The sequence below is a fragment of the Pseudopipra pipra genome, chromosome 1 (genome assembly GCF_036250125.1).
Source record: "Pseudopipra pipra isolate bDixPip1 chromosome 1, bDixPip1.hap1, whole genome shotgun sequence".
Lineage (NCBI taxonomy): Eukaryota > Metazoa > Chordata > Aves > Passeriformes > Pipridae > Pseudopipra > Pseudopipra pipra.
The window spans coordinates 153,771,064-153,900,354 of record NC_087549.1 but is presented as its reverse complement, the minus strand read 5'-3'; the positions used below and the strand labels follow the sequence as shown (position 1 = coordinate 153,900,354).

At 48.4% G+C, this 129,291-nt stretch overlaps 1 protein-coding gene across 1 annotated transcript; it reads right to left on the bottom strand.

The window, feature by feature from the left end:
* Positions 1–56,230: 56,230 nt before the first annotated feature.
* Positions 56,231–118,945, bottom strand: WNT9A (Wnt family member 9A). Its single transcript, XM_064639859.1, has 4 exons — positions 118,358–118,945; positions 80,233–80,492; positions 74,287–74,549; positions 56,231–63,322 (listed from the first exon to the last, which is right to left on the bottom strand). The coding sequence occupies exons 1-4, from the start codon at positions 118,450–118,452 to the stop codon at positions 62,849–62,851; spliced, it is 1,092 nt and encodes a 363-aa protein (XP_064495929.1). The 5' UTR covers positions 118,453–118,945; the 3' UTR covers positions 56,231–62,848.
* Between the last annotated feature and the right edge of the window lie 10,346 nt (positions 118,946–129,291).

The window sequence follows — 129,291 nt, the reverse complement described above, 5'->3', positions numbered from 1 at the left end:
TTCCACAACTAATGCCAAACTTGTGGAAGGACATCTCCATGAGCTAAAAAAAAAAAAAAAAGCACTGTAAAGGTTAAGTTGGAGTCTGGAAGTGAACCCACTTCTTCTCTCCTGCTGATGTGGCATCAAGATTCACTCTCTTGATGATCTTGATGATCCTCTGGGGCACAGGGTGTGGCTCTCGGGGATGTTCCTGTGCAGGGCTGAGGGTTGGACTGGGTGATCCTTGTGGTTCCTTTCCAATTCAAGATATTCTGGAATTCTGTGAAGGTTCATGGTGCTTGAAGAGCAGGCAGCAAAGGGGGATCTGGCTGCATAATCCAGTGGTTAGTGGTCTCTGGTCAAGGCCCTTTTTATCCAAGTAGAAATATCCCTTGTAGAAATCCCCCAAAAAGCTGCTCAGAGCAGGAAAATGGTTTCTGATCTCTCTTTTTCACCAGTTATACCCCTAATCAAACACTGCTCCCCTCCCAGCATCCCTCTTTGTTCTTTCCAGCTGTTAAGAGTAGATATCATCTACAGTTCTGGCTTGGGGAAGTTCACTCCAGGAGATTAATTCTCCTCAGCACCCGTTAGAGATGGAATTAAGGTGCTGAAATCAGCATCTCCCTTGCACTGGTTGCTGACCATTTTCCAGATGTTTCATCATGGACTGTTGCAACATCTGCACCCCAGGAACCTGGAAAACGCTGCTCCTGCTCTTGACATAAAGTTGAGAGCAACTAAACAGAGGCATCTTGTTGTAGTTTATCAAAGATCTACTGTCAGTCCTTTTATTTCTATGCTGAGAAAAGGATTTAATATAATTATCAAGGGGGTGTAAATCATACAAAGCTTTTTCTGTGCTCGGGAGAAGTTCAGATCTCCACACAAATTCTTGCCCCATCTCCCACATCTGGAGTCACAACAATGCCCAGACTCTTTAAATCATAAAATCAGAAAATCATGGAATGGTTTGGGTTGGAAGAGCCCTTAAAGATCATCCAGTCCCACCCCCTGCCATGGGCAGGGACACCTTCCACTATCCGAGGTTCCTCCTGGTCTTGAACACTTCCAGGGATGGGGCAGCCACAGTTTCTCTGGGCAAGTGAAGCCTGGATGTGCCAACTGGATCAATGGGAACCCAGTGTCATTTCCTAGGGGCCTCCAAAAGTGCTTAAAATTAGTAAAGTCCATATCATTTTATTTTTCCAAGGTATTCTTTATATCCAGACTTTCTCTTGATTCTGTTATTAGCTTCCCTCGTTGCTTTTCCTGTCTTTGTTTGCAAATTCTCCTGAGGATTTTCATCCAGAATTTTCACCCAGAATATGCCACCGTGGGCAGAGGAATCAGTGCAGGAAATATTTCAGCTGAAATCTGTTGGTTATTCACCTTCCTCAGGCACAAAGGATGGAATCTGGTTCATATTCCCCATTCCAAGCCATTTCACCCTGTCTGTGTTAAGTGAGGAATTGTTGACCATTGAGTGAGGAATTGTTGACCATGACATGGAAGTGATGAGTTGTTCTTTTCAAAATCTGCTCTTAGTTTTACTTTTCTTTTTTTTTTTCCCCCTAAGTTGACCCCAGAAACGTGAGATTCTGACAGAATCACCCCTCGGAGGTCAAGGAACATTCATGACACCATGAACTCACTTTGCCCTGCTCAACACTACTTTTCGTCCTGTCTCAGCCCAAAAATGATCATTATTAATTCATAATGAAACTATAACAAGATCTGTGCTGGTATTCCAAGTACTGGTTCCCAGAATCTCCTTGAATCCCAGAATGTGCTGAGTTCAAGAGGATCGCTGCATTAAGAAAAATGTCTCGAAGGTTTCAGGAACCCCAGAAAGGAATGAAAAAGGCCAAATCATGGAAATGATTTGGAAATGGCCAAATCATGGAAATAAACCTTCATGGCTGGTGCAGAATCCCCAGAATGATGGAATCACAGAACTTTTGGGGTTGCAAATGACCTTAAAGTTCATCTTGTTCCACCCCCTGCCATGGGCAGGAACACCTCCCACTATCTCAGGTTGCCCCAAGCTCCATCCACCCTGGCCTTGGACACTTCCAGGGATGTGGAAGCCACAACTTCTCTGGGAAAACCAGTGTCATTTTTCTGCTACTCCATTCTCTGTCCTGGTAAGAGGAGCTTCCTTGTGCCACAACATCAGTGAAAGGCCACGGATGAAAAAAATATAAAGACATTTTTGGTCAACTTCTTCCATCCCAGTGTGGATAATCCTTCTATCTGAGCTTTTATTCTAAAAACTGCTTCGAGTCCCAACATATTTCATCCCTCCCAGAGAATTCAGAAGCCTTTATTCCATATCCCTGCTATTTCATGGGAAGTCTCAGCCAACAGTGAACTCTGGCTGTGCCTGCTGGTAAATAAATGTTAGAGGTGAGGGAACTGCAGGATTTCTGCACTATTGTATTTCTGTTTATCAAACCTGGCTGCAGGGGTTATTTTCAGATGGAGTGAAAATCAAACTGCTCCTTTGTTGATCTATATTCCAAAAATCCCGGCCCCTCTTTTTCTCCTCTGAGCCGAGTTCACCAAGTCCCAGTGATTCCCCCCCACTCAGCTTTTTCACCTGGGTTTCAGCTGGAGGAAAGCAAATTGTTTCTGGAGAAAAGGGAACGACCCAATGGGCAGGCCAGTTTCAAGCTGGGATAGAAATGCAGCTTAATATGCTGTCAAAAATGATTTGAAACAGATCCCTTCGTGCCAGCTGATAAAACTGAAACGTTCTGCTCCGGGCTGAGCCACCGCAGGTTGGAAGGTGACTTTTTAACCTTTTCCCATGAAAAAAAAAAATAAGAGAGAATCAAAAAAAACCCACAGTTTTGAGGGGTGAAGTTAAAAAGGAAAAAAAAAAAAAGTCAATATTGGAGTCTTGCCTTGAAGCATTTATAAAGGTGGTTTTATAAAACTGCTGCTGTGAGGCAGAGCAGGGGAGTGTGGAGGGCTGGTGGCAGAGCAGGAGGACAAGGCAGGGCCTCTGGGTGGGATTCTGCTGGTCCTAATTCCTTGGTTTGGATGCTGTAGGTGCTTCAGCAGTGCCACACATCTCAGGCATGGTTTGTAGGAATCCACCCAACTGCAGCCCTGCAGGTTTGCCAGGGGAGTGTGAAATGCTGGTGTCACACCAGGAGGACAAGGCAGAGCCTCTGGGTTGGGATCTGCTGGTCCCAATGCCTTGGGATGATGTAGATGCTTCAGCAGTGCCAGACATGGTTTGTAGGAACCCACCCAACTGCAGCCCTGCATGTTCAACAGAGCAATTGTAGGAATTCCTCCAACTGCAGCCCTGCAGGTTTGTCAGGGGAGTGTGAACTGCTGGTGTCAGACCAGGAGGACAAGGGAGGGCCTCTGGGTGGGATTCTGCTGGTCCTAATTCCTTGGTTTGGATGCTGTAGGTGCTTCAGCAGTGCCACACATTTCAGGCATGGTTTGTAGGAACCCATCCAACTGAAGCCCTGCATGTTTGCCAGGGGAGTGTGAACTGCTGGTGTCAGACCAGGAGGACAAGGCAGGGCCTCTGGGTTGGGATCTGCTGGTCCTAATTCCTTGGTTTGGATGCTGTAGGTGCTTCAGCAGTGCCACACATCTCAGGCATGGTTTGTAGGAACTCATCCAACTGCAGCCCTGTAGGTTTGCCAGGGCAGTTGTAGGAATCTCTCCAACTGCAGCCCTGCATGTTCTCCAGGGGAGTGTGAACTGCTGGTGTCAGACCAGGAGGACAAGGCAGGGCCTCTGAGTGGGTCTCTGCTGGTCCCAATGCCTTGGGATGCTGTAGGTGCTTCAGCAGTGCCAGACATGGTTTGTAGGAACCCACCCAACTGCAGCCCTGCATGTTCAACAGAGCAATTGTAGAAATTCCTCCAACTGCAGCCCTGCAGGTTTGCCAGGGCAATTGTAGGAATCCCTCCAACTGCAGCCCTGCATATCTGCCAGGGGAGTGTGAACTGCTGGTGTCAGACCAGGAGGACAAGGCAGGGCCTCTGGGTGGGACTCTGCTGGTCCTAATTCCTTGGTTTGGAAGCTGTAGGTGCTTCAGCAGTGCCACACATCTCAGGCATGGTTTGTAGGAACCCATCCAACTGCAGCCCTACATGTTCAACAGAGCAATTGTAGGAACTCATCCAACTGCAGCCCTGTAGGTTTGCCAGGGCAGTTGTAGGAATCCTTCCAACTTCAGCCTTGCATGTTTGCTGGAGCAATTGTAGGAACCCACCCAACTGCAGCCCTGCAGGTTTGCCAGGATAGTTGTAGGAACCCACCCAACTGCAGCCCTGCATATCTACCAGGGAGTGTGAACTGCTGGTGTCAGACCAGGAGGACAAGGCAGGGCCTCTGGGTTGGGATCTGCTGGTCCCAATGCCTTGGGATGCTGTAGGTGCTTCAGCAGTGCCAGACATCTCAGGCATGGTTTGTAGGAACCCACCCAACTGCAGCCCTGCGGGTTTGCCAGAGCAATTTATGGCCACGACAACGTTGCACATGCAGCTCCTCCACCTGCCTGCCCCAAAAAGGAGGAGCTGTAACAGATACGCCCCTGTTTGATTTATCTTAAGCTGATAACTCATTCCACTTATGCTGCAGCATCAAGGTTTAAAAAGGGACGACCCAGCTGACCTCCAGCCCCAGCCAGCCCCTCTCCCTGTTGGCTCCCGTCAAGGTCCTGTCTGTCAGGCGCTCGCAGACTTTCCCCCTCCGCAATCTCTGCAGCGAGAGTTTGTATACAAAGCTGTCACCACTCTGAGGAGTGGGTGGATTTTCCAGCTCATCTGTAACCTGAGTGGCGCTCCAGCCCCGGGATCTTTCTTCCCAGTGTCAACAGCACGCAGCGCTGCCCTATCCCCTTACACATTATCTTCGATCAAGTTGATGGGCAGGAGGGAACAGAGCCAGAAGTAATTGTGACAGGCTGGGTGTTTTTACAGGCACAATAGTTAATGGGCTGGTTAATGTAAAGGATTAGCCCCTTCATCCCCAGGACATCTGAGAGGGGAGGAAGGGGGTGGTGCTGCTCGGTAAGCCCCGGGAGGAAATGCCGTGATCGGCTCGTAACCAAACAGAAACAAATCGCAGCGATCCTTCCCGGTGTTTCGGGGTTTGGCACAAGGGGTGGCATTTTGGGGTCCTGAGGCTCGTGGCAGCCAGTATGAAACACAGATCCTTAATGTCATGGTCTGCAGCTTCCTCCTGAGGGGAAGAGGAAGGGCAGCATCGATCTCTGCTCTCTGGTGACCAGTGACAGGACCAGAGGGAACGGAATGAAACCGTGCCAGGGGAGGTTTAGGTTGGGCATTAGGGAAAGGTTCTGCATCCAGAGGATGGTCAGGCACTAGAACAGGCTCCCCAGAGAAGATGTCGTGACCACAAACCTGTCAGAGCTCCAGGAGCGTTTGGAGAAGCTCTCAGGCACACGGTGTGATTCCTGAGGTTGTCCTGTGCAGGGTCAGGAGTTGGACTCCACCATCCTTGTGTGTCTCTTCCAGCTCAGGATATTCTGTGGCTCCCTGATTCTGTGAGCCACGCTTCGGGGGAGCAGGGAAGGGATGGGGAGGCCGAACAGATGCTCTTCATCCTCAGCCAGGGGCCGAGAGGGGAAGGCCAGGGGGGAGCTCTCAGCTGTGCCACGAGCACATCCCGCCGCCCTTCCCAAAACTCCTCCTGGCAGACGATGCCGGGTCCGTCTGTGTGCCGGGGGGTCAGGAAGCAGCTGCCCCGGGGGATTGCTGGGGCTGGAGCTGTCTGTGTGTACAGTGGACATTTGCCACATTGCCTGAGGCAGCAAAGCCCTCCAGTCCCTCCCTGCTGCATCCACCTTCCATTAGAGCAGCATTATCCGGAGGGGTCCATCCAGTGCTATTGGATCACCACTAAGTGCCCGAGCTTATAGGATTTATGGCCATATGCTCGCATGGCTTATGCATTGAGAGGCTTAGAAACCCTTCCTCCAAATTCCTCAGGCAGGCTAAAACCTCCTGCCTGACTGGATCAGCTTACAGCACGGAGACAGTCCCAGGGAGACCCTCCCCAGGAAAGCTGCTGAGCTCCAGGAGAAAAGGGAATGGCATCAGGAGCCTGGAAGGCTCAGGGCTGGCTTGATAACACCCCAGTGAGGAAGGTAAATCACAGGGAGGCAGAATCTGGGGCACTACAGGACTGTGTTCCCTCCTCACTAAGCCCAGGACTGTCTGTGGCCAAATAGTTTTCAGATATGCTCCAGTATAAAATTATTTGGGGTTTCCATCCGGGATTTAACCAGGGATACTGGGATTGAAGTGTGTGCACACACCAGATCTTGTCATCTGCATTGCAGAGTGATGTGTAGCATCTCCCTCATCACTGTAGCTTTCAGCTGTGTCTCAAGACAATAACCACTCTGAAAAAAAAATAGTTTAAGATGGTGAAAATTAGTAGAAAAATTATTTCCTTCATCCATTTCTTTTCCTAATTTCAGCAGCAAGGAATATGGGAATTAAAAATGTTGTTCCTACTTAGCTGCACTTTTTCCCTCTTGTTGTGCTATATTTTGATTATTATTTCAAATTCTGACATCTAGGTGAAGGGGGGAAGGCACAGGACAAAGTTTGGAAAGCAAGGTTGTGATTTTTGTCTCTTTGGCCATTTCATATTCACTTCAACAGCTCTGAGAAGTGAAGGAGAGAAGGACCTGCCCCAGGGCTCTTCATCTGAACCTTGGGATTTGCTGGGAGCAGGGATTTGGGCACAGGCAAGGGAGATGATGAAGCCTTGAGCATGATTTTGTAGCTGAGAGGCAGCAGCTCAGCTGAAGAACCTTCTCTATTATTACACTTCTATTATTATTTTGTAATAGAGGCCTCTGGTGACACCCCTGTGAACCAGCCCTTCATTTCTCCTTCTTCCTCTCTCCCAAACACGATATAAATTCTGTACAAAAGCATAAATGGTTTCTGCTCCTCTTTCACAGGCACAAAAAAAAAAAGCTCCAAGTTAACAGCTGAATTTTCTGCTGAAGGCACTTTGGATATTTTCTGTGTGTCCATATGTGCAGAAAGGTTGAAAGCCTTGTGAAATATGAGTGTCACGGAGAAGTCAAAAAGGAAAGGGGTTGTTCTTTTCTCAGCTCAGGCCTTGAAGAGCTTTCAGAAAATCACCCAGGGGCAAAACCCCAAATGGTGTCAATAATATATGACATTAATGGGCAGTTTCTGAGAGGAACCCATTGATTTTTGGACAGTGAAAAGGCCAAAGGGGTTGTCCCAGTCCTACCTTCCAGGCAAGGGCAGGGTTTTTTGACACCAGTTAGAATTTAGACATATGCTGTGTTTTGGGAAACAGGGAATGTTGTAGCAGGTCCAACAAAGAACAAAGTCATCACTCACCAAGGGACTCCCAAAAGTGATGGAGCTGGAAATCACCCTGGATCAAAGAGCTTAAGGACAAAGCAAGTATTATCATGGTCGTTACAGATCAAGGCACCAAGAGATTAAAGGCTTGATTCTTATATATATATAAAAATATAAATGTATACTCTATTCTGCCATCATAAAGGGACCCTTAAGTGACACTTAATTGCACAGAGTTATTATAAAACATGTTCTAAGTGCTCTGCAGAAGGATCAGTGTCAAGAGATGAGACAAAGGGAGCACTTTTTATATTTTCCACCAATTCATAAATAAGGTAAAGAGCAGAACATTCCCAGGTTACTGAGGAAATCTGTGGCAAAGCTGTTAATGGAGCCTAAAGAACCACGTTCTGATCAAGGACCTGTTATTTTTATTATTTTTTTTCAGGGGTTATTTTTATTATTTTTATTTTTTTTCTTTTAAGAAGTCATTTAAACAAATTTATATTTTAGCCAAGCCTAGAGCTGTTTCAGCTGGAAGTGGACTTTTTTTTTTTAAATCTAGGAAAAAAAATAACGTCCCATAAGAGGGGAAAAGAAAACAAATCCCCTCAGGAAACAGTTACAGCAAATTTGTCACCAATAAAGCAGGCCAGTAGTTGAAATTAGACACACCTCATTTGTAGATCTGTGTTGATTCCACCTGCAAGGGGGAGATGCAACAAAAAAAGAAAAAGTCCCACAGAAATGTCTGTTTTCAGCAAACTTTGCAACGTTTGCTCTGCCAAGCAAAACCCTCTTCGGCTCTGCCTCAGCCCCAGAGCAAATCCACTCTGGGTGAATCAAGATAACCTTTATATTCAACAAAGAGGGGCACAAAAGTTGATTAATTAATGTGAGAATTGGAACAAATCGATCCACGTGCTCCTTTCCAGCCGCTGAGCTTTGGGGTTCTGCACCTGGAGCCTTCAGGTGGCTTTTCCACGCTGAGCAAACAGCAAACCTGGCTCAGTGTTCACAGCACGGACAGATGACATCAGTTTAGGATTTATTTATGCAAGGCAGGCTTAGATTAGAAGCAGCAGATGAGAAAAGGGAGGAGAAACGATGAGGGGGAAGCAAAAAAATAGTGGGGATCAAAGCCCTGGTTCAGCAAAGGATCTGAGGACGTGATGCATGTTAAGCACGTGCTTAAGTGCTCCTGGAGAAAAAAGCACATGTAAGTCAAGTGTGATCCTTAATTACAGAAGAAAATGTCACATTTGTCCCAAAAAACCCCTGAAATATTTGTTGCTTTTGATTAAGGAAATAATTAGTTTCATTTTTTAGCAACCGTGCATTTGAGAGAATCGTTGAATGATGGAATATCCTGGGTCGGAAAGGACCCACAAGGATCATCAATCCAGCTCCTGCCTCTGCACAGGACAAGCCCAAAAATCCCACCACATGCCTGAGAATGTTGTACCTCAAAGGTTTCAAGAGCTCTGAGACTTCCTGCCAGGATGCCCAAATTAATGACAGTTTTCATTGGGAAATCATCTGAGTCAGAAACCTCAGCTCCTCCAAGAAGGGTCCCAGGGGATTGGTGCTCTTTCCTTCTCTTATAATCATGTTTTTTAGCAGCTTTTGGTCTTTTTAGAAGGTCTTATGTGTATTGTGCATTGGGAAGTGTCTTCTAGAAAGGCAGTAAAAGGCATCAGGTTGGACTGAGACATCTGTCCTTCAAGACAGTCTTTCATCTGTCCTTCAATCTCTTCAAGATCAGAAGACACAAATCCAAGGCAGGGACATTAAACAGTGGATTTCAGACTCACCCAGTGCTTCCCAAACATGGTGTAAGGTTTGATTTCTACCTAGGTGAGTTATTAAACCTTTATAAATTCAGCAGTGAATATCAAATGCATTTTCTGATGCCCTTCATCAGATGCATCCAGTGCCAAAAAAACCAACCCTCTCCCACAGGCTGAGAGGGGCAGACTTCATGGGCTGAGTTTCTTTCTTTCTCAAAGTATGGAAAAGGATGATTTTGATGGGATGGGAGCTCTAAATGAGTCAAAACTGCAGAAATCCAGAACTAAAGACTGCCCTTAAAAAATGCCTTTCATGGACTCATAGAACCCCAGAATGGTTTGGGTTGGAAGGGACCTTAAAGATCATCTCCAAAATGATGCCCAGGACATTCCACTTGGACATGAGGAAGAACTTCTTTCCTGTGCAGTGACCAAGCACTGGAACAGATTGTCCAGAGGGGGTCTGGAGTCTTCCTCACTGGAAACATTCCAGCACCACCTGGACACAACCCATGTGCTCTGGGATGGTCCTGCTGGAGCAGGGAGGTGGCACCAGATGCCCCACTGGGGTCCCTTCCAGCCTGACCCACCCTGTGGTTGTGATTCTGTGAATATTGAAGATAATGCTCTGAATGTATAAAATTCTGCAATCTCTTCCTGTAGAAAAAAAAAAAAAAAGGGATGGTTAAACATTGAAAATGAAACCAAAGCAAAAAGCAGGTTATTAAGTGGTTAATTCTAAACCTTTTATCAATAATCACCTGAAAATGCACTTCTTTTTCCGGCTTGCTACGTAGCTGTCTAGACAATCAACACCTGCTCTTAATTAATGACTAGTATCCCAAATTTGTAACACAGACACGGCCTCTGATCATCTCCTTCCACCAGCAAATGTTCCAACAGCTGAGGGTGCCCCAGCCCAGTTATTGTTGCCCACCTGCTGCAGCCCCCGAGGCCCAGATTTGCTCCTCTGAGCTGAGCTCCCGAGGGTTTTGGTTGTGTTTTCTCTCCTGTGCTGAGTGCAGAGACCTGAACTGGCACCAATCCAGCACTTGCACACTCCTGATGTTGGGAAAAAATAGGGGGGAAAAAGAACTACCCAGGGTGTTTTTCTGTGTGTTTTCTTTCCAGAGAAAGGCACAGCTCTTGTGCATCCAAGAGGAGTTTGCCTCCCAAGGCCCTTGGAGGGGTGGGAGCCCTTTATTCAGTGGTCTCCAACTACAGACATCAGGGTGTCCCTGCAGGGACCATCTCCAATGAGCAAGAGCAGTGTCTATTTTAAAGCTGGTCAGACTCCACCACCAGCCCAACAACCCAGGAGAATCCTCAGAGCCAAGGTCTGGGGGAATCTGCCTGAGGTCGGGAGGCAAAACTCCCAAAAAAAGTGAGCAACAACTCTGGTCACCTCCAGGGCAACTTGTCTTTTTAGCTCCAGTCACAGGGATATGCCAAGAGAAGTCCAGCTTTGATGAGTCATTCTAGAGGATCACAAACCTCTGGGATCTTCTCTCCAACGATGATCAGAGAATCACAGAATCAGGGAATGGTTTGGGTTGGAAGGGACCCCAAAGATCACCCACTTCCACCCCCTTGCCATGGGCTGGGACACCTTCCACTAAACCAGGTTACTCAGAGCCCCATCCAGGCTGGCTTTGAACACCTCCAGGGATGGAGATGCTGATGTTGGGTCCTGTTTCTTTTACACTTTATTTTGTGTAAGTCAGGTGCACAGAGGGGACCTGTGGTGCCCTCACTTTAAAAGTTGGACCAAACTCAAAACCTCAATGCAAGAACGCCCCAGCTGACATTTTAAATCTAATAAACTGTCAGTTTATTCCCAATCTAAAGGTTGAAGGTCATAAAAATCTACTGGATCCATCCAGGACAGACTTTGCTGCTTCCTGTGACTTCAAGAAACCGATGACTCCAGTGCTGCCAACCAGCTTGGGGTTCAACTGTGATCCAAATTTCTCTCCTCCAAACTATGAATCCATTTTTTTTTGGACATAAGTCACCTCAGTCTATTCGAACCAGACTGTGCTGAGCATCCTCCGGTGATGTGGAGAGGGAAAATAATCACCCAGAGAAGTGAAAGCTGACTTGTCAGGTCATGTGGACCCACAGAACTGCTGATTTCACAGCAAGCAGAGATGTGACCTGTAACTCAATCCAGTGCCTTCAAGCAGAAGAATTCCCCTCCAGGAGAAAAAAAAGATTCCATTGCTGAATGAAGAGAGCTGGGGTGGAGATTGAAACATAAAAGTTAAATGAGCTGAAAACTTGAAGTTTGCTCCCATTGCCAGGCAAATTCCCTCCCGAACTCTCCACCCCTTCTGCGACAAGATGCAAGCCTTGATGTGAAGGTTGTTTTCACACACCTAAATGTGCATTTTCGGGTGTGTGTGCACATGGATTTTCTCACTTCTTGCTGTGACTGAGGTGTATAAAACTGGTTAAGGGACACTGGGTTTAATCTTGATTTTTGACTTGGGCTTGTGGGGTTTAATCTTGGTTTTTGACTTGGGCTTGAAGGGGGAGAAGGCTGAGAGGGCAGAGCAGCAGAAGAGCGATGAGACAGGAAGGCAAAAAGAGGAAAGCAGAGGAATTTGTGGGCTTTGCTCGAGTTCATCCACCTCCTGGTAAAGGGCAAACGAGAAGTGACAGGGAGGTAACGCTGAGCAGGCCCCGTCATTCCCAACCCATCGCCCATAATTTCAGGGAGCAGGAACTCCAGCTGACAGATTTTTGGAGCCAGCCACGCTGCTGTCATGGGACTGGGGAGAGGAAGAGAGGAGGGGGGGGGTGGCTGGGAGGGGGGCAGAGCTGGTGGAGAGCAGACAGAGCAAGGCTGAGGTGTTGGTGGCAGCTCAGGTTCTCCCGGGTTTGGATGCGCCGGGAGAGGGAGCAGGTCAGAAACTCCGGGCTGGACCGTGGCAGAGCTGGGAAAGCCGGGCAGATTGTCCCCTCTCTGGGGTGGCTGCTCACTCTGCATCACCTGACATTTCCCCCGACCCGGCTCTACATGACTCAAGCGCCGGGGGTTGCATTAAGGAGGTGTGAACATCATGAGCCTGGAAAGCGGCCAAAGCTCGGGAAGGTCAAGGGAGGAATTTTTCCACCGAGTTCAACTGGACTTTCCATCATTTCCAGGTTCACCCCTGTGACTTTACCTCCCCCCCCCCCCCCCCCAAAAAAAAATGAGGTGATGTGCCACGTAACGAGCGAGACCACACAGGGGTGACTCTCTCGGGGTTCCTCTCTCATGGAAAGTTTGCTGAGGACATCTGGGAACGCTCCTCTGGAAAAACGGGTGTCCAGGCAGGGTTTTTTTGCCGTTGCCTCCGAAGAAGTGGCCAAGACAACGTCGCGGGCTAAAAATATGGAGGCAACATGCAAAATTAGAGCTGGAAAGATAAGATGGCGATTAGCAAATCCTGGGATGAGTTTGTTGCTCTGGGGACCTTTTCAACCTGGGACAGTTTGTTCAGAACAGCCAAACCTCAGCTGCTGCTCCTTCACTCGGAAACACGGACCCACAGGAAGCTTCTAACACCGCAGAAGGTGCTGGGAGGGTGAAAACTTTGAAACCAGGGAGGAAACTCGACATTGTGATGGAAAAGGAGTTGCTGCTTTACCTTGGTAGGTCCTCATCTGGTCCAGCTGCCTTTGCAGGTCTCCCCCAACGTGCTGAAATGCATCTTCAGCTTTGCCATCACCCCTCAGATAAATTGCCCCGGAGAGGTGTTTAGAGACCCCCATAGTTAGCGAGGTGTTTGGGGAAAAAGAGCACTAAAGAATGATGAAGAGCTGGTGAAATTTTATGTTGCAAATATTTTTACAGCTTTAGCCCTATTTTTAGTTAACAAATCATCTATGGGCCAATTAGAATTTCCTTCACACGTCTTAAGTACACAGAAGAATTTGCCAAACACACTGGTGCTAACCCCAAGCATTCAAAGAACATGAGTCAGCCTCTCACTGCCTTTCCACCCCCCCTCACTCCTCCCCTGGCCTTATTATCGACTTAAAAACTTCATCAGACTTTTACAAAAATAAATGCAGGCTCTTTATTTGCCTTCACACGCTGGAATTTTGTTTCCATTTTGCCTTTTTTTTAAGGTTTCTTCTGCACTTCTGAGGGTTATGACTCGATTTTCTTGATCTTTCCTCCTAATTACTCGTCTTCCAGAATGAGGGATTCCTAAAAACCTCTCCAGTAAAGACTGGGACAGTGGCACACGCAATCCCTGGATTCTCCCACTCTGGTTGTAACCACGTGGTCTTACCTGCTTTTATATTCCTGATGTGGAATATGCAAGTGAAAAAACACTGTGGTTACTGCTTCACCTTCCCAGTGGGACTGGGGGCATGGTCAGGCCCTTGTATGTTGGAATTTTATACCTTTTTAAAGGGAGAATCATTTCCCCTTTCGCCAAGCTGCTCATGGGGATTAAAGTCCTTTATTCACTTGCTTAAATATGAGTTCCAATGCTCTCTGAGGTGCTCCTGGGTATCCCTCCAGCACCAGGAGGACCAGGAGCCTTCCACAAGAGCTGTCTGGCACCCACCAGCCTCATGTTTGAGACTCCCAAGAGCCTTGAGACATCTGTTTTTAAGGAACCAGGTGGCCTTTCTCCAGTGCAGAGGGATCCATGGAAATGAGGACTTTGCATGGACTTGTGGTCAAGCTGCAGTTCATCCACGGCAGGACAACCTCCCCCTTCCAGAAGGAAACCCTGAAGGTGAAGGAGCAGGATGTCAAAAGATGAACCCAGGGGTAAGACCAGCCTGGCTGAACAGAGAGGTTGGGCCAGAACTCAGGGAAAAAAAGGAGAGTTTATGAGCTTTGGAAGAAGAGGAAGGTGACTCAGGAGGACTCCAAGGATGTCAGGAGGTTGTTCAGGGAGAAAATCAAGAGGACCAAACCTCAGCTAGAAGTTAATCTGGATACTACTGTAAAATACATCAAAAATGCTTCTATAAATACATCGACAAAAGGAGGGATAAGGAGAATCTCCATCTTTTATTGGATGTGGGGGGAAACCAAGTGGCAAAGAATGAGGAAAAGTTTGAGGTACTCAGAGCCTTCCTCGCCTCAGCCTTTAGGAGCAAGACCAGCCCTCCAGGTAGAGAGCAGAAAGGCAGCTTGTTCAAAGCAAAGCACCACCTGTTTTCTCTCCTGGCAAACAAAAGAATGTTATTTTAGCAGTAGATATAAATGTACATGACTCATCTAATAGAAATTATCTAAGTTGTTAATAAATAATACAAGTACATAATACAAATTATATAAATTAGCAGCAATACTGTCCTGACATTTTATCTTAGGGATGAGGTCGTGGGAGAACATTCCACCACAGTGTTCTAAAACCCTGAATTTGTGCTCATGGTGAAGCTCCATCTCCAGTCTCCCTCAAATTTTCTTTATACCTTGCTGTGCTGAACCAAAATTCCAGGGGATTTTTTTGTCCTAAAACCACCGGTGAAGTTTTATTTTTGTGCAAAACTCTTTAGTTTTGAACATTAACATTCGCCTTCTTATTCATGTTGCACTTGTTTCTTAAGCATCAAACATCCAGACATTAATTGTGCAGGAGTTTCCATTTTGCTGATGGGGTCATGAAGGAAAAAAAAGAGAAAAAAAATAAAAAAGAAAGGGGAAAAAAAGGAAAACAATCCTTGTCCCCTTTGTTTTCAAAGTCCCAGAGGACTCCAGTCCTGGTTGTACCAGAGGAAAAGTCACAGACTCATAATCCTGTGCTCAGGGATGTGAAGCAAAACTCCAAGAGGATCCCACCCCTCTTTATGAGTGTCCACCAAACCCCTTGGAAAAGCAGGAGCAGAGAACTGGATGGGTGATCCTGGAAAACCAGGACCATGCACAGCTGGAGAAGGTCCAGAAATGCTGCAGGAAGGGAAGAGCTTGGGAGAAAAAAGGGAATTTGGGGTTGGTTTGACACCTCCAAATCAAGCAGGGCTGGTCCTGTCTGGCTGATTGTCTTCACAGGGGATGTGTAGAGACCTGACTTTCATTTTAAAGCTGTTATTTAAGTATATATTTAACTTCTAATAGAGATAGAAATGAGCTGTGTCTGGCTTTCCATAGGAGGGAAACTCAGGAGAGAATTTTGGTTCTCTTTGCACTTCAGGACTCTCTTTTTATCGGCTCAAACAGGGCCACAGAAATGCTCAGCACACACAACATCCTCTGCAAAAAGCTTCCTTTTGGACCTGTGCACCAGGGGCACACACTGAAGTAAATCCCTCCTGGCCTGTGTGTGGTTTTGTGAGAATCCAGGAAAATGCAAAAAAAAAAAAATAAATAAAAAATAAAGGAATAAAGCAAAATTCACCAGATCAGCTTTCTAAGCAGTGACTTTCCCTGAGCTTTCCTAGAAACCCTGCTCTGCTTTTCCCATCTCCTGCCAAGCTCCATAGAATTGGATGAGCCCTAATCCTCCTTTTTCTCCTTCTCCACGAGCTCGTGCCAGCCCGAGGAAGTTTGTTTTTGTAACTTAACCCCCTCTTGCAAAGTGCATTTGGAGCACCTGGTTTTGCCTTTTTGGAATTCAACCAGACCTGACCCTGCTGTAGCTGAAAATTTAGCTGCCTCTTTATTTGACTTGCAGGGTTTTTAAGTCAGCTGCAGTGGGCCGGGGTTAAGAGAGTCCCTGGTGAGGAAAAACTTCGGAGGGGAGAGAGCAGCTGGAATAAAATTGGCTTTAAAAAAATCCCTGACACACTCAGAGACGGTATTGACTGTCAGCCTTCCAATTCTACCTGTCCTGATGCAAAAAAAACCCCTATTTTGGGGGATTGGTTTGGTTTGGTTTGCTTGGTTGGATTTTTTTTTTTTTATATTAAGCAGGTTTGTAGAGGCCTTTAATGAAATTAAACCTGGAGGCCAAGGAGTGAGTGGGTGTCTGGAGGCTGTGAAGGCAGAATCGAGTGACTAGAACAGACTTCAATAATTTGCAGACATTTGATATTAAAATGAGAGAAATCCCCCTCCCCCCCTCATCTACTGGTTGGGAACTGTTCCCTGCAGACAATTCCAATGGCTCATGTGGCTCCATGCATTCTGACCTTCCAGGAATGCTTTTTTTTTTTTTCCTGGGATATTTCTTGATTTTTATTTTATTTTCTAGAGCTAAACAAAAACCCAGGAAAGACAAAATAATAATAATAATAATAATAATAATAATAATAATAATAATAATAATAATAATAATAATAATAATAATAATAATAAAAGACTAATTCTTTAAAAAAAAATCTAGATGAGATGAAACCCAGCTGACAATTCAGCCTCAGAGCTTTTTTTTTTTTTTCTGCAAAGGCATCCTGGAGACGTGGAAGCTTCAAAGATGTGGTAGAACCAGGTCAGGATATCCAGGGGAGTTAATGAAGTTGGGAAAAATGGCTGAGCAGGAGGAATTAAGGGCACCCATCACACCAAGCCTGGGGAACAGCTCTGAAGTCTCACCTGTTCCCAGGAAGAAGCCCGTGATCCAGAGCAGGGAACAGGAATCCCAGGCTTCAGTCCCAGTTTAGGTCACTACCTGGAGTGCCCAAGGACTAATAATAAACTAATTTGGAGGTTTATGTCCTTGTTATTGCTGAATGTTGGCTCAGGAGTTCTAAGCAAACCAGATCTTTCAAATCAGAGGCGAGATTCTGAAATCCTTCAGCTCACTTTGCATCCTCCCTCCTCCCTTTCGTTTCTAATCATCAGAGTGATCCTCTGATGGAGTCATTTACAACAGATTCCTCTGAAATAAGTTAATTTTCCCTCTAAATGTGCATGTCTTGCTTCAGCTATACCAGGAAAACCTGTAGAAAAGACCGATTTACAGAAGATATCACATTTTAGATGGATAATATTGACTGAAGTGGACACTACCCCGACTCTTCCCTTTAGACCACCCCCAGTTTCCACTTGCAGAATGAGGATATTACCATTGCACACCTCAGATGGTGCAGTCAGACACCAAAAAAACCCCAATTCAGTGGCAGTGGAGACCTTTGAAAGCATTTTCTAGAGTTGCCAGACTTATAGAGTGTTGTCTCCAACCCAAACTCTTTGTCCTTTAATTTAGCTCTAAATCTTCCATTCTGCTCTGAATTCCATCTTTTGATTCCACTCTGTGTAAGTGATGAACAATGTGGAATTCAGATGAATCCCTGGAACGAGAGAAACGAGGGCTTTTCTTCACAACTTTGGGGCATTTTTGCCCCAAATTGGCTTTTTTTTCAGTGCTTGAAAGGCCCTGCTGGGCAGAGCAGGAATTCTGCCAGCCCGACCTCATCGTTTGTCACGGGGCTGGGGATGAGAAGGGAAATGTCATCCTGCCTGATCCATGAACTGCTGTCCTTCGTGGCACATCCCAAAGAATCTTTTCCTGTGTCTTTCCCATTGTCCTTTCCCATTGTCCTTTCCCAAGCACTGGGCTTAAGGTGGGTTGTCCTCACCTCTGACCCTGCTTTGAGGAAGAGGTTGGAAAAGGTGACCTGAAGTCTCCTCTGAACTGAATTTTCCCTGTGTTATGCTCTGGATTCCAGGGAAAAGGTTACCTTGGAAGTGGGGAGGAAAGGGAGAGCTTCTCCCAGGAGACCGAGGCTCACCATGCAGGGATTTGGTGGGAGCTTGGCAAAGCCAGCAAAGCTCAGCTTGGAGAGACTGAACCAGGAGGGGACAACCCTAAAACCATTAAGGTTGGAAAAGACCTCTGAGCTGGAGTCCAACCCCCAAGCCAGCACTGCCACGTCCACCAATAAACCTTTCCATGGATTATTTGAACACTTCCAGGGATGGTGATTCCATCACTTCCCTGGGCAGCCTGTTCCAAGCCTTGACCACCCTTCCAGTGAAGAAATTTTCCCTCGTATCCAACCTAGAGAACAAACCCCATCCCAGGAACCACTGTGCCTGGATGAGTCACTCCAATCCTTGCCTTTGGGTCTTGCTCCCGCGGCTGTTTGATCCCGTTGCCGCTTCAGAACCTTCTTCCTGCCTCCAAACTTCCCAAATTTGTCTGTTGCTGCCGTTCCTGACCTTTGGCTGCTGTTCCAAATTTTTCTCTGACTCTATCACTCCGTATCTGAGCTGCAAACCTCAACCACAGCGTGGCCCCCCGCTCGAAATCCATCACGAGAACATATGGCAGAGCTGCTTTTTATATTTGGCCACCAGCAATAACCTCAACATTTTACCACATGCTAAGATGAGACAACGTTCATTTTTAGAATCCGTCTTTCCTGCCCTTATTTAGAGAGATGTTTCACCATTGGCTTGTTGGTTTTTGGTCAGTTCTTGAGCGGGTCGGGTCATTCAGTGCTATCAGGCTCGTGGGGCAAACGGTCAGAGCTGTGGGAATTAATTTGTACATTGTTAATCAGAGGTGCAAGAGCTCTTTACAACACCAAAAACGCTGCACCAGTGCTGGGAAGTTTTAATTATTCCCTGACCCCACTTGTCACCAGGGAAGATTAGAACTGTTTCTTTTTTATATCTGTTCGTTTGTCAAGACTCAGGGAAAATCAAAGGAAGAGGGGGAGGAAGGAGTGAAAAGCATCTGTGACACTTCTGCTAGAAGCAGCCCAGCAGAGGAAAAGGTCAGGTTCAACATTTTTAGTATGTTTTCCTTTTTAAGAGATCCAAAATGCAGGGCAGCTTCTGTCCAGAAGCAAACTAAGTTATCTGTGGCAGAAGGTTGAGGGGACTCACAGCAAAGATGATCCCGTGGTCTGGTTTACTAAAATAAACAGGAAAATCTGGAAAACCAGGGCAGCTTCTCCTGGGAGAGAGAGGATGGATCTTTATATGCTGATCCCTGAGAAGGGAAGGCAGATTTCCCACCCCAGGAACAACTGAGCTTGTTTAGAGGTAGAACAGCCTGACAGACAGACAGACAGACAGACTGTTCACAGGGGGCTCACAGCACCACAACCTTCTGCCAGGAATCCACGAGGCCAACGTGTTCCAAGCCCTGCTGAGCAAAGCCCTACAAAATAAGTAGTAAAGACCACAAATATGCCTGTGTTTTATGTTCCAGGGGAGCTGGCACTGCCTGGCAGTCTCTGCTGCTTGGAAAAGGAGCAGCCAAATCCAGGCAGTAGCAGTGAGGCATCTTTGCATCCTCTGCAAAGGCTGAATTTCCTGAGCAGTGTTTGGCATCCAAGGCAATTCTGCTGCAGACCGTTGGCAAAAGTGACCTTCTTTTCACAAAACAGCTTTTAAAAGCTGTGCCTGTCCCTCCAAAGCACAGGACTCACCACTGTGTGACTCGAACACTCAATCCCAGCAGCTCATCCACAGGGAATGATGAACTCCTGCTCACTCTCAGTGCCTTGGAAGTCAAAGTTGGGGTGTCAATTCAGGGAAATCACAACCCACAGAGACAGAAATTGGTGAAAGGCACCCAGCAGGTTATTAAACACAGAGTGTTTTCCTAGATCCTATCTCTTCCCTTCCCAGATCTTCTCTCTTCCCCTGTCTTTGAATGTAAAGAGTTTGGGGAAAATTGGGCCATTTTCCTGTGCATTTCATACCAAAGCTGACAATGGGGACACCAAGGAGGACAATTCCACAATTACTGTGGATTTTCTTAGAAAGGATGTTTGCACATGGTCATATTCCATTTGTTCCATTTTCCATTTCCAGCTGCAGCACATACAGAGGCACCATAAACTCAGGAGAGTGAATTCCTGCTCCTTTAGCTCCTCACAATCCAGATTTGGAGTTGATGCCCAGAAGGAGCATCAAAGCCCTTGGTTGGGTGTCTTTTCATACACACTGTCCCTAATTGAACACAAAGGCTTTCTCCAACCCATTTTTAAGCTACCACCCCACTTTCTGGCCCACTGATGCCTCCTGCTTCCTCCCCACAAAGCCTGTGGTTGATATCTCCAGTGGCTTGGCCGAGCTCAGAGGAACAGCCTTTGTTCATGGGCCACTCCTTGGACATTTAACATCAACTCAGATCTTTGCTGGACTCTTTGGACATTTAACATCAATCCAGGTCTTTGCTGGACTCCTTGGACATTTAATATCAATCCAGGCCTTTACAGGACTCCTTAGACATTTAACATCAATCCAGGTCTTTGCTGAACTCCTTGGACATTTAACATCAATCCAGGTCTTTGCTGGACTCCTTGGACATTTAACATCAATCCAGGTCTTTGCTGGACTCCTTGGACATTTAACATCAATCCAGGTCTTTGCTGGACTCCTTGGACATTTAACATCAATCCAGGTCTTTGCTGAACTCCTGGGACATTTAACATCAATCCAGGTCTTTGCTGAACTCCTGGGACATTTAACATCAATCCAGGTCTTTGCTGAACTCCTTGGACATTTAACTTATGTGTTTCCACAAGGGCTGAGACCAGAATTGCAGTTTCCAGCCTGGGGAAGGGTTGCCTGGCCTGTTACTCAGCTTGGGAAATGGGCATTTTAATCCTGACTAATAGTTTCTCTTCTCTCTGCTTCCTGCCTTCTGACCTCCAGAGCATCAACCCTTTTACTCACCACTTGCCCGTGGAAAGAACCGAAAGCCCGTTTGTCCCAGATAACATATTTGGGATTGTTTGATACCACACTGCTGTGTTTCCAATTAGATCTCCTTGCTTTTATCTCCTCTGTGTAATCTCCTCGGTCCCTCCCACTAATTAGAACCTTATTTGCCTTTTTCCCCCTTTCAGCAGTGTTTATCCTTCACATTGTTTCTTGCATCTCTGCTGAGCTGAGGCCTGACTTCTGTTATCTTTGTTTTTTAAATATATGTTTAGGTTTTACTGGCACAGCCTCTGTGTTCAAGTGATCCAACTATTCATTACAGACCTCATGATTTTCCACAGTAAATTTTCTAGACAATCAACACAGATCAACATTATTTGGTGTCTCATTCCACATTCTTTCGGAGAGTTATGTGTTATGAACGGCCCAATACTTCAGATTATTACCTTTCATACACAACATCACTGGATATCTGATGATATTCTGATGGCTAGACATCCAGATGTTTTATTTTATTTGTCCTACTTGGCTTGTTTTCTAGGACCAAGTCCAAACCAGCCTCTAATCTCAGGGGTTGCTCAACAAATTCTGTGAGGGGCTGTGAAAAGTTATTAAAGATGGGAGGAGGGGTTGAAAAGCCTGTACACAACAAATAATTCTGCAAACTCCAGTCTTGTCCTTATATCCTTAAAATATATGTTGATCAATAACAGCCTTGTAACATTAATAAGGAATTTTAACGTGTACTTTTGGGAGGGCATGAAAACTCTCAGAATAAACTGATTTCTTGGTAACACAAGTCAGGAAGAGACTTTCCAAGGGCAGCTTTCCATAATCATTATCAGGAAGGTTTTGTGCTTCTTCCTGTAGAAAGTGGTACTTTCCTTTGCTTGGGAATTAGAACAGGTCCTGGGTCTGTAGTTTGAGCCAGGATAGCAGTTCCCATCCCAGACCAAGGGCCCCTGAGCTAAAGGACAGGAGGTAAACAGAGAGGAAGGTGAAGCCCAAGGGACTCAAAATTAGGCAGAATAAATGAGCCAGTAAGTTCACAATTAACAATTTTGCTTCAGTGTGTAAAGACATTATCAGTTTTCACCTGTTGAGAGGCAAGAGATGAATCTCCGTAATAAAATGGTCTCTGGGATGAATCCATTTTCAGTCCACACTATTTTCCTTGTCATTCCTTCCTGGTTTGGGTATTAAGAGACAAATGAGAGAACTCAGGATCTTGGAATTAAACATTTGCAGTGAGGAGGAAGGTTCTCACATCCAGAACCATCAAGCCTGGTTCCACCAGACAGATCCCCCTGCTAGTGATGGACGTCACCAACAGATCTTCAGGGTGTGCTTGTCCTGAGAGGAGCTGCACTGCTTGGCAGGGTTATGGAGGCACCATCCCACTGCCAGGAGCTAATGCTGCCTGACCATGGCCTGGGTCACCCAGAGGGTGGTTGGGCACTGACCAGGCTCCCCAGGGCAGTGGGCACAGCCCCAAGGCTGCCAGAGCTCCAGGAGGGTTTGGATGATCCTCTGGGGCACAGGGGGTGACTCTTGGGGATGTTCCTGTGCAGGGCTGAGGGTTGGAGTGGATGATCCTTGTGATTCCCTTCCAACTCAGCATATTTTGTGATTCTGGGAACCTCCCCAGATACTGAATCTCCTCCTCCTGCCCATGAAAGTGCCAAAAGAGGGTTTCTGCAACCAGGTTATGAAGATGATGAAGGGCCTGGATTTGAAGCCCTGTGAGGACACTGAGGGCACTTGGTGTGTTCAGCTGGAGGAGACTGAGGGGAGACCTCACTGCTGTTCCAACTTCCTGGGGAGGGGCAGAGGAGGGGCAGAGACTGAGCTCTGCTCTGGGGGGACCAGGGACAGCACCCAGAGAAGGGCTGGAGCTGTGCCAAGGCAGGGTGAGGTTGGATCTCAGGGAAAGGTTCTTCCCCCAGAGGGTGGTTGGGCACTGACCAGGCTCCCCAGGGCAGTGGGCACAGCACCAAGGCTGCCAGAGCTCCAGGAGGGTTTGGATGATCCTCTGGGGCACAGGGGGTGACTCTTGGGGATGTTCCTGTGCAGGGCTGAGGGTTGGACTGGATGATCCTTGTGATTCCCTTCCATGACTCCATGAGTGTCTGAGTCTCGGACTCTATGACTGTGATTCCAGATCTGGGCTGGGAGGAACATCTGTGGTGGTGCCGGGTTTCCAGTTTTCCAGACCCAGAAAAAAGGGGTCTCATTGCTCCCAGTTGCCATCACTGGGAGGTGGAAGCCACCCCTGGACATGTCCCAAAGCCGTGTGGATGTGGCACTTGGGGACACGGTTTAGCAGTGGCCTTGGCAGCACTGGGTTAATGGTTGGACTTGATGACCTTAGAGGTCTTTTCCAACCTTAATAACTCTGATTCTACTGCATTTCCTTCAGCAATTGCTGCTTCTGTGCAAATCACCAGCTCAGTGTTACAGGTGAATCTCTGGTCACCTGGCATTATACACCTGGATGGACCTTTCTGGATTCCTGATGGTCGTCAGCTGAAGCCCCAAATCATGAAGAGAAGCTGAACAAACCCCAAAACTGAGGCAACAGCCTCATCTTGTCAAGTGGCTCTGAAATTCCTCTCCTCACGTTTTGTAGCCTTGATTTCTCGCAGCCGGGCCCTCCAGTATCAGCAGAGCTCTTGGGAAAGGCAGAAACGAGGCAAAAGAGACCAAAATAAACCGATTTTTCTTTTTTCTTTTTTTTTTTTTTTTTTGGAGCTTTCAAGGAAGTTTTGAAACCTTGTTTTAATTTTAAGGCTTTCCCCTCCCCGATTCGATGTAAACCTCTGTCTTTTCTTTCGAAACTCACGTGCTTAAATTCAGAATAAAAAATAAATTAAAAAAAAAAAAAAAGGTAGGAAATTTGAGGATTTTCCCACCCCACCCCACTTTCAACAGTTTCCAAACCTTTTTACTACGACGGCCTGAGAGGGTTCTTTATTTTTACAGCTGCTGCATACCTAGTTCTCCTCGCTGGAAGACGCACACGCAGCTCCAGCGATCCTAATCTTTTCATTCCAGGAAAGGAACCAGCTGTAAATCCACTGAAGCAAGATCGGGATACGGCAGCAGGGCTGTTGTTCTGCCCCCCTGCTGGTTAAGACTTCCCCTGAACTGCTCTCACACCCGGCCCTGTCGCGGCTCCGGGAGAAATCCCTTCCCATCTCCCGGTTCAGCCCTTAAGGACACTGGGATTAGGATCTTCCCGCTCTGCCAAGCAGCACTTGAGCCAGATTTGGATGAGGTTTGGAGGTGCCTGGTTTCTTCCACCCTGAAAGCACCCCGGAGAGGTGCTTGGTTTGCATCCACCCCCAAATTCCAAACAAATGGTAGGGATAAACTTACTCCGTGCACCCTCCCTGTCCCTGGGTGATGTAAATGAACTTTTGTGTCCGCAGCACAGCTCCTTCCCACTTTTACTCCAAGCGGGATTGCCGCTCTCCCTGCTGATAAATCAACTTTCTGCCACATGGAAGGCTGGAAGAACAACAAAAATGTTGGCATCATTTGGAAAAAACCTCATGTCAAAGGGTGAGAATTCCCCCTGCACCCCTGGAAAACTGCTCAGGGAGTCACCTCGTAGCGATGGGAACGTCACCTCCAGGCTGAGCCTTTCCCAAATTTTCACGGTAACCTGGTGCTGAGTGTGTACAAACAGTCACAATGAGTGCTTAGCAACACCTCCTGCCAACCCAGGCAGGGGCAGAGGGAACAAAAATGCACGTTGAGCTCTCCAGATATTCCTGCAATGAAAATACAGCGGCGAGGAACAGTAAAACCTGTGCTGGGCTGACGGGGCTGGGGTGGAGTTCCCTCCCACCACTCCTTCCACACAGCTCTCATAAGCCTGACTTTGTCTTTTTGGGCTTGGCAAGTCTCATTTGGCCTCCAGAAAGCCTTTTGTCCTCAGGAAATCTGGCACAAGTGAAAGATATATAGATGGATATATCTATATAGATATAAAGTGTGTGTGGGAGGGGATGGAGGATGAGGAGGCAGCCTAAAGGTCAAGAGATCTGCAGGACTTTTCCAGACACGTCATTTCTTCTCCTGTCTAGACCAAGAGTGTCCTAGCAAGGGGGAATGTGGCCATTTGGCATGGAAAGGGATTATTCCTCTCAGGGAATGCCAGGGAATGAAGAGATCCTGAGACAGAAGGCCACAATAACAACCCTGTGACCTGCTGGGTGTCCTTCAGCTCTGCTTAGGCAGGACAAAACCCCTTTGAAGGCTCAGACCTTCCACCTTTGGGACATCCACTGTGATTGTTGGGTGGCAGTTTTGGAGATGAGAGTGCCTGTACCAACCCAGGAAAAATATTCCAGGGAGGCCTGAGCTAACATGGAGATGAGCCAGTGCATCCATAGGATACAACCCTGTGCTATTCAAAGATATAGACCCCAAAAGTTTTATTCCAGAAGCACTGAAGGAGTCCATGAAAGACACAAACTCCAGTCTAACAGCTACTGGCCATTTGTGGGCAGCAGGGATGTTATTAATCCACCACATTTAAAGGAAATAACATCTTTTTCCAACCCCTGTTGACAATTGTCACATCGTTTCTAGCTTGGGGACAACAGTGCATGGCTGAATATCTCACCTTCCCACTGCAACTCACCATAAAACCTGGTCTGTATCTCACCATAAAACCTGGTTTTTTGGTTTTCTGGGAGGCCAGGCAGAAGATTTTCTTCACTGGGGGACAGTTAAGGGAGATGGGCATTTGTGTCACCAAGATAATATTCATTTGCCACCAGCTCAGCTGGAGAAAGCCTGCAGGTCTGTTCTTTCCTGGAGTCTCCTGAATATACTAAACCATCTTAAAATGCAGAGCTTGGTATGTGAAACTCTGCTGGGTGGGTGTTAATGATTCCTAGTCAAAACTCCAAGACAAGGCACTGTGCAGCTTCTCAACAAGTATTTAATGAGCACAGAAAACCTTGGAAAAACCCTCCAAATATTTGTGTCCTGGAATACATTTTAAGTGACTGTTATCAGGTAGCTCCTCCTACAGAAATCCTTCTTTCTATCGCTGTTAAATATAAACCACTGGTGTTCCTTCCCAGGTGACTTCTCCAAGTTCAGGGTGTGACTGTAGGACACCCTCAGAGCTGGAGGAGAATTTAGGATTTCAGATATTTAACTACAGCCTTCATAGTGCCCTTTTGAAGACTAGTTTGGCTGAAAACACTTAAATTTAATCCCAGCAGCATTTCAGCCTCGGGATTAAAACCTGCCTCAGCTTCACGCAGATAACGTGACATAAATCTATAAAAAGGCAACCTGGACCACACAACACTTATTTCCTGCTCCTGCATCCACCAGTTCTGTCCATAATTTGTCTTCCCTGCTCGTGCCTGTGCCGTGTGTACAAATGGCAGCTCCAAGGAGCACCAGCTGCTCTCCAGTCTCCAGAGGCAATTTCTAAGCACAGCTCATAAATACCCTCTCTTAAATTTGGCTCTGTCTGAGCCTTTCTAGCCCTGCTCTCCCCTGCCCTGCTCTCCATGTCTGCAAGGATTAAAGCTCCCCCCTCAAAGCCCTCCCCGTGGCTTTGATCCTTTTGTCTGGACTGAAGAAATCCAAGCTGATATCCATGGAGCATGTGGGATAGAGCAGCCTGGGAGAAAGCTCCCGAGTGAGAAAGCCCCCTTCTGGAGGAGGGAGATTTTTGTGGTATGGTGCACCGAGCCAAACCTGCCAGCATTCCCTGGAAAGCAGGAATAAGGTGGGGGGAGGGAGGGAAATCTGAGCTCATGATTTGAGAGCCGAGCGTGTCATTCGACGTTTCTATCTCGATTATTAAACAAAATATCCACCCAAAATTTCCCAGTTGCCACCCTTGGCAAAGGGGCCCTGAGAAAATGAGGAATGGAGGCAAGGAATATTGATCCATTTGGAGGGGAAGGGATGGGCTGGTCCGTGCTGGTGAGGAGGAACAGCTGGAGGGAACGGAGGGCCCGCTCCCGCGTGGAGCAACAGTTGGATGCTCCATGAATCCATCCCAGCCACAGCTGGCAGAGGCACTGCAGCACTTCCACATCCTTCTTCCAGCACTGCTTCCATGTCCTACAGGCCTCCCATCACATCCCCAGGCGCTCCAAGTGCTGTTTGTCACTTTGTCCCCAGGCAGCAGCGGCACAGCCCTGGCTCCCGTCCCTCTGCAGCGTAAGGATGGGGAGAGCCGGCACTTGGATCATCTGCATCCCACAGGGATGAGTAAGAGCCTTTCCAAATACAGCAGCACTCGCTGTCAGGGGCTGCAGGACCATTCCTGGGCGCAGCAGATGATTTGTGTGCCCATTACTCATGGAATTGGGTTCCCTCCCAAGCGGAATCGCCTCCCGCTCCGAGGCACAGCCCGGTGGGTGTTTAACCACACAAAGGAGCCCTCAGCTCTCCCCTAAGGCTCTGAGAAATCACTTTGTTCTCCTCATTCATGTCACAAAGGGCTTGTCACCATCCCAGAAACCCTTCACACCCCCCCAGGCAACCCGCCGGTGGTCAGAGCCAGCCCATCAAACCAGCTCCCTCGGGATGTGTGGGTGACTCCTCCCTGGAAGAATCCCCATCCCACCACTGTGCCACAGCAGAAGGGGTCAGGCCTCCCCCAGTCCATGAATCAAGAACCTCCAGTACTTGTCACAAAGCCACAGGGCTGCTTGACCATCTAAAGGTTCCCTTAATGAAAACTAGAAATCAAGTTCCCCAAATAGATCCGATCCTATTTTGGGCTGAGCCCTGGGTTTGATTCTGTCCTGGTCAAACTGTCTCCTTCCCTCCCACTGGAAATCACTGGCTGGAAGCCTTTGGCATCCAGTGGAATGGGCTTATTATAAAAGTGCTAAACAGCAGAACAGTAATTCCTGAAAGCTGAAATAATGGGACAGGGATCAGCTAAATTGCTGGAATTTTAGTGCTCTTGCCCAAGATTTGTCACCGTGAAGTGTGGAGCCCTGAAACACTTTGTGCCCTCTGCCACATCATTCAAGCTGCTAAGGATAATAAGGAAAAGGCCTTTAAGATCATGGATAAAATCACAAAACCAGGATGATGGACTTTTTTTTTTCCACATTGGGGAAACTGAGGCAAGACAACAGATTTGCCAGAAGGATGTGGTGCCAGTTTGAGAAGCTTAAAATATCTCCAGTGCACTAAATCCTTCATGTTCATTAGAAACCAAATGATGAATGGATGAATAGGAACGTTATTAACGTTTATTTCTAATTTAACCTGTGGAAAAGCCCCTGGGAAAATCTGGTTCAAGGAAAAGAGGTTCCCAACCTCTGTCTTCACATGGCAGGAGGTTGAGGGCCACAAAGCTCCCCAAGGTGAAGGCAATGCAAACAGGTCTCCTGCATCTGGCACAGGTTGCCCAGAGAAGCTGTGGCTTCCCCATCCCTGGAAGTGTCCAAGGCCAGGTTGGAGCAACCTGGGCTAGTGGGAGGTGTCCCCACCCATGGCAGAGGGTGGAATGAGATGATCTTTAAGGTCCCTTCCAACACAAACCATTCTATGATTTTATGATCTAAATCTTGTGGTTGCCCTAAAAACTGACCTCAGCTGATTTGGGGTAGATGTAGGGCAATTCCTGATGATGACACAAGATTCACCCCAGGCTGGGTTGAGAACCAAAACTGAGGTTGAACTGCTGTGTTCCACCTCTGACCCATCCAATCCATCATTAGAGTGGGAAGGCAGTGGAACAGTCAAGGAAGGAATCAAGAGCTGCTGGACATCTCTCAGCAGGAGGTTCAGGTGAGGAGCTCAGTCCCAGTGTTTAATTCACCCCAGGATTCTTACCCTTGTACCGGGTCAGTCTCAGCTCCTGGGTGACCTGAGAGTTTTGGAGCATTGTTTTCTAAAGCAGGTGTTGGTCCCTCTTGCTCCAGTTAATGATCAAAGTCGTGGGAAAACTGTCCCACGTCTGGGTTGATCTGTAAGTGGGGATGGGAGAAGGGGAAAGGGCAATTATTTAGGACACTGAGGGGCTGGAGCATGTGCAGGGAAGGGAAGGGAGCTGGGAAGGGGCTGGAGCAGCTGAGGGAGCTGGGGGGGCTCAGCCTGGAGAGAAGGAGGCTCAGGGGGGACCTTCTGGCTCTGCAACCCCCTGACAGGAGAGGGGAGCTGGGAGGGGGTCAGGTTCTGCTCCCAGGGAACAAGGACAGGAGGAGAGGGAACGGCCTCAGGCTGTGCCAGGGGAGGTTTACACTGAATATTAGGATAGACATTTTCCCTGAAAGGGTTGTCCAGCCCTGGCACAGCTGCCCAGGGAAGTGGTGGAGTCACCATCCCTGGAGGGACTTCAAATATGTGTACAAGCTGCACTTGGGGATGTGGTTTCGTGGTGGCCTTGGCAGTGCTGGGTTAACAGTTGGACTTGATGATCTTGGAGCTCTTTTCCAGCTGAAGAGATTCTCTGATTCCCTTTGCTTTCCTTTATTTGGTTTGCTCTGGTTTTCCCAGAGGCTCAGAAATGGAGGTGGCTTTGCCCACAAATCCCCACTTAATCAGGGTCAGAGCGTCGTGTCTCTCCCCACTTCCCAACCGCTGAGCCTTCTCCTGCAGAGACCATTAATTAACCCCCTCTGACAGAGCGAGGTTTGGCTGCTCTGCTGAATCCCTGGACGAGCAGTGCCAGCTGTTAAGGATGACACAGCCCCTGGGTGTACTGGGAAATGGGCTGAGACCACGAAATCATCTCACGTCACTCACCGCACACACAAGAGCCTTCGACCACTGCAGCCAAAACAGAGCCTAGTTCGAGTCTAGTCTCCAGCTAGACCTCCAGAAAAAAACCAGGAGAGGGCTATTTGACATTAAATTTTCCATAATATAAGTGGATCCAACTTTTTAGGTGGCACAGGTTGGTTGTCGATATTGGGAGCCTTTCTCAGATGGAATAACAGCAAATTCCATCCTTTATTTTCTAGCCAGGTAAAATCCAGATAAAGAACAGGATATATTTAGCTGGGGGGAGTCCATGACTCGCTTTCACAGACACCTTTCCAAGGAAAATGCAGCAGGTTAGAAGGAATTGTCCTGGTGGCCAAATCCCACCCTTGAATTCCCAGCTGGGTCCCCTGGGTGACACCGTGTGGGTGAGATCAGGAGCCCAAATATAACGAGAACAAAACAAGAAATCCAAAACAAAGGCTAAGACTGGACTTAGAGCTGGCTCTTGAGAGTCATTTCTTAAATTCCACGTTTTATGGGAAGTGTGGGATGAAAGCAAAGGTTACACCTCACTCTTTCCATCACCCACAATGACTCTGCTGTGGTGAGTTGCATGTGAAGAGCTCAGAGAATGCTGGAAATGACTATTAATTGACTTTATTAATTGACTTTATTAAGCTGCTTTGTGCTCTGTGTGATGATGTACCCGAGAATTGCAGCGGCATCGAAGATATTTGGAGTTTGGAGCCAACCTGGACAACGTGGAAGCAGAAGAGCCCCTTGGTGGAAGCTCTGCCTGATGAGCCGTTTCTGCTCATGTTTTTGGACATTTCATTTTGACCCTCCTTTGGGGATCTTTCCATACCCTTTCTCTTCAGATACAAACAATCAAAACCACAAATACAGCACCAGATGATCTTTAAGGTCCCTTCCAACCCCAAAACATTCTATGTTTCTATGAATCCATTCCTAAAATCATCCCAGACAAAGTGTGTCCCCCATCACCATGGTGTGTGCTGTGTGAAGTCATCCCTTCCTAAGATCTGAACTCGCTCACAGACCCTCTGAATTCCTTTACACTCCTGTACAATTCCTGGATGCTGCAGTTTCAGTGGGATCAATCCCAGATTCACAAATGTCCCTTAAAATACACGTTCGGGAACAAAAAAAAAACCAACATTGAAAAATTTGCTGTAAAGAAAAAATGTGGTATAACCTGGTTTTTTCCTTTTCAGGACTTCCCTTGGTCCACCACAGCTGAAACGTGTCTTGGGTCATCCCTAGGAAATTCCCAAAGAGAAAATCAGTCAAAACCCCACTCCAGCTCTTACATCAAATTCAGGAATTAAAATAGATGAAAAATACAGGAGAAAGTTCTGCTCTGTAACTTTTAGTTAAAAGTAGTAAAAAGAGTTAAAAGTAGTAACTTTTTAGTTATTAGTATCCCAATTAATAACCCTGACAGGATCTGAGTTGTGCCCTTGCCAGGGGATCCAAGCAGCCAGGCAAGAGCAGAATAAATTAAGAAACATAACATAAATAAAACAGAAAGTCATCTACAGTAGGATTACAAACAATAATAGCAAACTGTTTAAAAAAAAATTAAGATTACAAGCAGTAACAGTGAGCTATTAAAAAAATGAAGATTAGGAGAAGTGGGCACTGCTCCCTTGCACTGATATTTTAAACAAAGCGTTGTTTGGCTGCCCAAAAGTTTCCCACCTCTCTTGATACTCCTTGAAATCAGCATGTTATAGAATAGAAACTTTTCGTAAGAAATTAAGGAAAACAACATGTTTAGGTTTGGTTTTGGTTTTTTTTTCTGAATGCAGCCCAGCAGGGGAGGATGGAGGAGATTCCTTCACTGTGGAGGCTGGAGGAGATTTCCTTGATGCTTCTTGGAATTAAGTCGACATGTTACAGAATAGAAACTTTTCGTAAGAAATTAAGGAAAACAACAGGTTTAGGTTTGTTTTGGGTTTTTTTCTGAATGCAGCCCAGCAGGGGAGGATGGAGGAGGTCCCTTCACTGTGGAGGATGGAGGATGGAGGATGGAGATTTCCTTCAGTGCCATGGTGGATCAGGGGGTTCAAGGTCTCCGAGCCACCCCTGCAGGACTTTAATCTCCCCTCACCCACAGCACCGAGCTCACAAATGTCCTCTGTGCACAACAGCCATGGAAAAAAAAAATAAAAAGCCATTCTCCCAGACTAACAACCATTCCATCATTCCTTGGGGTCCTGCCATGCCGTGGCCTCGGGCTCAGGTTATTCCATGTTCCTTCTCCGCGGCCCCGTGTGAGGTCTTGCTGGAGCTGGAGCTGGAGGACAGCCAAGGTGTCAAAGGGACACCTTTCCTGCTTAGCTGGTGAGTGGAATGTCCCAAGATTCGGAACACTGGAGCAATTCTGAGCTCTATGGCCCTCGTGAGCACCATCAATCCTGGATTTTCGTTCCAAACCCTCCCTGCTTTTTTATGGCGCTTCCCAAGGCTGGGCTGGGAGAAATGCTGTCGCTCCCAGCCCGCTGAAGTTGCTGAGCTGGGTGCTAAAGTTTATTTTTAATGCTCCTGGTGGAGCCTGCAGCAGGTTCCCGAGGAGGGTTTTGGAAATCTGAGAGTGAAAAAGAAAAAAAAAAAACACCTCTCAAATATTCCGACTCAATCCAACTTTAGTGTAAATCCAACTGTCCCAGAGCCTGCTGGGACAGGACTTGTGTAACTAAGTGTTACTGTGGATTTCTCATGGATAAATTCATGGTTTTATTCCCCCAAAAACCCAAGGCAGTGATAAGAGTCTCTGGGCCGTGTTTCTGACCTCTCAGGTATTTCTAAAAAATATTGATTTATCAGCCTACTGATTTATCTCTCGCTTACACAGCTCTAGAAATCAATGCTGAGGTTACTGATTATCACCTCGGGGGATATTCCATGTTAAAATACCATAACCAAGAAAAGAAACAAGCAAAAAAGCCTGAAATACCAGTTTAATTTTTTCTGAGCACCAACAGTTTCTCGTTCTCACACTTTACTGGATGTATTTGGGGAGATGGGGATCATTTAGAATTTTATAGCAATTCAAATAATAACAGGTACAAAGCTATCTAGTCCAGAGCAGAAGTATTGTAATTATCATTTTGTTTTCTGTTCTTATTTTATGAAATTAGTCACAAAATAACCAGAACAGACCAAACTATTATTATTATTTGGAGATATTATCATTTATTGGGGATTTCCCCTTAAAAAAACCTCTGACATAACAGAATCAAAACTAACTAACCTGTGAATTCTTTCTCCTCTCTGCCACTCAGAAAAAGTTGGGAATTTGCTGGTGGGACACCTCTTTGTTCCAAAGGGCTCCTGAGTTATTTGATTTTAATGGAAAAATGTCATTTAAAAAGCTCTTTGTCATTCAAAACTCTCTGTTTTCCAGGCAGATGCTGCCTTAGGGTCTGTCAGGCTCAGGCTAAAATTCCCATCAGAGCCTCAAAAAGCTTCCCAAGACATTAAGTTGGTGCTTGGGAAAACAGATTGGGTGAGAAAACTGGTCAGTGACCAGATTCTGGGATTTAGGATGGAGCAGAGGTTTTATTCCACAGCCATCCCACCTTCCTACCTCTTTCCCCATGGAGCTCCTTGGCTTCCTGCAAGGTTCAACTGACCAGCTCCTTAGGCAAAGAAATACAAAATTTTACAGGTGAAAACCAACAACAACAACAACAAAACCCTGAAGGAATCTATTTGCCAGCTCTGGATTTTAAGGAAAAAGCTGAACTTGGCCCTGTATTTCCTTTCCTACGGGTCAGACCCTCACGGGATTTCCAAATTCAACCTGTTTCAGTTTTCCTTGTGGCTCAGGCAAAGGTATGGACCATGCTGGTTTCCAGAGGGTATTTGCAGTCCTCAGTTCTAGGAGAGGACTTTCCAGAGGTGAGGATGAACAGGAAGAGGAAGGATAAGGAGCCATTCCACCCTCGGGTGCCACCAGCAGCAGGGAAGGAAGGACAAGACCACACTTCCCTGCCAGGTGCTCCAGAGCCTTAATTCTTCCCAGGACCCCCAGGGAACAGGAAAATGGACCTCACCAGCTTGCATGGACCTCCCCATGCCAACACCTCCCACCTCCTCTTGGAAAATCCTGTCCTTCCAGAGCCTTCCAGAACCAATCCCAGAGTTCCAGGGCGAGGCGTCACCGTCACCGCAGCATCTCCCCAGGCTTGTGCTTAAGCCTGGCTTGAACCGTGGCCAGTGAGAGCTGAAACAGCAGAGAGTTAGTTCCCCCCCACCAGGGAGGGGGCCAAGGTGCAGGCAGGAATTTCCCCCCAAAATCTCCCTTACTCCTCCAGCCTTCCCAGCCATCCCGAGGCTCAGCATCCTCCACCTCCCAGAGCTGCAGCCCAAGGAGCCAGAGGCTTTGTCCAGCTCCTCTGCTGCCCCGAGGGAAACAAGGAGGGGCTTTTCTCTGCTTGTTCCTTAATTCAGTCAGCAAACATTCCCCACACAAAAAAACTGGGCTGGGAAGAATCGATCCAGGCACCATCTTGCATTTGCCAACTGGATTAGTCCGTAATTGCCGGGTGTCTCAGATGCAAAAGGGCTCCTGATTCCTGGGTATGGAAAGGTCTTTATTTAACTTATTTATCATTATTATTTCCCTCCCCCTTTCTCACCCTGAGCTGTTTCCTAAGTCCTGTTTTGTGAGTAGGGTTATGGGGTTCTTTCATCAGCAAAGCCTGTGACCCCCCCCAGTGACTTTGGGAGGCAGGAGATTGACCTTTAGGGCCCCTAATGCTGCATTACAACATCTAATCCCACATTCCAGGGCAGGCTGGAAAATGGGGAGAGGATGGGTAGGAGAGAAAACACCACTCGTCGTGCAAAAGGCACTCACGGCAAAGGAAAAGGGGTCACTGCAAGGGAGGGACAGAGACAAAAAATGGAGCTAAAATAGATTTGGGAGGGGTTTTCTGGGGTTGGACAGAACTATCCAACAAACAGGGGAGCTCTGGAGTGATTAATAACAATAATAATAATAATAATAATAATAACAATAATAATAATTTAATCTCCTCTCCTTGGCTTCACACCACTCCCCATCCTTCCCAAAATTATCTGCTCATGACTGTTATTAATCATTTATCCCCCAGGTGGGGGGTCAGGGCAAGAGCTGCCCCCACAAGAGCCAGGGAGGAGCTGGACAGGAGTGGGCAGCAAAATAAGCCAGGCTGGGAGAGCTGGGGGTGTTCACCTGGAGAAAAAGTGGATTTGGGAAGACCTGAGAGCTCCTTCCAGGGCCTAAAGGGGCTTCAAGAGAGTTGGAGAGGGACTGGGGACAAAGGATGGAGAGACAGGAAAAGGGGGAATGGCTTTAAATGGGAAGAGAGCAGGGTTAGATGGGACATTGGGAAGGAATTTCTGGTTGGGAGGGTGGGGAGGCCCTGTCACAAGTTGCCCAGAGAAGCTGTGGCTGCCCCTGGATCCCTGGAAGTGTCCAAGGCCAGGTTGGAGCAACCTGGGCTAGTGGAAGGTGTCCCTGCCCGTGGCAGGGGGTTGGAATGGGATGAGCTTTAAGGTCCCTTCCAACCCAAACCATTCTGTGATTCTATGATTCCATGAACAGCTTTCTCCTCTGGATGAAGAGGGGAAAACCAAACCTATTTTTCCCCATGGGAAGACCAATAATGCTCTAAGGCAGGAAAATCTCTCCATCTGCCCACTCTACCTTCCCAGCAGGCTCATCCCACCAGTCCATCTCAAAGGGTGACAGAGTTTAGGACAAGCCAGCTCTGTCCCCATAATCTCCCTAAAAAGTTCCACACTTGGTACATTGTATGGATGTTATGGATTTAATGAGGCCATTATGTCACTAAACAACATAAATCTTATTTCAAGATAGTCCTACAAGCACACACAAGGAAGTGGGAAGAAGAGGGATTTGGGCAGAGGAAGGAGGAACAGGGAACCCTGAACAAACAATAAAAAACATCAGCCACAGAAGGAAAAAGAGAGAGGAAAGGATGGACTTTAAAACACCCACAAAGGATGGACTTTAAAACACCCACATTCGAAAGTCAATATTGATACCTGTGACCTGAAGAACATCTCAGGGTCTGGGTGTGCAGCAAAAAAAGAACCTGGACTTCAGTCAGTGATGTTTTCATCCCGATCTTTTCCTTCCCAGTTGTGCAGAGTGGGGCATTCCAACCCTCTGACCACGGTTTGGTTGGTTTTAACCAGTGGCAAAGCAAGGAACGGTGCCAAAATTTGTTAGGATCTAGGTTGCTGTTGAGTCTCTGGGAGGTTTTATACTGGAATATTGGGAGTTTTTCCATGTAAAAAGATGGGAATGTCACATGGGAACGTGTTGATTTTGATAACATTGTATTCCAGAAAAAAAAAAAAAAAGAAAAAAGAAAATTAATAGTTTAAGATGAAAATGTCCTTGTCTGACATGCACGGGGTGGAATGATTCATGTTATTCAAGCAATCTGGGGGAGAGAGGGTAAGGAAGGGGATTAACTTCTGGGTAAAGTTTAGAGTGAATTTTAAATTACAGAATCCCCTTCAAAGCCAGGGTTGGATCCCACACACTCTGTGTGCCTTCCAGTCTGCGTCTGCGGAGACGAACGCGCTGATACCTCCCCATCCGCAAGCCCAGACAGCTAACTAATAATTAAACCTCGTTATTGCAGCCCCAGGAAGGTTCCTGGTGTCTCTCTCAGAGTCCTGACTCCCCATCAAGTCTGGTGGCCAAGGGAGAAACCCGAGGTCGTGGTTTGAGATCTGAGAGCCGGGCACGAACACGCGCCGAGCCATCGCCGCCGGCTGCTGCCAAATTACTCCTCATTCCCTTTCCTCCGTCACATTCCGGCTCCTCTGCTCACACCCCCCCTGCTTTTAAACCATTTTTCTCTTGGTTTACGTTCCTGTGAATGAAACAAAATAAACCAAAGCGAGTCAGCCCTGCCCGGGTTTGGGGTTTGCTGCCTTTCTGAGAGACGCTCACCGGGGCTTCGCTCGCGGCAGAGCCAAACCCAAAGGACAATTAAACTCCAGGTTCCCTTTTAAATCAAACATTCCCCTCCAGGTCGTGGGTTCTGCTCCAAACCAGGCAGAGAATCCACCAAAAGGGTCAGCAAAAGAGTTCAAGGTTGTGACACAACTCCTTGCAAGTCCTGGACTTTAGGGATGAATTTCTGCTCCGGGATTGGAACATCCCCATTTTTCACTCAGGTCCGCAGACAGGGGAAGGATGTTTGTTATTCCTGAGGACAGATTGTATTATTTTTTTTTTCCTGGATTCCCAACAGCCAGCAAGGAGCAAAGAGGGCTGGAGGAGCTCATTGCTTTGCTAATGTGTGGTTTGCAACAAGAGCTGCGGAAAGGCTTCTTGAAGGAAAACCAAACTGGCTTCAGGAAGGAGCCAAACCCAAGTGTTTGGGAGGGATCCGGGGCAGAGGATGAAGAGTGGGGAGGGGGAGAGGTGAAGGAGGGTAATCAGAGCTGTGTGTGGTACTTCCACATAGAAAAAAAAAAAAGTAAAAAAAGGCTGGAGGAATGGATTTGGGATTCCTCCCTTTGGAAACAGTTGGGAAAAAAGAAAAAAAAAAAAAGGGAGCAGAAACCTGCATTTAAGAAGAGGTTAGAAATGTTTAAAGAGCAAATAGACCCAAAAAACCCCAAACCATGTCCTTGAGGGTTTGTCTCCCATCAGCATTCCCGTTCCAGGAGAGCACCCTGGGTAAGGCTACGTGACCAATGGATGTGTCCTGACCCCAAAGGCACCACAAGAATAATAGATCTTATATTGCACTTTCCTTTGGTGGAGTTCAGAACACTTTATGGGAAAAGCTGTGTTTTCCACAAAAAAAAAAAAAAAAAAAAATGTTCTCCAACAGGAACTGGAACCGGGAAAACAAAACAAAACAAACCCTGACTTTCAGAAAATTTCCATCTAAAATATAAAATCTGGAGTGAAAAACCATTTGATGGCAGGGGGTGGGGGAGTTTTGCTTAAAACCAAAACATTTCATTTCTGAGAAAAGTAAAAAAGCCAAGGCAGGGGGAGGTTGAAGTGGCTTGTCCAGAACACGTTGGGGGACTTGCACCTCCATCTCCCAAGCCACAGAGCAGTCTGTCTTCAGTTCAGCTGTGATGTCAGCAGGCATTTCAGGCAAACAGCAAAAAATCGAGTTCAGTGAAGTCACTGGGCTACAAAGCAGCCTCTTGAGGGGATCTCTGTGCCCACACACTGGTGGATCACTGGTGGAGAGCAGCAAAGCAAAGAGGGTCCCAGAGAGAATGTTCACTCCTCTTATCCCACCGAAGTACCTCCAGCATTCCCTGCACAACCTGCTGTAGATATCACAGTACAGCCCAAGGTCAAGCTGAACACACACAGGCCGTTCCCAAGGCTCCAAAATTCCCAAGTGCTCCACTCAGGGGGTGAATTGCCCCGAATGACATCGAGCTCCAGCCTCCCCGAGACCCCGAGGTTTTCCCCCGAGCGAACGGCGCGTTAATTCCGCACGGAGTTCTCGCGGAGCACGCGGATCGTGTCACGTATGGAGCCTCTCAAGAGGTCATCTGCCACTTCAGAGGGACGAAGGGAGCCAAGAATAGCAGAAAGCCAGGGCAGTGCATACCCCTGGGTGCTCCCCAGCTGTGCTGGACTCTGGGAGACATGTAATTTTCACACCATTTCTCACCAACGTACACTCAGACAACTCCGTCTTCCCAGCCCTGCGGTCTGAGCACACACATCTCCAATTTTCGCTTTGTCTTCTCGTTCAGGAGGGTTGGCAGTGCCTGGAGGCAAAATGCTTTCAGCCTGCTGAGCTCCTCGCTCTGCTTTCTGTTGGCTTCTGGAATTAGCTCCTCTGTTTAATAACTGTTTCATTAAGCAGAGGGTGGTGAGAAATAACCAAGTCACCAAACCTACCCGGATGGGTTGATTGATATTTCCTGGTGGCTTTACTGCACAACAGCTGGGAGTGAGGGGGGACATTGAGATCTGGCAATGAGAGAAAACATGTGACAGTGAAGCAGAAAATGTGTTGGTTTGCCTCCTTCCCACCTCCTCCTTTTGGGGGAGAAGAAACCCTGGCAACCTTCAGCCTTCACCCACCTCTTCAAATAAACACCCACACTCCTCCAGCCAACAGAGGTACAGAGGTTCTACCATTCCTGCGATAAAAAAAGGAGAAATTAATGATTTGGGAGGTAAATTTGCAAACTGGCTGTTGTCAGCCATCAGTCACCGTGTAAGCAGTGACAAATGGAACAGGCTCTCCTCTCAGCTGGAGCTGCTCACACACCATCAATACCCTTCCCAGAAACCAAGAAAATCTGTTCCAGATGGAGAGATTTGAAAGAATTTTACACCTAAACCCGGCAGGAGGTGTAACCAACCTAATCTTTCATCAAATGTGACAGTGGAGGATACAGAAAAACACCTTGTAAGGTGGATTTCTTGCCCTGACTTGGTGGGAGTTGGAACAGAAGTGTTGGATGTGCAAGAAGACCTTGACACAAAGCCAAGGCTTGGTCTGCACAGGAGAATGGTGTTGGATTGGGTTGAGGGTGTGATGGAAAGACACACCACCAGTGTGTGATCCTGCCAGCAGGTCCAACCTCTAAGGTTTTGCAACCAAACTGGGCTTAGATATTTAGATTTGACAGGTTTTCTTGGAATCTAAGTGAATTAGGTGCTGAGGAATCAGTGCATTCCCTTCCTACACCTCTTGTGGACCTCTGGAAGTCCTGCTGGAACTGGTGCTGAAATCCAGCCTGACAACAAAAGGGTTAACACAATACCTAAGGAATGCTTCCAAAATGCAAAGAGATTTAAAGTTAGACCTCTCAGTGATTTACTGGCACATGCAGACTCGGAGAAACATCATCCTTTACCAGTCCCAGTGGCCAATAACTCATCACACTCAAATCCTCTCAGGTTCAAGAATTCCATAGATCAGATTCTTGGTGTGATGATCTGTTGTTTGCTGTTTTTTTTAAATGATGGCCCCACCATATAAGCCTTAAAACAAACTCCACACGAGGAAGAAACCTGTCAGCAACTGCCAGCAAAGAGAGGAACTGCAGATTGGTCCCTGACAGTCAGGGATATCTGGGATGTCTTCTCCAAACTCCAGGTGATCCGGGCCAAGAGAATCTCCCTGGATTGCAATTCAGGGCCCATCCAAATCCTCCTCTGGGTGGACATGAGGGGTGAAGGTCAAAAGGGCTCTCTTGCCACCCTAAAGATGCCCATGGGTATCTGTGCAAGAGCCAACAGATTTTGGGTCAATATCTAAACCAAATGGAACTCACCCTTCAGGATCCTGTGTCTGTCCATAAACCCAGGACACACTGGACAGACGGGAAGAAAAATGTCTTGGACGAGAGAGTCTCAATGATTGGAACAGAAAAGAAAATTGCAGTAATTTAAATTAGGATCAGACTTGCTCACAAACACCAAACTCCATCTACCCACACACGTACTTTTCTCTAAAACTTACCGAAAAAATTTAAAAAAAAAAAAAAAAAAAAGAAAGAAAAAAATCCCAGGTTGGCTTGGATTGAACTGAGCTGAGCACGAAGACCAAAACCAGTCACTAATTGATGGTGTCGGGTTTTCTGGTATTTATGCACCATAAAAATTAATAAGGGGACTTCTCTGGGAAAATAAATGGTTAGCTGGAAAGCCAACCCCGGGCCTTCGTTGTTTTCCTGTTACTCATAACTTCCCGGCGAGATTCCTTGAAACTTCGAGCTGGGAACTTCCCAGGAACTTCTAGTAACTTCCCAGAGCCAAGATTTCCAGTGAGGAATTGCTGCAGACTCACTGATATCGGGTGTACAGACACTGGGGGCAAAATTTAACTGCTCGGGCTGATTTCCAAGAGCTCTCGTTCTCAGAGCACTGGGGAAGAACACACACAGCATTTTCAGGAGCTGGATGTGTTTTTAGATGCATCTTTCTCTCTGATTTTCTGCACATCAAGATTTAGGCCCCCAAGCCTCTATTTTTAACAGTGGTAACCACCTGTAGTGGTTTTATGGGGGGCAGCAGGTCTTGTCTTTTCTACAAAAGGAGCTCCAAAACTAGGGAATACCACAAGTGGGAGTGGAATGTGGAGCAGAATCTTGCACTCCAGCCAGTTCTCCTCCTCCAATCTAGTCTGGAACCATGCAGGGATACCAGCTCGGTCCTTTAAACAACAAAGTTTGTATTAAATGCTGTATCTGAGCTGAAAAATCCTGTTTTCCAGTAGGTTTAGCCCTGGAAGCAAGAGGAGAAAGTAAATAGGAGATTTAGATCCCAAAGACTGAAGTCTTGGATATCTGATATTGCCCAACTTGCTGGTGGAGTTTCCATAATCCTTATGAGCATCTCAGTGCCTCAAGAGGTAAATCCATTCCACCACCACCATTCCCACCTGTGGAAGAGGCCCAGAGCAGCCTGGACAGGCTGGAAGAGGGGAGAGGGAGCTCAGAGCTTTCTGCTGAGCAGCCCTTGGGGCGGATCAGGAGAACTCAGGAGCTCGTGTTTAGGGGTTCACGAGGAAAACCAGCCCTGATTCCACATCCTTGCACTGCAGCCGGGACACTCAGGTGGAAGAACCTGTGTCAAATCTTCAGCTGGAGCAAATTGTGATGGTTTTTGACCTTGACAGAGCTCTCCTGCTTGATATCACCCTCCTCTTTGATTTTTGTCGTGATTTTTTCCCCCCCTCCTTACAATTCTCCCGGAATCCGTGACTTCAGCTTTTCCTCCTTAACAAATCCACTTCTTGCAGCAGCACAGCCCTGGAGAAGGAATCCTGCTTGGGCATTTCTAGGTCTTCTTTGAGGCCTGTGGAGAGCTGCGGGTGTTTGGCTCGGGATGAAAGGAGGAACTAACTAACAATGCTGGTTTATTCCTGAGATTTTGCTGCAGCGTTTCAGTGATGTCAGAGCCAAACCTTAGGGAAAAAAAAAAAAAAAAAAGAAGAAAAAAAATGTATGTATATGTGGAGTACAGAGGGTTGGGTCCAGTGGATGGATTAAAAGAACATGATTATTTTGATTACCTTGATTTAAAGCACCGGCGGAGGCGAATCATGTTCAGCCAAAGAAATATCAGGGAGACAAAATTTACTTCTCTGTTTGCAGGAAAGCAGGAGAGGAGGAAGGCAGGGAGGGAAGAAAAATGACTCTGAATCAAAAGAGGAAAATACACTCCAGCTCAACATTTTCTTCTTGCAGTGATTTTCTTTCTTGAGAGGGCGACCACAAAAGGCAGAGATGTTTAATCCATTAAAAGTGGAGTTTTCTGGACAGAATAATCCGAGTTTTGTCAAGCCACCAGCCTGCTTCTCACTGGGTGGGCTCTGGCTGGGGAGGGAACAGGCTTTCAGTGGGTTCTCTCGGAACAGGTCAGGGTGCCACAGGCTTTGGGGATGGGATCTCAGAACCTCTGCTGGCAGGTTGGCAACAGGAAACACTTTGGGAAAAGGGATTTTCCTCAGAGAGCAGCACAAATCTCAATACCTGGTACCAGGGCAGTGAGGGGGAGGAGGACTTTGGTGAGAGCACCTGGGGGAAGAGGGAGGTTCTGGTTCTCTTTCCATGGTTTCCTTCCTCAGTCATTCTTCCCTTTTTCCTCAAAGGCTGGAAAGGCAGAAGATCCCCCAGTTTTTGGTGGATTAATGGAGGGAGGCTTGGAAAGCCTGGCAGTGCAAATCATCTCTGATCTCTGATTTGAGAATGACTTTCCTTAAGCATCAGCACAAGGAATGGATGCAGATCCCTCCTGTCCCTCCATCCTTTCCTCTGGAACAGGGAAGACACCACCAGGACCACCACGGAATTTACACACAAATACTAAAGAAAAATGAAGCAAAGGTTTATCTGTCACAGCATCAACCCCTCACCCTCCCTCCAGCACCTGCCCTGGGTGGGGCTGCACCTTCCCTTGGACATGGGATGCCTAAATTCAAATTTCAGGACAACCTTGGTCACTCTTGGTCAGTTCTTTGGCTGTTCTACCACGGGGCTCCCTGTCTCTGTTATTTTGTGACAAGTGCTTAGGGAGCCCAGTTTTGTCCTGATGTAAGAAAAATAAGCGAAAACTCTTTAAAAAAGCAACTATTTATGGCACTTGGGGGGGGGGGAAATGGTTTCTTACTCATATGATTTATACTTTGCTTTCATTTGCACATGGGCTCACACAAACAGGCTTTGATCAGAAAATCAAAGAATCCTTTAGGTTGGAAAACATCTTTGAGGTCATCAAGTTCAGCTTCAACTCGTTTGCACCGGATCTTTACACGAGCAAAGACATTTTGCCCCTCCCTCCTCTGCCAAGAAAACAGGAAATACACCTTTTATCTCTTCAGTTAAAGGTGATTTCCACGTGAAAAGGTACTTTGTTCTCATCAAAATGATCATTTGTGTTGAATCAAATGGCAAAAGGGCCCCTGATGTCCAACAAACCCCAAATACAGATGGGTGAGGAGATGTGGGCCAGTAGAGAAATGCTACATCTGCAGGAGCTGGGCTTGGATGATCCGTGTGGATCCCTTCCCATTCAGGATATTCTGTGATTCCACAGGTCCTGAGAGGTCTCCACACTGATTCCAGTCCTGATATTCCCCACAATCCCTGGTGGGAGCAGACAAACAGCAAAGCCCCTTCACTGTTACTTCCCACTCTGGCAAAAGGATAAAGGGGGAAGGGGGAAAGTAGAAAGATTGGGATTCCCTGGAAGGAAATTCAAGGAAAATCCCTCCCTGAAGCTCACCTTGATCCCAGGAATTTGGTTCTTCCTCACCAAAATCGTCCTAACCCTCTGCCCTGCATTTTTGGGTATGGAAAGGATCAGGATCATCCAAATCTGGAATGATCAGAGAAAAATAACCAGTTCCTCCTGTTTTCAAGGGTTTGAGGTTCAACGTTGCACCTCACATTTGATACAACGATGCTCTGGATGAATGGGCACCTTCCTGGGCTTAGCAAGATGTTGCTGAGGGATAAAATCCATGGAGGTTTAGGATTGCCAAGTACAGGCATAAACCTTGTGAGGTGGTCCCAAAACCACACCTGAACATGGGGCTTTTTGGATGGAGCATATCCCAGAAATCACATCTGAACATGGGGCTTTTTGGAGATGAGGCATATCCCAAAATCATAGCTGAACATGGGGCTTTTTAGATATGGAGCATATCCCAAAAATCATACCTGAATACGGGATTTTAGGAGATGGAGCAAATCCCAAAAATCACAACTGAACATGGATTTTTAGGAGATGCAGCATATCCCAAAAATCACAACTGAATATGGGGTTTTTTAGAGATGCAGCATATCCCAAAACCACACCTGAAAATGGGTTTTCAGGAGATGAAGCACATCCCAACACCACACCTGAACATGGGGCTTTTTGGAGATGGAGCATATCCCAAAAATCACACCTGAACATCGGGTTTTTTGGAGATCTTGCAATGTCCATCTGATGCCATGGAAAAGAGGTCTTCTTGCCTGAGGACTTTCCCAAAAAGGCTTCAGCTGCCCCTAGAGCTTCGTGCCTTGTCCAGGCACAAACCCACACACAAACTGAGCCCTGGAGGACACGCAGTTAATTCCTCATTTCCCAGAAACCTCAGGCAGTTTGTCACAGGCTAATAAAGGGAATAATGGATCATGGGGGAAAATCATAATTAGGTTCACGAAATGCACCCCAGGCTTCTGTTTTTGTTTCAAACATCAGCCCCACCAGAGTAGGAGTATTTTGTGTTTCTACCATTTCCTGAGTGAAATTGGGAGGAAATCGTAAAAAAGGCTAAAAAACACCCACGAAGGAAAAGTTCCTTATCTCCACATGAAAATATTATTCAGAATCTCTGTGGATTGTTTTTGCTAATTTCCAAAATGGATGATCAAATACCGAGTGATCCTTCCCTCGACTTGCCAATATTTTTAATAGGCATCTTAGTCAATGTTAGTACAGCTGTCCTTTCAAATCAGCTCTTCTGGTGACTCAACGCTTGGAACTGGGAAGTTTCCCGAGGTTTTTTATCTGCTCTTGGTGGGCCCGTCCTCGAATCCTGTCACACGAGAGAGCGGGAGGTTCCTCCTCATCCAAAACACACACAGTGGAAAGGACACACACAATTCAAAGAGGCAGGAGAAAAGGAAAAGGAAAAAAAAGGAAAAAAAGGAGGGGAAAAGGGAAAAAAAAGACCAGCAAGGTCATTCAGTGCTCCAGCAGGTCGGCGTTTCCATGTAAAACCCTTGGAATGCCGTATTCCTGCCGCCACCCTCCGGCTCCAGCCTCGCTCACGGCGAGTTCACATCACCTGTTTCCCCTCTGAGTCGACATTTCCAAGGGGTTTTGGCTCCCTGAGACGTGCAGCTGGAAAAGTGAAAGGCAGGAAAGTCTCCACGTCCCGGAGAAAACAACGTTCCCCGCGAAGCCCCGCGGAAACGTCAACAGCCAACGGAAAGGAAGAGGAGGAAGCCATGAGACATCATCCCTATTGCAGAAAACAGCTATTTTATTGGTGTTAATATTCACTTGAGGAATTAATACTCCTTTGAGGGATTAATACTCACCTGAGGAATTTTATTTCTCCCTTGTGCAACTTCTCCCGTGTCGAATCGGCCGAAGATCACAGGAGGTTCGGTGGCAGAGGGGAGAAAACATTCCCCTCTAAAATCCCATTCCTCAGGTGGAAAAGGGGCTTTCTGACCCAAACACTGCCACGAGAAAGCTGTCGTGCAGATAATGTAGTTTTGTTACTCCTCAAACCTGGAAAAAAAAAAATAAATAAAAAAACTACGGAGAAGTCTCTGGGCTGAATAATTCTGAAGCCTCCAGTAGCTTGAAATATCTCCAAACCTATTAAACCCTGAAACCAAAATAAACATTTTGTCCTCCCTTCAGGGCAGCAGAAAGAATGCCTTAAGTCAACCCAGCCACTTGCCTGCCAATCCCAAATTGCCCTCAAGAACATGTTCTCCAGGGCTTTGTCAAATCAGCTCGAGCATTCCTCAGGCAACAGGGGGTTCCACCACGTTCTTGGAAAGTCTGGTCCACAATCTGTTCCCGGATCCTTCTTAAAAAGTCCCGGGAAGTGCCTGTTACCTGCAAGCCCCGGAGCTGGGGAGGGATCAAATTGTCCATTCCGTGGTAAATCCCAGGCTTTCACGAATATCTTTCCAGTCTGGAGCCAAAGGAAAGCCAAACAGTTTCAAAATTTCCTACAAAACAGAGAAAAGGATCCTTGCAGTTGATTAAAACATTTGTGGCAATAAAGGCAATTTTTTTGGATGGGATTTGAGGTTTATTGTTTTTGTGTTTTGAACAGGAAATATTTATTCTGTATTTATGGTATCTGTAACCAAGATGCTGCAGCATAAAAGGAAAAAAAAATAGGAATAGAGACACTTTCTGAATCTGAAAACAAAAGCTTTTCTTGTTAATGGAAGTTCATCAGAATTACCATTTGCAAATCATATCGGTTTTATCAAATTGCCCTTTTCCAACAGGAAAACATTCCTTCAGAAAACTGCCCACTGGCTTTGCAATACGAAGGTCAGAAAGAGTGGGGGTTGTTCCTGCTCTCCAAGAATTTAAACTGCCCAACTATTTCTTTCCCAGAAAGATGCACTTCAAAGGAAATTATTATATTTAAATTGAAGGAGTTTAAATACTTTAATCAATGCATTCAGCAGCAGTACAGGACTTCAAACAGTGGTTATGTAGAGCCAACTCTTAATTTTCTCAAGATTTTAGTTCTTGGACTCTTTGTTTTCTAAATATATTTATTCAGTTAAGAACCTAAATGTTCCTTAAATTAAATTAAATAGCCAATATACAACTTGAGCTACTCCAGATCTTAAATTTTAAGTCTGGGCTTGATGTGGATTTTTAAATCATAGAATGGTTTGAGGCTGGAAGGGACTTTTTCAAGGTCATCTGCAAGGAGCAGGGACATCTTCAACAGGTTGTTCAGAGCTCCATTCAACTGGACTTTGAATGTTTCCAGGGCTGGGGCATCCACAGCTTCTCTGAGAAACCTGTGCCAGTGTTTTACCACCCTTTTTATATAAAATTTCTTTCTTAGATCGACTCTAAATACCAACAACTGACATAAACACAGGCCCCCTCTGCCAAGACCCAATTCAGGCATCACCTTCCCATTCCCTCCCATCTTAAAAGTTTATTTTTATTATCCCTTCACCACTCAACCCCCTCGACATTGATTAATAATTATTTGCAGAGGGAAGCTGCCTGCCCTGTCAGACATTTAGTATTGATTAAGAAGGCAAGGAAAGGCTGGGTGGCTCCAGCTCTGCAAAGTGCCAAGGAAAATAAAGCTGCTATTAGTGATCCTCAGCTTCTCTGCTGAGAAAAAGGCAGCATTGTGGGCTGGGAGACTGCTCACCAAAGGCAGATCTTGGCCAAAAAACCAATGTCTTACCTAAAACACAAAGATCTCACATAAAAACAATAATGGCATTGGATAAAGAGGTGGGATACTCACAAGGGGAACCAGCAGAGGGAATTAAAAACGAGCACAAGAAGAAAAAGGAGAGGGAAAAAAGGGAAGGTGTTAAGACTTTCCAGCATTCTGAGAGAACAAGGTTTTATCCTCAGCCGGGGGAAAAACAGATTTACTAAACACAGTGACCTCACTTGTTTGCACAGCATCCAGTAACATGTATTTTATTACCTATGGTACCTCCATGAGAGCTTGCAAAGCCTTTCCAGCAGCCCTGGGAAGGATTTCCAGCGCATGGAAAAGACATAAAGCAGCTGGAGGAAGGAATGGTCCAGCTGGGCGAAGCGAAAAAAGGGAGGCTGCAAACACACCGGTGGGGTGGGAAGAAAACTGAGAGGGAAATTCTTGCCTGTGAGGGCAGTGGGGTGGAGAAGAGGTGGCTGCCCCTGAATCCCTGGAAGTGTCCAAGGCCAGGTTGGACGGGGTTTGGAGCAACCTGGGATAGTGGGAGGTGTCCCTGCCCACGGCAGGGGGTTGGAATGAGTTGGAAGGTCTTTTCCAAGCCAAACCATTCCATGATTCCATGAACGCCCTGGGAGCAAACATTTCTCTGCTCTGTCCAGCGGCAGCTCCCCGGTGAGGGTGGTTTGAGCTGGTGGTGGGGAGGTTCCTTCTTGTCCCATCACTTGTCACCCAGGAGAGTCTTGTCCGAGGTAAACAATGAGTGTTGCATCAGCTGCTCCTCCCAGCCAACAGTCAGCCATGGAATCCCAGAATCCCGGGATGGTTTGGGTTGGAAGGGATCTCAAATGTCACCAGCCACGGGGCAGGAGTTCGCTCATCGCGGACCAAATGATTTGCAATTTCCCCTTCTTTGATTTTTTTTGGGAAGAAATTTCTCAGCGGGACACGAATTTCCCAGGCTGGGAGGAGGGAGGGAAACAACCAAATGAGCAAACAAAAGTTCCTCTTTTCGGTTGTCCACCAGGGGCTGGGCATTCCCGGGGTGCTCTCAGCCGGCCCTTTCCAAGGAGTTCTCTCCCGGCTCCACCTGGTGGCAAAAAGGACATTTGGGTCATTGCTGTGGTCACTGGGTTGGGCTCCAAGGGGACAGGGATTGAGGTGCTGCTGCTGCCAGTTTGCGCCAGTGTCCCCCATTCTGTGTGGCTTTGGCTGGACTCCTCCCATGAGGTGGGAACAGCCCTTTACTTCCCTGGTAAGGAAATTCAGCCCCCTGAGTGAGTGGGGTGAGGATATCCCAGCTCAGGAAGAAAGCAAAGGCAGCCATGGACTGGCAGCCAGGCGTAGCTGGCAGCTCTTTCCAGAATTTTCATTGGAGCTGAATCCCTCTTGACCATCAAAGATCCCAAAAGACCACCAAGAGCCTTCTCTGAGTGCAGTCAGAGCAGTGGGATCTTAAGACTGCACTTGGGAGGTCCAAGGCTGGGCCCAGTTGCCCAGACATGGACATCTCATGTCCTTTGGGATGAGCTGAAGTGTCTCCCCTGCCCTGCTTTGCTCCTCAGATGAAGGAGGGGAGGTTGAACCACCATGTCATGCTGGTGGAGGGACCTTCAGTCCATCAGTACATTTGACACAACCACAGTGATAAGGAGTTGTGAAAAGATAAGATGAGAGAAAGAAGAGAAGAGAGAAAGAAGAGAAGAGAAGAGAGAAAGAAGAGAAGAGAGAAAGTAGAGAAGAGAGAAAGAAGAGAAGAGAGAAAGAAGAGAGAAAGAAGAGAGAAAGAAGAGAAAGAAGAGAGAAAGAAGAGAGAAAGAAGAGAAAGAAGAGAAAGAAGAGAGAAAGAAGAGAGAAAGAAGAGAGAAAGAAGAGAGAAAGAAGAGAGAAAGAAGAGAGAAAGAAGAGAGAAAGAAGAGAGAAAGAAAAGAGAAAGAAGGGAGAAAGAAGGGAGAAAGAAGAGAGAAAGAAGGTGCTGCAGCTCATCCCAGGTGCCAAATGATTTCAGGGGAATGAGAGGGAAAACTGAGGTGGTTTGGGTTGATTCTGGAAACAGGAAAGAAATGGAATCAGGAAGCCTCAGTATAACAGTGATGATCTTCTCTGAGGGCCCTTTTATCTGCAGGTGACCAAAAATTCCCATAAATATTTGCAGTGGAGAACTTGGCTTTCAGCTCTGCTTTTCATTAAAATATTGCTCATTTTGGCAAATTTCCTCCCTGCCATCCTTTCCTTCGGATTTCCACGCACTGAAAATATTATTTTTATTTATTTTTTTTTAATGAGGGTCCCAGCTCAAATGTGTCCTGTCACTGCTCTGACACAGCCCCCCCACAACCCCCAGGGAGGGGACACGTGGTGCTTTAGGACATTCTGGTGTGACCAGGAGGCCAATCCCACAGGGAAAAGTGGGAATAGAAAAAATTGAATTTTGATTTTCACGAGGCAATCACGGCTCGTGAAATTCAGGAAGAATTCTGAATTCAGAAATTCTTACATTTTCTAACATTTTTTTTCTCATATTGCCAACAAAAAAAATCGCTTTTTGCACAGATAAAAAAGAAACAACCCAAAACATCCTCCAATCCCCTGCAGTCACTTGTCACCAATGTCCTGGTTATGTTGTTGGAATATCCCATTCCAGCTCCTTTTCAGTCACCAAGCCATGCTGAAGCTTCAGAAAAATTCATGTGTCCCTTTCCCTCCTCACTTTGCACCTTCATGACCGAAAGTGGAACCAGCAAAACCTTCCCACTGCAGCACTTTTAAATCACAATTCCATTTACTGTCACAAAAAACCTCCCCAACTTCCCCGTGTGGAACCAACCAGGTGGACACAAACCAGGCATTTGGCATCTTTTCTTTTGCTTATTCAGTATTTAAAATCACTCAGAGGCTCCACAAACTATCCCTGAGGGAATCAACAGCAGGAGACACCCACTGGAGCACGTAGCATGGAGGGATTGAAGATTCCTGCCTTGGAATTCCTTCCTCTGGGACCTGGAAATCAGGAAACAAATGATTCGACTGCCTGTAAAGTAATTTCTCGTGGTGGCAGATGATTAATAACATTTCAGTGCCATCAGAGCTGAGATGGACCAGCCCAGCAGGGAGAGGGAATCATGGAAAACTCAACCCAGCAAGGTTTGGGCAAGAGCATCATCAGCCCAGGGCTTGGAGCTGGGCTGCCTAAAAGATCCAAAAACAGCTAGGATGGCTTTTTCCCTGGTTTTTCCAGATGTCAGCTGGTAGAAAAAGAGGGAAAATTCAAAGTTAATGGTCAGTGCAATCCAGGAATAAAACCCAGTTGTAAATAAATCCCCTCCTTGCTGTGTCCTCATAGAGCTTCTGAGCTGGGCACACACCCCAGGGACTCCTCACAAGGAACTAAGGAAGGCAAACAGGCACAAAGGAGGTCACTCCCACCTGAGGAAAGGAAACCTGGGGTTTTTTTGGATTTTCCTTGCCTAGGGAGACAAAAAACAGAAGAGCAAGAGAGAGGAAGCTCGTGAAAAACACGACAGCAGAGCAGCCTCGATGCCTGGGAGCTTTCACCAAGACACCAAATCAGGCAAAGGACACCCATTGGTGCCTCAAATGTCTTTTTTATGCCTTTTTTTTTTTTTTTTTAAGCTGTGTCAAATACTTCAAGTGCTACCTTATTAGAGGCAATTAAGCCCATTTTTTCATCTTTAATTTTTCCAAAAAGCAGTGGGATTTCAGCCATACAGAGTGTTCTGCCTGAGCCATCGAGCAGGGTTACACCTGTAGGATTTCCCAGCGGATCCTGGGGGATTCCTTAGGGCTGAAGGTCCATCCAGTGCCAAACCACCTTCGTTTTCACCTCATTCCCTCAGCCCTCCCCCAGTTCTCCCGGGATATCACTCACAGAGAGCCTTTAAGGAGCAGAATCCTTAAATCCCAGAACGGTTTGGGTTGGGAGGGACCTTAAAGACGATCTTGTTCCAAACACCTTCCACTAGCCCAGGTTGCTCCAAGCCCTGTCCAACCTGGCCTAATCCCTCAAGGAATTCCTCCCTGCAAGTGAGAGGGAGAAATGAGTGATAATTTATGATGAGTGCCCTTGTAATTAGCACTTTGAAAATGAACACTGCCCGGGGAAGCTGAGAAGGCCAGAGATGAAAGAGCAGCCAGGACAGAAATGCCATTCTGGGTAGTTCATCATGGAAGGAGAGGTGGAAAACGGGCTGGAAAACAGGCTGTGGACTTGAATTCTAATATTTGTAATTGCTATCCTAAAATTAGTTGGGATCTGAGCCCATCAGGGTCTGCCTGTTGCCTCCTGAAGGTTTCCTATCAGTCCCTGGGTTTGGAATTCTTGCAGTGAACGCTGCCAGCCTTTAAATTTACAGGATATGCGAGTGGAAATCAGAGAATCATTAAGACTACAAAAGACTTGTAGGATCATCAAGTCCAACCATTAACCCAGCACCACTAAACCATCTCCCAGGTGCCACATCCACACTTTTTTTTTTTGGACAATTCCAGGGAAAGCACACGCAAGGAAGAAATACCTGAGTGCCAGCACAGACACATATTGACAACCCAAGGTAGGAATAGTCAAGGGATAAAGAGGTGTAGGAAAGGCAGCACCTACCTCTAATTATCACTGATTATCTCCTCATTAACCACAGGGGGAGGTTATGCCACCTGCATTCCTTATATAGGTACCCCAGTTAAGTAATTAAATATAATTCCTTATATAGGTACCCCAGTTAAGTAATTAAATATAATTCCTTATATGGGTACCTCAGTTAAATAATTAGATATAGTTCCTTATATAGGTACTTCAAAGAATTAACTATAATTCCTTTATAGGTACCCCAGTTAAGTAATTAAATATAATTTCTTATATGGGTACCTCAGTTAAGTAATTAAATATAGTTCCTTATATAGGTACCCCAGTTAAATAATTGGATATAGTTCCTTATATAGGTACTTCAAAGAATTAAATATAATTCCTTTATAGGTACCCCAGTTAAGTAATTAAATATAATTCCTTATATAGGTACCTCAGTTAAGTAATTAAAACAGTTCAGTCCTTGAGCATGTGGAATGAAGCAGTGGGAGGATTTTAGGGACCTACAAACACTGATAAGCCCCCAAATTAATTACCCCTACTTTGGTTCTCGTTTGACATGAGGATTTTTTCAAGGTCTGGCCACGTTTTAGCAAAAAAGTGATGAGTTTTTTAAGGTCTAATTATATTTATTCACCATTAAAGAAACCACTTCAGGGGCAAATGTGCTGGACTTGGGCCTTGCTTTAATCCTGGCCAGCCAGGAAGGTCAACCTTCCTGAAATGTGGTTTCTCCACCAGCAGAATCAAAAGGACCAACCAACAAAAACTTCAGGTTTTGGCTCGTGAGGATTATTTGTGGAGCACTTGAGTTTCTGCCTCCATTTTAGCACACTTAAAAAAAAGAGTGGCAAGGAACATTCCTGGGCGCTGGAACGTGGTCAAATATATTGTTGGGATATTAGAAAATCCTAATTTTTGGGCTCAGGTGGAAGCACAGCTCCTGAGTAATGTTAACACGGGCCAAGGGCCATTCCCAGGGGACATTTTGCACAGAGCCACCTTGTTCTGGAAGGCCAAGGGTGTTTAACAGGGTGGGTGTGGGCTCGTTTGTGCCAGGAGGCATCAGCATGAGAACTCTGTTTAATTAACTGTGGCCAGAAAGTCAAATCCACTCCTTACACCCACAGTGGGACTCTTGGAAGCAGGAGAAGTAGGAGCAAAGATGACCTGGGAGAGGAGGTAGAGAGTGAAAATGGCTCTTTCTCTTTTCCAAGCAGCTGGGAGCGACTCCTCTCCTAACTCTGTATCCCAGGGCTTGGAGCTGGGCTGCCTAAAGGATCCAAAAAAAAAGCTAGGGTGGCTTTTTCCCTGGTTTTTCCAAATGTCAGCCGGTAGAAAAAGAGGAAAAATTCAAAGTTAATGGCCAATGCAATCCAGGAATAAAACCCAGTTGTAAATAAACCCCCTCCTCACTATATCCTCATAGAACTTCTGAGCTGGGTACACACCCCAGGGACTCCTCACAAGAAATAAAGGAAGGCAAACAGGCACCAAGGAGGGAAATGTTCCATTTGGATTTGACAGCAGTTAAACCCTTTATCAGCCTGGCTACAGCCCCCCCAGTGCTGGAGCCAACAGCACACGAGGGACTCCAACATTCAGTGTCATCTCCAGCCAGTTTTGATTCCCACTGCAGGGCTGGTGGTTGGCAGAAGTGGAGGAGAAAGCTTCTGGTGTGAGCCTGGAGAGCCAGCTGGAAGCAAATCCACTGGGAAACACCAAAATCGTGCTGCTATCCCACCTACATCCCACAGCAGAGGGGCAGGAGGGGAATTCTGAAATGTCCCTTTCCTGGTCACCCACACCTCAGATAATGCTGAGGGCACTTACTGGTCCCAGGAGCAGTTCTCAGAGCGAGGAAGGTTTGAGTCTGGGCAAGCCTCTTCTCGATTTTAGCCCTCCTTCACCTCTCTGGCCCTGGGTCTGTAATTCTATTTAGACCAAAAAATGAGTAGGAATCACATCTGTCTCTTAAATAACTCAGTTAGAACCTCTACAAGGAGATTTCAAAAGCACCAAGACATCTTGTGTTAATGATGATGACGAATCAATACTAATTGTCCAAGGCCAGGCTGGACAGAGCTCTGAGCAACCTGGTCCTGTGGAAGGTGGAATGAGATGACCTTTAAGGTCCCTTCCAACCCAAATCATTCCATGATTCTGGGACCTGACTCCTCCATCTCATCTCTTGGTGATTAATATTATTTTTGTCTCATTAACAGTCAGATTCTCTTTTTCCATTAATATTTAAGAGGAAGGTCTGTATAAAATTTGCCCAAGCATTATTTTCTCTCTCTTCCTCCTCATTCTCAGTCATTCGTTTCCTAGATGGATTCCATGACAATTCCACACCAAATACATCCCTCAGTGTATCTGGAAGCCTGTAAGAGGTTCGGGCAAGTCATTATTTATTCCTGAACTAAAGGCACCTCTATTTTTTATTGGATTTTACTTAGTGCTCATCACACCCACAGCTGCAGGATGACACCACGCAGCAGCAACACCGAGGAGAGAAACCCGTTTTATTTTTCTGGAGGTGAAATCTCTCGTTCGACACTGTTTCTAATCCCAAATTCTTACAATGCATTCCCGTTTCACCCACTTCCTCTGCGGGAACAGCTGTCAAAACGCTGCTCCATCCCCGGCTACTGCGGCTTTACGACTCCCATTAGCAGCTCCTTAAGGGGCCGGCCGGGCTGGCTGGGAGGTTTCGAGCCTGAGATTTCTCATTCCCCGATTCCAGGAAGTGTAATGAGAGGTCAGCTGGGAGGCTGGAGGAGTCAGGGAGTAGCACTGAAGGGTTTGGTGGGAGTAAAACCAGAGGTAGATCCACCTCCCATCCCCAATCTGCTCTTCTTGCTTTAAAGGTGAGCAACCTGCTCTAGTGGAAGGTGTTGCTGCTCATGGCCAGGGGTTGGAATTAGATGATCTTTAAGGTCCCTTCCAACCCAAACCATTCCATGAGCCTGTGAAAACCAAACCTCGGCCAGAGCATTTGCCTGGTTCATTTTTCCTCGTCAGAAGAAGGGACAAAACAGAGCAAAAGCAGGAGGTGCATTTATTGTGCAGCTTTTCACCGATTTAGCAACATCTCCTTGGGTGAATAAGAAGCTGTGAGGAGCAAAAGGGTGTGATACCATCCCAGCATCAGCATGATCCTGGATAGAGATCCAGCATCAGCATGATCCTGGATAGAGATCCAGCATCAGCATGATCCTGGATAGACATCCATCACCTCGGTTTGAGGATGGACAGCGCTGATTCTGTGGAAAGGAACCATCTCCTCAACGGTTGGTTAAAAGCCTGGATGTGATTGCTGCACCACAGCAGGATATGACAGTGGAAGGTAAATAAATGCAAGGGTTTTGAATGCATGGGAAGGACAGAGTTGGACTTGGGGAAACACTTTGGAGACACAAGCCAGTTTTCAAAGGAACAGAATCACAGAATGGTTTGGGCTGGAAGGGACCTTAAAGATCATCCCATTCCAACCCCCCTGCCATGGGCAGGGACACCTTCCACTAGAAGGTCCCCCAGCACACCACCAAGAGCACAGCAACCCTTGTTTAACGGTCTAACCTGGGTTGTGGAGCAGTTTATCAGGGGTGCACTGAAAGGACAGCTGGGGTTAAAGCTCTTTCCAAGCTCAGTGTTTCCATCTCATGCCCAGGTCAGCCTGACACACAAACTGAGTTGTCTCTCTGCTTGTTTGAATCACTTGGACCACACTCAGTTGCCTCTACAGGGTGTCAAACAGTTGGTAGGAAGTCCCTGGACATGTGTGTGAGAGCCCTGAAGTGACTGCAGGGTGGGCAGCTGCCTCCTGCCAGCTGAGCGGGCACTGCTGGTGATGTGACATTCCTTACCCCACCTCAGGAAGGTTCTTTGTGTTAATGTGATTATTTGACCCCCAAGGGAGACGAGAAGGATGCCTGGAGATGGATCTTGAGCAGCTGGACCTCAGGTGGCTGCTGGGTGATTCCTGAACTTTCTCCTCACGCACGTGGAAAAGCAGCACCTGGGAACTGTCAGGGCAGGGTTAGGTTGGATACCAGGGAAAAGACTCTTCCCTCAGAGGGTGGTTGGGCACTGAACAGGCTCCCCAGGGCAGTGGGCACAGCCCCAAGGCTGCCAGGCTCTGGTTATTTAAAGCTCAGCTGCCATGACTTTTAGGTCCTGAACAGCTCCAGGGGCCCACTGTGAAGAATAAAAAGACTTTGAGCAAGAAAGACCATGTGCAGCCTGGGATAATGACAATTTTTTTAATTGCTGTCATTGATCCAGACTAAATTTGGCCACATCCAACCTGTTCCAAGTTTTGGCCAGTTATTTGATCAGAGTCCCTTTGCAGTCACATCGTGACAGTGCCACTCTGCCAAAGTACCATGACTCCTCCAGAGAAGTATGATGATTATGCAATTCCATGGAAAGCTGGTGGAGCCCCTCAGCCTCCTGAGCTCGTTTAACTTTGCACTGCTGGCCCAAATCAGAGCACTCTCCAACAATCCCAAATCAGATCCTACTTTCTGAGCTGTTTCACAGGGAGAGCAGAAGGTCTGGGGGGAGGAAAAAGCAGGAATCTGGGGCTTTCAGCCTTTCTGTGGACAAGTCACTCTTTCCTCATGTAAAATGGGTGTAGAGACAGTTCTCCAGCTCATGGCACCGCTACAACACTCTTGCTACCCTACAAGGCTTTATGGTCTTTGGAGAATTAAATCAGGCTTCGAGGACAAGTTCAAGGTCAGGAATAAGGCTGAAGGAGGCACAGGGTCTCCCACAACCACTGCACACAGACCTTCTCCAACAGACGTGAAGAAAGAGGAGCACGCTTCAAGTATAATTTAAAATACATTTATTGTCTCATTTGTTCTTTTTTTTTTCTTTTATGTTATACAAAGATGTTAAATAACTTAAATACATTCTCCACAGTCACTCAGAATCAGATTTATACCTACAAGCTGTACATATGAGGTAGAGAAAAATAACTTAGGCTCCCATAAGACATTGGAAAAAAAAAACAAAACAAAACAAAACGAAGAAAAACGAGAAAAATACTAATCCTTCATGTTAGTATTCCCACCTCCCTTTAAAAGGAAATGCCATCCCAGGTGTGCAAAACAAATCCTAGACTTTACATTCGTGTCTCAAGGGACATCTTTGGAGACTGGGGTGGAACGAGGGAAATTCCTGTGCTACTTTTGGTGTTGCTGCTTTCAAACGGGTCCAAGGGGAGCTGGAGGGATTATCCACAGGTTTTGATTAATCCTGAATTCACCCCTGCCTCTATTAACCTGGGTGTCCGTGTCTTTATCCCCTTCTATTGTCAGCAGGGAGAAACCTGCAGCTCCACACAGGTCAAAAGACCTTCTAGAGGGACCTACAGTGATGGCAAAGCGAGAACTCCTTATTTAAGGAGAGAAGATTCCGGGTCCATCACAAAGGCAACGGCAGCATCTTTCCCAACATTCCTGAGCAACCCTGTGATGAAGGAAGCACTTGACAAGGGAGGAACCTCCTGTCCTTTCGGGTCACCTTTGCTAATTCTGCTAATTTTTCCCACTTCTGGAAACATTCAGCAACAACTGAGAAAAACCACCGAACTCTGATATTTCCCCTGACAGCCGAAATTTTCTGTGTCTGGACCTACACCTGAAGAAATGTAGTTACAGGAAGCCCATCCCGATGCCAAAATGTGCTGCCAACGTCCATCTGCTTTTCCTCCCCGCCCACAAAGAAATATCCTGTTCGGAAATACTTAAAAATATTCCGTTTCCTGGAACTTGTAAATAATTTGGTCAAATCCGACATCGCTCAGGGAAAAAGGAGAAATAAAAGCTATTCAGTGATAATACCCACGGCCCTAAGCTTGGCTGCTTTAGTAATGAACAGATTTCAGGGGGTTGACCAGATTCAACCAGGAACTGGATGATGATCTTTAAGATCCCTTCCAAGCCAAAGCATTCCATGATTTCCATGGATTTCTGCAGTGCCATACTGAGCCTCCTTCAAGTTACACAGACAGCATGGTCCAGAAAGGCCCTGCATCTCCTGCAGGAAAACACTGCTCTCCAGAAGTCATCACCTAGTTAGTACCCTGGAAAGGGAAAGCTGGGATGAGATGGGCATGGAAGCCAAGCCCAAGCCAGCAGATGTGCCCCCGGAGCTGGATAAACCGGGAACGAGGAGCTTTACTGCACCTGTTCCGTCGGGAACAGAACAGACCCAATTTTTCCTGCAGCATCAACTGAGGAATTTTTCACAGGCACCATAATCCACCAGAAAATCATCTTAAGCAGCATCTACTCCATGAAAGTAGCCTTGAGAAATCTGTCCTTCCATCCGGGGTCTCATCCAAGCCCACCACGGCCAAGCCGCGTTTGCTAAACGAGGGCAGCTGAGAAATGATTAACGAAGGAATTCCAGACCTGGGAATGAGCTGGTTGCCAGCAGGAAAAAACCCTCAGATGTTATTTTGCCCCTGCTCAGGTCTCCAAAGCAGCAATCCCAAAAGTTCCTTTGAAAACAAGAGGGTCCATAACTCACTCCCTGCTTCCAAAGGCTTCCTGGGATCATTCCCAGCTCCCCAATTTTACACCGTCCCATTCGAACAGGTTAAAACTGCTTGTGTTGGATCAAGCCTGGAATTTGGTCCTCTTCATTTAACTCAGATTATTATTTATTATTTCTTTTCCCCCCAAATTTTCCTTTTTTAAGGATCATTTTTCTCAGGCCAACTGAGATCAATGGCAAATACCTGGTTAGTGTAAATAGGGTTTGGCTTTTCTTCTTCCAGACCCACCTCAAAACCAGGATGCTCAACTGAAAAAAGGGGAAAACCTGAAAATTTGGGGTAGATTGTTTTTATATTTGAATTACAAATGACTCATTTTCAGAGTTGATAATAGTAATAATATTAATAACAATAAAAAAAGAGCCCCTTTGACTAAACACTGCCTGTTTCACCAGGTTTTTGGTAACTGGAAGACAATGAGAATGTAATGTTTAGGACTTGTTTTGCATGTCTCCACATATATGAGTCAGTCACACAGAACAGAAGCTTGTTAAAAAAAACAGATGACGGGTGCAACAATTATTTCCGTGGGTTTTTATTTCTTTTAATAGAAAATTCTAATATAAAACAACAAACGTTTTCAGTTTGCCTTGTTTACAAAAATATTATATATTTCTTTTTTTTCTTTTATATTTCTGACATAACTAAACGCGCTATTCAATAAAAATATTCTTCCGTCAGCTAAATTCTCTTTTAAAAAAAAAAATTAATAAAAAAGTTATATAAATAATGGTTGCACCCCCCCCCCACCCACCCTCCCCCACCCCCAAAAACTGATCTCACAAGTCTTGCTGGATCAGCTGAGGAGAACCAACACTTTTTGGGGGGACAGGGGGTGGAAGGGGGTCAGAGACGTCCCCTCCACCCACCTGTTCCTTTCTCCAGTTACATCTGAGCAAAAACCTGTTTCTCTGGGGGGCAAGAAAAAGGGGGAAAAGTTGCTTTGCACTTTTTTTCTTTTTTTTTTTTTTTTTTTATTATATCTATGAAATAACACCAGGGACCCAAATCCACTCTCATAGTAGTTTTACAAAAAAAAAAAAAAAAAAGGAGCAATTCCACTGAATTGCACTGGTGGGGGCGAGGGGGGTGGGGTGGAATCACCTCTCTGGAAAAATCCAGTTGAATCCCAGCTGGAATAAAAAGAAGGTTTTCCAGGATGCTCCCCAATGTTTGACGAGGATTCTGTGTCTCTTTTACAGGAGCAGCACAAGCAGGAGCTGCTCCTCCAGGAGTTCCTTCAACTCCCCCACACCTCGCTGACCCCCAGCGAACCCGCCGAGCACTTGGGAGGGTTCCGAGGGGGTTTTACATCTTCTCTTGTCTCATCCCTACGGGATTTTTCCAAAACAAGGCTTTTCTCCCCCCCCCCAATCCATTCTTTCCTCGAGGATAAGGCAAACATTGGAAAACGCCGGAATTAAACACCCCCCTGCCCTAAACACACCCAACGTGGTGCAGGGTTGGGGCTGGGGGGGGGAGAAGAAAAAATAACCCACATAATGTTTTTTTTACCACCCTAGGTCAAAAGGCCAAGAAGACAAAGTTCTCCTGATTTCAGAGTTGTTAGTATATTTTATACACTGCCTATACATTTAACACATGTGCCTCGCTACTGTTTTAGTCATTTATAATTATTTTTTTTCTTTTTTTTTTTTTAAACCACAGGAGAATAAACCTCGCTATTTACAATATACAACAGGTAATATAACAACATTAACATAAATACAATTTTGTTGGTTTGTTTTTTTTTTTTGTGGTGGTTTCGCGTTATTTTTTTTCTATTTTTTTTTTTTTTGTCTTTTTTTTTTTCCTGGTATTTTTTTTTTTTTTTTGTAAATACTTACAGAAAGCATCCAGGCTTCAGTGCTGAGTTCTAACACACAGAAGAGCTCTTTCACTCAGTAGTTCATTCACTCTTTGCTGCTTTCTTCTAGTCAAGCTTTGACAATCTTGCCTCATTTCCCACCTATCTCTCTCTCTCTCTCTCCCCCACACCAAACACACCGAGCTTCCCTATCCCATCCCACTCCAGCATTTTCCCTCCAAGGATATTTATGCCACCACCACCCTCTCTCCTGTCCTAGGGACTCATTCTCCTCTCACACCAGTGCAACGTGGATTTACTCCAGCCAAGGTCAATGGAGACAGAGACACCAGTGAAAAGAGGGAAAATGAGGCCCAGGGTTTAAATATAACAATAATAATAATAATAATTAATTAATAATAATAACAATAATAATGCACATAAGTTGCGGCCCATCCTTTAATTAAGGACTTTTTTTTTTCTTTTTTTTTTTTTTAATAAAAAGGATGGAGCCAGAAATAGGAATTCAGACCCCAAAATTCCTCGTGTCTTGAGGAGCTTTTGGGCCCAGCTTTAACAACTTTAGGAGGGGAAGAGCTAACCTAGAACACACATAAAAATGTAACAGTGGGTTTGCACATACGTGTGAGAGACAGAGAGAGAGACAGAGGGAGAAAGAGAATTTAACATAATACCACAATGAAACCATAAGAAGGTCCTTCTGAAGGGCTTTACAATAAATAAATGTTCAATATTTATATATATATATATATATATATATTTATGTGTCGGCATGTGTGTATATATAAATATATATATACATATACACATGTGCACGCTGAATTAGAAGTTTCTAGTCCGTTTATTTTTTAAACCATTAGGTAAAACTGCTCGTGGGTGACTTTCAAAGCACTGCATCCCTCTCCCCTCCCAAAAACTGGGAGACCTTCCTGCGAGGCGGAAGGCGGGAATTCCACCGCGCGTGGATTCCTCCTCCTCCTCCTCCGGCGCTACCCAAAACCTCCAGAATTGTACAGCAAATAAGAAAAGGGCCAAAAAGAGCCAGTTCACTTCACTTTGCACGGTGCCATCAACACCCCCCGTCCCTCCCCGTGCCCCCAAATCAAGATTATTTGATGCCAACGAGCCAGGCTGGAACTGCAGGTTCTTTGTTACCAAGAAAAAGCAAAACAGATCTTTTCTCCTCCCAGTAGATGCACAGGAACAGCTTAAATTAGTGGCTACTGCTTGTGTGTGTGTGGGGGGGGAAATAATGAAACTAAACAAAAAAATAAGGAGAAAAAGGCTTTGAAAAATAATGGTCCATCTTGGAAAATTGCTCTCATTTTCCTTGCTGATTTCCACTAATGGTGGAAAAATTCCTCTTTTGAGAAAAAGATTGAATGGCTTATACAAAATTGATGGAAATTGCCGCTGGACAACGAAAAATTGCCACCAAAAATCAAATTGAACGCCCTCCACACTCCATTGTTTCCTTAGGAAGCTTTGTTGAGGCATCCACTGGCTGCTTCCAATCCGTTTTTTTATAATGAGTGAAGAATATTGTTGCATCAGGTCCTGGATTGTGAGTCTCCTCTTCCAAGGAAAAAACAAGAAAAGCTGAAGGTTGTCATCTGTTTCACAGCACTGGGATTGATCTACCACTGCAGTCAAATTCCTGCCTTCTCTGGCCACTTACTGTGTGTCCGTTGGTTATTCCAAATCCAAGAGTTTGCCTTTTTGAAAGTACAGTTCTCGAGCTAGTGGTTAAAAAAAAAAAAAACAAACAAAAAACCAACCAAACAAAAAAAATAATCTTAAGGTCGTAGGGTTTCCATACAGCTTGTGTCATGTACCACTGCCATGGTTGGGAGAAAATGGAATGATGACCTAGGAAAGGAAAAGTCAACTCCTCCAGAGGTCTGATCCAGGCCCAAACTGCTGCTGTACAAGGCAGGCCAGCCCTGGGTTCCAAGAGGCACTTGGATTTCTCTTGTCCTCCTCCAAAAACACGCGTCCAAAATTCAGCGGGCGTAAGACTAAATATAAAGTTCCAGATCCAGATTCCTGAAGCGGAATTACCACAGGGCGAATATTCCGTCGGCAAGAAGAGGTGGGAAGAGGAGAGGGGAAAAAAAAAAAAATCAATCATGCACAAAAATGAGACCAAAGTATCTAGTGGTTCTTAAAAAAAAATATATATATATATAATAATTAGATTTAAGACAGAGATAGTGCTAAAGAACCTGCATTTGGAGGAATTGTTTTAAATAAAGAATATGTGGTTGGACTGGAGGGGACAGGCACAGCTGGTTTTCTACTTGTCTTCCCAACCTCCTTCTTGGATACGTTTCTGTCTGCAGCGTGGTGGACCCACGAGTTTTTGGGGCTGTGCTTGGTGACGACGCACGTGGAGCTGTCACTAAAGAGTTGACCCTCCCAGTGGGTCTCTTTGTCAGAGCCTTGTTTGCTCCCTGTGCAGAAATTCCACTGGAAGAACCATCAGGAACCATCATTGCCCAACACCCCTCTCTCCAGTTTCAGGAGAAACGAACGATCACTTTTTGTGCCGGAAAGATCTTTCTTTTTGTACCTGCTCAGCTCTGCAAGCAGCCAGAGAAGCTCCAGGAATAAAGTAGCACGGATAATTTATGCCAAAGAGAATCTGTCAGCCCGGGAGTTCATGGAGGATTGGTGAAAACCACCAAGATGTTCCAAGGAAAAACGATCCGTCAAAACTGCGCGGACGACTAAGGTGAAGGTCCACTGGTGTCTAACCCCAGTGGGACAGGCACTTATTTCCACATGGTTGGACCTCATCGAAATTCAGTCTACAGGAAAACAACACCAAAAAAAAAAAAAAAAAAAAAACAACCAAAACCAAAAAAAAAAAAAAAACCAAAACAAAACAGCAACACAGCTGGGTCACCTGTACCCTACAAAGTGCTCATGTCTCAACACAGCGTTCAGATCCCAGAGGGTCCGTCAAACCCTGTTTGTCTCCGTGCGCGGTTCTCCCGCCGCCGAGGGCTCCCCGCCGGGCAGCGGGAGGGTGACGACGGCCGGGCCCCCCCGTCAGTCCTTGCAGGTGTAAACCTCCTCTCTCTGGGTGCACTGCTTGCACTCCACGTAGCAGCACCACCTCACCTGGCACTGGCACGGCCGCGTCACCACCCGGCTCTGCGTGTTGTGCCCCCGCCCGCAGCAGATGCTGTCGCAGTTCTTGTCCTTGTAACACTTCCTCCCCGAGGTGCCCGGCGAGTACCGGCTCATCATGCAGAAACTCGGGGAGTCGTCGATGTACACGAGGTCTGTAGTCCTTGGGATTTGATCGCTGTGCCCGGGGATGGACTTCTTGGGCGGGGAGATGTCCCCTTCCCCCGTGGCCTCGTTGGTGGTGCTGCCCACCTTGAGGGACGTCTCGTACTTCTGCTTCAGCTGCTTCCCGATCTCGTGGAACGGGGAGAGCTGCCTCCAGCACGTGCGGACGGTGCAGGACCCGGACACGCCGTGGCATTTGCAGGTTGTCTCCACCCCGGCCTTGATGACCTGCAGACAACACATGGGCCCCAAGAGACAATCAGTTATGGGGGAAGGAATCAAAACACATTGCTAGAAGACATTTCAGGAACACACCGAGCCGATGACAATTCAAAATCTATCTGCTGGAAGAGGAGAGAAAAGTCATCCTCAGAAATCAAGACACCAAACAAAAAAAAACCATTTGCTAGAAGACATTTCAGGAACACACCAAGCCGATAACAATTAGAAATCTAGCTGCTGGAAGAGGAGAGAAAAATCATCACCCTCCAGGAAATACTTGTTCTAGAAGGGTCCTCGATTTCCAGAATATGACATTCACCTGCCAGAACTTTGCTTAATTGGCTAATTGACGGTACTAGAAAGGTGCACAAAGGTTGCCCAGTCCTGCCACTCATCACGTGGGCAGAGATCTGAAACCGTGATGCAACTGAGAGATTAATATATATTTTAACACTTATTTATCTATGCCAATAATAACACGTAGATAAGCTGTAGTAAAAGTGGAAGGAGTCAGTTTAGTGGGTGTCACCTGCTCCAGAACACGAGCATGGGCAGCAGGAACCTTCTCCACACCACAACACACTGGAACCACCTTAAACTCAAGCCATTTGCAGCACAGGCTCAGTGAAAACACAGTTAAGCTGTGCTGTTCCCACCAGCAGTGACTGGGGTTAACATCCCACACAGCTCACTTCGTGACTGAGGAAAAACATTCATGTTGCTGAAATAAATATATATATATAAATATATAAACCCTCGAGAACAACAGCCTGAATCACCATCAACAAAAGCAGCTGCTTCCAAAACATCCAGGGAGCTTCCACCACTCCAACCTGTGTTCAGGATATTATTCCAGACTGTGGCATCATGTTCAAAAGGACTATTGAGTGCAAGGCTTAGTTTCATATCCTTTCTTAAAGAATTGGTTTTGTTTATTTTAAAGTTCCAACTCTTGCAATGGGCGTTGTCATGAGGAATAAGACTCATCTCTCAAGGCCCTCAAAAAAGAGAAATAATTTGTTCAAAATATCCGAAAGTAAATGTGTATGTCTAATTTATTCCCAAAACAAAAAGAAAGGGGAGTCTCCACGGAGCAAAATGTCCAAACCTTGCCTGGGGAGAGCTTGCATGGGAATGGTTCTCTTCAGAGCACCACAAAATGTGAACAGAGAAGAAAGATCAGAGCCAGTGGAACCACAGTGTACACACATGAGGTGGAGGGAACAGAGAGACAAGGCTATTTTCAACAGGAAAAGCAGCACAGGGAGGAGAAGCAATATCAGGAAGGGAAGAGAAAACAAGGAGAGAGTCAATGGTTCTTGATCTTGGAGAGAGGCAAAGGTGGTCACAGCCCCTGGGTGCTGTAAAGGACCCCAAACCCATCAACTGACTGATGCTCAACAGAGAATCCTATCCTTTTCAAATGAATTATTCTTCAAAAAAGAGGCTTCATGGCAAAAAAGCACATCCACCTCTTTAGGAATGGCATTGGAATGTCACAGCCACCTTCCCCAGAGAGGGATTTACACCTGGGATTTACACCTGGGATCGTTCCATGGGCTCCCTGAGAGCAGACACATGATCTGGACAGTCACAGATAACCTGCCCTCTGTCCACAGATTATAAACTGATATTTATAGTTCTGATTCTCCCTTCCCCCTAAAATAAGCTGTATTTTGACTTTAAATGGACAAGGTACAACCACCCCCTAAAATAGCAGGTAATAAGGGTTTGTTTTACAGAGCTGGCTCCTAACAAGGTCCTGCTGGAAGTGCCCTTCCTTTGGGCATCTGTGGTATTTGACAAAGAAGAAAACAACCTCCCCCTCTGCCCATTGTGGCATCTGCCCACGTTGTGGCCTCCTGACAGCACAGGACTGGCTCCAATCCACTTCCTGACCATCCGGTTCTTAATGATTTGGCTGCAGGAATCCTGCTGAGCTCCATGTGCAAATGTGCAATAGGTCATGGACTCGGAATTGGGGCCTGGCCCAATCCTGCTATTCCAGAAACATTTTTAGAAAGACAATATGCATCGCAGAGCCCGGCCAGTGGTCACACTTCATTCCTGTGACAGCCAAGACCTTTTCAAATGCAACCCAGTAATCCACAGTAGCATTCAAACGAGTGAGGGGTTACAGAGAGGGATGTGTTGCTGCTTAGAGTGCTCAGCTGGGCCGGCCTGGTTAAGGGCTGTCACGCTCTTGTGTGCCAAAGTGTCTGGCCAAGTCCACAAGAAATCCCACAATGTCAGACAAGAGTGTACAGAACACGTTTCAACACCGAGAAGGGGGGAAGAAAAATCCAGCCCTCGCCCGCACGGTCCCTCATGAAAAGTCACATTTCACTGCCTGTCCAGAAGTGAGAGCTGAGTTCATGTGAAACAAAGCTCCTCCACCTGATTTCACACCCAGATCATCAGCAGAAATTGCTGAGATCCTCGGAGAAGGGCTGCACACTGCAGTCATTCATCAGCTCAGGCTTTTCTCAACCCTTCCACCCCCTCCTCAAAGCATTTGCATCTGCTCCACCTGGAGAAGGAGACATCCACCATTGTACAGGAGATGGGAAAGCGAGGAACCAACGGGAATTGGCTCAGCTGGTGGACAATCTCCTGGATTTAGAGCTGATTGAACAGGACAGGGTCAGGAAATTCAGGAAAGGAACCTGGAGACAAGGCTGTTCTGGTCAGGAGCCACCTCTCTCCAAAGCTCTGTGGGAGAGCTGGCATTGCTGCCAGGGCATCCACATGGGGCCGGTAGACAGGGCACAGCACGTGTTGGAAAACCAGATCCTGATGGATTGGCAGCTGATGGATGGAGTCAGGAATAAGCATGTAGGTTTAGGCACTTGAATCACAGCAGCCAGCCAGGGTTGACCTCACTGAGGCAAACATTTTAAACACCTACACTTGAGGAACACCTCTGAACTCCCATCTGACTCAGCAGAGCCAGAGCAGGGAGAGGATCCTGCAGCGAGGCAGCACCTGCTCCACTGAACAGCTCTCCAGGCTCCCACCAAGTGTCCTCACCACATCTCTGCTCTCTAACGAGAGCCTGGGGACCCAGCTCACACAGAGGCACCTCAGTTCAGCCATTTCAACCTGTGAGAATCCCACCCTCTGGGGTGAACTCAGGTGTCTAAATAACACCACTTCAAACAATGCTGCCGAAAAACATCCCTCTTCACCACCAGCTGCCCCTCCGGGGGTCTCTGAGAGGGTATCAAGGTGCATATTTAGGTAGATGAACCTATTCCCCTCATCTGGGCTCCAACAAAGCCCCTAATGAATCATAGCCTGGTTTTTCCTGACTCACTTCTAGCTCCTTGTTAAGCTGGGACAGCTTTGGTGTCATGCCCTGGTGGCCCAAAGCATAAAAGGTTCCCATTGTCCCCGCCCTCATGAATGCCCCGGTTCATGAAATCCAGCGCACGGGTTTTCATATGGCCACTGGGCGAGCGTGGGGCATCCCATCCGCCCCATAAACCCGCTCCTGGAAGGACTGGGGAATGACTCAAGAATGTTACGAGGCAGCAGGAGTGAAAATCCTAGAAAAACCTCCTGCCCAGCAGCCTCCCCTGCTGCTGTCAGTCACGACGCAGCTCCCGCAGGCGACGCCTGACGGGGAACCGCTGCCCACGGGCCCCAAACCACCCACGAGCCAGAAGGAGTCTTGGCAAAGCCCTCCCGCTTCTCGTCTCGCTCCCCAGCTTCCACAGAGACCTTCCCTCCTCTTGTTGCAAGCTCCTGTCACAGGCACTTAAATCCACCTCGTTTCTTCAGGAAGCAGAGCAGGGCTGATCCAAGTCAGCAGGTTGCTTGGAGTAGCGCTGGAGAAAGCTTTCCTGGCTGGGCCCTGGGACAAATGAGGAGATGTCTAGAGCATGCTTTCAAACCTGGAGGGGCTTCCAGGACAGAATAAAACGGCTTTTATTACCCAAAGAGTCCTGAGGAGATGAGGCAGAATAAGATTTTATTATAAACTTATAATTTTGTGTTGAAGGTACCTCATAATAAGGTAGTTCCTGCTTTCTTTTCAAGGCTTATCGTGGCTCAGAGCCAGATTTACTTCCATCCTACACAGACCTGAATCTCTCCTGAACACAAGGCATCACCACTGAATACTCATTTCATCCACACCAAGGCAATGGCCACCTGGAATGCCTCTGTTTTCTCACAGATGCGAGGCAGAATGAATTAAATTAAATCCAAAGCACAAAATATTTCATGCTCCCTCTGGTCCAAACTCCACAGCTACCACACAGCAGCAGAGTTGTAACTCAGGAGTAGAAGAAATAAGGAGTATCCTTTGAGTTATATGCTGTAAAGAGCTTCCACCATGACAACAAAGCCAAACAAAGACAACTAGCGGGTCAGGGATAGCATCACACACGGAAATTATGTCCTCCCTCTCCCCTCTGAACAACCACCTGGTCTGGTAGCCTCAAACAGAGTAGTCTGGGAGGGGAATGAAGCTTTTTGAGCTAATTAGCTTGACTCAGGAACACACATTCCCATTGATCTCGCTGTGAGAACACCAAACACCGAGGAAAACAAAGCGAGACAGAACCATCTTTCCTGGCGTTTGCTGCTCCGAGGAAATTAGATAGGGCTGCTGGACTGGCTGCCCAAATGGCTTTACAAGAGCCATGGGGAGAAGGGATCACAGCAGAGCATTGCTATGCAACATGTAATCCTCCCTCCCAACAATGGTTTCGCTGCGAAGCTCAGACTAAGTGCCCCCGTAATGATCAGTCTCAGACATGCTGCAACACACAATTTCTCAGTGTTTTAGCCGAGGACAGATTCCCATTCATTCCCAGCTGGGTCACGGGGCCCCGGCCGTGGTTTTCAGACAACGCTCTCGTCTGGGCAGCAGCAGTGGGAATTCCTGGGTTATGGCTCCGCTGTCGTCACGGCCGGGCTGCGGCTCCCAGGCTTCCGACCATTCGCTATGGTTTGGGGCAGAGGAGGGAGTGTTGAGCCACCAAACCCCCCCCCCGGAGCCAGCTCATCCAGGGAAAAGCCTGCCCCTGCTTCAGAAAGGGCTATGGGATGCTCCTCCACGAATCAAACCCTTCTCCCATCCCCTCCTCGCAGATCCCTCTCCGATTTAAATAGGCTTAGTCATTCCCTCAGCCCGAGCGTTACTGTTTGTTTGGACAGCGGCCACGGTCCCCACACAACCAGGAGACCAGACTTGTCCCTTAGCACTGGCCAATGCCTTTGGCTGGATTAGAAGCTTTCCCTTCTTTTTCCTTCTATCTTGTTAAAAAAAAAAAAAAAAACTTCTGAGCTCGTTCTCAACTTGTTTTTTTTTCAGAACAATTTTCCCTCTCCACCACCCTTCCTTCTTCAAAAATACAGGCACTCGTATTTTAGGGACATATGTATTAAAATACAAACATTTAAGCACAGACAACACAACCCTACTTAAAACTGAGAATCTTAGAAGTGTTTTTCCCCCCTTTTAGTATTACTAATGTGCTTCACATCCACATAAACAATTAACTGGAAACACTTATGGACAACAGCAAGCAATGTTTTCCAGAGTTTTGATTTCCAGGCCTTAGAAAGACTTTGGCTGAGCCAGTGTCAGCCTGAAAAGAGGGAAAAATCCAGAAAGCATTCCATGGGCATTCCTACCTGTCATAACCTGCAGCAATTAATACCAGTGGTGGCCCTGAAAACCGATCTGTACATCGAGCCCAGGGCTCATCTCAGGACGTTATCTTCTAGGTTTGGTTTGTACCTTGGTAAACATGTGATGGGATTTCTCCACTGCAAACACAACCCTAAAGAAGCTGCCTAAAGGATGCATTATGTCTCCTTTTTTTTTTTTTTTCATGCAGCAACTGTCTTAAGCTCACATATTCGTCCCAAAAATAGCAATTATTACGCATCTCGAGGGTGCAGAAGAAAAAAACAACCCACCGGTATTAACATTTAAATTTGCCTGTTAGACAAACTCTGGAATTCGACTGGAATCATGTTTACTGGGAGGAACTGGATGGGACTGGATGGTCAGTGCTTGTAAACACAGTCTCTGCAACAGGAGACCAGGGTGCAAGGCTGTGCTTTTGCTACGCCTGTGTGTGACCTTTAGTGAGTCACTTAATCTTTCGGGGTCTCAGTTTCCCCACCCTGTAAAACGGAGATGCAGAAATGAAGAGGGTGCTGGGCTCTGATAACCTGTTATGTGATAGCTCATGAAGTTCCTCAGACAGATGATAGCTGGGCAAACATCTCCCTGATATGGAGAGTCCGTCTCCAGCACGCTCAGCCCCTCCAGAGAGATCCCTGCCAGCACTGACGGGGCGGGGAAAAGCCATTCCTTGCACGGAATTCCAAAATAAGCAAGTCAACAGCAAGGAAAAGTCCATGCACCTCTCACTATCCTCTCCAGAGCATCCCATATGGTTCAAGGTATAAGGTGTTTCGGGTATAATGTGTCTCAGGATGGGTCTGGACCCAAATCCTACAGCAAGGCAGACAAGGATCATGGCAGGGGGTTGGAACGAGATGATCCTTAAAGTCTTTCCCAACCCAAACCACTCGACTATTCCATGATCCTTCAGAAACACAGACCAAAACATCCTGTGCAAAACCAACCAAGCCTCATGAAGGGAACCAGTTTCAAAGTAAGATATTTCCTGAAGAGAGACCTTTTTTGGGGGGGGAAAGACTTTTTTGCTCTCCATTTCACTGCTTAAAGGGAGACCTTTTCTGGGGAAAAGCCTTTGTTTTGTTCCCTGTTTCTGCCCTCCCATAGTTCTGCCCTCTACACTTGTGGCTCTCACGGGTCCTGAAGGCAAAGGGTTGTGTCCCTCCTTCTGGAGGGATAAAGGAAAAAGGGAATGAGAACAGGATAATTTTTTTTTCCTTGGGTAACAGCAGCCCCCTTTAATAGTGCCCCTTGGATCTGTAAGACATGCTTGACCAGACATACCTCTGGAAGAGGTCAGCACTCCTGGGATTAAGAAACTTAGCAACGCTCCAGAGAGGGAGTTGGAAAGTCATGTTTAATGATACTTTGCTGAGAAACTGGGCAAATTTAATTAAAACATCACTTACTCAAGCCCAGTGGAACTAATTGAGTGCTCTAATATTCCGACTTTTCATTAATGGGTTACAAAAGAGGGCTGCACTTGTGTGTACAAGGGGGAGGAAGGGGGGGGGAGGATATAGAGAGAAGATGAGAGGTTTAGCAAGGCTGCCTGGGCTTCTTTTAATATAACTAAGAAACTTCACTGCTGGCAATGGGGCTTTAATACAGTTGGCTTCTCTCACCACCACCACCCCCTCGACACACACAACCATCTCCCCCCCAGCACACACCCTCTCCACCCAGGACCCCTCGGAAAGAATGGCTGGATGAGAAAGAGTAGATTTGGCAAAGGAAGGGAAATTGCTTTTTTAATAAGTGGTCTATTCAGAGCTCCTACTTTTCAATAAAGAGGAGGCTGGAGAAGTCCTGGTCTAATTACCTCATCCTCACACCAGACAAGCTCGCCCTTTCATTAACCACTGAGCTCATATCATATAACGTGGTGAGCCACCACGGGCACAACATGTTCAGTGATTAGTTCATTGGTGGCAGCAGAATTACAGGCAGCCCATCAAGGTTGTAAAAAAAAAAAAAGCAAAAGTAAAATCATAATTAAATGAGAACTTCCACCAAGAGACACTAAAACTAGGCGGGATGAGATAATGTCACCCTTCAGAAACACACGGATTGTTTGCTGGGGTGACACCATGGAGAAACTGCTCTGTTGACCAGAAGGTTGGTTGCCAAATTACTCAGTTAAGCACAGGTCCTTTTCTTTTTTTTTTTTCTGCTGGGTCTCAAGGGACTATTTGTATGTTTTGCCACGGTTGGGAGTGATTAGATGGGAAAAATGACATGGGAGAGACCACCAATGGATGTTCCTCCACTCCCTTGGCGAACACACACGCACACAACGATCCACAGGCTCTCAGTGCTCCAGTTCAAAATTGTTCTGCTCCAAAATGGCCCAAATCAAGGCTATCTGCACTCCTGTATTGCCTTTGATCAAACCCATACGAGTTACTGTTCAAACAGCCAAACTGGGTTAGTTCAAAGTGCTTTCAGGCTGTTGTAGTCGCCGGGTTAGCAAATCCCGCTCAAACGGTTGGAATGGCAGGAGTTATGGATGGGCAGCTCCTTCTGAAGACAGACAAGTGGAGAAAACATGCTGAGAATTGTATTTAACCCACCACCTTCCTCAAGGAAAATATGAGTAAGTTCAGCAAGGAAAACGTGGTGGTACCTGGTGAGCAACCTCATCCTCCAACACTGCACTCGCAGTGGGACCAGGAGGAAAGACACAGGTGGAACCTGATATTAATCTACACCCAAGTGTAGATTAATCTACACCCAATCCACCAACCACACCAAGAGGGTCAATGCTTAGGCTTCAAACTGGTTTCAATTTTGGAATCTGAGGGAAGCACTGCAAGTTTTGAGCTTGCAGTTACAAAACGAGTTTTGAGTCGTTATTTCTGATCATCTTAATGACACCAGATTGTGCCAGTGGTTTAGGTCCACGTATCCTGACTCTACCAGATCCATGTTCTCCTGATCCTGAAGCGCCATCCTCCTAAAAACTTCCTTCTCAACGTGAAATGCATTTGTTCTGTGCCTGGTTTCATGGTGCTGGTGTGGATCTGGTGCTTGGCTTGTCCTTCAACCAGAGCGTGGTCCAATTATTCCAGCAGCACAAACAGAGGAATCATTTCATCTGCTGCTGCCAACAGGCAAGGAAAGCTGTCAGGCAGCAACACCAACTCGACTGACACGTTGTGGGTGGACAAAAATAGGAACAGTGAGTGGATCACTGACCTGCAGCAAAGGTCTTTGACTTGGATTGCCAGGAGGGCTCTGAGTGTCTGGACAACCGTCACAACTGTTACTCAGCTGTTTAGCTGCAGATATTACACTGAGAAACCACTGCCAATGACCAGAGCCCGACTGTGCCAAAAAAAGGGGAGGCAGAGGATGCTGGAGAGTCCTGCATCTTCCCCTGGGAACTAACTCGCAGTGGGACCAAGAAAGGGAAGGAAGAAAGGGAAGATTCAAGCCCTCCAGCTCATTCTTGGAGTTTGTTTAGCTCCAGGTGACGTAGTGTAGAGCACAGGTGATAGGTTAGGACACCTGACCTAATTCCAAGACTGGTCTCAGCCACATGGGCATCCTGACTGCAGCTGCTGGGGTTGGGAACACTGGGAGTTGGGTCAAACCCATTGGGCAAGATTTTTAGCCCCACCACTATTGGTAGATATTCATGGAATTACAAGAACATGCCAATGGCACCTAAAGCCACGGTTCTGATGAGACTGTATTATCTGCCTGTGGAATGGGAGGAGAGCCAGGACATCTCACAGCAACATCCAGCATGAAATCACAGCCTCCACGGACCACCCTCCACTGTCAATCCCATCAGCTACACAGCCAACTCCAAAGAGATGGGACAGGCCCTCAGGAACAACCAACCACAAGGACTAAAACAAACTTCCATCATCCTGCAAAGCCTGTTTCACACGTCAAAGAGCTGCAACGGGAGTTCACAGACACTGAGCCCCTTAATCCAGAGCAGAAAAGCTGTCAGCCAGAACCAGACAGCAGCTAAATCCAGGATGTTTCTAATCCTGATCTCGGCACTGTCCAGGAGCACCTGGTGGTGGGGAGAGGGGCAGACTTTCTGCTGGCCAGCCCTCGCCGGTGGCATTCCCCGATGGCCCAACTCTGTCGCGAGGAATGACATTTTCTACATACGCACAGGAACAACTGAGCTGGGGTGGCCATTCCTAGAATGCACAACTGGCTGGGGCTGCATTTGCCTGGGAAACTGGAGACCCAGGTCCCCCATCCCAGCCCCAAGCCCGCATCCAATCACACAGACAATAACAAGGCTCGAAGGCTATTTCTGGCCTTACAGTATGTCCCCCTCGGAGGTTGGTGCAGTGAAACCCTGATCCTGAGCACCTGTGCTGGCCAATCTGAGGGATTTTCATGTTTGGGCAACTCTAGGTGCAGCCAAGCAGATCATGGGAGAAGGTGAAAAGCCCCTTCCTCTCCCTCTCCCCTTGCTGGGACGACCCAGCAATTGCAGACACTTTGTCCTTTACATCAGTCGTAGAATACCCTGAGTTGGAAGGGACCCACAAGGATCACTGAGTCCAAATCCTGGCCCTGCACAGGACAACCCCAAAAATCACACCATGTGCTCATGAGTATTGTCCAAATGTTTCCTGAACTCTGGCAGTCCTGCAGGGGGGCCCCTGGGCAGGAGGGTAAAGCCTCGTGGGAAGAGCAAGGTGTAGAGGGCAGGAAGTCCTCCAGCAGAGGGGATAAGGATGGCAAAGGAAAAAGGGATTTGACACCCAAGCACTGTCACCTGCAAACACATCAGCTCTGGGTGACATGGAAGGTTTCTGCCAGAAAACAAAGCTGAAGGGTCTGAGGTCAGTCAGAAATTCATCCGTCCACCCTGGTCCCCTGCCAGGTTCTCCAGCCAGCGTTAAAGAAACCTGGCCATGGAAATGCTCTTCTGTCCATGTTCTGCTGAACTGCTCAAGAAAAGTGTCCCCCAACCTGTGTTGCAGTAGCATAAATCCCTTCCTCTGTGTCCTACCTCATGTAAGCCTGAAGAACCCGTCTTTCCATCCCTCTTTCTAGTGTAAGCCCTGTCTTCCTTGTGGAAAACCAGTAACCCTTATCCTCACTTCCTACTTCCTAGACCTGGGCAGCCCCATTCCTCCCCCTCTGCTCCCTCTCCATCATTTCTCACAGCTCTCAAAGCACAGCGACAAAACGAGGGCACAGCCCCACGAGTGAGACCTCACCCTTCCAGAAGGAGGATCCCTCCATGCATTTTGCATCCCACACCCCGAAGGCAGCCCCTTTATCGCTCCCCCCACCTCCAGACCCCGAGCGGCCTCCAACGCACCTTCATGCCCACCAGGTTGTTGTGGAAGTCCACCCGGGCTCGCAGGTCCTTGTTGGGCTTCCTCCCCAGGAACTCCTTGACGAACTTGTTGCTGTACTTGAGGTTGTCCCCGCAGCCCCCCCACTGCCAGGCCTCCCTGTTCTCCAGGTCGGGCGCCTCGTCGCAGGTGCAGCGCTCCATGCGGCCCGCGCTGCACGCCTTGGCCATGGCGTGGGTCAGCCCCGCCGAGGAGATGGCGTACAGGAAGGCTGTCTCCTTGAAACCTGCAGCGGGGAGGAGAGAAAAGCTTTAGCTGCGGATGGAGGAAAGGTTAGAGAAAGGAAAAAAAATAGCAGTAGGATGCTGAGGGAAAACTTGTGGTGAGAAGAGCTTGAGTTGTGTCACGGAATCACGGGGTGGGACCGCAGCGGGGCATCTGGGCCCACCTCCCTGCTCGAGGAGGGTCATCCCACAGCACATGGCGCAGGATTGTGTCCGGATGGCTCTGGAATGTCTCCAGTGAGGGAGGCTCCACGCCCTCTCTGGACGACCTCTTCCAGCGCTCGGTCACTGCACAGGAAAGAAGTTCTTCCTCGTGTCCAGGTGGAACGTCCTGGGCATCAGTTTGGAGATGATCTTTAAGGTCCCTTCCAACCCAAACCATTCTGGGATTCTATGAGTCTGTGAAAGGTGTTTTTTAAGGACAGCACTTGGTTCTGGATTTCTGCAGTTTTGACTCACTCAGAGCTCCCATCTCATCAAATGATATCATCCTTTTCCATGCACTGAGGAAGGAGGAAATTCAGCCCATGAAGTCTGTTCTCAGCCTGTGAGGCATCAGTTTCTGCCCATTGCTTCTTGTCCTGTTGTTTGGCACCACTGAGAAGAGCCTGGTCCATCCTGTGACACCCTCAAAGCACGTCAAGCTCAACATGCATCACTGATGGTGAAGAGGACACAGAGGGGGCAAGGAATGTGTGGAGGTGGCAAAAGCAAGAATTAAAGGATGTGAATAAAGTCTCTGTGGTTGTCACTCTGTGCACAGTCTGTGCCTGGCAACAGAGCTGAGCAGGAGTTGTACCATCCCTGGAAGTGTCCAAGGCCAGGCTGGACAGGGCTTGGAGCAACCTGGGATAGTGGAAAGTGTCCCTGCCCTCGGAAGGGAGTTGGAGTGAGATGCTCTTTAAAGTCCCCTCAAAGCCAAACCACTCCATGATTCCATGAAGGGTTGGACAGGCCATGGAGGTATCATGGGATAGCAAATTCTGCTACTAAGGGGACACCAAAGGGCAGGAACCCATCACAGATTCCAGTGTGATACCCGGGGCAGGAACCACGAGTGCTCCTTGTTCTTCCCTTTCTCCCTGAAAAAAAGTCATTGGGTCCTACTCCAGTCCAACAGAATTACCAGAAGGCACCTGAGGGCTGGGACCCCAACACAGCACCTCACTTGAGTGCCTCAAAAAGCAGTTTACATCTCAAACCTTCCCTGCACAACCCCCTTCTTTACACCCCCACACTCACCTGCAGGGATGTGACAGCATCCACTCCCCTCACCAGTTTAAGTGACACTCAGAGAGCCCCAGGATTTCAATCCAAACCGCAAAAGCCAGAAATAAAAAGCAAACATGGCAGTATTTATAGCTGCCCATTCTCCGGCCATGGAAGCCGTAAACGACTGCATATTTGAGATGCAATTCCAGCCCAGCTTTGGATGGGGCTCAAGAAATCCCCCACTCAAAAATAACACAAGTGGCTGGTGCCAGTAGTGGATATATCTGTGAGCTGGTGTGTCAACCGAGGACATGCAGAGACACTGCCAGGTCGTTTTTGGAACTGTTCCTTGAGAGGTCCATGATAGTCCAAGCTCATGGGGCACTTCCTGGCCCACTCCCAGAGCCTGCCTTCCCAAAACACTCCCAGGTGCACAAGGACTGATGAAAATCCAGCCCAGGGGACTGAGGTTTGGTCCTCCCAAGGGTTCTGACTCAAACCAGACTGTGGCAGGAATTATCCAACCGTTCTACTGCTCACCTGGAAAAGAGGAGCAGGAACCTTTTCCTCACTTGAAGGAAAGTTAAAATAAAAAAGGCTCAACTCCACACTCACTGAGGACATTTTAAGGACTAGTCAGGGCTGGGAAGCCAAATTCAGAGTTTTTGCATCTGTTTTCCCCCCGAAGTTAGACCACATCCTCTGACACCACAGAAACATCTCCAGCATTGCAAACACTCTCAATGGGAACTGCTGGGAGAATCCTTTATTTTAATTCACCAAAACCTCATGGATTCTGAACTCCTCTGGGTAGCAAACGCCTTCTAAGCAGCTTTCACCCTTTGTAGGGTATTTTTTCTAGGTTACACCCTAGGTCAGCCTGCTCACATGCCTGCCAGAGGGATGCCATTGCTAAAGACAGATGTTCCCAAGCCTCTGTCCTCCTGGACTGTAGAACTGGCTTCTTGCCACTGTGCTACAAAATGAAGAGTTCCCAGCGTGCTGAGAGAGTCCTGAATGGAAAAGGGTGTGTGAATTCTCCTCTGAAGATCTGAGAGACTGCAATCATGACATAATTTGGGTTAAAAGGGACCTTTAAGTCCATCTTGCTCTAATCCCTGTGCCACAGGCAGGGACATCTTTTTCTAGACCAGGTTGCTCCAAACACCATCCAACCTGGCCTTGGGCACTTAAGCCCCAGCAAACTGCCTGGATGTGGTTTGGTTTATTAGCCCAGATGCACAACCTGCCTGAAGAGCTCCTGACTGGAAGCACTGGATTCCCAGCGGGTGTGAAAACTCACCTGTGCCACCACAACAGAAATCCAGGAGAAACGGTTCATCTGCCAGGTTCTCCCCTTCCATCAACCTCCACCCATCAGCTTGGGCTCTACCCTTCCCATTCTCCATCCCTGGAAGCTCCACAGATTCCCAGTGCCCATCTCATCGCCGCGGGCATCGTCCCACCCACACGGGCAGCTCTTCCAACCGAACTCCACGTGACATTTGGCTCTGGCCAGCCCCAAAGCCATCTCTGCCACGCACTGTTTGATTGCACCAAGATATTCTGTAACAAGATAATGAGCTTCAAATCAATGCAGGCATTCTAACCCCCGCAGCACTGACAGCCTGCAGGCCGCAGCTATCCAGTTTCAGCCATTTCCAAAATTGTTTGCGAGGATCCAAAGAGGATAACAAGTCCCTCAAACAATCCCCTGTTATTTTAAGAAACGGGCTGCATCAGCCCAAGCTGCAAACCCAGCAGCCAGGCTCTTCTGGTGACCAAGTTTAAAACTTTCTCCCTCCGCTCTTAAGTGAAAAAAGTGGTTCGATTTTTGGTTTTTGGGGTTGTTTTTTTTTCCCCCCCTTTTTCTTTACTCCTTAAGAAGCTGCTCCTGGAGGAGAGGAAACAAGCCCACCCCCGAATAGCTGTGTCTGAGAGGGTGATACATGTGCCTCTTTGCCCTGGGGTATCACTCGCTGCAACGCTGAACCAGGAACCAGCAGCTCCTGGAGAGGAGGAGAAAGATTTACAGGGCAGGGTGTTGCTCCATGGAACAGCACCTGAAGGATTTACAGCGCTGGTGGAGGGCAGAGATGGTGCAGGGACATAAAACACGGCAGAATGAGACAGCAGGCAGAGCCCTGCAGCCCTCAGGGCTGTCATTTATTACCCGGGTCCCTGACAAGGGGTGGGACCAGGGGGGTCCCGACGGTGTTTTGAGGCAGCTCAACTTGGGGCTGCTCCTCGTCCAGGGCTGCCCAGGGGACAGGCCCGTCTGAAGGAACAAGCTGTGGCCTCCAGGTGTCAGCATGAGAAAGTGCTTGGCTTTCCCAAGGCACCACTAATCCAGGGACTCCTCTGGCATGCGGGGATATTTTTAAACGTCTTGCAGCTCTCTGGCTCTTGGACCTCTTGGGTTTCATAAGGACTTTCCTTGTTTCCACCACTCAGTGACAGTGCATTAGTTAAGCCCTGGCGCTTCTGAATTACTCCTCCTCACTAATTAGCGAGGGAGGGAGCCCTGCAAACCTCTGCTCTTGTCTTTAAAGACATCAGCCCCCGGGTTTCCAGGTCCAGGTCCATCTCTGAGTGTGGGACTTTCTGGAAGTCACTAAACCCCTCCTTTTTTGCCTGTAAAATGGTCCTGCTGCATTTTAGCTGCAAGCTGGAAATAACAACGGGATTTACTGGGAGGGTGGGGGAAACTGGACTGTGTGAGACAGCACAAAGGAAGGAGGTAGAAGTACCACCTGATCCTCCAATATTCAGATGGTCACCTCCATCTGAACTGCTGGGAAGAGATGTGGGAATTACCCTCCACACACAACCAGGAGCTTTTCCCTGGGTAGGGCAGTAACAGAACACAAATATTCACAGGCTTTTTGCCCCGTGCTATGATGGGGCTCCCCTTGCCCTCTCCCCAACAGGACAGCACAGAACAGCCTGGTTGGCCTTGTTTCCCTTAAGAAGGCATTTTCTCAACTCCTTTCCTGGAAGAGTGCCATAATATATAGGAAAAAAATAAAAAGGGGAGGGTGGAAAAGAAGAGGGGGAGAAAAGAAAGAAGGGGGAGAGAAGAAGAGGTGGGAAAAGAGGGGGGAAAAGAAGGAGAGAAAAGAAGAAGGGGGGAAAAGAAGAAGAGGGGGAACAAGAAAGGGGTGAAAAAGAAGGAGGGAGGAAAAAAGAAGGGGGAAAAAAGAAGGGGAGGAAAAAGGGAGGAAAAAAAGAAGGGAAAAAAAGAAGGGGGAAAAAAAGAAGGGGGGAAAAGCAGGGGAAAAAGAAGAAGGGGGAAAAGCAGGGGAAGAAGAAGAAGGGGGAAAAGAAGAAGGGGGAAAAGAAGGAGGGAAAAGAAGAAGAGGGGGAACAAGGAAGGGGTGAAGAAGAAGAAGGGGGAAAAAAGAAGGGGGGGAAAAAGAAGGGGGGAAGAAAGGGGAGGGAAGAAGAAGAGGGGGGGAAATGAAGAAGAGGAGAAGAGAGGGGGGAAATAAATAGGAAGGAAAAATCAGGAGAAAACCAGGGAAAAATTAGGGAGAAAATCAGGAAAAAATCAGGAGGAAATTAGGGGAAAAATCCGGGAAAAATTAGGGGGGAAAAGAGGGGACAGCTCTGGGAGTTTCAAAACCTTCCTCTCCAGCAAGAGCTCAACTTCCAGCAGAAACGAGGAGCAAACTGGATGAAGACACACACAAACACACAGACATCTCCAGCCTCCAAGGACAGGAGCTTCCAGCGGGAAGCAAGGCGGGAGAAGCACATAAATTACGGCCATCAGCCCATAAATTACCCCCATTAGCACATCCTTCGCCCCGCTGGGCACTGCCACGGCTGAGCTGGAGCCTCCTGAGAGCTCTTTTTTGGACCTCTGTGTCCAGCTCTGGGCCCTCAGCTCAGGAAGGACATGGAGGGGCTGGAGCAGGTCCAGGGAAGAGCAACAAGGCTGGGGAAGGGACTGGAGCACAAGTGCTGTGAGGAGAGGCTGAGGGAGCTGGGGGGGCTCAGCCTGGAAAAGAGGAGGCTCAGGGGAGACCTCCTCACTCTCTGCAACTCCCTGACAGGAGGGGGGAGCCAGGGGGGGGTTGGTCTCTTTTCCCAGGCAACTCTCAGCAAGACAAGAGGGCTGGGTCTGCAGCTGTGCCAGGGGAGGGTTAGGTTGGACATTAGGAAGAATTTCTTTGCAGAGAGGGTGCTCAGCCATTGGAATGGGCTGCCCAGGGAAGTGGTGGATTCTCCATCCCTGGAGATTTTTAAGATGAGACTGGATGTGGCATCAGTGCCCTGGGCTGGGAACCACAGCGGGGTTGGATCAAGGGTTGGACTGGATGATCTCGGAGGTCCCTTCCAACCCAGCTGATTCTCTGATTCTCTGGGGAGGTGGGGACGCCCCAGCGGTGCAGGGCACACCAGGACGCCAGGGGAGGGGATGGATGCAAGGGGGTGGCACCACCCCAAATCTCTGCCCGCCCTACTGACCTCTCTTGAGCAGGCTGGCCCGGTAGCGGCCCTCCAGGGTGCAGTTCCAGCGCTCGAAGCGGAACTGGTACTGGCACTCCAGGGCGCTCATGCTGATGGCCTCCACCAGGGTCTCGGCCACGCCCGGGTCCCGCCGGCACATCCTGCGCTGCTTCTTCTCCAGCTTCAGCCGGTCACACACCTTGTAGTGGGCTTTGACCGCCGCCTCCTCCATCTCCGAGGTCAGAGGGAGGATGGTCAGGGGCTCGTTCCCCGTCAGCCTGCGAGGAAACACAGAGGGGGGGCAAAGCACGGTGAGGGAAGGAATTTTAGGGAGATGTTCTTTCTTCAGGGGAAATTTTAGGGAGAAATTCTTTCTTCAGAGCACGGTGAAGCAACTGGAACAGGTTGGCCAGAGAGGCTGTGGATGCCCCATTGCCTGGAAGTGTCCAAGGCCAGGTTGGATGAGGCTTAGAGCAACCTGGGCTAGTGGAAGGTGTCCCTGCCAACGTGGGTTGGATCTCAGTGGTCTTTAAGGTGCTTCCAACCCAAATCATTCTGTGATTCTATGAAATACAGCCTGTGGGATCAGGATCCTGTGGCTGAGCACCCATGTGGACTTGATGTCTGGGCACAGAGTGCTTTTAAAGCAAAGCTCCCCTCAGTGTGTGTGCAGGGTGGGAGCAGGAGAAAGGTGAAAAGCAGTATTAGGATTTAGGTTCCCTACCAGCTCTCACAGACATAATGGACATTATGTTTGGACATAAAGCCTTGGCCATCTTCACTGTAGGTCTGTGTTTAAAACCGAAATTGGAAAGCAATAATCAAAGGTTCCCAACTGCACGAACTCGGGAAAACAGCAAAAATACACGAGCTCTGCAGTCACTGTCCTGTGCATAAAGAAAAAAATCATTTTGGCACATGAAGCAGAGCCAGAAACCACCTTGGGAAGGGGCAGAGGATGGTGTGTCCCACCAAACCCCAAGAGACACCCTGAGAAAGCACATAAAGCCTCCCTGCCCTCAGCAGAAGAGATCCTGACATAAAACCCAGTGAGCCACAGCCTGAGGTTGGAGAGCAGGATACACTTTCCAGGAGATACTGCCAAGAGCTTTTACAAGACAGAACGAGCTCAAAACCTAAAAAAAAAATGCCCTGAAGAAGTTCATGTCCCGTTGCCCCCTCCCCTCCCTTCTCCCAGCACGAGGTCCTGACTGGTACAATGTGCCACAAAAGCCCAGCGAACTGTTCCCGGTGTCAAGTGACGGAGCTGCTGGAAAAGGACCAGCCTGGCATCGGCCCCGGGGAGCAGAGAGGCTGCAGGAACATCTGCTGGGCTCAGGAATGGTTTGTTGGCCAGGCTGGCTGTACCCCACTCTCCTGGCTCTGCCCTGCTCCGGCCAGGTGCCAGTCCAGGCAGTCAATGGGAATCACCAGGCAGGGCTTCGGAGGACCTGGACACACAATCCCCAGGCAAAAAGGAAGAATGGCTTAAATCTGGAATTCCAGGATTGCTGGAACATTGCAATCCCGAGCAGGGGAGCATGGGGATGGATCACAGGCTTGGACATCTCCGTTGCTGCGGGACCACCAGGGAAAACGGGGAGGGGAGCTCACACTCACCCCCTTTGCTGGATGCTGATGGATCCTGGAAACTCTTTATCTTTAAATTCCCACTGTCCCACAGGAGCAGTGCTTTCTTGTTTTTAATTCTCTCTAATCAGTGGGATGCATCCTGCCAGGAGCACAGTTGCCAAGGGCAGGCAGCTTGGATGCTTTAACTCCCAAACTTTGGTGCACAAAGGGCATAAAATCCCGCCCTGGGTCGCAGCCAGCAGCAGCCAGGACAGATCCAATCATTCCTGATGCACTGATGAGGTGATTTAACATCAGATATCTGAGGGAGGGGGGGAAAAAATAGCTGAGCTGGGATTTTTAGGAGAACAAAGACGGGCAGGGAGATGTTCTCCTTCAGTTACCTTCAAAAGTATTAAGATCTCCAGAAAGAACCTGCACTGATAAAAATTCATTGGGAACATGGAAAACTGGTGCAAACCAGGGTAAATTTGCCAAAAAAAAAAAAAAATTCCCCCAAATTTGAGAAAAAACAATCTAAAAGACCAAACAGGAAGCTCCACTTGAGGCACAAATGTTAACCCTTTCATTTTTGGTCTGTCTCAACTGCGACAGAGTGGGGACTTGGTCTCATCTGCTCTCCAAGGAGAGGGGACATCACCCAGCCCTGGTGCCTCGTTAGCAGGAGCTCCCAGAAGGTTCATTTACGAGAAAGGTGCCTTAGTCTGAGCTTCAGGAATCTCCAGGACATTCATTCCTGGCCTTGATGATACTCTGAAGGTTCACTCCTGCGAGCTTTCGTGGTTGGCACAAGAGACCCCTCAGCTGGCAAAGGAGAGAGAGGGAGGCAAAGCATTTTTGACAGCTCCCCTTTCCCATTTTACCTTTCCCTCTGAGCAGGTGCTGTTCAGCTAAATGGCCTGGAAAACACGTGTTCTAAGTATCATAGCTATTGGAGCAAGGAGGGACGCAGGAATCCATCCCACAGCCCTGATTTCTGCAGAGCAACTGGTGGTTTTCAACTCCCTCCCCACCTTCCCCCTGAGATGCTCAGCTTCGGGATGCTTCAAATTACAGTTTCCAACAGATCAGCCCCCCAAAACTTGCTGATAGCACAGCCCAGTCACGTGGATCTCCAGCAAAAGTCACCTAAGTACGATCAAAATGAAGATTCAGGGGTAGGAGAAGGTAGGAAACGGGATTTATGGTGCTGCACAGTGGCACAGCACTTCTGGAGCAAGTGGAAGAACAAGCCATGCAACGTATGGAATGAGCCTGGATTAGTGCTCAAGAGCACCCCTAGAACAAGACAAGGAGTAAATTCGGGGGGGGAAAAAGGGCTTTTCTCAGTCAACAAGCAATGAAACTCTTCCAGGTGAAGAATTACCCTGAGTAGAAGCCACACACACGAACCCACAGGCGTTTTCCCTCCCCAGCACTGGATGGGTGCCCGGGGAGCGATGTGGCGGCCTCGGCTCTCTGCATACACATTCCAGAAGCCCGGGAAAAGGGGTGAGGTGGCACTTCCCCGAGCATGGCATCAATAACAGAGCGCGGGCAGAGCCAGGGAGCTCCACCTGACACGCTGCACAGAACCTCCATAATCCCATAAAGCCCTTTTATGCAACCCCAGGGCTGAGCGAGGTCCTGTGAGGCAACCGTGTCAGTCGGACGCTTTCTCAGCTCCTCACAAAGGCCAAGCTGTTCTTTCCAAGGAAATATCTCAGGGGAGGGTGTGCTTTTTGTTTTTTACAACCCCAGTCCCCCAACTGTTACGATTAAACTGCCAGCCAGGGCTCTGGGACTGCGTGACTTTGCATCGAGAGGGGGCTGAGTGTGAGGTGAAGTGGACACACCTTCTAGAGCCCGTGGCAGGGGGGTTGGAACGGGGTGATCTTTAAGGCCCCCTTCCACCCAAACCATTCTAAACTGGATTTTAACGTTCTACAAGATGGTGTGTTTGACCACTGGGAACCTGGAGAGAGACCAAACAGCTCATTCATTGCACACAGCCCAGGAAGCTCTGACTCTCTGCAAGTTTACCCTGGTCTCTCTGAGAGCAACATGAACCCACAAAGCCAGGACACTCAGCATAATTCAAGCTTTGGCCTAATCTTTCCTGGCTTTTTCCTCACCCTTGCACCATCCAGATCTCAGGAAGGACCTGCCTGACCTGTGCCATCCCCACCACGCTGAAAGGAACCTTTGTGACATCATTTGCACTAATCCCCTTCCATTCCATCTATCCTACTTTCAAGCCTGGCATCCAGAAGGTTCCTTATCACCTGCTGGAATAACCAGACCCATCCAGTTTGCACACACGCTGCCTGGTGGCATTTGGCTCCTTCACTTGGGAACTTCCATCCCAAATTGCTCTGTTTGCCCGGAGTTCGGTCTCCAGGACTTGGGAGAGATCCCAAACACAGCCCAGCTCACCCTGAGAGCTGTGCAGCCAAGTTTTTATCTGTGGCACCCTGGAATTATTCCCCCCAGACACGCAATCCAAGGCCAGGCCCTGCTTTCAGCTCATCTCAGAAGCCAAGGGTTTTTATTGCCCCGTCAGCTCACACCTCCAGCGGCCTCCCTGGATTTTCCCTTGCTTAAGTGGGGACTTTCCTGCTGGGAATTTAAAAGGGGGGGTGAGGACACACAGAATTAAGGCACCCACACAGACCTGGGGGGTGGGTGCTCTCTCATTTTTGGGGAGTTTCCTTTCCATGGGCCACTGGAGGCACAGGCCAAGGTGAGCTGCTTTCCTGCAAGGAAAAGCCTCTGCTATTCCCACCTGGAATGCCAGGCCTGCTGAAATATCACATTCCTGTCCCAGCACTTCCTCCTGCTGGGAGATTTATCTCTGGCACATCTGCACAGTGGCTCAATTGCTTCTGTTTTCACTTCCTATGTGACTGCTTTTCCTGCAGTGTTGCTGCTCTTCCAGCCCTTTTTCCCTTTCTTCCCAACACTCTTTCTTCCTTTTAATAATTAAAAAAAAGCTCCTGGAGAATTGACAACTTCCAGCCTTTTTTCTTCTCTTTCCACCACTGTTTCTTCCCTTTAATAACTAAAAGAAACTCTTGGAAAATTGACAACTTCCAGCCCTTTTTCTTCTATTTCCACTACTGTTTCTTCCTTTTGATAATTAAAAAAAAAGCTCCTGGAAAATTGACAACTTCCAGCCCTTTTTATTCTTTTCCCACCAAGATTTCTTCCTTTTAATGATTAAAAAAAAGCTCCTGGAAAATGGACAACTTGAACATTAACCTTCACTACAACACCTAAATTAATGATTCCACAACTCAGTCAGATTGACTTATGCTGGACACCAGGACTAGATTATTATTATTATTATTTTTCACATCCAACAGCCTTCAGCTGCCTCCTCTCTCTCCCACCACCAAACTCCCACGCTGTGAGGAAGCTTCTAAAAAATTATTTACCAAAATCATTAAAGCCAACTGAATATCTGAAGTACAAAAAGCCCGAAATCCAAGAAAATAATCCGAATTTCACGGTGAGCGATCAAGATTTGATGTTTGGAGCAAGAGTTGGCCAGTGAAGGATCAACCACCTCATTCTGCACTGTGTTGTTTGGTTTTTTAAATGTTTAGAGGTTCAAGTGTCACCATTTTGCTCACACTCAACGTCCTCTGGAGGAAACCATCTCAAAAACATTCACCAGCCTCATTTCTGCTCTTCCCAGAGCTGTCAAAAGCACTGGTAGACCCCCAAAATCACTTCATATCACAGAAAGTTTTCTCTTTTCTACTAAATAATTAATTCTCTATTTTCTTTCCACCCCTCAAAGTCAGAACTAATTTTTTTTTACGTGTCATTGACCTCAAAATTCAGGCATTTGTGTCTATTCCACAAAACCTGGAGCCACTCAGGCTGGCTTCAAAATTCTCTGCCATTCTCTGAGCTACAAAGCCAAAGGTTTCCTACCCTGGCTGATTTATACACGCTAAAAAAAAAATCACATATTTCCTTAAATATTTACATAAAAATAAGGTTATGGGTTCTCCAAAGCTCAGCAGGGATTTCTTGGCTTCCACAATGACATCTCAGCCCCCTCACAAAGGTGGTTCTGTTGGAGTTCTCCACTCCAAGCCCAACCTTTCCTTGGTGTAATTTTCCCACCCATCTCCTCTGGTAGATGCTGGGACATCGTGGGGGTCAAAGGAACTGGCAGGAGGAGAAGTCTGAGGAAATCCAGAGCAGCCAGGGCTTTACCAGGCAGAGGTGAACAGCCAACATTCCACCCAGAAATCAAACCCAGCTTGGCTAAAACTCATCTAATCCTGGCCCTTTCCAAGGCTTTGGATCATCCCCAGATCCTCACACTTGTGACAGTTCTCTTCCTTCAAGGTCATTGCCAACCAGCTCCTCTCTGGGCTCCCCTCTCCTTCTGGATCTCCACGTCCTTCTCCATCAACAATGAAGAATTTTTGGAGGCCCTTAAGCAAAGCAACTGCAAACTCAAGCAGCAGAGACAGCTTTTCCCATCACAGTTCTGTCCCAGCTGCTGTTTCGATCCTCACTCTCCTCTCAAGCATCAGGGCAAACACACTCAGAGCCTTGTTTTAGGTGGCAACCCCTCAAAAAGGGGTTTTCTCATGAGTTAAGAGTGACCAAAACTCAGGTGCAGCTTCTGCTTGCACAGACAAGTAACAGCCCCCACCACAGAGACTACTACAACTTTACACACTTCTACCAACTCATAGTAGGGACAACAGGGCCTTACAACCTCACCACAGCCATTCCCTACTCATGCTCCAACAGAGCACGTATCTGATGTGTTTTTCCAGTGGAAGGTGTCCCTTCCCACAGCAGGGGCTTGGAATGAGATCATCTCTAAGGTCCTTCCCAACCCAAACCATTCCATGATAGAGGGAGACGCCTCTGAGTCGGTGGATCAGCCCCTGAGTGGTGGGAATTAGAAGGATAGAGAGGAGAAAAGCTACGGCATGAGGAACTTCCAACCCAACAGATCCCACTCACCAGGGAAGGACACACCAGTCTCCATCATATTCCTAGTGAAACATGCTCAAACAGATTTTTTGGGGTTTTATTTTAGGAGAAAAAGGTGCAGATTCTTGTAGGTGTCAGTCATTCCAGCTTGTTTTCAACCATGCCTGGAGAGATCTATACAGAGGTTTCCTCTGAGCATCTTAGGATGGACAAGAGGACAAGTAAGGACCCTGCTACCCACACCTTCCAGGCTCTTGGGTGCTGGCAAGAGTTATTTCCAGCATCCCAAAAACAAGAAAAAAAAAGGAGAAACAGCAGCTGCTTCTGAACAAAGGAATTTGCTGGTGCAAATCTTCCTTCCCAGCACAGCTTTCCTGAATGCTTCCAGCACTCATGGCAACCACTCTGATCCCAAAGCTCTCCTCAGGCCCAGGTGTTACCACAGAGATGCTGGAGCTTCCCATTTTAGCCTCCACACAGGAGTTGGGAGACTTCCAACTTCTCCCAGGTTGCAGAACAGGGAGGTCCAAGAGGAATTTCCCCAGGCCATTTGTCCTGGATTGAGGACAACCCCCCCCCAAAAAAGGGTTGTCACATCACTTCAGAAGGGATTTTTCTGTGCATGGGGCAAGACAAGGATGGTTTTCTCCCAGATACAGGATGGTTGTTCTACATATAAATAAACCTCCAACAATTTCCTGCCAAAACTTGCCCTCAGCTCCTCCTGTTCAAATTACCAAAAAGTTTGGTACATAATAGATGAGGGCAAATAATTTCCTTCAACTGCAGGAAAAATATCACAGTGAATGAGCAAAGAGCCCCTATGTGGAAGGCTGGAGATGTTCCTGTGATGATACCTTCCTGTATAAGATTTTTGGGATCAATGTGCCACGAGGAACAGCTGGGTGTGCACCACAAGAAAACACTTCAAGCTGCTGCAGCATTTCCCACTCACCCAAAGCAGGAGACCTGCACAGGTTATGAGTTACAGGTATCATAAATTATTACATATTTATAAATGTATTATAAAGTTCCTTCACTGAAAAAAGGAATTGCCTTCCCTCCTGCCTCCCTTCTCCCCAGGGAGGGAGGCACAGTCAGAAAAACCCCACAATGGAGAAAGGAATCAAATTTGGGTCTTTCAGCCCTTGTTGGTGTATCTGAAGCAGGAAGTTGAACTACCTCTCCTTCTTTCCCTTCCTCTCCTCGCAACAAATCTTATTCAGCAAGTTTCTGGTCCATCAGAGCAAAAGACATTTTTTATTTTAGATAAATTGTAGAAGATCCACCAGATTGGAAGGGACACGAGGACAAACAGCAGGAGCAGCTCCACAGGCATTTCCAACATTCCCTCACAATTCCTGCGTGCTGAGCAGTTCCCAGCACCAAACCACCTTCAGAAAACACTGCAGGGTTTTTGAGGAGGGGTTTTTTTACCCAGGGAGGCCGCAGGTAGCTTGGCCCCCAAGACCTAATTCCACTGGAACAATCCCACTGGAACGACCCTTTCCGCCCATGAGGGAGCAGAGGCAGAGGAAGCAGGCAGGGAGGGAAAGGGCTGTTTCCTCTCCCCTTCATCCTCTCAAGAATGAAACAGCAATCAGGGAGATTTAAGAAGGATTTTCAACCCAACTTAAAACCAGCCTGTGCCAGTGGAATGCACGGGCCAGGCGGCAACAGGGGCTTTCACTCCCGATTTAAGAGGGAATTAGCTCTGCCCTTGGCAGCCTGTGCCAGGAATTACCCCCCTGCCAGTGTCCCCCTGCCCAGCTGGACAGTTCCTGGACCCCCACCCCACCACTCACCCCTGCTCCTTATCCAGCCACTGCTTATTTTTATTTAATTTATTTTTTTTTTCAGCCTGACATCATTTCTTTTGGCCTGAATTCCACTGCGCCTTGGGCAACGTGGAGCTGTGAGTTTTGGTGGAGGGAAGCAGCAGTTAAGTGGGAGAAATGTGATGGGAAATGAAGACATAAACCCAGGGAAGAGAAAATAAAAAGTTTGTTTAAACCTCTTTAGCTCCATATGGTCCAAGAGGGAAAAAAAAAAAAAAGAAAAAAAAAAAAGATGTTTTCAGAATATAGGTGGGGTTTTTTTCTGTTGTTTGGGTTTTGGTTTGGGGTTTTTTTAAGTTGCTGAAAATCCTGCCATCCCTGGATCTCAGCTCCCTGCTCCAGCACAAAACAGCTCAGCTCCACTCCTGATGTGGGGTTAGAGTAGTTCATGGCCTCAGGAACACAATGTCATTCTTGGGGTTGTCCTGTGCAGGGCCAGGAGTTGGATTTGATCCTTGTGGGTCCATTCCAACTCAGGATATTCTATGATTTTCATCCAGAATTGGGTCTAACAGTTTTCCATTCCGTGACATGGGGGAAAAAGGGACATTCCTACATCACCCTTATAGAAAATATACATGAGCATCCCTCCCCCTGCCTCCCTTTTGAATATTTTTTGGTGGGACTGAGGACCAGGAGAGGACCACAAACATAATGGATCACAGGACAGAAACAGCAAAAGAATTTATAGCAGATTTTCAAGACAGGAAACAGGCCACAATGTTCAATAGCCTGATTTTCTTGCAATGAAGTCGAGCCACATAAAAACTCTTACATCTACTCCTACCATGAAACCCAAATTCCTAAAAGCCAGAAAGTCATCTGTGCTATAAACCTGCAACAACAGCTTTGCTTTCCTGTTGCAAGCAAAGAAAATCCAAGTTCATGGTCTTAGGAGCTTCCCTTGTCTAGGAAGAGTTGCACGGGCAAAGGATATTTGGAATTTGAAACCTAAAACAAAGAGAACCAGAAAAACTCCAAAAATGTTTGTTTGTTACCTGTGCCTTTTCTTTCTTTTTTTTTTTTTTTTTTTTTGCAATGCTGCTGCTTTATATTTATTCCTTATTTTTTACATCACATCAAAACACCTCCTGTCCATCCCTTCTTGGCGCTCTGCAGATCAAGCCACTGCCATGAAGCCCAACCAAGTCCTGCAGATCTGCTGGAAGCTCTGCAGGGATTACTTTGCTCAGGGTAGTGCAGGGATCAGAACTTTTGATTCAGACCAGGCACGGTGTTGAAAAAATAATAATAATAATAATAAACGTTGGACGAACGGAGCCTTTTTTCCAACCAGCACCTCATTAAACTTCAAGGCTCATCGCCACCGGATGTTGTGAAGCCCGAAATGATGAACAGATTCCAGAAGGGATTAGACAAATTCAGGAAAAGGGAGGGTTCATCCAGATGGGTGATGGAACACGAGGGCTCAGGAAGCCTTTAAAGCCCTGCCTGCCAGGAGCGAGCGGGACACGTCAGGAGCCACATCACTTGTCCCACTTCTCCTTGGATTCCCCAGATGTCCGTGTCTGGCTGGACAAACCACTGATTTGATCCCATATGGGGAGTCCTGAAGGAAGGAATTACCTTCCTGTTGTGTCCTCAGCACCTAAAAAGGCACCTGGAAAAGATGCCCCATGGTTTGGCTGCAGCATTGAACCCAAATGCTCTCCAAACAGCATTTAACCCAACCCAGAGGTGCCCAGCACAAACCACACAGATATTTCTGCAACTGTGGCCATCCAGTACTTAGAGGGGGCTTACAAAACAGAGGGAGAGTGACTTTTTACGTGGAATACTGACAGGACAAGGGGGAACAGTTTTAAAATGAAAGAGAAATTTAGATTAGACGTTCCGGAAAATTCTTGGCTGCGAGGCACCGGCACGGGTTGCCCAGAGAAGTTGTGGATGCCCCATCCCTGGAGGTGTTCAAGGCCAGGTTGGATGGGGCTTGGAGCAACCTCCCAGCAATCCCTCCACGTCCCCAGCGAGCTTCCCACCCACGGCAGGACGTGGGAATGCCTGGCAGGGCCGGCCATGTGTCCGTGTCAGTCTCTCCCGCCGCCCCTGCCAGGGAATGATCCGACTCCATAATGAATCGCCCGTTTGTCTCCCGAACACCTCAGCCAGCCCTTTTGTTCAGTTTGGGAGACAAAAGCCTCGGCAGCAACACAGCAGGCACTATCCAGCAGGATTTGGGCTGCTCCTCTCTCCCTGCCTGTGGGATAAATCCTGTGGGATAAATCCTGCCGTCCCTCCCGAACACTGCCCGCTCTGTTCTCAGGAGCAGAGCTGCCCTTGCCCAGACCACAGCCACTGGCAGCCAGGGAAGAAACTCCTTGTAGCCAACACAGCAGCTTCCCAAGCTGCCTGGAGGTATCCCTGTGCACACACACACACAGTGGAGCAGCAGAACAGCTAAAGAGAAAATAAAAGTTTACTCTGCAACAACACAAATGAAGTGAAACCTTTGAGGGAAACGCAGCAAGTGCAAAGAGCTCCTCGAGTTCACCAGGACAGAAAAACAACTGGAGAATGAGCCTCTTCCTCCTTCCCCTAATTCTACACTCAGGACCTGGAGGTCCCAGCTGGAAGCAGAGACTGGCTCCTAGTCAAACTTCTGGATAAATGACAACCTCTAGAAACAAGCATGTGGATCCAGGGGGGGGTTTCACCTCTCCCTCCCCTCAAAACACGCTCCCCAGCCCCTATTAGATATCGCAGGGAGGTCAGCTCGTGCAGTATTTGGATGGTTGGGCGGGTTGACACATCATCTGAGCTATTTTGGGAGCAGTTTACGGGTCTGCAATTCCTCCCCTGCACAGCAGCGATAGCTTTTCCACTCTAATGTCACATTATCCTCGTGGCAGGTTTCAAAACTAAACAGGTGAAAAAACAAACTTTCAGGGCTCTGGAGAGAGCAGGATGCACCAGAGACAGGGTGGGGATGGGATGGGAGAAGTCTGTCCTCCTCCTGAGCCCCAGCAGAGGTTGTGGGAATGAATTGTGAGCCCAGAGGTTGGTTCCTCACAGAACTCAACAGGAAGATACTCAAAGGCTCTTGCATGGAGGTTGTCCCACGACTAAAGGGGTCTCTTGAATGTCTTTCTGAAGGAGCTTTGCAGTCCCGAGGTTCTACAAGCTTCAAATGAGACTTCAGTGGTTAGAGCTGCAGCAAAACAAAAAAGTTCTGGCCAAGGTTTCAAACTCTTCAGACAAGGACAAGGTGCAGGAGATTATGTTGTTGCTGAAGTCAACCAACCCCACAAACTACTGTCTTCTGCTGCAGATGCAAGGGCACCGTGTGATCCTTCCCTCCCTACCACCCTCAGGGCATTGCTTTTCCCTGGACCCCAAAACACTGCTCACCCACACCACAGTTTGTCCAAACAAGGGGAGAAGGGAAAGAGCCAACAAGGTGAACATCTGCCATGGATCCCCTGCTGGTCCTTCCCCAAGACAGGCCCGGATCCCACAGCACTGCAGGAATGCTGCCACCCTTCCTCAAAGGACTCAAGTTTTGTGGAAGGGGAGCAGATGCTGCCACAGTGGTTGATCCCAGGTGATGAATGAACCAGGATTGAGAGCCAAGCTGCTGTTCAGACACCTGTGCTGCTGGCAGGACCCTCACACCACCCTCAGCTACCTCCTGAAGGTGACCTGACTACAGCATCTCAGCCAGACCTGCCCCTGCCAACACTTCAGGTGAACACCCTCAGAGCACTTGCTGACTTCGGCACATGCATCGTTTTTTATGATGCTATACAAGGTCTGTACGAGCAAAAAGTCACATTAACCAAAATACCACAGGCCAGGAGAGCCAAGGTTTTATTCTGTGAGTGCTGCTGAGCAGATGGGACTGCATATCATCCATAAAAAAAATTAAAAAAATCAGGGAGAGCAATTTTTTACACAGATAGATAGTGGTGGGACAAGAGAGAACAGTTTTAAACAAAAAGAGGAGAGATTTTGGTTAGATATGAGGAAGGAATTCTTCCCTGTGAGGGTGGAGAGGCCCTGGCACAGGTTGCCCAGAGAAGCTGTGGCTGCCCCTTCCCTGGAAGTGTCCAAGGCCAGGTTGGATGGGGCTTGGAGCAACCTGGGCTACTGGAAGGTGTCCGTGCCCATGGCAGGGATTTGGAACAAGATGGCCTTTAAAGTCCCTTCCAACCCAAACCATTCTCTGATTCTATGATCCACCTTCAAATCAATGCATTTGTGCTCAGTAATTAGAAGGAAAATCCTTTATTATTAAAGCAGCACGTGGGGAACACAAAACCAACCAGTCCTAAGGAAAGCATTTCTTTCCTGTATTGATCATCCCTCCACCAAAGTGGCATTAAAAAGGCAGGGGGGAGGACAACAAGCCAAATGTTATTCATAGCAAATTCTGATTAGATTATGAAACTTTAAGAAGATCTTAACAAGTGGACAGTGTGCATTTTACATAATTAGCTTGTTACTTATAAATGCCTCCCAGAGTGCCAGTGGCAGATTTTCACCACCTAAAATAGCCTAAAGCTGCTGGATTCAGGAGCTCCTGCCATCCCAATTTAGATCAACTCCAGTACAGAAAACCACGAGGTGGTTTCGTTACACCAAGATTAAGGATTGAATCGGCTCTTGTGTGCCTGGAGTTGGGAAGGGGTAAAAGATTAGAGGGCAAAGACATATTATGTCACTCTGTACCTCGCCAGCCCAATCCTCACTCAATGTGAAAGCTGTTCCTCACTGCATTTTGAGAGATTTCGAGTTACTTTTTGGGGGGGACAGAGCCCTGCTTTAAGGCTGGCTGTAAAGGTGCACATTGTGGGATGCCACAGCTGCATCCATATTCATCCAGCAGAGATGATCCATTTGGCTGCTGCCCAGCTCCATGAGACACATCCTTCATCAAACTGGGACTGTTTCACCTCAGTTCCAAGAAGGAGCTCAGAGCAGGCCTTGAGTCACAACCACTGCCTAAAAAAGGTGACCTCAGAAGCAGCAAAACCAGGCAAAGAAACCATTTGAGCTGCAAGTTGTTCATGTCTGAGGAGGAAGTCCCAACAAAAGCAGAGCTACACTGTTATTCCTACCCCAATCCCTACAATACTCCTTCCCAGTTCCTGCAGACAGAGAAAGGGAGAAACATTTTCAATTCTGAGGTGAAGAAGTGCAAGAAAACTGGATGCTGGAAAGATCCTGAGGAGAAATTGTCTCGTGGGAAGAGGATCCAAAGGTTTGGAGTTATCCCAGCGTGCAAAGATCATCCAAGACGCCTTCAGCCAGTTTGTGCAACTTCCCATTTTCTAAACCATCCCCTGACAACAAGCAGAGCAGAAAGACAGTCCTTAAATCAGGAGTTACCCAAACAAAATGATGCCCCATCTTCCCATACTGAGAGATTATTGAGAGATCAATAAAGCTGCCACGGGTAATAAATACTGTGTCCTTTCAATATTCCATATAATGGCCACGGCCAAGGACTGGAGGGGGAAATGGTGGCCTCGTGGAGTGAACAGTCCCAAATAAATTGAGGGAACAGGAAAATATTTCTAGTACCTAATGGGATCCTACAAGAGCTGGAGAAGGACTTTTGACAAGTGATAGGACAAGAGGGAATGGCTTTAAACTGACAGAGGGCAGGGATAGATGGGATATTGGGAAGGAATTCTTGGCTGGGAGGGTGGGGAGGCCCTGGCACAGGTTGCCCAGAGAAGCTGGGGCTGCCCCTGGATCCCTGGAAGTGTCCAAGGGCAGGTTGGAGCAACCTGGGCTAGTGGAAGGGGGGTTGGAACTAGATGGCCTTTAAGGTCCCTTCCACCTCAAACCAATCTGGGATTCTGTGATTTCCCTTTGTCTGAACAGTTTTACTCCTCAGACCCTGGAAACATCACTGGGTGCACCCTCTTCAACAAATCTCTAGCATAGGATAGGAATCTTTTCCTTTAAAAAGATTCCCAAATTACAGCTGAATGGAGGGCACAAGGTTCCAGCCGACTGTGAGGAACCACAGCAAGGCCAGAAGCTCCATTAAATCTACTCATCTGGGAGAAACCAAGTGGGAAGAATCAAAGCCAACTGCTGCACTTCCTGCACTCAACTGCAGAGTGCTGCCCCAGGATGATATTCTGCCTTACAACAGAAATTGTTTGTGTGGTCTGAAAATACACTGGGAGACCCAGCTCCCAGCCCAGGGCTGGATGAGGAGTTCCTCCCAAATTTAAAAGACTTTTAGCTGACATCTCCTTTGAAATAATTATTGATATCCCCAAACTTCTCTTGAATTCAAAATGATACGGACTCCATCTGTGAAACAGATGAAGGGATTTGAAATTTTGGTCTCTGAATTACTCCTTGGGAATTCCTTTGAGAACTGGAAGTGGAAGAAGCAAAAAGAACTAAATTGTTCCACACAAACTGCCTGCATTTCAGCCCCTCAAGGGCCAGGAAACATCAGCATAATTATGTGTAAGCAGCAGGAAATCAATTCTATTTAAAAGGTTATTCTGCACGAGATATTCGTGTCCAGATTCCCATCTTGCCTTCATTCCCTCAGGACAACTGGAGGGAAAGGAGGCAGTGGACCACGGGAGGAGCAAACTGATCCTACGAGCACCATTTCTGAGAATTCAAATCCATTCCTGCAGGGCCACAACAGAAGGAAAATTCAGTGAGAGAAGATTCTACACTTGTTCCCAAGTCATTTGCAAACCTCATTTTCCAGTCTTTAGGTTTCCCTGGTGTAACAACAAACTGTGGGATGACCTGTAATAATTCCAAGTGCTCCAAAGTAGTGAAAGGAAAGCTCCAGCATCAGAAGGGATGCTGGGGGTAAGTGGACTCTCGACAGGTTTCTCTGAGCTCTGTGTCTCAGACAGCATCCCAAAAACACCCAGGAGGAACCAAATGTGTTTTCCATGGAGCAGAGAACGTGGATAACGAGTTCTAAACCAGCCCTGGGGCCGGGCAGTTAATGAGAACAGGCAAGAAATATTCAGTAATTGCCCAGTCACTGGGAGAGGGGAGGAACTCGCAGAACAAACCTCGCGTGGAATCACGAGCCAGAATTCCAGGGCAGCGCAGAGATGATTGAGGTCACTCCTCCAGTTCACCTCTGCAGCTTCCCAAATTAAACTGTGAACAGCAATTGTGTATTAAAAGGTATCTCCAGATACTCTGGGTGCTGGCACGTCTGGATTCACTTGCTGATGCACTTCAGTAATTATGGTCAATTTTTATGTATATTTGTCAGAAATTATGTTCCAAGGAACAAGCAAATTCCAGGGACTCCAGCCTATATCTAGGATACCAGGGAAATCCTGGTATAAATAAAAAGGTAATATGTTTGACAGTCAGGGGGAATTTGTCTGATATGGGAATGGTACAATATGAAAAATAAAAATTCAAAATTAAATTAAAATTTAAAAATAAAAATTAGAAAATAAAAGTTAAATAAAAATTAAAAATAAGAATAAAAATAAATAAAAACTAAAAGTAGAAGTAAAAAATAAAAGTAAAAAATAAAAGTAAAAAATAAAAGTAAAAAATAAAAGTAAAAAATAAAAGTAAAAAATAAAAGTAAAGTAAAAAAATAAAAAAATAAAATTAAAATAAAAATAAAATAAATAGAAAATATAAATAGAAAATAAAAATATAAATAAAAATAAAATAAAAATAAAAGTAAAGTAAAAAATAAAATTAAAATAAAAATAAAATAAATATAAAATATAAATATAAATATAAATATAAATATAAATATAAATATAAATATAAATATAAATATAAATATAAATATAAATATAAATATAAATATAAATATAAATATAAATATAAATATAAATATAAATAAAAATAAACCTCCCCACACTGGGCATATCCCACAAGCAAGAGAACTTTGCTGCAACTTTTCACAACCAACCTGAGTCTCCCTTTTCAGCCCAGCCCTTTGTATCCCAACATGACCAGTAATAAAGAACACCCAGAACCCCTCTCAAACTACTCCATCAACAGATGCTCATTAGAGTTAATCACAACCAGAGCAGCTCCAGCCTGAAATGGAGTTTCCATCTGTCTTCAAAATGCACGTGGGCTTGCTGTGCAATTCCCACATCCCACCTACTTCAGTGGGTCTGGAGTCAATATTCCCAGGATGATACAGGGCACAACTACATGAAAACGATCAGAATTAGAACCAACAGGGTAAAAAAATTTTAAAAAATAAAAATCAGGAGATTTAACTTCATTTCCAAGTGTCACAAAGGTGTTCAGCTATAGAAAAAAATCTCAAAAACAAATATGAATAATGATAGTTGAGCAAAAGTAAATTGATATTTCCATTAAAAAAAAAAAAGAACATCTCCATGAATAAAGTTTCCCCAGCAGACAAGCAGGACCAGAGCTGCCCATTCAATATAAAACAACAGAAAGATAATTCGGGGCAAAAGAAGTCAAAATCTGGCCGAACCACCATCTCTACCCTGCCTGCACTTGAATTTAGCAGGAGTTATGTTTTCCCTTGAATCCTGGGGCAAAGCAGGTTTGAAGGGAAGGGTATGAACGCGAGTTGAAGGGGCATAATTAGGAAAATCAGGGAATTTTTTGAGTTTTAAACGACACATCTCCCAAGATGGGCTCTCCCCTTAGTTTCTGGTACAAGCCGACCCAGAATTCCCAGAGCTTCCAGCAAATCCCTGCAGGGCCACGTCGCTGAGGCAGCAGCTGAAACCCAAGAGCGCCGCCACGAAACTTGGCCACGTCCTTCTCCTGGGTTTTACGTCCTGCCCTGGGAGATGGGATCCCATTCCCCAGCCCCCTTTTTTCTCCCTCGGAGCTCGAGACTTTCCAGTTGGCCCCGTGTCAAGAGAACTGTCCCACCCCCCCAGCCTTGGTGTCTCACCTTCTGCCAAGCCCTGCACCGGCCGCCCCGGCTCCCTCTGGCCCTCCCGGAGGTTACGGAGGCATCCAGCATCCCCTGAGCCGCATTCCCGAGGGACACCATCCCACAAGTCTCACACCTCACTTCCCTGAAGGGCAGGTTACAGCTCTGGAGGCCGAACCACAGGAACAAGAGCGGCAGGAGCTCACTCGCTCTGCCAGCTCCCGCTCCGCCACAGTCCCCGGAGTGACATTTGTTTTCTCGGTGGTGGAGAAAGGAATCCCTCCAGTTTACCCCTCTCCAGCCCCAAAATAGCAGTGGTTTGAGAGTGCCCCAGCAACATGCAGCTGGAGCAAGAAAAAACACTGCAACTAAAAATCAGAGAAAGGCATTTTACAGCAAGGGAGCAACTGGGAGACGTTCACTTTGTTGTTACAGGCCGACTAGCAGGTCTGAGCATGAAGGGAGCAAGAATAACCCATCCCAGCACACAATTATTGTCATTTGTCATCAAAAATATTCATTTCTTTCACCCTGTGACAAAGAGTTTAAGCAAGTACTCAAGACTGGTCTCCTGAGCTCATGATTTCCCACCCAACTTCTTGCTGAAGGACGTCCACGTTGAGAGCCTTGACATTCCAATGACAAACTGATCTATCCTGGAGCTGTCAAGGAGCAAGGGGAACTTCAGCAAAGCAAATGGCAGCTTCAAGGAGGAAAGTAAGGCCCAAAGAACACAAAGATAAGAGGAACCCTTTCTGCTGGGGCTCTGCAACATGATTTCTTCGTGAATCAAAAGCATTCTTCACACTGGAATTTTCCTCCGAGGTAAAGAGGGCTTGCAACTAATTAAAAAAAAAGCCCTCCAAGTTTCCAAAGTATTTCAAGTGATAAAACCAGAAGTTACAGCCTGAAAATAAATCATAACAGTAATATGCACACACTTGAGGGGAAAAAAAACAACAGATATAAACCTACACTGGAAAAATCTTACACTTAGCGCAGCCAAAATGCCAGTTGATACATGTCACATTTGGGCGCTCCAGGCAACGCTATCACAATGGCTAACGCAGGCAGGCAGGGCTCCAAGGCGAATGTCCAAAGCCCAAGAGGACACACAGATGCTCCCTGGAGCCTTAAGAGAACAGTGATGGCATCTCAGGCCTTTTGCTGAAGCTTTCACACACACGTCCAGCATCTCGGGCGGCGGCGCAAGTCAAAGCAAGGCTGCGACCTTTGGGACGCCGTTACCGGCTAATCCTTCCCGAAGGAGGGCCTCCCAAAACATTTAGATTGAAGTATCCATGAGATTAAGATGTTTATCCCTCCCGTGTTTCTGCACAGTTGTGATTTCAGTGTCTCCTGGCTGCGAGAGCTCGGGAGGACCAAGGGCCAAGAAGGGGAGAGCGTTGCTGTCCCGTCCCTTCGCCCGGGTCGCCCTAACAAACGTCCTTGTGTTTGTTGGAAACCTGTCACCAGCCTGCAGATAAAAGAGGGAAACAAAACTAGGGGAGGTTTTGCCCCCAGATGGCAATACCTTGTGTGGCCAAGTTGACCAATCTATGGGGTGCAAGAAGAACTAAGAGCAAAATGTGAGACGACAGAGGGGGAAATGTTAAGACTTTCCAGGTGTTTGGATGTGGCTTCAGCCAGAAGAACCCCTTTAGGTCACCCCAGCCCGTCAACAGCCCAAAGCTGCCTCGGCACAAATGCTAAGAAGGAGGTCAATTAACTCCTGCTCTGACTGGAGAAAACTGTTCCAGCAACCACATGCAGAGATGAGGGTATTCCCATCTCCCATTCCAAACTGGAAGGGTGTTTGGCACCAGAGTCTCCACAGGGAAACCTCTTGGAGACACTCAAATCATCGAATATCCTGAGTTGGGACTCACAAGGATCATCCAGTCCCGCTCCTGGCCCTGCACAGACACCTCAACAATCCCACCACATCCAAACCCTCCCTGAGCTCTGGCAGCCGTGGGGCCGTGCCCACTGCCCTGGGGAGCCTGGTCAGTGCCCACCCATCCTCTGGGGGAAGAACCTTTGCCTGAGATCCAACATAAACCCCCCCAACAGGTTCCTGCTGTTCCCTCAGGTCCTGTCAGCGGTCACCAGAGAGCAGCCCCTGCCCCTCCATCTCCCCCTGGGAGGAAGGTGTTGATGGCCATCTCTGGAGGAAAAGGCTGAGCTCTTCCCAACACAGTTTGCAGCAAGGGAATGAAGGTCTCCAAAGCCAAGTACCACAGGAAAACATACTTAATGTGGAGAAGAAACACACTTTATACAAAGCACGGAAGAATTCAGTTAACAGGAAGGAGGATGAACACACAGCAGCCAAGACCATCCTTCAGTGCACATGGAGTGAGGAGGAAGGGGTTTAATACAAGGTGACCAGTCAAAGCCTAACTCTTCTGCATCCTAAAGCAAACAGGATTTGAAGAGTTCAGCGAGCACAGTTTGCAAACTCCAGAGTCAGGACACTCACACCAGACACGTCTGGTCGCAGATGAGACACCAGAACTTTGTTCCAGCACAACAAATCCTCACTGAGTCACACTGCCCAGAGATGTTGTGAACTCACCATCCCTGGAAGTGTCCAAGGCCAGGATGGAAAGGGTTTGGAGCAACCTGGGCTAGTGGAAGGTGTCCCTGCCCATGGCAGGGGCTTGGAACAAGATGATCCTTAAGGTCCCTTCCAGCCCAAACCATTCTAGAATCCTACAGTCATGCCTTCGAGTTGGATGCTGCAGGAGGGCATGGGACAAGTTATCCAGTGCTTCCATGAGGTCTCTGTGCCAATACCTGTTGTGGCTTGTTTAGGATGGTGATTTGGTCCTGGGCAAGGATGGTCCCTAATAATTTTATGTTCCTACACATCTGGTCATCATAATAAATGTGTGGGTGGATCAGAGGGAGAAAACATCAGGACACCACTGGCCATCCCCCAGACAAGGTTTTATAGCTTCCCCCCCAAAAAAAACCCCCATTGACTCCACACTGAAGGCCCCAGAGCTTGCAAGGCAGGTTTAATTTTAGAGCACACTCACGGGATTTGCTTACATAATTTTCTTGATTTGGAAGGCTTTCTATTTTTCTTAGTGAGAAAAGCTGACCAAATTTATCACGTTAAGCGGGGGGGGGCCTGTAAGGATCTTAAAATACATTGGCTGCGATTCCCCTTTGAAAGTTTGCATATCACAATTAGGGCAACGTGGAATTAGAGCAGCTTTAAAAAGTGAGGTGGCAAAGAAACCATTAAAAAGGACAAATCCTTACCAAATTATATTGGCACCTAAACACAACGACCCACAGGTTTGTCCAGAGGCTGCTGAAAACAGGGCAGCAAGAGATCAAGGAGTGTTCCAGTTTGAACCCTTTAAGCAGGATGCATACAAATCCCACAGGAGAGATTTTGATTGATTGGAAGAGTTTGAAAGCGATTTTGAGAACACCATCTTTCTGTTAAAGGCACATTTATAACTCCTGGAGAAGATGTTGGCTTTATCTAACTGGACAAGAAAGAAATTTCCCCTTTGGGTATCCTGCAAACCAGTCCCCAAAGTCCCAGAGACAGGACTTGGCAGCAGCCTTGATACTACTCCCCATTTAATTCCAACCAAGGAGGAGCTGAACAGAATTAAATCTGGAGTAGTATCAGGATCACAGCAAGAACTTGATCACAGCAAGGACTCAACTTCTCAGGTCTGTTCTCACCCACCTGCAATCACATAAAGCCATAAAACCTTTACACCAACATCTCACTTGACCCATTACTCCCAATTTTCAGACTGATCATTTTTGTAGGTGGAAGTTGAGTATCTCCTATAGCAGACATTTCCAACCCTGTGGACAAGCTGCAGGAAGGAAACAATTTACAGAGCCTGAAAATAAAGGAGACTTTATCAAGCCCATGAATGCCACAGGCCAACATCCCTCAGATTCAAGATTCACAGGAAGCAGAACTCAGTTTAAATGTTACCAGGTATCTTCCACCTACTGAAGACCCATCTCAGGGGCTACTCCAGCAGGTCCCTCCTGCCCAAAGGTCACAGCAATGCACAACAGAAGAAGTTATACCTCAAGCAGAATCATTTAATTTGGGCCTCAAATACAACTCAAGCCTATGAAGGTCTTGCTTTTAGGTTTCCAGCACTTCTGAGTACTTAGAGAGCAGCCCTGGAGCTCCCTGCCACCTCTCCAGGAAGCCACAAGGGATGGGAAAGCAATTCCCACTTCCAAGGCAGCTCGTCAGACTCCCACTTTGGATGATGGTCACCCACACGAGCCTCCTACACTTCATGACCTCAGAGAGGCCTCCAAAAAGCTGTCCTAGAACGGTCATAGAATCACAGAATGGCCTGGGCTGGAAGGGACCTTAAAGATCATCTCATTCCAACCCCATGCCATGGGCAGGGACACCTTCCACTAGCTCAGGTTGCTCCAAGGCCCGTCCAGCCTGGCCTTGAAACATCTCTCAACAAGACCTTGGTGTCTTCTCAGGAGTGAAGGTACAACTTGGCTGCTCACACAGAAGTGATGTTCTCCACAGGCACTACTTTCAGTACTTCCCAGAGCAATAGCCCCAAAAAGTCTTTTTAAGAAACACCAGAGATGAGGTTAACGGCCTCGTGTCTCAAAGAAGGAAACAACAACACCTCATGGTGTTAAACTCACCAGGCACTGCCACCAAAACCTGGGGAGACCGAGCTCCTGGGGCAGGGAACTAAAAACCTGAGGATTTAATGCACTGTATTTCTTTTTGAGGGTACTCTTTGAGCAAGAAACAGAGATTTAGGTCAGATATTAGGAAGAAATTCTTTACTCAGAGGGTGGGGAGGCCCTGAATTGGATTTCCCAGAGAAGCTGTGGCTGCCCCATCCCTGAAAGTGTCCAAGGTCAGGTTGGAGCTACTTGGGATAGTGGAAGGTGTCCCTGCCCATGGCAGGGGGTGGAACTGGATGGGCTTTCAGGTCCCTTCCAACCCAAGCCTTTCTATGATAAAAATAAGAAAAAACCTCCCAAAATCCGACCATTGATTTGTTGCAGGAAACTTAACCAGGGAAACTAGATTTAATGCAGGACCACATCAGCCAACGTTCACATTGGCACTGGTTGTTCCCACCCCGTGGCCAAGCCTGAAGGCAACCAAGGACTGAAGAGCAGAATGGTGGTGTCCTTCAGTCATGGACAAACTGCTAGAGAGGGAAGGAGGAGTTCCTTGGTGGTAAGAAAATGAGAATTAATCAGCTTATGGTTCAGGCAGAGCCCTAAGAGAGATGCAGACTTTGCACAGTGGGTCCTTTGAGGGATCCTGAGCTGCAGCACAGAGGGGTCTCACAGCCCCCACACCCCAGGGCAGCAGCATCCATGTCCTGCTTGTGTGCAGTGTCTGTTCCCTTCTCCACAGCCTGTGGGGATTCTCCATGAGAACCACGAAAAAAACCCAACCTAAAGAAACTAAAGGTTTTTGTCCCTCCTCCCCCCCAAAAAAAATCCTTATATAGCTGCCAGCTGCTGCTGTGACCACCCAAACTGCTCCCCCGTTTCTCAAGTGATGCTAAACTAAGTAGAGGAGCTGAAATATCCCAAGCAGGAGGGGAGGGTGAAGTTACACAGGGCCATTAGTAAAATAAACCTTCCCTGGCAGGCTGGAGAAGCAGCACCAAGAGCAATGCTGGCACTTATTTCAGTCACTGGGTTTAACCCTTCCTTTCCTCAGCCACCATCCCAAGAAAGGTGGCAGAGCTGTGCCAAAGAGCCATTCCCACCCCAACCAGCAGGGATTAAATTTGGGCCCAGAGCAGCAAAACAGGGGTGTCAGGATGGTATTAAATCAGATAATGGGCTGCAGGGACACAGAGAGTGGAGGGAGAGCACCATCTGCAGAGGGTCAGCGTTACCTCCTCTGCCCTTCAGAGAGCAGAGTCCAAATGTTTAGGGTCAGTATGAAGGAAAAAAAAGCATTGTGATCGTTTTTCCCTCTGCTCAGGAACCTTCCCTGGCACTGGCAGGATTCCCCTCTTCACCCCAACACACTCACCATCTGACTCTTAAAAAACAGAGGAAAAACCCCATCCCACCAAAGTCCCTCCCAAGCAGGAATTATCCTGCCCGTTTGCCCCCGGGGCACCCCACATGTAATGACTGTTTTTCACTCAAACTTCAGGGAAACAGAGGCCAGAGGCTTTTACAACCACAGCTCATCCTCAGCTGCAGAGTTAAATTACTGAGCTGAGAGGGTGAGTGTGCTGTTGGTCAAGTATTCCCAGTTCATCCAGTGCCTTCAGGACAGCAGAGAAAAACTGGGGTGTGACTCACTGCCCTGCATTTTTTTAAGTGAAAAAGCAAAAGAGCTCGGTTTGGGGAATTACAGGGAAAAAAGCACGATCAGGGAAAGAAAATAAGAGTGAAAACAAAAAAAAATAAGGGAGAGCAAAAAACCTCTAAAACACCCTGGTTGGGCAACTGAAAGCACTGGATCAGCAGATGCAGAAGCTTTTCAGAGGAGCTGGTTCACACATTAGCAGAGGTAAAACGTTTGCAGCTTTTCTATGTGAGAGGCTGCCTATATTAGTCATCTGTAAGGGGACACTCCAGCAATGCTAAGTGGAATGAATCGAGCACAGGAATGCAAAGTGGGGTGGTTAAACCACATCACTTTTGGAGTGCCTCCTCCAAACAAGGCTCTAAAGTGCCCTTAATTCAGTTTAGCCCGATTTGCATTGAAATCAAGTCTGTTAAAGTGAATTAAGGACCTTTTAATCCCCGAGGAGAGTGTTTCCACCGGGGCTAGTTAAGAGTAATTGAACTAATCCACTTTAAAAGTCAGTTCAGATTAGTTGTGCTAAGTGGCTGTGCAGATGAGGCCTGGGAGCACAGGGACTGTCTCCAGGCTGCAATAATCACATCAATCTGCCTCTGGGGCTGCTCTGGGAGGACAAGGAGAGAGGCTGGGAGGGATCCAAAACACTCAAATAAGAACACTAATAGAAATGTCTCCCTGTGCTTGACAGGTGCCATCTGGTTGCAACCAAAGGCATTTTCCACATGTATTTTCTGTACATACCATAGTCCCCGGGCATGGCCAAGGGGAAGCTGGTTTTTATGGGCAGCTCTGGGACCAGGTTACTGCTCCAAGAAGTGCTGGCAGCATCTCTCACCCAAGCCAAGCTCAAGGTTCACACCCCTCACTGAAATAGGAAATATTCTCCTTTCCCCTTGTCCTGAAGGAGTCAGAGGATGTGTCTGGGCTCAGTGGAGGGCTGAAGGGTCCAACCCCACCACAAACCAGTGCTGGGGGTGGTTGTTATCCCCATTTAGTGCCATCACACCCACCCCACTCCCAAATCGCTTCCCGCCGGTTTCTACCGCAGCTTTTCAACTGGTTAGAGCAAAAGCAGTTCACAATTCCCACGGAAACAGGGAATGGGAAGCTGAAGAGGGGCAACAGAAATCAAAAAGAGGGCTAAAACCCACCCCAAACCACATCCTGCCCCAGTTTTTACTCCACACACACACACACACCAGGCAGCAGCACCGAGCAGGCTGAGCACAGGTTTTGCCTTTCTAGGAAAGCACCAAGAGCCCCTGTTCGATCCAAGCCAGTTCTTCCCCAAGCTAAGAATAATCCCCCCAGCTGCTGTTTGATGTCCACATTGCCATGGATGCAGTGTTTTTTCTCTGGGAGATCCACAGGGCACGGGGAGCGCGGGGGCTGCGTGTGTTCGCCCCAGTTAATGTTTCCTGTTGCGGTTCGGGGCCGTTTTACCTACAGGTATGTTTGTTCCACTACTTTAGCAAACCAGCAGACTTTTTAATGGAACTGTTGATATTTTTCCTGGCTGCTGCTCCTCCTGGAGAGGCGAGGCAGTGTACAAATGAAGTTCATTCCCAGCTCCGGCCCGAAGCTCCTCTTCTCCTCCCGGGACCGCGGGGAATTGAAGGTTTCCATTGCACTGGTCGGGTTTCTTCCCTTCTCCAGCCTTCAAGTTTTAGATACACAAACAGAGGCTCTGGGGCAGCTGACAGTAGCGAGAGAAATGTGTGGCTGGTGCTTTAAGCAAGGGCAGCAGCTGCCCTGGAAATCCAGCCACACATCCCCCAGCATGGCCCTGCAAAAGGAGAGCAGGTGCAACACTGCACCCCTAAAATGAAGCCTCCACTGCCCATCTTGTTTTGCAGGCAGGCCTTGCAGCCTGAAGCTTGGTGTCTCCTGCTTATAAACACTTCAGAGCTCGCTAAGCCATCAGGAGGACCCCCATACTTTTGTGTCTGAACCCCTTTTATTGCTGCAACAGGAGCAGGAACTCCAACCCAGAGGGTTTTGCTTCATCAGGCACCTACTGAAAGCACTTTCAGATGTGATCTGCAGTCCAACAGCCCTTCGGGGCCCTGAGAGGAACCCAAGGATGTGCACCAAGTCCCTGACTCAGCTCACAGCCTGTTCACTGTGAAAACAGCCCTGATTTACAGCTGAATCACCCTGAGGTGCCCAAAGCTTTGCAAATCCTGAGCAACCTCTGCACTCCCCTTGGGTAAAACTCACCCCAGGCCTCTGAACACACCCAGACAGAGCAGATTCCAGCTTTAGAGCCACTTCAATCCAAAGCACTTGAGAGGAGCCCTCCCAGGAGCTCTGGTAGCAGAGTGAACAGCCCCACACACGCAGGCAGGAGCATCAGTTGGGACAAGGCCACCCAACTGCCCCTGTGCTGCTCATCTGTCCCACAGCAGCTGCAGCAGAACATCCCTGAGAGCAGCTCACCAGCCCCATCCCTCACTCCCTGCTGGAGCCTTCAGCCTCTGGAAGCAGATGGCATCACCTTCCCCCCCTCCACTGCTGACAGGGAGAGCACCCAACCCCAGCCAGCTGAAGAATACACCCAGTGGCATCAGGGAACAGGGTCAGCCAGCCCGGTGCAGGCCCAAACTGAGGGATTTTTGTCCCAGTGAGTCAGACAAGGCCAAGCTGTCGAGCTCACCTCCCCCCTCCCAGCGCCAGCTCCCGCTCTCAGATTTTCCATGAGCTTTGCAGCAGCACAAGGGCCTCAAGGGATGCAGGGATGAGGGAGGATGCCCTTCCTTACCCTGGTACCTCCCACAGGGCAGTGCCTGGGACAGCTCTAATGAATCCAGTCCACGCACTGGGGAAGACTGGGAACACAAAATCCCCAGGGACAGAACTGCAGTTACTTTTAAGGCATCTCCACTGCATCCAGTGAGACCTGTTGCTGCAGGGTTGGTGATCCCTCTGCAAGCTCAGCAGACAAATGCAGGATTATTCCTGGTCCCACTCCCCTCCAAACACCTCCCTAGCCCAGCACGTGTCCTGCACCTTGCAGAGACACAGGACTCTGCCTATAAACACATTTTCATCAGCTACAGAAATCACTGTGGACATCCCAGCCTGGACCACTGACCACAGGCACTGCTCAGCAGAGCTGCCTTCAGCCCAGCTCACGCTCCCCCAAGAGCAGCTCTTCAGCTTCAGTCCTCCCTTGAAACTCATGCTAAGCCTCTGGATTTCCAGAGTCAACACGGGACAAGCCAGAAGATAGAAACAGTCACCAGGGATGCAACACAGCTGTGCTAATGAGCCAAGGGAAGTGTTGGATCTTTGGTCAGACCCTGTAATTCAGCTCTCAAGTGGCTGTTTCACCTCTGGCCTGTCAGATCAACTTGTTAACCACAGAGAGGGAAATCACTCCCTGCTTGCTCCCAGCAGGAGATTCATCTTTGGCAGGGGCTGAAAACATCCCTCCCCCCCTCACCTTTGATTACAGAGAGGCCCAGGGATGCAGAGAGAGAGAGTTGGGCTCTAAGTTTGCCAGGTATTTCAAGATCTCACCTTACACTGGAAGAGGATTAGAGCTGGAAAAGAATTTTGTCAAGATTAAGCCGAACAAGTCAGTTCTTTTAAATCAAGTCTCAGTTCTGGTGAACTGTCCCCAGAGGGGTTTGGGCTCCAGGATTGGGTTTCTTGGCACAGGAGATGGGCAGCACGGGAGAACTGTAAGCTGAACTCTGTGTCCCTGAGCTGGGAATGGTCCCCTGAAGGCACTGCCCACACTGGGAGAGGTCCCTGGAGCCAACACCAGTGCATCCAGCTCTAAGTGGACCCTCACCCCGAGTGCAATCACTCAGCTGTTTCCCAACCCCACCAGCTGCTCTGACCCCCAGCTGGACACCTCATCCCTGAGCTGAACTTGGCTCCCAGACACTGTGATGTCACAGCTCATGGATTCACATCCCATCTCACCCCTGAGCCAGCCCAAAGCTGGGTCAGTGCAAGAAGCTCAGCTCTACAAAAGGCACCTCTGCAGGAGTGCTGTGATGTGCCCCAGAAGCCTCCTTTGAGAGCACTGAAGGAGTTATCCAGGCCTCCTCAGGCCTGGGAGGGTTGGGATCCTTGTGCCTGAGGATACAGAGCAGTAGGACGTAAATAAGCTGAGAACCCCCAAAATACAGCAGCCTTCCTGTGTTAAACTCCAGTGGAAGCCCATTTTCTTTGCCTGCCCCAGTATTTTGCAATGCTTTGTCTGATGTGCCCTCAGCCACACTCCCCTGCTGCCTTAGAAGGGGCTCTGCACCCACAGGAGACAGGACTGACTGGTTTTCCACAGGAATCAGGAGGCACTGAAGTCAAAGCAAGATTGGGGGGAAGCAATCCCTCCAGGAAACACTCTGGCAGAGCTCCTGCAGGCACAGAGAGGAGCTCCAGTGCCAAGGCCAGGGAGGGGAGATTCCCACCAAACCCACGACCCCTGGTAGCTCAGGGCTGGTGGTTTTCCACACCCATTCCAAGCGTGGCATTGCAAAAGGAAGCCACTGCAAGCTCTGCTGCAGCACAGCCAAGGAGAACCACCTGAGCAGCCAGAGGATGGAACATTCTGCTGTGGCAGCTCCAGAGAGCAAGGTGTGTGCTGACAGCAACCCTAAAGTGGAGCTGCAAAGCCCCACGGGGTCCTCTGGACCAGAAAGCAGCACCTTCACCCCCAATCTCCAGCTGCCATCTCAACCAAAAGCGCAGTTACACCCCCCAGGGCCGCCTGGCTTTGTTTCTGTTGCGATACCAAGCATCAGATGGCCGATCTTTTAAATAAAAAATAATCAATCTTGGGAGATGACATTCAAATGAGGATATTTAAAGGCCTGAGCTCACCATAAAAAAACCAAACAATGCACCCAGCTGAGCAGGGTGAGGCTTATCCTGGGAATTAGTTGTGGGCAAACAGGGAGCGGGGCACGGAGATGCCTCGGGGGCTGTTTCTCTTCAGGAATCGGGTCTGGGAAGGCTGCAAAGATCCCAAAAAGCCCCGAGAGGAACGTGCCAGGCTGTGCAGGCCAGAGCTCAGCAGATGGACAGCCCTGTGGGGATCCTGCAGCCAGGGGGGTCAGCGAGCACCAGTGCCCTCCCACACACCCTGCAGCAACACAGGGCTCCCTCCCACGGGCAGGGCTGGGGACCTGTCACCTCCTGCTGATGGATGGCACCAGGGAACACTTGGTGGAGGTGGAATTTAAAGGGTAATAAGTTGCTCTGACTGGGAGTTAGAACAGGTTTTCTCGAAGATATGGGTGAGCCCCCCCAAGGAGATGCTCGGGTGGCACCACTGGTGGGTTTGCAGCAGAGCCAGGACCAGTTCCCTTTAAGGAGAATCCCAGAATGGTTTGGGTTGGAAGGGGCTTTAAAGCTCATCCAGTCTATCCCCTACCATGGGCAGGGACACCTTCCACTAGCCCAAGTTGTTCCAACCTGGCCCTGGACACTTCCAGGGATCCAGGGGCAGCCACAGCTTCTCTGGGCAACCTGTGCCAGGGCCTCCCCACTCTCCCAGCCAGGAATTCCTTCCCAATATCCCATCTAACCCTGCCCTCTGTCAGCTTAAAGCCATTCCCCCTTGTCCTGTCCCTCCATCCCCTGACCCAAGTCCCTCTCCAGGTGTCCTGGAGCCCCTTCAGGCACTGGAAGGATCTCTCAGGTCTCCCCAGGGCTGTTTAAGTTCCAGAAGCAGAAAGCCCAGTGTGAGCTGTGGGCTCTGTGTATCAAAACAATTCATCTTTGCTTTCTGTCTCACCTACCTGCACATCACACACGATCCATGGGGTCAGACTCCAGACCCACCCTCGTGTACTTCAAAATAAACTCTTTAATTTTCCATTATTAACAATGGAAGGAAAAAAAAAATAAGTAGACCAAAAGTAGGTGGAACTCTAACACTTTTGCTCATCAGCTGAACTCTTCCAGAAGCCCCTGGCCTTGGAAACAACAGTTGCTTGACCTCAATTGATTTGGGAGGCTGCTCTACCATGTGGTTTCAGAGATTTTCAACAGCAGACCAAGGTTCTGGCTAAACTTCTGCCCCGTTCCTCAGCCAGACAGGACCATCTGACAGGTTTTTTAAGCTAAGCTCAGACATTATATGGGCCCCTCAGGGCTTCATTCACATTTAGGGGAAATGACACATCGCTCCCCAGCACAAGGAGCCACCTCCTGTTCCACACAGTCAGTGGCCAGTTCTGCTACTTCAGGCTCTGGGAAGACTCCGAGCAGTTTTTCCAGGAAAGGAAACTTTTGCTCCCGTTGGGAAGCTCACCCCTCCAGTGCCCAGCAAACACAGGAGGAGTCAGAGCGAGTTTTGCCCCAAACTCCACGAGCACCTGGCAGCCCAATTAATGCCGTTTTAATCAGCTAGGCCAAATCTGCTCATAAAATCCACGTCAGCTCCCACAGAGCCCCAATATCCCACCAGCAGGAACTGCCCCCTCCCAGGCCAGCACAACCTCAGCAGGGTTGTCACATACTGTTGAGTTTGCATGTTCTGCAGGGCATGCACAGAAGAGCTGTTTTTCCTCTGTGTTCTTTCCCCAAGAAAGAGTTCAAGTTTTTTTAACCTGTCGTTTCCCCTTCCCCCAAAAGAAATCCTTCAGCAACCTGAATTAACAAAACACTCCCCACACCTCAGAGAAGAATGATTTAAGGTCACGAGCAGACTGGTAGAACCACCAGAGCACGGGCAGGGGCTGCTGGATCCATTTGGAACAAGAGCTCCCTGCAACAGCTGAGAGGGAAGAAAGTCAGGATAGATTTTTTTTTTCTATCAGCTCCAGCAAATCTTGTAACTGCTGTGTTTATCCATGCAGTCAAAATACTCCCTGTTCCACTCAGAGCAGTGCAAACATGCATTACAATAAAATGTAAAGCTTGCTGAGCTGATAAACTTCATAAGTGTATTTTCTGACAGTATCTCGAGAGATAAGACTCATTAGCACTTAGAGCCACGGTCTGAGGGAACCTTAAAAAGCACAGTTAAAAACGGGAGAAGAGGGAAAATTTGTAATTAGATGTCAAAACCCCAGCTTCTAAAAGGGTTAACCCTTTTCACCCAGCATCATCATAATGTCTAGCCCCTATTCAACTTGACCTGAGCTGGCTCCTGAGCTCTGGGGCCAGTAAGTCAGGAAAATACATCCCACCAGTCCTGGGTTGGGCCAGGACCTGCAGCCACGCTCTGCAGGAGGAGCAGCAGCCCCCTCATGGATATTTTAGAGTGCAAACAACAGGCCCCCTCTGCTCGAGGGCTTCTCCTCAGATTGAGAAACCAATTGTATTAACACACTACAAGCCACCAGAGAGCTTTTTTTGGCTGCAGACAGCAAGGGCTGCTTCAGCGTGGAGGGGAGCCAGAGGCTCAGCGTGTTTGCAGTCTGGAAAGCCAGGTGTGGGAGACTCCTTGGATTGCTTCAGCACGCCCTCAGGGAAGCTGGCAGGTTGCTACCTGGATAGTTTGGGCACTTGGGGTGAAGTTTGTGTCTAACAAAAGGTTGTGGCATGAATTAAGCAAGCGCCGTGCCCACCCAAGAGCCAGCTGGAACCACACGGTTGGAAAGGGGGAGAGAGCAGATCAAGACACTTTTAATGCACTGAATCCTCTTATCCAACACCTCAGACAGCAAAAATTCGGATGAGAGTTGATCCAGCCCAAGCCTTGAAGGTGCCACATCACTCTGTGTGACTGGAGCAGAGATGTGGAGCTTCTGGCAGCAGAAGTCCTTCCACCTCTGGTGACCCAAACCCGTGTTCAAGGCTGTCACCCCAGGGGGGATATTTCAATGTAACATCTCCAAAACCTTCAAAATCCCCTTCCAACTGAAGCCCCTCCTAGAAGGCATCGATGCACAGGGATGCAACAGAGACAGGGCAGGTTAAGTCCAGTCTTCAGCTCTCCTGAGTCAAGATTTGCAGGTCCCACCACCCCTGTGCAGCTCTGATCAGCTCTGCACCAGGAATTCCCTCCTGCAGTGGGAACACCAGTGATGCTCAGTGGTTCAGTACCTCCCCTGGCTACTCAGTCCCCTCCACGGGATCTTAGCTCAGCAGTGCCTTCTGATGAGGATTTTCCATCAAAAAGAAGATCTTAAGGAGTGTTTAATTATTAACATTTATTAGAAATAAAGACACTGTCAGCATCTCCTTAAGCGAAGGGAATGGAATGGAGCATCCCTGGGAGGGAACATCTGTAAGAGAGCTGGAGAGGGACTTATTACACAGACAGAGTGATAACACAAGGGGAAATGGCTTTGAATTGAAAGAGAGAAGAGTTAGATGGGATATTGGAAAGAAATTCTTCCCTACAAGGGTGGGGAGGCCCTGGCACAGGTTGCCCAGAGAAGCTGTGGCTGCCCCATCCCTGGAAATGTCCAAGGCCAGGTTGGAGCAACTTGGCCTGGTGGAAGGTGCCTCTACCCATGGCAATGGATTGGAACTAGAGGACCTTAAACCCAAATCATTCCATGATTCTCCAGGAGGGAATTACACCCAGTCCTCCAGCACAGTGGATCAAGCAGAAGAATGAAGCGAGCAGCAAAGTCTGACAGAACTCAGCCTGGTCAGACAGACTCAAACTAAGCAGCATCACAGTGACTCCTCCACGCAGTCTCCCAGACCTTCCACTTAACTTCCTCCCCCTTCCCAATCCCACAACTAATTCAATTACCTGCCACTGAATAAGCCTCAAGGCAATTCTCATTACCCCGGATAAAGCACAAGGCCTTTAATTATTAAACACTCCCGGGCTTTTTGTGTTGGGGTTGTGGGGTTGGACTCCCTTTTATTGTTGTCAGCAGCTTCCAGAAAGCAAGTTAATCATTGACCAGGCCTTTCACCAGGAGCCCAGAGTCCTGTGGATTCCTGGTCTCTAGTCCTGCATCACACCAGGCTAAAGAACTGCACGCCTGCTTTGCCAATTATACATTCAATATTCCCCCTAGAACAAGCCATCTTCTCCCCCCAGGGGGTCATTTACAGCACTGGTGACCCCTGAAAAAAAAAAAAGAAGCAATATTTGGACACACAGGCTGTGAAAGTTCTCACCACTGAGTTCAGAGAGAAACAGCCCCAGTGTCTTTCCAAGAGAGGGAAACTGAGGCACGAGGCAAATCTCAAGCAACATGGTCAATCCAGTACTTAAGGCATAAAAAATACTAACCCCTATCTAAACTACGGGTTGTTCCATCCTCTAAGTACAGGGCAGGCAAGAGGAGCTTTCAGGTACTTCCCAGCCTGATCTGGGACAGATCCTGAGCCCCAGGGATGAGGATGCAAGGTCTGGCAGACCTCAGCTATTTTTCCAGGTGTTCCTGAGTTTGCCACCACCCTTATGGCCACTTCATCAAATCCGGTGCCACATCCAACCACCTCCAAAGCAAATGCTGCTTCTGGGCACGGGGCTGCCCGGGGCCAAGGAATGGAGGTTAAACACGGCTTTGAACTGACCCAGAGAGGCCAACTTTGGGAGAGGAGCCAGGCAGGACTCAGAGCAGTCCCTACGTGACAAGAAAAGCGAAGGGGGGGGGGGGGGAAGATAAAACACTCAAACCAAACCGGGCACACCCTTCCTAGGAAACCCTAAAACCCCAGCACCTTAAAACCCACCTAGAAGAGGGCGGGACGCGGCGGGGCGGGATGGCAGAGCCGCCCTGGCAGCCCCCGGGAGCCGCCTCTGCGAGGCTCCAGCTGTGTTTGCCTGCGCTCTTGCATTCCTGCCTCGCCACCCGAGCCCAGGTTTTTTGTTTTTTTGGGTTGCTCCGAGAGAACCAGCTGCTCCGTCTCACACACGCCAGAGACGAGCGAGAGGCGCGCCTGGAAAAGCCGACGCGCAGCAGCAGCTTCCCCGGGAGCTCCCGCGCCTTCGGGTGGCCCCACACCACCATCCAGTGACAGGTACAGAAATCCGGGATGTGCAAGAGCCCTGCTGGCACCCAGCGCGTCCCACGGGCTGGGAAAAACAGGCAGCGGAGCCCGTGGGGTGGCTTTTATTGGAGGTGACATTGGAGGTGACGCCCCACGCTCCGAGTGACAGCTCAGACACGCGTGGCAAGTCTCGCCCCTGGCAGGAACTCGGAATCCCAGGATATGCTGAGGTGGAAGGGACCCGCAAGGATCACCCAGTCCAACCCTGAGCCCTGCACAGGCCCATCCCCAGGAGTCCCACCCTGTGCCCCAGAGGATCATCCAAACCCTCCCGGAGCTCTGGCAGCCTTGGGGCTGTGCCCACTGCCCTGGGGAGCCTGGGCAGTGCCCGACCACCCACCCGCTCAGTGATCACAACCCCCGAACACCCCTTCAAAGCCAATATCCAGCTCTTTTCCAAGTGCTTTTAGCAAAGTTACACCCCGAACTACAAAGTTTCTACCCGACAGCACCTACCTATAGTCAGCACATAACCTATAGTTATGTCCGTGGGCACCTATTCTGCACCTGCCAAAGGGAATTAAAATATATTGCATTCCCACACTAAAAACCCCCCACTGGGCAGCAAAGGACCTGCTCTCGCCAGGGGTGTGTTGGTAAATTAGGGCAAACTATGCTTCCCCTCCCTCTCCCCCTCGTGAGCATTTGAGGGTTCCTGTTGCCTGCGTGCAGAGCTCAGCTCGGTTACATTTATGAAGAACATTGCAATCTGTCAATATAAACACTATGTAAGCATGAGCCACTTGTAACATTACTACTGTCTTGACAAGTGTTTGCAGAGGGGGCAGAGCTGCTCGGCTCCTTCTGCTGCTCCGAGCAAAGCCGAGCAAATCCCGACACGCTGAAAACGCTCCTTCGGCAAAGAAAAACAAGGAAGGGGCGCATCCAAACTGAATCAGACTCTAAATCAGAACACCCAGAAAGAAACAGAGAGGGGTGTGATTTATGGCCTGCACGGGTTGTCACCTCAGCTCCACAGATCAGGCAGCTCCGGAAAGCAGCAGCTCCTCCAGGCTGGTTTCCCTTCCTTCCCACCAGCACCGGGGCGCAGCAGGATTGAAGTTCCTCAGCCTGCCTGTCACCCCAGCACGGCTAATCTTGTCATCTGCCACTTCCACAGCCCAGTAAGTGCAAGACCCGACACAATTCCCAGATGCTGCTCTGGCATTTCCACCACCCCCAGCCACATCTGAGGGAGGAAAGGGAGGAGGGGAGGTGCCCACACCCAGAGCGTGCAAGGCACAGGGAAAGCAGAGCAGGAGGAGAAGTGAAATGCAATGCTTTCTCAGGGATCCCAGCAGTCTGGGGCTGCTCCAAACTACCCCCACCAGCCAGTTGGAATATGGTGCAAATTAGTTTTCAGACAGCCCAGCTGCAGAGGCGATGGCTGAGCATAAAAGCTCGGGGAACTCTTGGAACAGCCAGTGCATCTCACACTGCTCTCAGCTGACACTTCTCTCAAGGCAGTGCTTCCCCCTCTGGTGCAGACTGAGCCTGTAACAGTCTCCTACACGTTCTCCTCCCCAAAATGCACCCATCAGCATCATCAGGTACCCTGATGTGCAGCTCTAAACACACAACAAGCCGTCGGGGCCGTGCTCAGTTTTGTAGACACGGGTTTTCCATTTTAGCAACAAGAAGTCTCTTATCAGACAAGGCTTGGGAGCTGTAGCACCAGCACATCCCCGCAGCCACTCTCTTACAGTAGTTAGGGCTGACTATAACCCCTCAAACCCCTCCTGAGCAGGTGTCTGCAGGGTCTCAGCTCTGCTCATGCCACACACCAGCATCCCCTCAGGTCCTGCCATTGCTGGGTATCAGCTCCAGGTCAACCTGGCACCTGCTTCTCTCCTGCTCCAGGGAGGAGAGCAGCAGCACCCAGGTCACCCCAAGGCTAGGGAAAAACCTGTCCCTCCCTTCACCTTGGACACTGAACCATTTCCTTCAGCACATCTCCTCCAAGGCAGCAGCCAGAGCCCCCTCTGCACCACCATTACCTCACACACACACACCAAGCTCGGCTTCCAGAGGGCATTTCTCGTTCTTGGCTGCTTGTGCATCCCTCCAAGAACACCACAGCCAGACTTCCAGGGAAGCAGCAGCCTCCAGCCGTGCTATTCCCACCCCAGCATCCCCTCCTGCCCCTCGGGCCAGCCCCAGACATAACTCCATGCTGACACAATCTTGTTATCGCGTAACCGGGGCCCCATTTCTGTCCCCACTAATTCCCCACCAGGCCACACATTTGGAGACACCGAATTCTTTCCCTGAAATAAGACATTGGGGATGGGGAGGGGGGGAAAGGGATCATCCACAGCTGTCCCTATCCCCCTGCAGACTGTGGAAGGGAGCAGCCAAGCTGCAGCCACACCACGACATCTGTTTAACACGGTCTGTGCCCCTCCACCTCCTCTGACAGAAGTGGCAGTGCCCAGAGCAGAAGGTCCAGCAGGCCACCAAAAAGTGTCCTGGTGGCTTTGGTGATGCCTCGGACTGGGAAGGAGCATCCCTCCCCCTGCCTGGAGAAGCTGGTGCATCAACTGAGCTCAGTTCAGTTTTTTAGCTCAGGTGACACATTCAGGTACTCAGGAAAGATTTCTAAGAATAAACAGATGTGCTGCCTCTCCTGGAGCAGCTTCTCCATAGGAAGAAGGATCAACACCAGCCTTCACAGGGCACTGGCAGAGAACACGGAGTTCTGCAGGAACATCCAGCTTTTTACCAAGGAAGATTTCCTTCCTTATCAATACACAGAAGCCCGAGGAGGGCTCAGCTCTTCCACACGCACTTGTTAAATCACACCAGGGATTATCAGGACCTGGGATCTCGGCTCTGACTGCTCCCAGTGCCCCCCCGCAGCTCAGCAAGTGCAGCCTCTGCTTGAGGCCTCTTGGAAGAACAAAGAGCAGATTAACAGCAGATGCTGCTCCTTCGCCGGGGCTTTAAACTCGGGATGCTTTGCATAAGCAAACGCCACACCACAGCAGCCCCGGAGCACTTGGAGTGCACATCTGGCTGGGTGCACATCTGGAACCTCCTATCCCCTCCTTCTTGCCAGAGAGGGAGTCTCAAATCCGAAACAGCAGCTGTACCGAGACAGAGAACAACCCAAAGCGCTCAGGACAGACCCAGCCGCGGCTCAACGTGTTCCCTCTCAAGTTCAGATCTCCCCCAGCCAGGAGAGAAATCCCAGAAGGAGCTGGAATGAGTTACCTGCTGCACTCCAGCAGATACCAGACTGCACAGATTAATAGGGGAGTTAGAGCCAAGCTCCTTACAAACCCCATCGGTCCCCACGGCACAATTCAGCTGCTCAGTGCCGGTGGTCTTCAGCAGACACACGAGCAACGGGCTCAGTGCAGCCCTCCGTGTGCTGCCGAGGCAGAAGAGGGCTTTTCCTAAAAACCTGCACACACAGGACAAGGCTGTTTCCTCAGAAAACCAGCCCCAGCAGCAGGAAGTTAAATGGTTGTGGAGTTGGAAACAGAAGATGTAAGTAGCACTGTCTGGAAAACTTTGCCAGACCACAAGCAATGGACAAGCCTCAACAGCAGGATTTGTTTTACTGGAAAGAAGGGGGGAAAACCTCAAGTCTGCTAAAACATTCTCCAGGGCTGGTCCAGTGGCTCCTACCAGCGGTCACAACACAACATCCCCCCCTCCCCAAAGAAAAAAAAAAAACCAAACCCGAAAAGCAAGAATCACCACTCTGGAGGAAACTTGCACCAAACCCTCTTGTACGACTGCTCGCGTCCTACTCCCCTCACAAACCGACAACGTTTTGGGACGAATAGATTTAAAATGAAGGATAAGAGGCAGTGACACCCCAAAAAAAGCAGAGAGGGAAAGACACTGCGAGCTGAAGCCCCGCGACGTGGCTGCGGGAGGGAGCGGGTTCTATTGGGGTCCTCCAGCTCAACCCCGCGCCCAGGGAGGGGGGATACGGGGGAAAAGGGGGCTAAAGGGGATAATTGGGATAAGGGGTCGGGAATGGGAAGGATCGGGATCCACCTGCCGGGCCGGGAGCGCCCCCTGCCGGCCACACCCTGCCCCGCGCACAGGTGAGCGCCGGGATGCGGGGACCCCCCGCTCCCTCGGGATCACCTTCACTCCGTGGGATGGTGGATACGGCACGCACCCCTCCAAAAAAAAAACCATCACCGGGGTGATGCCGGCACCCGCTGGCCAGCACCTGGTGTTGAGGCATGAGGTTAAATTGGGCGAAAAAAGAGTTTTCTGGGGTCGTCCCAAGCTGGCGGGGCTTACACCCCGCACCTGGCGCGCTACAGGTCCCCTCCATGCGGGTCACCCCCTCGGGAAAAGGGGGAACAGAGCATTCTCTCGACCTCAGCGGCTGCTTCCCGCAGCCCGGCAGCTCTGGGTGGGCTCCCGGAGAGTCCGGCAGCGCCGAAGGAATTCGGGGGGTCGCCCGGCTGGGAGCGGGTGGGAAGCGGGACGGGCGCGCCGGTGCCGGCTGTCATCCCTCATCCCGGGATGCCCGCACCCAGCGAGGGGAAGGAGCGCGGCAGCATCCCCGCCTCGTGCGGGACGGACGAGGCTCATTAAAAAAAAAAAAAAAAGTATAAAAAGCATTAAAGGAAAAAAAAAAAAACTAAAATAAAAGTTGAAGAGCAGGAGCACGGGGCCACCTACCCGAAGTAGGCGGCGGAGGGCCGCGGGGCGCAGGCGAGCAGCCCTAGGAGCGCGCAGGAGGAGAGCCATCCCAGCAGGACGTGTCCATCCAGCATCTTGCAGCGGCGCCGGCGCTGCTCATCTCGTTCCCCCGCCGCGCCCGCTGCGGCCCCGCCGCCCGCCCCGCTTCTTATAGCGCGGCCGGCACCGAGAGCGCGGCCGGCCGGGGCGGGCCGGGGGCGGGACACGGCCGGGGGGGAGGGACGGCGGCAGGGGACACCCCCCCGGGGGAGGGACGGAGCGCCGGGGCGGGGAGAGCGAGCGGGAGAGGGAGCCGGGAAAAGGGGGGCACCCAGATGGGTGCGGTGCGGGTGGGCGGGGAGGGGATGGAGGGGGGGGAGAGGGGTGGGCGTGCAAAGGTGGGTGTGCGAGGGTGGGAGTGCGAGGCGTGGGTGGCACAGGGATTGGGAGCCGGGGGAGAGGTGGGGAACGGTGCGAGGGGCGGGTGTGGAAAGGCTGCGTGTGCCGGGTTTGGGTGCTTGTGAAAGGATCGGGGTGTTGTGCAAGGGGTGGATGTGCCAGGGATGGGCAGCTGGGCAAGGGATGGGCAGCAGTGCAAGGGCCACATGTGCAAGGGGTGGATGTGCCAGGGATGGGCTGCAGTGCAAGGGCCACATGTGCAAGGGGTGGATGTGCCAGGGATGGGCTGCAGTGCAAGGGCCACATGTGCAAGGGGTGGATGTGCCAGGGATGGGCAGCTGGGCAAGGGATGGGCTGCAGTGCAAGGGCCAAGTGTAAAAGGGCTGGTTGTGGCAGGTCTGGGTGCTTGTGAAAGGATGGGGGTGTTGTGCAAGGGGTGGATGTGCCAGGGATGGGCAGCTGGGCAAGGGATGGGCAGCAGTGCAAGGGCCACATGTGCAAGGGGTGGATGTGCCAGGGATGGGCAGTCATGCAAGGATCAGGAGTAGGTGTGCAACGGGTGGATGTACCACGGATTGACTACTGGACAAGGGATGGGCAGAAGTGCAAGGGCCAGGTGTGAAAGGGCTGCATGTGCCAGGTCTGGATACTTGTGCAAGGAAGGATCAGGGTATTGTGCAAGGGCTGGATGTGCCAGGGGTGGGTGTGCCAGGGATAGACAGTGGCAAGAGGGCCGCATGTGCAAGGGGTGGGTCTGTGAGGGGTGGGTATGCCAGGGATTGGCAGCTGGGCAAGGGATGGGCAGCAGTGCAAGGGCCAGGGAGCTGGGTGAGGGCCAGATGTGCAAAGAGGTGGATTTGCCACACCTGGTCAGCTGAGAAAGGGCTGGGAGGTTGTGAAAGGGCTGGATGTGCCAGGGATGGGTAGTTGTGCAAAGCCTGGCTGTGCCACAGCTGGGCTGGGTGTGCAGGGGCTGGATGTGCCAGGGATGGGTAGTTGTGCAAAGCCTGGCTGTGCCACAGCTGGGCTGGGTGTGCAAGGGCTGGATGTGCCAGACACGGGCAGCTGTGCAGGAGTTGGGCAGTTGGGCAAGGGGTGGATATGCCACATCTGGACAGCTGGCAAGTCGTGCAAGGGTTGGGCAACCAAGGGGCAGGTGTGCCAGAGTAGGGAAGGCATGGAAGGGGCTGGATATGCCTGGGATGAGCAGCTGTGCAAGGGCCAAACAGTCATAGAAACCAGATGTTCCATGTCTGTGTGGTCACACGAGGGCTGCAGCCCCAAGTGCTGACCCACCCTTCAAGAACTGGGCAGTTGTGCCAGGGCTGCACTGTTGTCCAAGGGTTAAACGTGCCACTCAGTATTTCAGGGACTCCACAGCCATGGAAAGGCAAGGTGGGCAAGGGCTGAGCCAGCAGGCAAGAGCTGAGCAGTGGTGCAGAGGCTGGGAAGTGGTTAATGCCCTAAAAGTCACCCTTTGTGGCAGCGTTTTTCCGGGTGATGTCGCTGGCACCGTCATCCCCGGGGTGATTTCAGCGCTGCTGCCACCCAGCAACAAAAAGCTTTCCCTCCTGAGTGTGTGTGTGTGGCACTGCTGAGCCACCCCCTGTCCCCACGGGGGCAGATGGCAGGAGGACACACTGGGCTCTCGTCCCAAAAGCCCCCGTGCCTGGGGGTTTAAGCTCAGCTCCACAAAGCCGTGCCCAGCAGGTGACAACTGGGCACCTAACAAAGTGAGACCTCGGGTGATCCTGGTGGTGTCATCTGTGGATTTGGCCCCCAGAGTGTGTGGACAAACCAATTCAAGAGCCACAGAGGGGGTGGGATAATGAGGATGAACCTTTTGTCCTGGAATAGCTCCTGGAGTGACATTGGGAGCTCGGGGAATTTATTCCCAGCACTGGCCGTGCACTCAGGCATTTCCAGTCTCCCCAGTGCTGCAAACCATGTGGATTCTGCTTATTTTGGGAGTGAGAGGGGAGAAGATGTTTTAATTTTTAATGTATAAAACATCTCAGCCCGGTTCCTGACCAAACCTTTTCCCAAAAAAAAAAAAAAACCTTATGGAAAAGCACCTTCAAACTTCACCCATCCAACCCTGCATGAGATTTGGGGTTCCACAGTGTCCATGGATCAACACCCTTGGGGTGGAGGCTGAAACATGCTGGGAGGGGTGTCAAATCCAATCCAGCTTCCACAGCTCCACGTGATTCACCAGGATCTGGGAATATTTCAGTCCCCTCATCCCAGTGGTTGGGGTGAGTGGCACCGTGCCACCCCCACGGGTGCCCCCAGGGGTGCTGGGAGGAGGGTGGCTCCGGGGGCCATCCCAGCCTGGCAGAGGCCTGCAGCAATATTGCATTAAAGCCCCATCTAGAGGCCTTTCATTGAGGAGAATTTGGGAGATAGAACCATCTCTGGGGTCGTGTTTTGTGTCCTTATCCTCCCCCATGAGTTCTTCCAGCTCTGGAAAAGGGAATAAAAGGCTGTTGATGGAGGGGAGGGCAAACAGTGTCATATATTATCACTGGGAGGTTTTGCCTGAGCGATTCTCTGCTGGAAAAGACAGCTGAGGAGTCATTTTTCATGCGGGTCCCCAAGAAGCTGGTGATCCCAGCACGTGGAAGGAAACTCCTGTTCCTCCAGGCAGCCCCAAGGCAGAGGGTCATGGAAAGGCAGCGACCCTGCTGTTACTCATTTCCTCTGCCCACAGGAGGTGCCGTGCCCGGGGTGATGCTCTGGGCTCTGTGTGACTCTTTCCGAGCTGAGGCAGCACCAAATATAGTCCCCACTTCTGCTTTCAGCCCGGGAAAAAGGGAAGCCCAAGAGGGGCTGACCCCTCCAGGGCTTTGCTGCCTGTCATGCCTGGGGACCATCCACCAGCCCCGGGCGCAGCATCCTCCTGGGACAGCGCTGTGGCTTCCCAGGTGCCTCAGGTGACATAAATCCCGGTGTTTTCTGCTCAGCCCGGTGTCCCCACAGGCACCGACAGCAGAGGGCAGTGCCACACAGGCACAGTGCCTTGTCCAGGGCAGCGTGGACACCTTGGAATGCTTTGGCTTTTTAAGTGGGAATTTTTCAGCAGGGTGGTTTCTGTCCAGGATGGAGGGGACGCACCGGGGCCGGCAGGAAGCAGCCAAGCACTCCTGGGGTTTTGTGCTTTAAGTGGCAATTCCAAAGGGTCACGACCACCCCAGGGAATTGTGCTGCTGCCAGCAGCGTACTGCCTTCTTTAAGGTCAAAAGAAGATAATGGGGTACAAGGATAATGCTGGGAAAAGAGCCCCAAAGTGGTTGTCACCTCTGCTTTGGCATCAGCAGAAACCCTGTGTCCTCCTAATCCTGACCCCACCGTTGTGCTGCTGTAATTAATACGTAATGTTTCATATGCTCCTGCTCCTCCTCCTCCCGGTCGTGGCAGTGAGCTGTGAGGGTCCAGGCAGAGGGTCTGGCATCCTGCAAGAGCCCTGACATCCTTCTCCCGGTGCCAAGGTGCCTCCCAGCCCCGTGGGTGGCACCGTCCCGTGGCAGCCGATGGGATCCTCATCCAGCACAGGCTGCTGTGGCCACCCCATCGGGCTCTTCCTCGGACCACAGGGGGATCTGGAAGGTGACTTCAAGTTTTCCTTCTCCATGACTCAGCTCTGGAGCCTGCCTGTGTCATTCCAAAGGCTTTCTCACCCCGAGGAGCCCTCACCACCACCCATGTGGGGTTTTTTTGCAGGACACCCAGCACCTATTTTGCTCGGGGCGTCCCCTTTTCCCCCTGTGGCTCTTCTGAGGTGTTTTTCTCCTTCCAAGCAGCTCCCATTAGAGAGAGGATGATTCTGACCAGCTCACCGAGGTCCCTCTGCACAAACCAAACCTCTGCAGGGCAGCAGCTCCAGCTCAGTGGGTTGATTGACTCATAGGAGTGGAGAGGGAAGGAAAATACCCGTGAACTCATCTCCTTCATCCCTCCTTGCCGGTCCTGCTTGGGTTCCCCACCAGGTATTTGGCACCGACTCCCAGATTGGAGCAACTCAAGCGAGGCAGCGAGAGGTGGGGACCTCACCAGGCTGGGGCTGGGCTGGGTATCCCAGGATGTGCCCGGGATAACTGGGAATCATCCCCAGGGTGGGGCTGGGCCGGGTATCCCAGGATGTGCCCAGGATAACTGGGAATCATCCCCAGGCTGGGGCTGGGCCGGGTATCCCAGGCTGTGCCCGGATAACTGGGAATCATCCCCAGGCTGGGGCTGGGCCGGGTATCCCAGGATGTGCCCGGGATAACTGGGAATCATCCCCAGGCTGGGGCTGGGCCAGGTATCCCAGGATGTGCCCGGGATAACTGGGAATCCTCCCCAGGCTGGGGCTGGGCTGGGTGTCCCAGGCTGTGCCCGGGATAACTGGGAATCCTCCCCAGGCTGGGGCTGGGCTGGGTGTCCCAGGCTGTGCCCGGGATAACTGGGAATCCTTCGGCTGCATCGCCTCCAAGAGGAGCCACTCACATTTCCCTTCCTGGCTTTCCTTAATTAGAAGTGGGCCTGGCATTTCCCTGCCCTCGGGATACAGCCTGAAATAACAGCCCAGGCCCGGGAATGCTGCCTGCCCACGGGCACATGGTTTGTTCCACTGGCCCCGGGATCACACTGGGCAAGTCTCCCCTGCCACCTTCGGTTCCAGTCACTCCTTTTCCGCCCTCACGTGGAATTCCAGGGTGTTCCCTCCCTTTGAGTGACCACACACGGGCTGGGAGCCAGATTCCTGCTTCTTTTCCATCAGGCTTGGATGCAGTTTAAGTCACCCCCGGGACAGCTCTGAGCTTCAGGCGGTGGTGGTGTGTTACACCTCCATCCCTTCCCTCCATCCTCCAATGATTCCAAGAGGGAATGTGGTCAAAACATTCCAGTTGCTTTCAGCTGGGCTACTGAGACTCAGGCTCAGAGCTTCCCTGCTTCCCCAGGGCTCTGGATCATGCAAATCACCAGAATAAGGAGCAGCATGGCCTTGATCCCCACTCCTGCCCCTTCCCAGTTTTCCAGATGAAGAACCAGTTGCAGTGTGTTACTTCCAGAGGCCTGTGAGTCACACAGAGTGTTATGGAAGCAAAAGGCAGATGAGAGCAGTTTTCCATCATGGAGCCCTCCCTTTCCCATCCAGGGCAGAGCTGGATGCAGGGATGTGGGGGTACTGTGAGGTTGTGGGTGTGCCCTGCTGCAGATGTGGGGCCACCAGCTTTGCCCTCTGAAATCCATCTGGGATCCCTGTGGGGCCCAGGCTGGAATGAAAGCCATGACCTGTTGGGCTGCACATGTTCAGTTTGAGCTTGTTCCTCAGCGAGTCTCCCCAAAATGGGGCAAATGGAACCCAAATCTGGTGGAAACAGAACCACCCGAGGGCACCAAACTTGTCAAAATGACCCCAAACAGGAGCTCTCACACCAAATTTCAACAAGCAGTAGATTTCCTGAACTTCATTCCCCTCAGAGATCCCCTCTCTTAACTTGTTACAGGACACATAATAAAATACTTTGGAATATCTTGTGCAGGAAGGGGAAGGGGAGATCTTTAGGAGCACTCACCTCTTTTCTCTTAATTTAAGAGGGACATCTCTTTTCACTGGTTTTTCCAAGAGCTGGCAATTTATCTTTCTTTTTAAAGTCCCTAAAAATGGAATTTTTTTCGCCTCCTGTTTCCCTGCACCTCTTTCCTGAGCTGTGCTCTGCTCTTGCAAAGGTTTTTCTCCTTCAATACACAAGTACTATCAAAATATCCCTTCTGAGTAAATCAAGTTCTTCATGTGGAAACCACATTTCTCCTGGTAATTTCATGGAGAATCTGGGACTTTCTAGTCTGGGCCAGAAAGACTTTTAATGCAATTTAATCCCAGTGCAAAATCATGTCCTCGGTGTCTTTATGACAACCAGGCACGTCAGGAATGAAAGTGTTTTTGTTAGAGCTGCAGGAGGTATTTTTTAGGTCTGAAGGAGCAGTGCCAAGGGCTCATTTCACCTTCTGCCAGAGTCTGTACTGTAAAACACATTGATGAACCAGCTTATTTGAGGGATTTTGATGACAATTTGCTTCCTCGTGAAAATCAGATGGGAGGGAGGGACCTGAACTCGAGCAGGGTGGAGGGAGAAGCCCCTGGGTGAGCTCAGCAGCTCCTCTCAGCTGATTAATCCTGCTAATGTGCTGCCAGTCCTGAAGTATTCCCTGGCTTTGCTGCTCCTGGGGTTATTGTGGACATCCTGGAGGTGGCAGGACAGTGACTGGAGGAGAGAAATGAGGAATTGAGGTTGTGCATGTGTGGGGAGCAGAGGGTGACACTGGGGATGTCTGCAGATCTACAGGAGACCTCATTAGCTCTGCTCCTCCAGGACCTCTTGTTTACCTCACCCCGAGGGTGACAGGAGCCCTGGGATAACCTGTCCCTCTATCTTTAAGGTCACCCACCTCTGTATCTCAGGGGCTGGTGGCAATGACCAGGGGCGTGCCCAAGTCAGGGGTCTTTGACCTTGAACACACATTAAACCCCTTCACTGAAGGACACTCAACAGTCCCCGAGAGGGAAAAGGAGAGATCTGATAATGGGAGAAAAAAGAAGGAGAGGAGAAAAGAAGAGAAAAGAAAAAAAAAAGGAAAAGAAAAAAAAAGGGAAAAGAAAAAAAAAAGGGAAAAGAAAAAAGTAGAAAGTGGAGTGTTGATGCTGTTTTTATGCAATCCAACCATCCCTGGCTGTGGTCACTGCTGTCACCTCGGAGAGAGCTGCACAGAAGCCTCTTTAGATCCCTGCAAATTAATATCTGGTTGATGATTTGTACCAGTTTCTAATCATCTCAGTTGTCTGTGGGTGCTGCATTCCACCATGGAGTTTGTTTTTGAGTTCCTCTAATTGATTACTGCTCTGATAAAATAATTATAATTAAAAAATCCTCTTATTGATTCGTAGTTTCTTGTAGTTTCGTTTCATTGTGGGAAATGAAAATTCCCTTGATGGGAAATGACAGGTCACAGCATTTCCAGCTTTTCCTGGGCTGTGTTTCTGCACGTGGGGTGTAAAAACATGGGGCTGAGGTGGGCTGGTGTGTGTGGAATGTCGTTGCAGGATCCTGGGAAGAGAGGGAAGGAGAAGGGTGTGGGCTGGAGGATGGATCTGGGGATGTGCATCCTGGATCCAGTTCCCTCTGTTGGCTCCACTGGGAAGGGATACAGGATGTTTGACCAGTTTTTAACATGGCAGAGAACAAGAAATCATAGTAATAGTGGATAAGGAGCAGCTCTGGGCAGTGTCTTTTTTGCTTTTTGTTTCTGGGCTTCTTTTTGTTTGTTTTCGTTTGGTTTTTGTTTGGGTTTTTGTGGGGGGTTTGTTTTGTTTTGAGGGGTTTTGTTTGTTTTCAAACATTGAATTTTCTGGAAACGGAGATCGGGAAGGAAGATAAGACATTCAAAAACTCCAGTTGAAATTCCATGGGCTGGAGGAAAAGGTGGGAGAAAATTTCTCGGGGTCGGGGGGGGGAAAAAATGAAACACTTCCCCTGCCGTGTTCTCGAAGGCGGGTCCGAAACGTCGACAGATTTCCTTGGATATTTCAAAATATGACCTTTTTGTTTGAAAATTACGTACTGGCTTTAAAAAAAAAAATAAAAAAATTAAAAAAAGAAATCCCTGTGTGCAAGGGGAAAGGCAGCAAAGGGTGGAGTGAAATGCCCTCAGAAGGGAACAAAACCATCAGCCGAGCTCGAATGGACTGTCAGAGCTGAGCCAAAAGGACATTTGCCGTTCTCCAATTTCGTTTTTTGCTGAAAAGCCTTGGAGGGGGGGAAAAAAATAAAGACCAAACTCAGTTGGTATTTCCAATCTACCTGAACTTCATTCTGCCACACCTTTCCCAGCCCCTGGTTTTTGGGTTCAGCTTATCCCTTGGGAGATCCACCTCTCTTCCCCCCGCGCCGGGGCCGCGAGCGCTGGCGGAGGGGAGCCAAGAGGGTTGTCCAAAACCACTCACTGACAACTCTTGGAGGGCAGGAGTCTCTCCAGGGGCTTGTCCTGCTCTGTTCCTCCGTCCTGTGAGAAGCCACACTTAATTAAACAGGAGGGAAAAGTGCCGCTCCTCAATCCTGCTACGCCCTGTCCGAAATCCGCAGCGAGAGGCGACGTTGGTTCACAGAATCCCAGAATGTTCCGAGTTGGGAGGGACCCACAAGGCTGTTTTTTAAGCAGCTCTGGGCAGTTTCTCCGAAGCTGTTGACAGTTGCAGTGGCTCAGAACAGTGGGATATTTCTGGGGGATTCACCGAGGGGGGGGTTATTTCTACGGCTCCGCTGTCCCTTCGAGCCGGAGGGGGGGAGCAAAACCCATCCCATGGAATGCCGGAGGAGAAGGGATCCAGTCAAGAGATCTGGCACCCCTTCAGCTGCAAAACAGCCAGAAACAAACTGAGCAAAAATATTTTCGTAGTCACAACATCAAGCCCACCCATCGAATGTGTGTCGGGGATTTTCCAGCGCCGCTGAAAACCCTCCCGTTGCTTTTATTTTTAGATGAAGGGCCATTTCGGTCGTGTTATTGCACTTTTTTGGGTTTGTTTTTTTTTTTTTTTTTGGACGTTTCATGCTAATAAAAGTGTTTTATTTCACAGTGTTTAGCTTTCTTTTAAAGTTGGGCTTGTGATTTACTGCTGGAACTGAAATGTCATTGTCTTGAGGGTTGTCATCTGTCTGGGCTTCAGCCAGAGTGTCTGGGAGCCGGGTGTTTTCACCTGTTAGTGCAGGAGCAGGCTGCCAGATTTTGGAATAAAGTTCCTATGAGTGAGTCCTCACCCCTGTGAGTAAAATGAGCCCTTTGAAAGAAAACTCAAGTTCAAAAGTCCTTTTACAAAGGCACAGAGTGACAGGACGAAAGTGAACGGCTCCAGAGTGACAGAGGGCAGGGTTAGATGGGATATTGGGAAGGAATTCTTGTTTGGGAGGGTGAGGAGGCCCTGGCACAGGTTGCCCAGAGAAGCTGTGGCTGCCCCTGGATCCCTGGAAGTGCCCAAGACCAGGTTGGAGCAACCTGGGCTAGTGGAAGGTGTCCCTGCCCATGGCAGAGGGGTTGGAAGGAGATGATCCATAAAATCCTTCCAACCCAAACCATTTTGTGATTCTGGAGTATCTGAGTGCAGGGGATCATTCTTGCTGTGCCACCCATCTGCTGCCAGTCCTGCTCTCTGCTGGCTCCACGTCCTACCCCCCTGCACAGCCAGAGGAATGAAATAATCATCTTACAAAGTGCCAGGTGCTGCTCAGGCCCTTGAAGCCTTATCCCCAGCCTGCTGCCCCTCTGAAATCCTTTACCACTTCTTTCCATCCAAGTAAAGGAACAGAAATGCCAGATCTCAACAGGTGACTCACAGCTGGGGAAAATCTGAACATCACTGTGTCCTTCTGCTCTCTCTGCAGCCCATTGCCTTCTGTCTTAGATGATAAACTCAACACCAAACACAGTTTGGGAGGTAACCTGGAGTCCTGTCTTCTCACAGAATCCAGCTCTGTGTGCCCACAAGGCTCTTCAGATGGGCTGGATATGCCCAGAGGCCCAAGGCTGTGTTGTCTGGTTGATGTTTGTGATGGGGCATCACTGTGAGGGTGGTTGGGAAGCAGAGCCCTGGGAAGCAGAGTCCATCCAAGTGTTAAACTGTGATGTATTTGCAGACCATAGGGCAGGATACTCATCCTAGATGGACCAGCTCCAGATCTGGCCCAAAATCCAACAGCTATCATGCATTTGGTTAATCTGCCAAGGAATTTTTCAAGGAATTTGTGGAGGAAAGCAGAGATGAAGCTTAATTTAATACTTAGAAAAGTTTGTCTCCTTATTTGTTGCAATCAGATGTTTTGTTTCAAAGTTTCACTTCACAAAATCACAGAGTCATCGAGGTTGGAAGAGACCTTCAAGGTCATCTACTCTGACCATCAACCATCACCCCTAAACTACATCTCCAAGTGCCATAATCAAATGCTGGACTTTCCTCTCTTTTTCACCCTTCTTCCCATCCCCAAAATGAATGTTTTGTGCTCTGTTCTCATCTGCAGTGCAGTAAAGAGCTTTGGAAATATGACCCACAGGAATTTCAAGGATCCCAGATTTAGCTCTGCCTTTGGGGAGACTTCCTATTTCAGTATTCCTGAGAATCCTGAGGTACACCAAGAATATTCCATATGCCAAAGGTGCAGAACATTCCCCCATTCTACATCCATGCAGCCTGGGAGGGGCAAAAAAAGGGAATCTTCCTGTCACAGTATCAAGCCTTTCTGTCACATTGTGACTTTTATGACAAAGTTTCTTCTTTCGTATCATCACATCACCAGTTTTCCTTCTCTTTTGAAATCAGAGAGTTGGGAAATTCAGCTCTCTGAATTTCCAGGAGCACCCCCAAGGAGAATGACAGGTAATAAGTACCAGAGGGCTGAGCAAGCTGAGCAAGACCAAAACCACAAGAGTGATGGAATTAGATGGTCTTTAAAACACAAGAGTGATGGAAGCAGATCTTTAAAGTCCCTTCCAACCCAAGC

What these genes read in the sequence shown, in the direction of transcription:
- WNT9A (XM_064639859.1), bottom strand. Translation starts at nt 118,452, where the DNA reads ATGCTGGATGGACACGTCCTGCTGGGATGGCTCTCCTCCTGCGCGCTC. An exon ending in CCCTCCGCCGCCTACTTCGG is followed by an intron (nt 80,493 to 118,357) that starts GTAGGTGGCCCC and finishes GTTTCCTCGCAG; the next exon opens with GCTGACGGGGAACGAGCCCC. An exon ending in ACAACCTGGTGGGCATGAAG is followed by an intron (nt 63,323 to 74,286) that starts GTGCGTTGGAGG and finishes TGTTGTCTGCAG; the next exon opens with GTCATCAAGGCCGGGGTGGA.